This window comes from Carassius gibelio, chromosome B17, assembly GCF_023724105.1.
Source record: "Carassius gibelio isolate Cgi1373 ecotype wild population from Czech Republic chromosome B17, carGib1.2-hapl.c, whole genome shotgun sequence".
NCBI classification, from domain to species: Eukaryota; Metazoa; Chordata; class Actinopteri; order Cypriniformes; family Cyprinidae; genus Carassius; species Carassius gibelio.
The window spans coordinates 12572329-12716507 of record NC_068412.1 but is presented as its reverse complement, the minus strand read 5'-3'; the positions used below and the strand labels follow the sequence as shown (position 1 = coordinate 12716507).

At 37.1% G+C, this 144179-nt stretch overlaps 3 protein-coding genes across 4 annotated transcripts; 1 reads left to right on the top strand and 2 right to left on the bottom strand.

Annotated features, from left to right (window-relative positions):
• Positions 1-28896: 28896 nt before the first annotated feature.
• LOC127976040 (tubulin epsilon and delta complex protein 1-like) lies at positions 28897-39527 on the bottom strand. 2 transcript variants are annotated; one of them, XM_052580143.1, is made up of 8 exons: positions 39260-39527; positions 39010-39100; positions 38719-38930; positions 36740-36916; positions 36553-36642; positions 34397-34483; positions 31819-32025; positions 28897-30578 (listed from the first exon to the last, which is right to left on the bottom strand). In XM_052580143.1, exons 1-8 carry the CDS (start codon positions 39389-39391, stop codon positions 30216-30218), a joined length of 1359 nt encoding a protein of 452 aa, XP_052436103.1. In that variant the 5' UTR covers positions 39392-39527; the 3' UTR covers positions 28897-30215. The 2 variants fall into 2 exon arrangements, with proteins under 2 accessions (XP_052436103.1, XP_052436105.1); XM_052580145.1 differs by having other exon boundaries at positions 39016-39100.
• A 98-nt stretch (positions 39528-39625) lies between these two features.
• LOC127976042 (dynein axonemal light chain 1-like) lies at positions 39626-43952 on the bottom strand. The gene is made up of 8 exons (XM_052580146.1): positions 43232-43952; positions 42704-42742; positions 42457-42566; positions 42070-42125; positions 41933-41988; positions 41725-41851; positions 41490-41630; positions 39626-41393 (listed from the first exon to the last, which is right to left on the bottom strand). The coding sequence occupies exons 1-8, from the start codon at positions 43232-43234 to the stop codon at positions 41344-41346; spliced, it is 582 nt and encodes a 193-aa protein (XP_052436106.1). The 5' UTR covers positions 43235-43952; the 3' UTR covers positions 39626-41343.
• A 1329-nt stretch (positions 43953-45281) lies between these two features.
• Positions 45282-129442, top strand: LOC127976039 (alpha-(1,6)-fucosyltransferase). The gene is made up of 11 exons (XM_052580142.1): positions 45282-45448; positions 68015-68071; positions 93251-93759; positions 110036-110154; positions 111884-112046; positions 113312-113426; positions 121489-121726; positions 124491-124737; positions 125448-125624; positions 126587-126737; positions 128079-129442. Exons 3-11 carry the CDS (start codon positions 93557-93559, stop codon positions 128409-128411), a joined length of 1746 nt encoding a protein of 581 aa, XP_052436102.1. The 5' UTR covers positions 45282-45448; positions 68015-68071; positions 93251-93556; the 3' UTR covers positions 128412-129442.
• Positions 129443-144179: the final 14737 nt, after the last annotated feature.

Genomic DNA, 144179 nt, shown 5'->3' with positions numbered 1-144179 from the left:
ATGTGCCATTTGGGACAGGGCCCAGATACCTCTCCCAGGAGAAGCCTGAATCGGGACGGCTTGCTCTCCTCGTTATATCTCTGAGGAACATATACAATAAAGCCATGAAGGTATACGCTGAAGTAAATTGACTGTGCTTTTGAAAAATTACCAATATAAAGGGTTTTAAGAGATTTAGAGCCATGGGTGTGGGTTTTAGCAACATAGCCTATAAAACAGGATTGTTATGCCCACAGTTATAGATGCCTGATGAATGAACATTTGTTATTCAATCATCCTGTCACCCACCATCACCAAAGAAAGAAGGAATCCTGGCTCACCTACACAAATGGACAGCTAGTTATGGATGCAAACCACGCAGAAGCATTTATCAAGGGAGAGCAGCTGGGAAACACCACAGTTATTAAGCAAGGTAATTTAGTGGTCACGTACATTTACATTTGGGATTTAGACCAAAATTGTCAGACGTCAATCTGCATCCTACTTTAATAAATCTTCCACAATCCTTCATTGCTTTGTGCCTACCATCATTCTGAATATCCCCTTCATTCATGACATATACTCTCTGTCACAGCCCCATTTTTTGTTGCATTATGACAAATGCAACAAAAAATGCATCAAAAAACTTTTTCAAATTTGAAATGCAGTCGGCACAACTTTGGTTATGTCCATACACGGTTTTGTTAGATATGGCAACATACGCAGCAGTGCGGCTTGATTTCCGATTTGCGTACATATGAGCTGGTCATTTTTAATTAGAGGAAGCTGACTTCCCTGCTTTATCAAACAAATGATTTTGCAGGAAGAATTTTTGCACGAAGGCACCTGATGAAACTGATTTCCGACAGGCTTCTGAGGCAGTGTAAGAGTTTAATGATCTACAACAAGTAAGGGATAATGTACCAACCAGCCGGTTGTTATCTCAGAATAAACCCCGACAAGGGTAATAAATCCTAGAATAAACCCCGACTACAATGCCGACGCAAAGTGGAGGGGTCTTGAAGGGGTTTATTCTGAGATAACAAAACTGGCTGGATGTACATTATCCCACTTATTACTGCCTTTAGAGTCAACGTTAGAGTCAATCTTACAGTCAACGATAGCAGAGTGACTCATTAAGTATATAAAGTATTACCTGTCATGGTAACTTGTAGTACCCGGATGAGCAGTGTGTTATTCAATTTGGCAGCTGTAATCTAGGGATAACATACCACTGGATGGCAACAATAAAATGAATTTTGGTGATAACTAAACAAATATTTAATTACTATAATACTGATTTCTCGCTAGGAATGACATCAAAAGTACAAAAAGTTAGTGCATCATAGCATGCTTTTGCATTTTCATGTGGATTCATGTGGATTAAAAACATAAGAAGAATAAACTATATATAAAAATACCCGTGTGCGTGTGGACATGGCTAATTCCCTGTGTATTTAAAATGGTCTGGTGTGGGTTTAATGAATGACTCTCAGTGAAAACATAGCCAGATGCTACTGTCCCTTATCAGCGCCGGTTCTGCACTCAGCTGTACGCACTGATTGTCAATAACTTTAATTCTCTATTAATGCCCCACTCTTCCATTTGGGAAGTAGGGGAGATTAAAATAGCCTGGGCAGCACTGGTTAGTTAATCAGCTTTCATGCGATGAATCATAATCTTTTTTGACAGGGAAAACATCTGTGTAATTTCAAAAGAACAGCGTGAAGGTCCTTGCACTCACTGTGCAAGTTGCCGTGGTGACATTGTTTCACAGCTTGCAATCCAATACAGACTTGTCATCTAAATTCTACCGACAGAGCAAGACAGTATCTACACATTGTACAGGCTTGTAAAATGAGACAGCATGAGATCACATCTACACAAACATACAGTATATATCTTATAGTCTGAGGTTGAGTAGTGCAGAGAGAAGTCAGACACAAAGCTGTTAAATAAGCGGGACACTAAATTGTCTCCCCCAAGGGATGTGCAGAGGTCCAGGCCCTAACTGTTCCCAAAATCTTGTTAATGTCGCTTGCCTAGAGCCCGATCTCGACAAATGAGACTATAAACGCAGTAAATTCTCTGGCATGTTGTCCATATCTGTTAGAGGTTATTTATTGTTTGCTCCCAGGTGAGCATTTGCAGCCTTTTGTGCTAGAGTATATTTCTCATCCCATGACTCTGCAGCAGTCATATATCCTGAGGGCCAGAGTGTGTATGACTCACTGATACACACACAAACACACATTAGACTAGCCTTTACCTTTTTTTCTTAGTAAATGCTATGCTCCTCATACTGCCTTGATGACCTGGACCAAAGTAAAAATGTACTGTAAAATCTAATAGGTTTATCTTTTTAAAAAAGCATGCAAAATATGACTTTGAATATCTAAGTAAACATATTTTTTGGCTTTCAATTGGAATAGGAATTACATGTCTTAGCTGCACTCAACTGATGTGGTCTTTTTAATTACAGAACAGAAGTTTTTGCAAGTGATTTCAGATATGGGATTAAATATTATTCAAATAGAATTAGCTCAGAATTGTTTAACAAAATAGCCAAATTGATTATACATTAACTTTCATGCTTTTAGCAGACCAAGTTTTTTTTTTCTGTATGCCAAGGGTTCATTAGGGGTTACATTAAATAAATAATACAATGCAAACTGTTTTAGATCAGTATCTGAAGTATCTGCCAAATGCATTAATTATTCAATTTTTTGACCAGACTCAGCTGTTGAGACACTTGATTCTGTTCAACACTTGTAAGTTCACATGGGACAATTTTTGCCATTGTGATGACTGGGAAATGTCCCAGCTAACTGTAATTCACTATATATTCTTGTAAAATATACTTTAATAAATTTTTAAAGTTTAAGAATAGTGAGTATTCAACAAAATAAATGAATCAGAAACTGAGATCTGAGATGTTAAAAAAGTGTGCTTGTTCATAACGTTGCAGGGCATTATATTTTCTCCTAGAATATAGAGCAATTTTGGGAATTTTGTGTCATTTTAGTTAATGCTTCATTCAGATGAATCATTCCACTGATGATATGAACCACAAAAAAGACACTGATTCATTTGACTTTGTTTTCAAAGAAGTCTTCTTAACAAATCTGCATTCATTCCACCCTCGATCATCCAAAACCAAAGTTGGCTTCGCTCTCATCTCTCCTCTGCAGTAGATAATAAACGAAAAGAAACTACAGTGCAGAACATTTAACACAACTGTGGTGAATGCTTAACTAACAGTCACAGGCAGTTTAACCTTGTCATATTCTTATAAAGTATACCTTAAATATGTGTATGGCCTATACAGATACAACAGGGCAGTCATTGTGCTGTGATTGGCAGTGTAGAAGCCACATACAATGAGAAGTTTTGTTAGATGCATTAATTCTTTCAAGCAAAAATGTCTAATGTACCAAGGGCAAATATTTTCCACTCAGTAATGACACCTTTGCACCATAAGACATTACCTCAGTCCATTTACCTTAAAAAGTTAAGTTAATCTATGCACATTCATACTGAAAGCCTAGTGCTCAATTTGGATTCACTGCTCAGATCACATACTTTTTTTTATGTGGCTAATATCAGATTCGAACATGTCACACTCCTGAAGTGACTTGCATATGAAAGTAAACAAGGAGGCCACTGAAATAAATGTCGTATGAATTCTGATATAATTCTGTATTTGATTAATCAGAATCGAAAAGATCAGATTCCATGATTTGTGCTGTTCACACTTTTATGAAAAGCAAATCTGAGTCACATTTGAGCAAAACTTTTGCCCAGCGGATTTGGACCACTTTTGCTTGCAGTCTAGATACTTAAACTACAGCTAATACTTAGCCCATCCACTCCAAGCAGAAGAGCTAATTAAATTTCATCTGTATTGTGGAGTTCCCATCAATCTGCAATCAATTATAAAGGAATTATGCAGTCTTCAAATGGCTCTAATTCAAGTACACTCTCAGTCGATTCATTCTGCTCACCACAGCTAATTTGAGATAAACCATGCTGTTTAAGTAAGCACTTTGTTGGGATATTGTGAACGTACTCATAAAAGCTGATGAGATTTATATCAGTCCAGTAAATCCTGGGAGATGAATAATGATAGATCAGAGAGCAGCAGAAGAACCGGAGGCTGCTAAATAAAACTCCCCTGAAACCCGCTTGTGTGTGGGCCTGTCAGACCTGATTATAATTATACACATTATGTACTCTATTCTGTGACATCATGAAACATGACTGATGGTTAGGGTTCTTGTGAAGTGCCACATGTTGCCGTTTTGTCTCGTTCTCTTTGCTGCTCTCTCTCTCTCTGTCTGTCGCTTGCACTGTTTTAGCTGTCTTTCCCTTTGTCTTCTCCAGACACTCATTATGCATGGTTTGAGCAATTTTTAATCAGTGCTTGGAGCTGCCGTTTAAATGCAAAGAGCGTTTGTTGCTTCACTGATCGACTTGTGGGTTGTAGTCAGTGATAGCAGGGCCATAGCTCTTATGCAGAACCATTTTAACTCTGTATGTTTTAATATTAACATTAACTCTGTATGAGACTCTGTATGAGACGTGTTAATTATAACTTGATTATTTACACAGTAGAAAGTAAATTAAAGGATGTCTGACAGAATGGAAGCTAACTGGATGTAAATAAAATAGATAAACTTAGCCTCTGCTCAACAGAGTTAGCTTACATGAGAGTTTTTGATTAATTAATCATTATTATTTTTAAGTCTTTCTGTAATTGTATTAAAACAGGACAGAAGGTTTTAGAATCCAACAAGACAAGTAATACCACAGAACCATCAAAGAATTTATCAAATCTATTGATTAATCCGTTAAAGAGTAGGCTACACATCCAAAACATGCGTGCAGAAAGCGGCTGTCACATGGCATGTGAGTTTTAAACTGTTTCTTTCATGTCTTATTGTGCTTAAACTGTCAAATACACACAATGTTATGGTAAAAACACACATATAAAAAAAAAAAAAAAAAATTTGGTTATGTCTGTGAAGGTAAACAGTTGGGAAAGAAATTACATGTTTATATTAGATCTGTGTATTAAGTGACAGCAACTCAATTCAACACACTATTATTGTCACTGCAGCATTTACAAGTAAATGATGTGTGAAAGGCTTAGGTGCGTGTTCCAGACCTTGCACATATGAGAACAATACAATTAACAATTAAATACGGTATACAATATACATATAAACAACGTACACGTATGTACAGATATACACAGTGTTGTATATTAACAAAACTTAATTACCAAATTTCCTCAGTTGACTCAAGAAGAAGAGGTGCTGTAGGGGCTTCTTCACAACTGCTCGGTTTGTTCTGACCATGTGAGGTCATCGCTGATGTGGACGGCAAGACATTTACAACTTTTGACCATCTCTATTGGAGTTCCATTGATGGTGATTGGGCTGTGTTCTCTATTTTGTCACCTGAAGTCTACAATGATCTCCTTGGTCTTTGGCACCAGTTTGTTAGGGAGTTCACTTTTTCTTTGTAAGCCGTCTCGTCATCATTCGTGATCAGATCTAACACTGCTGTGTCATCTGCAAATATACTGATGACATTGGAAATGTCTGTGGCCATGCAGTCATGGGTGTAGAGGGAGTACAGAAGTGGACTGAGGACGCAGCCCTGGGGAGCTCCCCTGCTGAGGATCAGTGAAGAGGAGATAGTATTTTGTACGATAGTACGATTTGACATCTGCCTGACAGGGAGTCCAGTATCCAGCTGCACAGTGAACTGTTCAGACCCAGAGCCAGGAGTTTCACATCAAGCTTGGATGGCACTATCATACTGAATGCTGAACTGTAGTCTACAAACAGCATTCTCAGATATGCGTCTTCTTGCCTAGATGAGACAGAGAAGTGTCTAATGCGTGTGTAATGGCGTCATCAGTGAAACAGTTGCCTTTGTAAGCAAACTGCAGTGGGTCTAGGGAGGCATGCAGTACAGAGCAGATATAATCTCTAATGATCCTCTCAAAACATTTGCTGATGATTGGTGTCAGGGCAATGGGGTGCCAGTCATTGAAGCTGGTTATTTTTGGTTGCTTTGGTATAGGTACTATGGTGGACATTTTGAAGCATGTGGGGACTGCACACAGGGAGAGGGAGATATTTAAAATGTCTGTGAAAACACCCGCAAGTTGGGTTGCGCATGTTTTGAGAATGGGACTCGGGATGCTGTCCGGACCTGCAGCTTTGCACGTTTTAGGGATTGGATTACATCTGCGACAGAGACAGAGAGTGAACTAGCCTCCATAGCATCAGTCATGGTAGCTCTCTCCACGAGACCAGTGTTGTTAGGTATTTAGCTCATCGGGAAGAGAGGCGGGGGTGTTAACAGTAATATTTGTTTTCTTTTTAAGGTCTGTGATGTTGTTAATTTTCTGCCATAAGCTTCTGGTGTCTGTGGAGTTGGCTTGTGATTCCACTTTAATATTATACTGCTGTTTGGCTGTTCTAACAGTTTTACGGAGTAGGTAATGGGAATGTTTTTGCTGCTGTGTGTTTTTGGATGCGTGAACATCACTGTTAATCCATGATTTACAGTTGGGGAAGATCCATATTATTTTGTTCGGCACCATGGAACATCTCCCAGTCCGCGTGATCAAAACAGTCTTGAAGCATAGAATCCGATTGGTCTGACCAGCACTGGGTCATTTGGAGGAAGGGAGCTTCCTGTTTGAGTTTTCTTGTGTTTTGGATTTGGATTTGAAGGAAGGAAGGATTTGAAGGAGTTGTGGAAGGGGGAGTAGCAGTGGTCAAGAACACATTCTCCTCGTGTCTTGCAAGTAACATGTTGAAAGTATCATGGTTGTTGATACTTATTGTCCTGAAGTTGACTTTGTTGAAGTCCCCAGCAACAATGAGCAGGGCCTCGGGATGTGCCGTTTCCTGTTTGCTAATGTTTACATACAGATCCATCCTTTTCCTGTGTCAGCTTGAGGGGGGATGTACACAGCTTTAATAATGACCGTAGTGAACTCCCTTGGTAGCCAGAATGGTTGAAACAGTAGCGTGAAATGACCGAATTCTGGATTCTTGCGAATTTCCTCTTCATAAACAACAAAGCACAGATGTATGTACAAACTAAGAGATTAATTTCATAGTGAATACAGCTTCAGTGATTATAATGTTTTTTTTTTTATTATTTTTTTTTTGAGTGCTTAAACTCAAGATAGATCAATGTTAGTGATAATGTAATTTTCTATATATAATTTATTTGCTGTTTGAATAATCGTGGAAAGGAAACGATATATGATGAAACATTTCTGACATTTTTACTACATTGTAATCACGTTTTATACAAATTCAGTCCCATTGAACTTTTTTTTTTTTTTTTTTTTGCCTACAGATAATTGGCATCCATGTCTGGTTCTTGCCTAAAACGATGGGTTTATGATGTTTAATACATTTGGCTGCTTTTAATCATACTCTGGAGTTTGTCACCCTCCGCCTATGAGTGTAATATAGAGTACCTATACTGCTGTCTACGTTGATAATATGACCCAAACAAGACATTTCTTACCTAATTGCTGCTTTTAAATGCTGTAGCGTGAAGATAAATATGGCTGATTGTGTACATCTTACTCTGGGTAGTGTACGTCAGCATTTGTGGTTGGGGCATAGGCAAAGTGACATCACACTGAAACATTGCTTATGTTTTAGGTGGATTAAAAAAAGGAAGCAGGTGGATTTTTGCGTGGATAATAGGGTGGTTGTGTTCACACACTGCCAACAAACATTTATGTTCAAACAACATATAAAAGTGAATTTTGCATAATAAAAAGCACATGAACACCACTACACTGAAAGATACTGTAACTTTTGATTAATATTTTTAACATCTTGTGAGTTTGAAATAGTATAGAATAAGAAAAATGACAAGCAAATATTATGCTAAAATTAGAAGGCCTGAACTAAATGAGGAAATTTAAAAATACTGCTCTGAAGACCCAAAAGCTTCCTTAGATTGCTCTGAGAAGCCATAATTCATAAAGGATCAGAAAAAAAAAATATATATGTATAGAAATGTGTGTGTGTGTGTGTGTGTGTGTGTGTGTGTGTGTGTTGGACTGATGCATTATGCACATATGACTGTGTCTGCTGGTGGTCAGGACTGCACTGTAGGACCCCTAAGCACAGGAAAGCACAGAAATGGATCATGTTAATGTAAGTCATAGCCACTGAACAGATCCCTTGGGGTTTTTCTTGGCATTCTGAGATACAGTGTGAAGGCTGGTGCAGATGGCTTTAGCTGCAACTTGAATTTAATTTAAGCAGCCCTACTTTAATTGATGTTCATTAATGATGTTACCAATGCATGGCTTATTTTTCAGTGTGTTGATACAGTATATTGAGAAATATGTACATTTTATTACCATACTGGGTTAATTACAGTTCTCAAGGGATTATTTAACATAAAGTAAGACTGTTGCTATGCAAGAAGTATTTAATGATCCATCATAAGGGCTCAGAATGGAATACTAGCTTACTACTTACTGAACACTGTAGTTGTAATATTTTAAAGAGATATACATTATTGCATTCAATTTTGTATAAATATAGTACCATTTAAAAAAATTGATAAGTTGATAAGATTTTTTAAATGTTTGAATATTTAAGTCTCTAATGAAAGCTTATTTCCGCCGCAGCATAAAAGAAAGAAAATAAAAATGAAATAAAAAAGGTTATTCTAACTTCTTTTTTTTTTCTTCTTTTTTTTTTTTTGCAGTTCTGAGTTTGCATCAGATCTCCTTTGAAAAAAAAGACAAGTTTTAATGTGAGACATAAACTCGCAATCTCTCTTTTGAAAAAAGAATTCAATTATGGCTTTATTTTTCTCATAGTTTTCCTTATCTCCTTATTGTGAGATAATAAGTCACAATTACCTTCTTTTTTTTCATGGTGGGGAAAGGCTTTATTTATGATCAAAATTTCTACAAACAAAAGATTTTACTGTAGCAGTCAGTACTAAGTCTTCAGTGTCACATGATCCTTCAGAAATCATTCTAACACGCTGATTTGCTGCTCAACAAACATTTCTTTTTTTTTATGTTAAAAACAGTTGTGTTACTTCATGTTTGTAATGGCTTCTTAACTTGTTCATGACTTAACTTGCTAAACATATTGCATTATGGGTTACAATACGCAATGTTTTAATAAATTATAATATTTATATTTTAGCAAACGTAAGTTATCCGAATATACCATGCATACATCTGCATACTTTAGAAAGTGCACAGCACTGCTGAAAAGTAGTAATAACTTTGAGTCTGATACCTCCTCATCCCAGTCATAATTTATCACTCAACTGGCTCCTCCCCTTTATGCTAGCCACACCCAGAGCCTCACAAGCACTGCTCATGCTATTAAACCACTTTCATCCATGCTATTTTACACTGACCTTTTATAGCTCCTCTAATGCTAGATGAGCTAGATTGATTTTCGTATATTCCCGTCTTGCCACACAGAGCACACGCTGTTCGCCTGTCTATTTACATTACATTTAATATGGATGCAGAGGAGATGCCAACGGATATCAAATGAGCCTCATTTACTGGAGTCTGATAGATCTGTCCAACCCCTGAGCACAAACATGTCATGTAATTACACTAAAGGAACAACTTGTTATAGTGAAATATATATTTGCATTTGTGACTCCTTGTTAGTGCGTTATAAATGAACTCTTCTAATGATATATCTCTGAACCCTTCTCTGATATATACAGTGCTTTGCAAGAGGATTCAAATCCTGAACCAAACTGATTTTTTTATTGAAAAATACATACTTGATTGATGTTTTGTGACATTTAGTTTACATAAATTTTGTGATATTTATCATAGACATATGATGGTGACAACATCATGGCACAGGGATGCTTTTCATCAACATCTTATAAAAAAGGAATAAAGTAAGCAGAGCAAAATACAGGAAAAAAAAATACAGGACAAAATGTTCTCAAAATATATTTATATTGCATAAAAAAATTAAAAAAACAGATTTAAAATTATTTAAAATTATATACAAATTATTTATTATTTAGAGCTTTAAAGTTTACAAATATGCATTAGTGATGACAGCTTATACTGTACTGCTTATGTACTATACATACTCATATACCCACTAGGATTTGGCACAGTGTTTACTGTAAGTTCACAAACATCTCTCCCCACAGATCTTAAAGTATGCTCCAAAATAGAGCAAATGAATATTAATCCAATGTTTTATCTTGTAACAGAGGAATATATGTAAAGTTAGCCCTTCATTAATGGAAGCCAGGCCCAGTATTCTCATGAAAGTTTGCTGAGAGCTCTAGAGATACAATACCATAACTTCATCCAGACATATGTTATTTCCCAAGAAGATGAAAAGAGGTGTTCATTTTTCTTCTCTTCATTTTGCGGTAAGATCTGTGATTGAAAAACTCTCTCAAAGTGCTGGATTTGGGATGCATAACTAATTTTAGTTTTGATGTGGAAATTGGCCAATAAATTCTTCTTTTAACTTATGTTTTTATATACATTTTAAATACATTTGAATAAATTTCAAGAATTTTCTTCATCGGGGTGATGTGTGGACACAATAGGACATTTTAAATTGGGTTTAAGAAACATTAAAAAGCTACAATGTTCAATCCTTATTTCTTGTCGGAAAACTTGGCCTTTTTATTGGAAACAACACAAATTCTTGGTAATGGAGCAATTCTCTTCTGATGGTAGATTTTAATTAGCAATTAAACTAATAGAAAGATTGTGCCCTTCTGAGGAATTGCAGGAGTAATGTGAGATTACATTCTGACACAATGATGGAAACCACAGTAATGACTGACAAACTCTTTGGTGGTTTACATTTGCGTATAAATAAGTAATTATGGGTTTCAGGCCCATCATCTCCTGAGTAACTACATGCAATAGCAGGTACTTATTCTGCTGCAAAAGTTCAGCCAAAAATGAAAATTCTGTCACCATGTATTCACCCTCATGTCGTTCCAAACTTCCAAACTATGAATTTCTTTGTTCTGTAGAACATAAGAGCAGATGTAGTATGCCACACTTTTCATGTGATTACAATGAATGGTAATGGTCAAATCACCATGAAAGTATTACAAACATTATCCATACAACTTGTGTGCTTTATTTCAAATCTTCTGAAGTCATACGATAGATCTGGTTAAGAAAAAGACTAATTTGAGTCATTATTCATTGATAATCTTCTCCTATAGTGGGCTTTTAGCCATTGCAACAAGATCACTGAGTCAACTTGAGAGCCAGTATTCCTCAGACTGATTTAATGAACTTGGCTCAAGAGGACAATTCATTCATGCAACAGACATTGCAACTTCTATCTCTAATGAATGTGCACAGGGGATATAGTCTATTCCTCACACAAAGCTGTCGCTTCAGAAGACTTGAATATAGTGTTTGTAGTAAATGTACTGTACTTTTGGGTTTCACAGAAGGTAAATATATATATAAACTAAGTCAGAATATTGCAAAAATATGTGAAGTATGTTTTGTGTGCTAATAAATAATATATTATGTTTTCAGCTAAGTTTCCAGGGTTTTTTCTAAACCCAGTCAAAGAGTAATAATAATAATTTGTAAGGAATCTAGCTGTAATGAGGCAGCCTGAAGTGTCCTGGAACGCTGTGTACTAGTTAGCCTCTTTAGATGCAGTATTTTGAGTTTAAAGTGGGTGAAGACTAATTCTCTATGGCCTATTTTACAGCACACAGAAAATATGCACGTGTTAACATTAAAGGATTCAAACTGCCCACACGAGCATGCCTCTGCTGCTGTATTAGAAATGCAAATATAAGTTGTTGTAATTTTTACAGCATACACTGGATTCTACAACACTGAATTTAATCTTCTTACAATAAAATACTAGGTTACTTTGTCATGGTAACTAAAACATTGTAAAAAAAAACAAATTTTAGTTCATGCTGCATTGAAAACGATCAGTTAAGTCTAAAAGGGGAATTTTTTTTTTTTTTTTATTATTATTTTTTTTATAGAATTAGAATAGAGTTCTAGAGTTAGAGGGCCAAATACAAATGGAAAAGATGTGTTTTTAGCTGATTCTTGAAGATGGCTAAAGCTGCTCAGATTGAGTTGAGCAGGGCATACCAGGAGGGAACAGTTAAAGTAAAAGTCTGTGAAATAGATTTTGTGCCTCTTTGGGATGGCACAATAAAGCGCTGTCTACTTGCAGACCACAAGCTTCAAGAGGGCATATAAGTCTGTAGTAATGAATTTAGGTAAAGGTGTACAGAGCCAGTGGTGGTTAAAGGCAAACATTAATGTCTCGAATTTTATGCGCGCAGCTACTGGTAGCCAGTGGAAATTGATAAACAGTGGTGTGACGTGCATTCTTTTTGGCTCATTAAAAATGTATCTTGCTGCCGCTATCTGGATTAATTGTAGAGGTTTGATAGATCTGGCTGGAAGACCTGCCAAGAGAGCATTGCAATAGTCCAACCTGGATAGAACAAGAGCTTCAACAAGGAGTTGTGATGTATGTTCTGAAAAAAATAGCCTGATCTTCTTGATGCTGAATAAAGCAAATCTGAAGGACCGGGCAGTTTTAGCAATGTGGTCTGAGAAATTCAACTGATCATCAATGTCACCAAAGGCATGTTTTTCCAATGGAAACTGGCTTGTGCTTTTTAAAAAGAGAACTACTGCAGCCAAATATTTTTCAGTTCCTTTGTTATTTACTTACTGTTGTATTTGGCCTATGAAATAGGGACCAATTTCTTGAGTGCAACAATCAAACAGGGAGCTGGTCAACACTAGCTCTAATTGGACACGTGCAACCCACCACTGAATACACTGATAACTTTTTTTTCTGGTCTCACGACCCACTTGTTGACAACACAGCATGACAAAAGAAGCATCAGAGGGAACCTTTTAAGAACAGCAGAGCGGCAGCCAAGACGATGCAAGTTACTAGCCTTTGATATCTTCCCGTAATTAGTTTATTTTAGCACAGCTTCTCCAGTTGCGCATGTGTTTTCATCTCGGTTATATAGGCTACGAAGTTTGAGAGCTCTGGATGCTTTCCAAGCAGAGAATTATTCACATTATCTTCAATAAGGGAATTGATTATGGTCACACTTGCCCTGTTACTCATCTAGTCAGACTCACCCGTGCACCCTTCCGAGCCTAATTGGAGTGTCAAAGTAGCTCGCTCATTTCCGTCACGGTACATATGCCGTAGATGCCCCTGTTTATTTCCCGTACGCTTTCTGACTCACTCCACTCTGTTGCTTATGAATTAGAGGGATTGTGAGACTAACTGACTCTGCATGCGTGACTTGGCCGAGTTGGAGCAGCTTGATCGGGCAAAGACTGCAGGCACTCTCTTTGCTCTGAGCTCAGGCCATTGCTTTTACTGGGATGAGATAGCAGGGCAATTTGCATAATAATAAGATCATTTGTCCTTCTGTCACAGTTCCAAAGATGGAAAAACAAACATCAATTAGTCTACTATCCGGGGTGCAGAACTGCAAGCTAAGGATGAAGGTGTGGCTTTTGTTTGGTAAAGAAGCAATGATACACTATAGCTCCTCCTCTACATAAATCACTAAAAACTATTCTCATATTAGCAGCATGAAGCATCATCTAACACTTCAAATGAGGACATTGCCTTAGAGGGTAAATGCATATGGTCAGGGCTAGTGAAGCCAGAGAGAATGTTAATATGGGAAAGAACAGATGCATGAAGAATTAAAGCAGTAAGGCTAATGATGGGAGCCAGTGTGTCTTGTAATTATCAGCCTCCCACAGACTTCCAGGTAATGGAGCCTTCTCCACAGTCATTAGGACCATCATGATGTATTCAGCGCATGTCCCACCGCACCGTTCAGGGGCTGCCTGAGGCTAGGTGGACTTTGGGTTTGGTGCCAGGCCACTTTCAAGAGACATAAAAAAAGTCACCTCTGGGCTGACAGAGACGTTCTTAGATCTCGACAGCACTGCCCAATGTCACTATTCTCTGATGTCTACCAGAGTTTTAGAGACTTTTTTGTTAGAGTGTCCTTTTCAAACTTTTTGTTGTTGTTAAGGAATATTTAGTTGTTATAAAATGTTATAAACAATTGACTAATTTATATATCATGCCCATAGCCATTCATTCAGGTTCATGTTTTATTTTTATTTTTTTTTTCATGCTTAACTGAAGAATTGTCTCCCTATCAATTCATTAGTTGAATCTGAATTGGTGATAACCCAGACAGGAAGTTGAACTGGAATTAAAAAAATGTGGAATGACAAACTGGAATGCATTTACTCAAATGTATAGGCTTTTTAAACTTTTTTATTTTTTTCAATTCTTTCAAAGAAAGCTTTGGAAAGTCAACATTCAAAGTCTCTGCTGACAAACTTTATATTTCTAGTTTTAAGTTGCACATAATTTTTCGATTCATTTTAAATTCTAATTCTAAATTCAAATAGCAATTCTGCATCCTGTTTTAAGCTTAATTAAAATTCTGCAAAATTATATTGACACTTACATATAAAGGCAGCATTTACATGGCAGTTTTCCAACTAAAAATTACAAACTTTGTAAGAGTTTTGGACATCCATTTACACAATAACAGCATTAAAAAAAAAATAATAATAATAAAAAAAAACACTTTCCATTTTTAGTACATTATTGTCATACACTAATATAATACCCCATTATAAATGTCCTAAATTATCGTTATCAGGGGGATAAATTATGATGATGGTTAGTTATACAGAATTACCCAGATAAGTATCATATTTGATTTTTGAAATGATAAGTCAGAATCGAGCGTTCTAGACAGCCACATAATAAGAATAATCAATCTGCTTATCATGCAACTATTTTGATTCAATTATCTGTATTTTCAACACATCAGTGTCGTAATTGGTTGACAGCAGAGAGTGATGTGCCCTCAATACGTGCAACCTATCTTCTGTAATTGGCTGGAAGCTAGTGAACCATCATTCCAGATAATTGTTACCTAATTTTCTGGAGTCCAGAGCTCTACATTCACACTCAATTCCAGTTCATTTCCCAAAATTGATTGCCATCACAGCATTGATCGCATGTTGGAACTTTGTCAGACTGTTATTGAGTTCATAGTTTGTGCTCCGTTAATGTAGCTCTTTAAAGGCATCTGCTAAATTGCACCCGACAGCTTTCCAATTAGCCACACTCGTCGTTCATATGGCCAGAAACGCTTTATGATGTGTGGCCATCCGTTCTGTATCTATGTAGTTAAATTCAGAATGGGAACTTCTTTCAAGCAAGACTCAAAGTTCTTTAGTTCAATTGTGGTCGTGGAGGTGAAATTACATTGACATTGCTTTGGTGAATCATTCCATTGGTTTAGTGATGGCAGTGCCGTGGCTGAATCACATTAAAACTGGGAGGAATACAGAAAATCATTTGTTTTTAATCCCCTTCACCATCACCCTTGATCTTTCCATCACACTCGTGGCGATTTCACCTACGCTGCGACAGAGCTGGGATCACCAGGGACTCGTCCGTCAGAAAGCCCTACTTTTCCCAGAATGCACTTCACACCTGAACTCTGAAAGCTCTCGCAACATGACTCTGCATCTTAAGTGTGTGCTTAACATTTCTGTCACCCCAAACCACCACACATCCACAAACCACTGTCCAGCAAACCTCATGATACCCATTTAAATATTATTTGAAGTGGGTGGAAAAATATCCCAACCATTGTTGTTAATTTAAGTAAGCCCTTTTTAGTGCTTCATTTGTATAGACCTTTGATATTAAAGGCAACATAAAAGCAGAAATGATCCTATTTGCTTTCCTAATGCATGTTCCTAGTCTTACTGTGAATCATTCATCAGTGCAAGTAATTCCAAAGAGAGAAAAAAAAAGGCTATTATAGACCTTTGATGTTAAAGTCAACATGAAGCCAGAAATGATCTTATTTACTTTCCTAATGCACAGTCTAACTATGAATGATTCATAATTGAACGTCATTTTACAGGGGGAAAAAACATTCAAGCTATTGTATAATGTTCACCTGTAGCCTCATATCCAGTTTGAGCAAACTTGCCTGGATACATGTTAGTTTCAAGTATGCTTTGCCTACTTTTCATGATACAATCAATCCAATCCTTTCCTACTTTTTCTCACAGGTATCACACATCGGATACATCTAAAACAGTGTATGATAATCGCAAAACAGGCAAAACTTTACTTGAAGAAGATAAAAGTTTGATCTTATATTAATGTCTATAACATAAGTAGCTTTCTATGTGAAGCATATAGACAAGCCACAGAACACACAATCTTCCAAGTCATTATATACATGAACAATGATTTGGGATAAATATACAGTAATTTAATGAAAAACTATGTGAGAGGCAATGCAGGATTTTGAACAACCGCCGGAGTCAAATCTAGGCGCAAGATGTGAGGTTTGAATTGTAAAGATGTGGCATGTACACTGCACTTCTTGTCCGTTGTGCTATGTCCTTTAGGCTACTGCTATGACTGTAGGCTTATCATATTTAACTCATTCTATAACGTAAAAAAATTATTTTTCAGCAGAATATGCTTTGGGCTAAAAAGGGCCGAACACGGGTTTAGGCAAAACTTGTTTTGAGAAAAATCCAGATGTGTTAGCATTTGCAAAGGTTTTTTGAATTTATAAAGAGAAACTCATTTATTTGGTCTAAATACGGCTTCTTCAGCAATTTCTGTGCATTTACTTATGCTAATTACACAGATATTGCATGAAGTTTCAATTTGCATTCCTTATTTCAATCAGCCACAGCAACAGGTTTCATTTTTTGTTGTTTTTCTTTAGTTGTAGCCAAACCCCCCGTATGAATCGCATGAATTAAGCTCTTTGATTTCACAATGCTTCATTAACAGACATCATCTGACACTTGGTGCATGTTCACAAGTAAATACATGAGAAAAAAATAAATAATCACAGCTGGCACAGCAATACCTTTCCCTTGTGATTTTCTGCTGGAATCGATGCTGAAGGAAAACAATGGCACGTTTAAACAGTTCTACAAGTATAATTATCCGAAAACAAGACAGATTGGTCCAGTCAGCTTCTATTTAGCACGTTTTTATGTAGCAAATTTAGAGCTTCTGCGCTAATGTATATGTTTAAGAAATCCATTTGCCAGATGTTTTTGCACAAACTAACCTGGCATAACACATTTTTTCAGTAACCTAGAATATTTCCACAGGATTTTACCACATGGGGTGATTTTCACAGCTGGTTATAGTAGTATACCATTGTTTTAGGTTCCTCTTTTTTTTCTGTGATTTGACACGATAGAAATGAAAGGTTTAAATACGCTGTTTGTGAGCTTATTTAATAAATCCCAAGAGCTGCTTTATGGAAATACAATAGATGGCCTGTAGAAAAGGCCATCTACCATATGACAGAAGTGATTAGTGTACAACCACCGTCACTTGGACTTTTTCAAGGGGAAAATACCATTGAGCATTCATCATAAATATTTAAAGGAAAGCAAACAAATATAGCTGGAAACTCCATTCTGTTGAAGAGGCAGAAAAGTGCTGAATGTCAGCAGTATTCCCAATGAGTGAAATGGCAGATTCCTGCTCTGATAAATATGCAGGACGTCAGCATTTAGGAAAGAGATAGGCTGATGGGAGGGAAGTGTAGATAGCCTATTAAACTCTAAATATTTACCCCAATTCTGAGTAAAAATACTCCTCTTTCCCCCAGGGTCTTGACATGTCCTCTTTTTGGCAGATTGGCAGGCTTTGGAGTTGTTTTTGGAGCAAATGCATTCATGGTGGAGGACAATTTCTGATATTTTATCTAAAAAAAATAAAATAAAAATAAGGGTAATAGATGCAGGTACTCAAAAACTCAAAAAAATGAAGATTACAGGCCCAAAAGGAATCACATTTCTGCAGAATTTTAATAAAAGCGTCATTCACAAAAGTTATTACATTGTTGTTGTTTTTTATATTTAATATTAAATATTTTATGTGTCTAATTCATATGCATAAGTGAAGTACTGCATTTGACTATTTTATGACATAGAAGTCCACATTCAAGACAGATTTCATCTGAGCCTCCATGATAATTCATGAAATCAGACTTTAAGTAAAATATATATATATATATATATATATATATATATATATATATATATATATATATATATATATATATATATATTTTTTTTTTTAAAGTTAATCATGCAAAAAGTAATGTGAAAAAAGTTATATTAAATTAGAATAGCTGTAGAGAGGTGTAAATCACATTAATGTATTTAATCAATTATGTGATTGCATATTCATGCAATTAATAAGCAGATTAATTAAATAAAAAAAATGTTAAATGTTAAAAATATGCTGAAGCCAGGTATAAGCTTGAAATTCTCTGATGTACGGAAGACTCATTATTAGGGGTTGGGGGGGGGGGGCCATGATTAAATGCATATTTTTAATTGTAGTAAATTAAAATGTAAATTTAACAGCTTTAATTAGGAGTGACTGAATTTGCACTCGCACTGAAGAATGATGACAGAAGCAGGTGGTAATGGTTTTTTGAAACACACTCTGCTGCACTTGATCATTAATCCCTTTCTCCTTCTCTAAGCTTTTGAAAGAGAATTGTCTGTTTGCACAAAATGTTTCTCTCTCTCTGTGTGTGTGAGTGTGTGTTTTCATAAGAAAGCCAAACTCTGCTATTTGAATCAGTTAAGGCCCCTGATCATCCTGCAGTTCAGAGTTTAATATAAGCTTGTGTGTCTATGTTTTTAAAGGCCTACAAGCTTGAATCAACATCTCAGAAAATGGAAAAGAGCGAGGCACATGTGGCCTCTCATGTGTGGCTTCCAAGACCTTCATGACTTCATGACCTGCTCTATTGAAATTTCTACTCCGCTAATATAAGCTCAGCGCTGAGAGCAATTCAATCGTGAATTATTGTGTTGTCTTATAATAATTCTAAGCACAAAACTTAAGCTGAGAATTGATTTGGATCGTATCCCAGTCCTGGGTGTCAAATTATCTGGAATTAGCTAAGTATGCTGGTGTTCTCTTAGACTTTAAACCACCTATCCAGATAACATTATAGATGAAAACATCAGTAATATTTTTTGGAAGAGAAGAAATTGTTAGATAAAATCGTTTTTGTTTTCTTTCTCCACAAAAAGTATTCTCATAGCTTCATAACATCCACTGATGTCCTTGAAGGTGGTAGATGCATTACTGGCTATGGAGGGGCAGAAAACTCTCGGATTTCATCAATATATCTCAGTTTGTGTTTTGAAGATGAACATAGGTCTTACGGGTTTGGAATGAGGGTGAGTAATTAATGTCAGAATTAATTTTTGGGTGAAATATCCCTTTACATGGATTAAATGGTAGGATAAATTTGGCATACATGACCAGAGAGAAGTCTGTCATTTCATCTGAAGATTGAGTTATGACATGTTGACTAAGAATAAATAAAAAAATAAAAAAATGTATGCACATGATTGGTTCACAATCAAATCAATAACATTAACTTTAAAACAAATAGATTATCTTCATTTCACCAGGACTTTAAAACCAAAGATACCCCATTATGGCCAAAAATGAACTATCATAGAATTACAAACTTTCAATTCTAAGTTTCAACCAGAGAATAGAGAGTTTCTGAATAGTCCACTTTTAATTAAGAACTTAAGTCATTATCTTAAACTAACAGAAAAAACGCAGAGAAGAAAATTAAAAAGTCATAGTACAGCCTGGTAATTGAAAAAAGCTTTTAGTTCTTCATTAAGAAGTTTCATTTGTCGGAATTGTTTTATGGTTGTCCTTGACAAGAGCATTAACAGGACATCAAGTGTCTTTAGACATCAGCTCCAGGTAGTATAGTGTGTGTAAGCTGCAGGGGGATGGGAGTGGAGGTGATAAAGGAGCAAATAAAGTCAAAGTGAACGCAAGGAGGCTCTCTCTTCTTCTCACACACATATACGCCATACAGGACTGATGCTATGAGTCTTTATTGACCGTACTGGTATTTATTACGGCTTAGGGTGGGTGTTTGCTGAAGAGATGACACATGGTTGGTGGGGCTTGGGGGTGCAAGTTGAATGCTATTTATTGCTGTGTATATCAGAGAACAGGCTGTCAGCAAGGCTGAAGGGAACGTGGCAAAGGGCTGCAGCCGGATATTATGATGAAAAGCCAAAAAAAAAAAACAGGGAAACCTGACATTATACAGCATACAGAAATATAAAAATATGAAGGTGCTAGAAGGCAAAAGCATGCATGTGTTGTGCATAAAAAAATATTTTGCTGTTACATCAGCTGTGTACATTCTATACCAGAAACATGACTGGTTTTGTGCAAGGGCAAATTAACATGCTTACTGATGTTGAAAACAACATTCACTTGAGGAAAGTATCCCTAAGCAAAACTCGCTTTTGGTTGTGTTGACGCTCACTTCAGCGGAAACATAGCTGGCTCTTTCCTGCATTCTGCATGCACCACAGAGATTGTCTCTATAATCACATCCTCCCTTGGGCACTTCTCTCCTGATACAAACAAAGTCAAAATAGATTTTTTCTCATATATACTGTATAGATTGAGTCCTAAGCCATAAATCTTCCCAGTGTCAAATCTTCCCAACTTAGCCAGCTGATTGCATTGCTTTTGTCATCAAGGACTGAGGGGTCTTTTTTTTTTTTTTTGTAAAAAGCATTTTGTTAAAGAAAATGTAAGCATCATTTTACAGCTTGTACTTGACAAAAATACTGTACAACTTTCAGCATGAATATTGTGAGCAAAATTTGTCTTTACATGAAATACCTGGATAGCTTACTGGCTACATATTACATAATACATCCAATTAGCGGCACAGAGCAGACCGTACTGCACTGAATAATATATCCAACATTCAATGTGTTTGTAAAGAATGAACTGAAAGTAATGTTGGCTCCGGGCTTTTTCTCCTTGATACATTATTTTATGGAAATTCTAAGATTTTTACAAAATAATAAAGTTGAATTATACATACAGTTAAAAAAAAAAAAAAAGTTCACAATTTATTTTTATTTTTCTTCTTTTTTTTCAAAATGCATGAATCCTGATGTTGTGTTCTGGACATTTTGACCCAGAGAGGATTCTCTTTTTCTGAAAATGAAAAGTTAATGGTATCGCATATGACAAAAACGTTATAAATTACTACTTAACTTGTTAACTTGGCCTCATTGATCTGAGCTTATGTACGGCAATGTTTGACTGAACATTGGCATAATTATCCACAAATAATGCTTTTTCCCACTCAAATCTGAGATGCCTAACCTCAGATCAATAGCCACTTTTTCCGCTGTGGGGCCAGGGTGAGCAAGTGCTTTAAACGGGCTGGGTGGGGCTAATAGCCTCGGACCTGTAGCACCGAAGTCAAAAGAGCACTGCGTTTCCACCAACCAGAAGCTCTACTGTGCTTCACTAAAACACGCCCTTTACACGCCTCTCGGGAACAATGTCATACAACCCCATCATTTCACCAGCAAAGAGAAGTCATCAGAAAACTAATAAGAAATATGTCACTGGAACTAGACAAAACGAACACGATAAAAGCGGCCATTTGCTTGCATGCTTTGTTAAATATTTAAATCCAAAAGCATCTATGTTTTACTATAATAAGTGATGCATCATAATTAATTTGAAATGAAACGAAAAAGTGAAAGAACCATTTATCTATAATATAGATCAGTGAAAAGAACGTATAATTTAGTGAATAACCATAAATTGACATTCAGAATTCCCTGTGTTACATTTTAAATTGGACATTTCTTTGTTGAAATAACAATGCTAATGTTGTTAAATTAATGTTTTTTTGCATTATATCAGTTTAACCTGTGTTACCATGAAAGTGTTTAGTGTTTGTGTGAATGACAATGTGCACCTTCTATATATGTTAGTATTTAAAGGCTGCTAATGATTGGTTTTGGTTCATCATGTGATTTTCTTCTCACCACCTGCTTTTGGTAGTTATTAGTGTATTACAAAGGTACAAAACTGATTTCAGTACATCAATTGGTTGGATTATTAACATTATATCATTTATACAGTACAGTAAAACCTAAAATGTTGCCACCGTATTTTTTACGGTAAGTTTTTAAAAAAATTTTTTTACCGTAAATATTACAGATTTATATTTTGAAAAAATAGTTAAAGCTCCAGTATGCGACTTTTGTAATTGACCACAAGAGGGCGCATTTCCAACAATAACAAAGGACGAAGCTTGATGACGCTATGAAGCAGGTGACGATGGGAGATGTCTTTTTTAATGCGTTTTCACCATAGCAATGTATCTAAATTGGATAAACGAATCATGATCACGGATGAGGTAATTTATTCGTTTTTGTATTACCTGTATATCGGATCGTATTATTTTATGTCATCATAATTAATGAACTGCAAGGAACGTGAAATGTTATACTATATTATCCCGTTACAACTTACAGCTATTTGTTAAATGATTTGTTGGGTTAATGTTGTGCAGTGTTACATGTTTATGGTTAATGCCGTGTTGTTTAACGTGGTCAAACCAATCTTTCTAAAAGTAAATTTGAATGAACATTTGCAAGTAATGACTAAATTTATTTTTAACAACACATATCTGATTGTATTTAATTGTACTGCCATAATCTCGGTCACCACACGTGATAAAAATCCTTACCTTAGTACAAAGAGCAATATAACTTTGTTTATAAGTGCTATTATGGACAGTTGCATGTGTTGCAGGGAAACACAGATACATCCTCACTGGAATGATCAAATCCAGATGAGACCTGGACCATCTTTACTGTAACTATTATGTTACTTGTACAATAACAAAATAAATAATTGATTTGCTTACCTGTCCATCAATACACTCGCGAGAGCAGAGTCTCTGTCAAGTCCAAGATTTTCGCGCAGCTCTCTCCATCTCGTAAATGTGTATCCGAATGTGGACCTTTACGTTTTACTGGCACTTCAATATTCACCAAAGAGTAATCGTGATCCATAACAACGACAACAAAACCATACGCGCAGCTATAACATAACCACCACTTCCGCATTTGACCATGTGATATTCCGGTGTGGTGGAACATCACATGGTCTACACCGGAAACAAAGTATAGAGCGGACATTGCGTCACTGAGAGGCGACATTTCTTTTTTCTTTGGAGACTTTTGAGATATTGTAAGTACACAACTGGAGGAAATATATCACACTGTGCAAGTTATTTTCAGAAATTGTATTACAAAATTCCTACATATTGGAGCTTTAATTTATACCTTACTATAAAAAGTTACCAACATGCAATGCAAAGCATACTATACTATAGTTTTGAATATGGTTCACTGTATAATGCAGTTTCATATACTAGTTTTATTTTCTTTTTAGTATTTTGTCATTTCTTTAAGGGTTTGTAATCAAAAATATTGTCAAAAGTATACAGTGTACACTGTGCAGCAATTGGGGGGGGGGGGCGGTTGTAGCTGGAGCAACCTTTTAAAAGAAGCTACATTTATGTCAATTTATTCTAATTATTGGTTTTTTGACATGTTATTGAAATTTCAGTCCTACCCCATTCAAGTAGTACTGGCATGACTGTAGCAAATATCTGACCAAGATGGTTGCCGAGCAAACTGACTGGCTTATAAAGAGCTTTAGCTTTACTTAAGCCGGATTCTGATCCTTTCTGTTGATCTTCAGCAGTCTGCTGCTCTGGTCTGTATCTTACAGTAGATCCCTCCAGGCCACGTCCTGTGCTCAACATGATCAGTCTTTCACACTCAGCTGCTTTGGTCTGACGATTGCTGAGGAGTTACAGGAGGGATCAATGGGAGGCTGTAAATCCACCAGCCATTGTGATGGCTATTGATTTAGTGCTCAGAAGCTGTGCTATCTGCTGCATGGCACTACCACAGACCAGCTCTCTCATATGTGCCATTGATGTGCCCTGGGGAGAGATCTTACAGCTTTAGCACTCACTTGGTCTCTTACAGACACAACATCACATTAGTCTGTTATATAAAACTGCTTTGTTGCTGAACCCCACTAGTGGCCACGGACTAAAGAGCCTCTTGGATAATTACTCGAAAAATGAGTCAAATGGGACGTTGGTCCATTTTGCAGCCTGAGGACAGTTTCCATCTCAGTTCTTTCAGTTAATCATAGTGATCTTGAATTATTATTTAATTGTATTCTGATTTCAGTAGTGACATCTTGTTGGCAACTGGATACCAATTCATTTCCCCCAAAGCATTCAATTTAAGAGTTTTAAATAAGGAGGATTGTTCAATACATAATGAGAGTAGAAAAACTCAAAGGGGAGAACAGAAAGTGTCACAAAAGCTATTTCTCAGTTGACTAAATTTGTGAAAAGCACATTTTTGGGTAAAAAGAATAAATATAAAGTATTAAAGTGTCATAACTAGCTCTGGTCTCCCTACACTACAAAAAAAGTTCTTCCTCAGTATTTTTGTCTAGTTTTCCAGTACAAATATTTATGTATTCTGAAAACATAATTCTTAATTCTTGTTTCTTAAATATTAGGCCTTCATTACTATAAAAAAAAAAAAAAAAAAAAAAAAAAAAAAAAGATCAGCCTGTGCAGTCATAAAAATAATTAAAAGAGGATAGTCTTAAGAAAATTTTTCTGACCCTACTGGCAGTTTCTTATTTTAAGCAAAAACAAACTAAAACTTAATATCTTAATTAATTTTGCTTTTCAAACAAATGTCTTGATTTAACAATGATATTTGTACTAGAAAACCTTCTTTTTTTTTTCAGTGTAACTGACTTTCCAAGGGATCATAATAAAAAAAGAACCATGAGAAGAAATCCTGGCCCAGTTGAAACCCAAAAATGTCACATACTATCCATCATTGATTTTACAGTCATTTTTAAAGTTTGTTGTGCGGAAATATATTAATGGAGATAATACTGACCTTTGTAAAGAGGCATCTGTTAGAAAACATTCCCTCTGGGATCAATAAATAACAGCTATTTACATCTCTATAAGTCTACTGCACCAATGCAGACATATGCTGGATAGCAGATGAACCAGACACATGGGAGTCTCATTTCTCAACGCCCCTCAAGTAGACCTTCCCTTTCTCTTAGAATACAGAACACATTCACTCTGAACACTTTTTGGGTCAGTGCTTTAATAATGCACCTCACGCCTTTCCATTCCGGGGGTTTGAAGCCATGAATTCAGCCACACTTGTGTACAAGTGTACAAGTGTACAAGACCAGGGGTTATTAACTAGGAGGACAAAGGCCCCCAAAAGATGATCTAAACGCACATAAAAATTAAGGCAGTTGTTGGCAGTCGTGGCCTAATGGTTAGAGGGTTGGACTCCAAATCGAAGGGTTGTGGGTTCTAGTCTCGGGCCGGATGGAATTGTGGGTGGGGGTAGTGCATGAACAGCTCTCTCTCCACCTTCAATACCATGACTTAGGTGCCCTTGAGCAAGGCATCGAACCCCCAACTGATCCCCGGGCGCCGCAGCATAAATGGCTGCCCACTGCTCCGGGTGTGTGCTCACAGTGTGTGTGTGTGTGTGTTCACTGCTCTGTGTGTGTGCGCATTTCGGATGGGTTAAATGCAGAGCACAAATTCTGAGTATGGGTCACCATACTTGGCTGAATGTCACTTCACTTCATCCATTACATGCTTTTAGAAAACTATAACATTTTATTATAAAGATGCAGTGCTGTGTAGACACCAAAATTAACTTAATTGCAATGCTATTCAAAAATTTGGGATTGTTTTCATATTCATATTTTTTTTAAAGAACTCTATTATGCTCACAAAGACTGCACTTTTTGATCAAAACACAGAAAAAGTAATAATGTGAAATATTACTACTATTTTAATATACTTTAAAATGTAAACAGCACAAAAAATAAATAAATAAATAGATAGATAAATATATATAACTGTTAAAATAACAGGAAAATAATGGTAACCCTGCTGCCAGTAATTTCCTGTTATTTAACAGGGAAATAATTTACAGTATATATATATATATATATATATATATATATATATATATATATATATATATATATATATATATATATATATATATTCCTGTGATTGCAGCCATTTCCCCAGACATCAGTGTCATGAAACATGAAACATTTTTTATAATTTTCAATGTTGAAAATATAGTAGTTCACATTTGAAGTGGATCAAAACATTTCATCAAAGTTATACTAAAATACAAACAATACCCGTTCTTGTCAAAAGGACAACTTTGATGAACTTTTTTGATACACTTCAAATGCTACTGTAGTTTAATTTTTTTTGTTGAAACCATGATTCTTTACATGTTTTTAGGATTCTTTGACGAATAGAAGTTCAAAGTTTGTAAGTTTTGTAACAATAAGTAATAAACAAACACAAAAATATAATGCATTCTTTTTTTTTATTTTTCTTTCTTTTTTTTATTTTTCTTTAAAAATACTGACCCCAAACTTTTTATATATTATATAACTTTTATATATATATATATATATATACACACAAATTTATATTATAATACTATAACATTTATATTTTATATAAAGGTATTATAAGTGCAAATAATAACTTTAAAATTGACTTTTGTAAAAAAAATAATAATAAAAAAAAAATTCTCACTGTTCAATTTCCACACACCCCTAGCATCCTCTTGTGTCCCTCTTGGGGTCACTGAAACCCAGTTTGAAAACTTCTTGCACTACAATATCAGAACGTGGCGATATATCTTCAGAAGAGATTTTCAATGAAATACAACCTAGAAGCTCCCAATAAAGCACCACCTCTTAATAAATCATGCTTTGTGTGTCTGTATTTGATGAACTCATAAACATTTTTCCATCCTGACGTACTTTCTTATCTGCATTATGTCCCTGAGCTGCGGAGGCTGCTATATTCCATGTTTTATGTAGGGTTCAAACCCTCCGCCTGTGGTAAATTCTTCATTTTTTCGCTGTCACTATATCTGGTACTGACGGTTGGATGGCTTTTGTGTTCTTACACCTTTGAAAGAAGATGAAAGTGAGGCATCATCCCAGTGTACCAAACACCTCGGCTTCATTAATTAGTCTGATGCATCTTTCCACTCGCACACACACTGTTCAAGATCTCAGAGTAAACTCGAAGTCATGCCCTCTCGACCCACTGGCCCCCCGCTCGCCACACACAGCAAAGAGAAGAGACACAATTTAGCCAATTATAAAGACATATTCCAAGGCAGTTCTTGCAAAACGCTCCGTAGTTCTGCACTGTGGGTACTTAGCAAGGTCCCATCGTACATCACAGTCCTCAAGGGTAAAGCGGTCTGCTCTACCTCCGTGAAGGATGGTTCAAGTCTCTTCCTCTCTCTTTCCAGCGAGTACTTTTCGAAGCCATCACAGCAACACCTTCTCTAATGGCCTCCTGTCAAAATGAGCAGCGGCGGAGTGTGCAGCAGTGCCGTACTGACCCTGTCGCCATCCATTAGGCACCGTGCCTTTGGAAACACTGTCTGTCTGTGCCACACTCTCATTTGTGACACCACGGTACAACGCTTATCCCCAAATGGAAGCTGCCATTTTGTAATAAGTAAAGAGTGCTGGGACTGGCTTGGATGAGTACTGGAGCAATGACTTTGGAGCTCAGGGACAGGTCTAATCAGGCTTCTGACTGAGAGGACTAGCAGTCAGCAGTGATTTTGGGTCTACATCTGCAGCACATTAGCGCCATGCCAACATGAGCTCTCACACAGACAGCCAACTGGGATTTCTAGGTTGCCACACTGAGTAGTTCCTTTGATAACAGACATAAATAAAGTGGTTTTTGGAGAAACTATTACAGACTGTTCTTAATCATCATAAAATTTATTTACATGAGGAAAGGGACTTTTTTAATATCCAAATGGTAAATAATTTACAAATCCCGACCGCCTGATCGCATTATAATTTCGTAAGAATTTGAGAACAACGTTTACACGTGAATGTTTTGTGTGTTTGGATATACGCTGAAACAAATAAGATGGAATGGTATGGAAAATTGTTGTTTTTTGATTAAATAATGATTAAATGATAATCGATTTTTAAAGTTTTGGATAAAATGAATGCAGCACCTGACATCGAAGAGAATATAGTGACATTTTTGTCAAATCAAGTGAACCTGTTAAATAAATGGAATGAACAAATGTAATTACATTAAAATCAATTATTTATTCCATTACTTAAATATTATATTAACCAAAAAGTATTTATAAACATCTGTGCATCCCTAAAGTTGATCGTATGTAAAATGCTTATATAAATACATTGTTAACATGCATTTTACAATATACAATTGTGCTTATGGATATTTAGAAGCCTTTGTACTAAGCAGGGTTATTATCATTAACTAAAACTGAAACTATAACCATAAACACATTTTCACTTTAAATAAAATAATAATATATATATATATATTACATAAAGAAAAAAAAAACCTTTAAAAACTTACATTAAAACTTGGTATATTATATATATATATATATATATATATATATATATATATATATATATATATATATATATATATATTTTTATCTAATTAGAAATATTAACAAACTATAATAGTATATCAGTGATACTAAAATAACAACTAAATGCTTTAAACAATCATTGTTAAATAAGATGTCAATAAGCTGGCAAACTCTGGAAAATTCTGATTTGGAAGATTTTTCACTTGTTTCTGAATGATAAAAACTAACAAACAACAACAACAACAAAGAAAAAAACAACTTGTGTGCACTTGCATCAGGGGAGTGGTGTACAAATCAGCCAATCGGATTAGAGCATTTAGAGTTTTTGTCAAACAAAAAATAAGTACTTCACTTCATCATTATTTTAAATTGTTTAATCAAAGACCATATTATAAAATACAGAGTTGATAAATAAGTGAAACTACATTTTCATTGTGCAGTCAGCATGTAAAAAAAAAAGCAGGTTCAGTTTTTAAACTCTATTTGCAGAGCCACTTCTGCGACAATTCTGCTATGCAACACCACCTTACACAAGAAGTGTGAAAACTGAAACCTATTAATATTGATGCCAAAGAGAAAATGCGTCGCTTAGACCTGTTTCACATATTTGCAGCATCTAATTATTGATATATTCATCAGAGAGCTGCAGGTAGCGAGGAACCCACCAACACCAGTTCTTGGCTTGACAATGGTTGACCCTCTTGATAATAGCATAATTATAACCTTGAATTCCAGCTACATGAGTCTGAGTTCATTTAGGGCACACATCAAACATCAGGGAAATGGACCCGCCGAGTCTGTGTGTTTGCATTCCTTCAGCTGTAAACAGCAATTCTGGCCTAGATAAGAAGGCCGAAAGTAATGGAGAGGAAATCCTTTTAGAAATCGTCATGCTCTGTACAGCATCTAGATTAGGATTTCTGCTTATAATCCTAATGAAATTCGGTGTTGGAAATGACTTTCTTAATCAGCTAATACAGCAGCCTTTGCCAGCTTCTTTAGTTGGCCCAACAGCTCATGTTATCTCGCACACCTAGTTTGTTTACAGCTTTCCAAATGTAATCGAGACCACACCAATTGGCTGATAGTAACTGACTTGGCCTTGAAAGGCAAACTCATCTCATGTTATGAACCGCTCAGTAAAACTGGGCTCAGATCTCTGCAAGGTTTGATTTTTTCCCCCAAACTTCGATCCTAACTTTCACAGGTTTTGGAAAGCAACTAAAAGAATGACCTACTTTGAAAACTGCAGGCTGTTCTGCTCTATAGAAGCGGCATGCATTAAAAAAATGATTTCAAATGTCTTCCATTTTCTCTAGCACACCGCAAAGTACACGGAAGTACAGAGGTCAGCCATTTGCTCGAGTCTGAGTTATTAGAGTTGTTTTTCAGAGTGTGGCTTGATGCATTTCAGTAGTCAAAATAATATTTTTCAGTGCAAGTATTGAAGTATAGATGATAAATGCCCTTGAAGTTTCTTTCTTTTCTTTTTTTCCCCCCATGCACAGACATTCACATTGCGGCAGTCTTTTAAAAAACATAACTGATAATAAACCATTCTCTAATTCATACTGAATAAGCGAAAAACTAATATGTTCACCTTATTCGGTGAACTCAGAATGCAGTCTGTCAGCTTTATGTCAGAATCCCAGTGCATACATTGACACAAAAAGTGTGTTTATCTCTTAAGTGGTGGGATGAGAACAATCCCTTCCATTGTGCTGGCCTGTCTCTGCATTTCCACTCTCATATTTTGCCTCAATCGCTCCAGCTGCCACTGCAGTACAGCCTCTCTCTCCCTCAGCTCATTCAGAGCCGTCGATGCCTGGAGCTTCCCAGCTGTCACTGCCAGGCCGGGTTCTCCGGTGTGGAACCTGTGAGGTGGCTTTGTGGGCTGTGGATCCTGGAGACATGGCAAAAAGCCTCTTGATGTGATTGCAGAGGTGTTAGTAAGACGTAGACCCCCTAAATAGCCTGAAACCTTCCTCTCCACCTCCATTCTCTGACTTTCAGAGAGCCAAGAAGCCCCTTGACGTCGCCCCTAATGAGAACGAGAGCTTGCTAAGACTACTGATTTCAGCAGACTGGAATACTGATCAAACATCAAATGGATACTAATATCAAAAAGAAAGGTATTGTGGTAACCCGGATGAACAAGTACGTGGGAGTAGAAATGTCGGTGTATATCTCTTACATCACTAGGAATGTGTTAAGAATTGATGTGAAGAAATTTCATTCTCAGACACTATGGCAGGCGGTCATGTATTGTAACAGGTTAGATCTACCACATCACACGGACCACCTAATTCTCCACTGAACCAACCACATTGAATATTCATACAATGAAGTGTAATTTCTTCAGGCAAAAAAAATAATTCAATGATGAGATTAACTAGTTTTTAATAATTATTTTAGCACTATTCTCCCTTATTATAAGACATATTAAAACACCTCTCAATCTACTGGAAGAACATTGAACAGGTAATAAAAGTTCCACATGCACAGAACAAATGTGGAATTGGTGCCTATGGAAATCCGAAGAAAAGGAATATTTATTATGATGATTATCATTAAAAGGATAGTTACCCAAAACTGAAAATTCTATCATTAATTACCCTCACCCTCATGTTGTTCCAAACCCATAAGACCTTCGTTCATCTTTGGAACACAAATTAAGACATTTTCTGATAAAATCCGAGAGCTTTCTGACCCTCCATAGACACCAAGGGAACTACCACGTTCAAGGCCCAGAAAGGTACCAAGAAGAAGAACCATCATTTTATGAAGTGACAAGAATACATTTTGCAAAACACAAAAAAACAAAAATAACCTTCTGTTCCAAATATGAACAAAGATCTTACAAGTTTGGAACACCATGAGGCTAAGTAATGACTGAATTTCCATTTTTGGGTGAACAATCCTTCTAATTGAATTATGGTCATTAAGGTCATTAACTATTATTAATAAAAATATATACCATATTATTATTATTATTATTATTAATTACCACAATAATTATAAGTATAATGAACATAGGAAATTAGCATAATAATACATACTCTAAAAAATAATAATAATTAATATTTTCTCCTTTTATGTATTCATATTGTTGTTTTGCCAATATTCTGTGTAAAATAAAACTAACTACTTCAAAATTTAAACTGGAAGGTAACAAGAAATACTTTCTAAACTTCAAGCAGAACAATCCTGACCTTATTATAAGCTGAAGCCTTCCCGTCAGCACTTATGCAGGTAAATCTCACCTGCTGGGCGGTCATTACCTGTGAGGGGAGTGTGAGAGTGGACTGCTCTATTCTTCTGGCCCTCAGTTCTGTCTTCAGCCTTAGTAACATCTTGTCAAGTTGTCTGACTGTTCTCCGGGTCTCATCGCCGTGAGGACACCTCACCCTGACACTCCGCTCCCCTGGTGGCCAATCGACAGGCTCCTCCTCAGACGCATCGGCGAGAGAGCTGTCGATCACACTGTCCTGCAGAGACAAAGGCATAAGTGCAACAGGTCTGTCACGAACCCCTTCTGAGACAATTGAGATGCATTGTGCTCAAGCCATGCCAAATCAGCTAGATCTGCAAAAAGAATTACACAGTCTTTGGATTCATTTACTAAAGAGCTATAAGAAGACTTAGTTTGCTGCTGGTTCTCATTTACAGTCAGAACATGCATAATGTGTAGCTTGGTTTTGCCAGGTCTCTCTTTAATGTGCAATCAATCACAATTGAACTTGCTTTTTATTTTTTTCTGAGGAAAATTAGTGATTTTTAGCTATGCAAAAACAGAAAGCTTCTTTGAAACAAGCTAAATTATGCAACAGTGCTAAGACAGTTTCTACTGAAAATCCCATAGGGATTTTAAAAAGACTCAGTTATATGTCATGTACCAAACCAACATTACAAACTTTGATGTAAAGCAAAAAAGTACAAAACAAAAATACAAAGGTACAATACTGTGTAAATAAAGATACAATACAATGACATGAAGGTCTGTGAATGTCATAAATCACATTGAAAACAACAGAGAAATTTCAAGTTATGTTGTATATAGAAACCATCTATTTCAATTGCATCTATTTCATCTATGGCAAATGTGCATATGAATACAATCATTCAATTTGAGACTGTAGGGACACTGACTATATTATGTAATTTGCAGTGCTTCATGGGAGTGGGTGGTCACTGAAGAGCTTTTTTTTTTGTAGAGCACAATTTGCTCATAGTGTTTCTCTGATTGGTCAGATTTCTTTTCAGAGTCACGAGGAAAAAACTGTTAAACCTCAATTCCTCTACAGAAAAATGTATTGGGATTTTTACCCGCAGAACCAGCTGTTGCATTGTTTTGTTCACTTTCACAAAGTGACCTTTCAAAAGGACCAAAATGATTCATAAAAAGACGTGTGCGTCTACTCCCTCATCTTAACATTTCAGTAAGGTATGTTGTTGTATGGAAAACTAGTCCCAGATTGTGATTGTTGCGTTCATATAAGAAAGACCAAACTAATTGTAAAAACACAATTTGTGACAAATTTGCTTAAGAATAATACTCCGCGTAAAAGCCCTTTCACACCAAGAATAATATCTATACTGTATTTGAACATTTATTAAAACTTTATAGTTATAGTTATCATAAAAGTTATCCTCTTCTGTGTGGCCTCAAGGAGTTTAGAATAAACTGACAACTCTACATACGAGCAATAATAACAGCAAGCACCACTGACTGCTTTCTTGTTTAAACAGTTGTGCTACAAAATGTCCCAAATGACTCTGTAAAATTGTTTTGGGTAGATGATCCAGTTCGCTCAAAGTCAGACTTTGCACGAGCACCCGTAAAGAAAATAAATTCTTTAAGAACCTGTGCTAATCAACAGCGGCTCAACCAATAGCTGAAGCTTAAGAGCCGCTTCCATCAATCTTGTGTGGACAGTGACAAAACAATCCTGCCCAAATAGCTCTCCATCCACAAAATGTTTGGCTTTCATCAAGGACTATAGATTTCCCATTGATGCAGTGGGCATGCTATTTGATTTCCATTCCCCTTCTTCCTGTTCTTTGGAGCGGGGAACTTTTGTCTGCGTTTCAAAAGTCTAAATTGAATTTCTCACTAAAAGGCTCCAAAAATTGAATTAACGGGGTTTAAAGTATTTCCACAACTCAATTTGATAGAGCTTATTGTAACTATCGGAAACCTCACAATGCCCTTTATTCTGACTGTGCATCTTATATTAACTTCTATCGAGGCTCAACATAAAAGAACCGTAAGAAAAAGTAATCATTTCAATAGTATGATGTGCTGGAAGTGGGAAAACAAAAAGCCTTCCTCCATTTGTCCAACTCAAAGACACCCGTGAGCTCACCGCTCTAACTGAATAGCAGTTAAAACATTCCTTTTTATTTCAAAATGCACACTGCCAGTGAAAAATGAAACCCCTGCCAAGTGCTCAGGACCCACTTCTGCTAGCCGGGGAATTCTTTACAACTTCATTTCAAATTGGAGAGGTGCCAGTGAGAGTGAGGGCTCTTGTCTGCCAGATTCAGAGTCCTGGAGCGCCAGAGCATCACTGTGAGTGACAACTCAAAGCTGGGCAAGGTCACTGCGGGCAGACCGGCAGTCTGGCTCTCAAACAACAGTTGGGTAATATACATATTAGATTTAGCATCATTGGGAACTTTTCAGAGTAAACTAATTCGGTCATGCTGACAATCTCAGTCATTGAACTGGATGAACCGGCCATGCATAAATACCTGAGGCTGAACAGCAATATGACAGCGTGAACAAACAGAATATTTAATAAAGGAGCGTGACTTTGAATCTCAAATTCAGTCCTGCGTGGAACACAGCAGACGTACCATCCAACACCAGAATAAAGGTTCGTGGAGTTTCCAATCCAGATACGCCTCCAGAATTCCATTCAATGCTTGTATCCGCTCCAGTTCCTGAAATAAAAAGTAACAAAAAAAATCTGGATTACACGCGAAGAAGCTCTGTTGTTTTTAAAACAATAAAACCCCCAGTGGCCCTGCAGTGCAAAAACAGTTTTGTGCACCCTTGGCAGCCGCTTTGATCTGTACTCGTGGGCAATTTTTCCCTGTAGGAGCTCAGCTAATACCTCACATCTCTGCGGTTAGACAGAAGCACTCCAGGGACTTAGGCTGATGACTCTTCTCAGCACCCCACACAGGCTGAAGGGCAATGGGGAGGGAGAGAGATCTCTGAGCTGCCCACCGGAACTTACACGGCTTGAGAAGAGTGATCTATTAGCCTGTGTCTGAACACATCCCACACTGTATACCTCACATAGTAAAGTCTGACAGGCCAAGGACTGGAGAAAGCTGAAGAATACCTGCAGAAAGCTATTAGTTAAGAAGCAGGACACCCCGGACCCTGATGTATGCGATTTATAATCTGCAATCTTTCATCATCATGGATGCTGAGCTCTGCTGCAGGGTGGTTTTGAGCCAATTACCTGAGCCATACATGATTAATTACTGTGAAGTTACAGACAAAAATGATGTCATGACAACACAGATTGGCTGATGAAACCATAAGAATGTGCACAGCCCCAAACCCTTCACTAGCGACTACAATGAGCAATGAGCCCTTCAAGAGAACTGGACATTGGTTATGTATCTAATATAATAGAGCAAAGTCATTAAGTTGCCAAATGATGTGTTAGTTGGCCAATTTCATGCCCGCTCCATGTGTTACTATTCATGAGTGTAAGAATAAAATGGCATGAGCTTTAATCAACTACACAATCCATCCATTCTTATTACCATCCATTCCCATTGATCAATAAAATGCAGATTCAACATGTTGCCTTGCATAATCACTTTTTGTTAAATGAGTTTATTTTTTTATTATTATATATTATTAATAGACATATAATTATAAACTTTGCATTTGACAATTTTAATTCATAAAAATACACAACCATTCAAAGGTTTGGGGTTGGTAAGACTGCATTTATTTGCATAAAATATGGTAAAACCAATAATATAATGAAATATTATTACATTTTAAAATTACATTTACTGTACATTTTTTTAAATACTAAAGAACAGCATTTATTTGAATTATATATATTTTTTAAATATATTATTATTTATAAATGTTAGAAATCGATTGTCATTTCAGATCAATTTAATACGTCCTTGGTGTGTTTATGTAGCAAATAACTTTAAAACATAGCATGAATGGGTTTACTAGATTAGAAGTAGGTTTTACTGCATTTTACTTTTTTAAATAAACATTTTGAGAGTGCCGACTACAATGACTGTTCCAAATAATTTCTTTGATAGGAAAAAAGAATACAGGACCAGGATCTAAAAAGCACTCATCTATTTTTCACTATCTTTCTTACACTTTCTCTATATACCACTTGTTCTTTTTCAAACTTATTTTATACACTTTTAAACAACCTATCTAGCAAAAACAGCCCCTTCATTAGATCTCAGGAGGGAGACTTTTTCCCAGAGATAAAATACTCTTACAAACCCTCTAAAGAGCTGGGGAAAGAGGAAGGGAACAGGAGAGCGTGGGCCTTTTGACTTTAAAGATCAGTATCCAAACTCTTCAAACAAGCAGTATTTCCCACCTTATTAATCTGTCACACCAAAGCACGGGGCGGCAGGTACATAGAGGTGGATGCATCATTACAACCTTCTCCAGAATAAGCCAGGGAATGAAACACATTGACAGCTGCATGCAATCATTCGCCGAATGATACAAATGAGCTTGTTACCTAGCTTACGGCAGTTATTATCGAACGCTGATCACCACAAGCTCTGATGACGGATAGAAGTACTTACCATACACCAAAGGAATACAAATGCAACAAGAAATCTCTGGAGAGAATCTAAATTAGTAAAGTCGTCACTTGTCATGTAATAACAATTATCAGGGGCTGAACTCAGTGTTTGCACAGTGTTTAATGCACAAATCCTGAGACCTACATGATCTCATGCCAATATTTCATTAAAATGTTCAAGCATTTTCATGTCACCTTGTCAAGAGCAGTTGACGTTGTGTTGCTGTGATGGGAACCAGTGATGTGAGGCTGACAGACAGCAGAGGGGCTGATATTGGAGATAACCTAGAGAAAGAAAACACAGGATGTTGCTACATTTCTGCATTTACATCTGAATCTGCTGTTTTCATCATTATTTTAGATTCTATTTTTAGTGACTTGCCCTATGGGTGAATTTAGACTTCTCCTCCTGGGCTGAGAGTAAGCTCTTCCACTGGAGCCTCAGTTTCCCATATTGCCACTGCAGTGCATGTAGTACCTGGTCCTTCTTCACTGTGGTATCTGCTCCTGGTCCAAGTGCCGCTACGTCAAGCTGTTCTGGTGTTAGACCCTGAGCGATCTTATATGTTCACAAATGTGACAAGAAAAATCATTACAGTGGCCATCAAGCATCATTCTAATACTGAAACAACATCCAGAGCGAAATAGTACAAACCCAACAATACAAAAGTAAAGATAAAGAAATCCTGCAGTAGATTAAGGTTTTATGATTTATCCCTTGAGGAGGCATGAACCCCAAGCTGGTTCCAGGGGAGACTTTCATTTTGCTTTGTTAAACCCATAAAACAGGAATCGCTACTTTTGGCTGTTGCCTTGAACTAATAATGATATCTTGATCTTTTTTTTTGTAATTAACAGCTTAACATATGATTCATTTACCTATTTAGGGGGAAAAAATGTAATTGTTCAGATGGTAATCATAGCAGTAAGATTCTTATGCTCACAAAGTCTACATTTATTTGATCAAAAATACAGAAAAACTTTATTTTACTTTGTAAAATACTATTATAGTTTAAGGTTTGTTTTCTACTTTAATATATAGGCTAATTTATTCCTGTAATGGCAAAGCTGAATTTTCAGCAGTGTCGAACGATCCTTCAGAAATCATTATTATCATTATTAATATACTGAATATGTGCTCAAGAAACACTGATGCATTTTTTCAGGTTTCCCTACTGAAAATAAAGTTCAAAACAGGATCATTTATTTGAAATGTCTTCGTCACTTTTGATCATTTTAATTCATCCTTTCTAAAAAATGCAATACTCTGTCCTATTAAAAATATATCAATGTGTGGATTAAATAACAGATTCTGTATTATTCAATCTACTTCAGAGTTTGCTACTCTTTGTTATAATGGGGCCATTAAGGATTTTATTCATGCAAATGATACATATATTAGTATTGTTAGAGTTAATAAAATCCTTATTAACACTAATGATACTAATACATACAAAAACGAGAAGGGACACATTTCTTTAATGACAAAAATATATATATAAGATGAACAAAAGAGAAGTGAAACCAGAAACTTAAGTCAGTCGTGCATGCCAAACTCAACCACACAATGATTGCCAGGGTGTTGCTATGTCATTGATGTGGTGTTCGGTGGCGTTTATAGTGTATTTGCTCCAAACAAAAGAGCCCACCTTTAAGTCTCTAATATTCTGGTTCTTATATGACTTGGGTCAATCCTTTAAAGTAAGCCTATGGGTATTTTTTCCACTCTTTTATCGTAAACCAATCGCAAATTCGAAATTAGAATGCTTCAAACTTAATAGCATACTTTTAGTCAACACAAACCACTTGGCATATTACCCATGCCTGTAGAACAAACAGCGTAGGATGAGTTACATGCTAATCTAATGTATATTAGGTATGACTGAGTAACAGTGATGCTTGTCTTAGCAAGCACCACTACTGAAACAGAAACAGACGCTTTGAACGCCTCCATTAGATTAAAGTTTAAGGATTTAACCAATTAGACTTTCAAAAAGAGTGAAATAGCGTTAAAATTGATCCTAACAGCAAATAGGATTTTATTTATGTGTCTTACTCATGATTGCTTTTTTATTAGAAAGTCAATTAGATTAGTCAGCCAAGGGCAAACCGAACAAGTAACAGTTTAGTATCTTGTGTAATGTTCTTGAGAGGCTGCTGATAGTTTTTTTTATTTATTTAAAAATAAGAATAAGTAGTAGAAAGTCAATGTTCTGACCATTTGCACAATTGTGTATAAAATAAAGTTATCCTGCTCTCTGCTGGCCTTACATAAAATAACACTTGACATCAATAGGGAAAAGAAAGTAATAAAATGACTAATCTGTTCCTTGCTTGGATAACCAAAACTCAAGGTCTCACCAACGGTGCAGATGAGAGAGTGTCTAACTGATGAACCTTCTCAGCCAGCAGGAAGTCCAGTAGATTCCCTGATGACAACACCCATCCGAATGCCAAGAGCAGATCTCGGCTCCCCACTTCTTCTATGTGACTTGGGGGCCAGGGCCCCACCACCCAAGGGGGGCCATAGCCACAGTGACACAGAGCACTCCTCACAAACAGCAGCTGCACATCTGCAAGCACAGCACTGTGGGTTGTAAAAACAATAGTGCATTACACATGGACTGCAGTTGTTCGCACTGATCAATTTACCAAAACCTTGGTCTTTAGAGTCACGGCACGCACAATCCAGAGCAAAAACTCTCTGCAGAAGCCCACTTAACAAACTCCACATGTCCACTGCCTGAAAAACAAAACATATATTGAGCACACTAAGCAGGGATAATCTAGCTAATGATGACTTATCTATCAAATTATCCTAAATCACATTAGAGAGGGAGAGAGGGAGAGAGGGAGGGAGAAGTGGTATCATTATAGTACTAAGGTATAATGATCAACTTACCGCATCTTTTCTGTTGAATTTAGCTCTCCTGAATGCCTCAGCCGTCGGTATCGACTCGACGCTTAATGCAGATAGTAACTTACAGAGAGAAGAAATAACTTCCTTCACTTTAACACTCTTTTCGCGCGACATTTTACAAGTATCGTTAGTATGTTTACGTCAATAGTTGTTAGGCAACAGACACTTCCTAGTTGAGTCATTCAGGATTATTGTTGATTTGGCGCGCTACATGATTGACGTAAATCCTGACCAATAGGAATTGTAGACAGCCACCTTGATACGTCATACTGCATGGACTTCATTTTACACGATTTTATTTATTTATTTATTTATTTTATGTTGTATATTTATCTATGTAATGTTGTGGTAATATATTCAAAATGAAAAAAAAAAAAAAAACATTCACAAACCTCATATTTTGTCAATAGGTAACGTTTATGATAACCGAGTAATGAACTGAAAAATGAAAATGCAATAGTAATTATGATAGGTCATTTACTGCTGGGGGGTAAAGTCAGATTAACTACTAATTAATCCAGTAATTAAAGATCCAGAAAGGAAGATTGTGTGGTTTCACTTTGTAAAGAACTTTACTGCCACCTACTGTTTACGACTCGTCGCTCACCCCTAAATAAAGACATATTTCGCTTACATTTCCCAATACCAATAACATTCGTTAACATCAATACAATATAAATTCATTTTAGTTTCAACATCAACTAATACATTTTTTAGATTAAAAGTTGTATCCGTTAACATTAACCAACGCACTCTGAACTAACATGAACATGAACACATTCCACTAAAATTAACAAAGGTTGGGCCTAATAAATGCTGTAAAAATATTGGTAATTCTTAGTGCATGTTAGTTCATGAATTAACTAATGTTAACAAAAGAGATCTTATTGTAAATTGTTACCACACATTCAAAGCAATGGTAATGATAATAATGAATGGTAATATAACTTGAGCAGAGGACAAACTAGTTTATTGTTTTCTTCTGAAACACAGTAAACAAAAACATGTAGAGGGATCAAAAACAATAAAACATGCATTAAATTGTAAATATAACATTTAAATCACATGTACAAAATTGTTAACAAGAAACTAATTCAGACAACTTTTTAGTACAGTATTAGTTATGGTGCCTTTATCCGGCCACAGTACATTTAACTTACTTCATGGAGTCATGCTACAAAGTGTTAAATTGCTCTCATTGTGCAACTTGTTTTAAATACCACACATACAATGTAATGTGTTAACAATACACTAAGTGATGAAACTGTACTATTAACTGCAAATTAGATTATGTCCAAACAAATTTATTACAAAAAGTATGCCATTTACAAAAGGCATTTAATTAAAAATTTAAATCTTGCAAATATTATTCAACTTCAGATTGAACTTTTAAAGTAGCCTCCTAATAGAGACATACTAAAACATAGCACCACCAATTGAAACAATTATAAGCCCATGTCACAAACTTAATAAATCATTCCAATTTTGTAGTTGCTTCAATGTCACTGGCTTGTATTTACTGTTACAATCTAAAATGTTATTGATCTCCCTGAAAAGTTTTGTTAATAAATAAAAAATTTAATATGTCCTTCAAGTGGTAACTTCAGTGGTTATTCAAGTCGAAAATATAATTTTTACTGAATTTATCGAAAGTTATGCTAAATTATTTAATATTATAGTGGTGTTCATATTAATTCTTCATAGTTATTTTTAAGCACAGGTTACATTAGGTAGAAATAGTTCTTTAAAGTAACAATGGCAATTTTTTTTAACAGTGTAAGTAATGAGTATCATCCAATCTGTCTTTCTGCACAACCCTTACATTATGATTGTATATCACCGCTTGTACGAAGGCTAACAAAAAATAGTGTGCTTTTCAAATCTATTCAAATAGTGTTAAAGCTCAAGAAAATGGATTTAGCTTTTTTGGCTTCATTCCATATAAATAAACCTAATAAACCTAATAAAAAATAAATAAAAATATTGCACAGACTTCTAATAGTTAAAATGCTGGTGTTTGAACAATAAAAAAATGCACCAACTTCAGAATATTTAAAGGAATTGCATTAGCTCTCCCCTTCACCTTCCTCCTCTTCTTGTTTGATAACGGGGTTTCCTAAAAATGAAAATTATTACGAATAATCAAAGGTAATTTTTGCACCCATGTTTTTTCTTTTCTTTTTTTTATGTTTAACTAACATATGCTACTTACCATCTAGCTTTTTAAGCTTGGGAAGCCTCTTAGTAGCTTCCTCTATCCAGTTACCATCTGCAGAATACTTTTCTTCTAATGGGTTCCCCACAAAGACGAGGTCCACCAATGCTGGAAGATCTGCCAGCTTCTGAAACTCCCCTAAAGAAACAAACAAGTCTCATAAAATGCTCATTCTTGATGTACCATGACTAAGCTGCTACTGGTCTCTCAGTAACCTAGCTTCCATGCTCACCCCACTCCTTGACCAAGTTGTTAGACATATACAAGACTTTGAGTTTCTTCATGACGTGAATTCCTTTCAGTTTTTCTATGAGGTTATAAGAGATCCACAGCTCTTCCAGAGTATCACCTACTGCTTCCTGTGGGGGACAGAAGAGGAGTCAGAGGGAAGCAGATGTCCACTTCTTACGATATCATTAATGTTCTGCTTCTTTACTTACAAGTCCATTAAGGTTTTTGATGCTATTCCGCCCCAAGGACAATATCTTAAGGTTCTCTAGGAGAAAAAATTTAAATAAACTGTCCAGCAATCATGACAAATGCACTTGACAGAAATGCATTTAAAGAGTGTACTTACTTAGACCATTCAAGTTTGCAATTTTTTCAATACAGTTCGTAGACAAGGATAATCTCCTAGGCAGGTCGAAACATACAATGAAAGTATATTAGAAAATTATTAAATCTGACAAATACTGACATTTGTTTCTAAGAAAATATATAAACACTTTATTTTAAGGTGTCCTTGTTACATGTACTTACTATTATAATAGCAATACATTATGCACAATTACATGCAAGTAACCCTAAATCAAGCTCTAATCTCTAACCATAAAGTAGTAAGTACATGTAGTTAATTAATATTACTCAGCACTTAAATGTATAATTACACACTGGAACAAGGACACCTTAAATTAAAGTGTAACCGAAAATGAACTAAAAATTGGATCTGTGTATTTAGACTCACTCGCAGTTGACAAGATTAGAGAGAGTCGCGTCCATTTTTTCGATGGGAGGTATCTGACCATAAAGCTTTACTGCTGTGGCCTCGCTCGCTTTTTCCCCCGTTTTCTCCTCCTTAGATAACAAAATGAAATCAATTTTGATAATCTGACTGACAGAGAGCAGAACTTACATGTTTACTAGTAATGTTTAATGAGTTAAAAGTTTTAGAAAAGTTCATTTACAAACTAAATTAACAACAAATGTTTTACCCATTTCACCAGGGCCTCTTTAATAGTTGTCGCTTTTGCCTGAAAATACACATAATACACTCGTGATGACTAACAGAAAGGTAAGATGATACTTTTGTGTATAATATTTGTAATAACATTTATTTTTCTCTAACGTTATATCTATATGAATATGCTACTGTACGTTAGTAAAATCACCCGCTTCAACTTTCAATAATAACAGTTGCTAAGCTCGCTATCCTTTTGACATTACGTTGACTTCTTCTGTAGCATATATGTATCCCGTTTAATACTTAATAAACCAAAACCTCTGTAAATTTAAAACCTAATTTGCTAATCTAACAGCTAGCGAGGTGGCTAAATGTTTATCTGCAGCAAACCGTCAGACACAAGTGAAGAACACTGATGCAGCTTCTTTTCCAGCCAGAGTAATGACCTCGTTTTGTTATAAAACAAAAATAATGTATTTCCTTATTTTGAACAATGCATTTAACCCAGTAACATAACATAATAATGTGTATTTAAAGCAGAAATACGATGGGAACTCACCATGTTGTTCTTTACGGTTGCTATGGAACTGCCCCGCCGCAAAGCGCGTGCGCAAAGTGATGCTTCTGAGTGGCACGAGCCGCGTATCCGCGTGACAACACAAACATCATGCTGATAGCACAGGGAAAGAAAATAGGCGAATACAAAGAGAACGGTGAGAGCGACAGACAGACAAGATAGATAGATAGATAGATAGATAGATAGATAGATAGATAGATAGATAGATAGATAGATAGATAGATAGATAGACACAATAGCTTAATTTAATGTTACTATTCCACTTAAATTAAATATCACACAATGTTATATCACATTATTAATTTTTATATTTTTATGTTTTGCTTTGTTATAGTTGTCGACTTTTGAAGGATACGAAAGTCTCTTGAACAAAGCCATATCTCACAATGCTATTTTCACTTTTTATAAGATACAGGCCTGTATATTTTATTGTATAGTCATTCCGTATTATTTTAAACTTCCATTTGAATACTTGATAATGCTAGTGTATATGCACTGGTTCAGATCATGGTGTGATTCCGCAGTCAGACCACTGGGTGGGAGTGATGTAACAATGATTAAGTCAAACTGCCCTCGATTTAGTATGTGTGTGTGCGTGTGTGTACCTTCATAACCATATTTTGTGGACAAATTTGTACCCAGAATTGAGCTAAACCTGACAAAGCCTCCAGAAGTCTCCCTTTGGGCACATCCTCATTTGTAAAACTGGTATAAAAATAAACAAAGTTTTTTTTATTTTATTTTTTTATTGTAAAAATGCAAAAAAAAAAAAAAAAAAAAAATCTGTAGGTGTAAAGTATAGGTGTATGGTTGGTGTAGTGCAATAGAATATACAGTTTATACAGTATGAAAACCATTACGCCTATGGAATGTCCCCATTTAGATAGCTAAGTAAACGTGTGTGTGTGTCTGTGTGTGTGTGTGTGTGTGTGTGTGTGTGTATTCTTATAGATTTAATAACAGTTCAATATGGAACCCATTTCGGCCAGAAAAAAAATAAAAATGAATCATAGTTTAGTAAATTGTAATATAAAACCTTTACAAACAAACAAACAATTACTTCACTAACCATAGTATAACCATGGTTTCTTTAGTAAAGCTGCGTTTATACTAAAACATGGTTACTACACTTTTATTATAATAAAATGGTTAACTGACATAATGGCCAAAAATCATAATGATAAAAAAGTCAAAATTATGAGATAATTGTTACAAAAATGCAACCTTAATGTTATTTTCTCATACTTTCAGCCTTTATCTCACAACTGTGTCATCTCTTAACTGTTACTTTTTGTCTTATAATTATGACTTTGTGTTCCATAGACTTTTTATGTCATAATTATAACTTTTTATGTCATGCAGTAATTTATGATTTTCAAAACATTGATGTGGTAGATTATGTGGTAGAAACAGATTTCCATTGAGCAAAGAAGTCTATAACACTGGCCTGCCAGGCTCTAAAACTCTAAAACTCTTTAACTCGTTGTTTTGTTTTATGTTAAAACAATAGTATTCTGCATCAATAAGTAAATGTACAATTGCTATGATGATCACAAAACAAGCCAAGAGTTACAACAAAATATTAAGAGTAAAACACAAATGCAAATATGCATGTGTGTAAAAGTATAATAAATGCTACAAAAATGTTAGCTATAAACTGCAAACAAGAATTCAGTGTCCAGTAGGCTACAATATGTTCAGAGTGGATAACACTGAACATCAGATTTTCGAGCCTGCATGTTAGACTGGACGTTTATTAAAAATGTAATATGTATTAATCTGAACTACCCTTGGAGTGTCTTACATTTGCATAATAGTGGACTTTTTATTATTCTTTTCTAATACAATCCCACACGACCGGTCGCTTTAAATTGCTTTGACTGCAGTCTCATTAATGAAACGACTATTTGTCACATTTGTACGGAGAAAATCAGTCGCATTACGCTGGCAAAACCATGAATAATGAGATGCAAGAAATTGTATTCAGTGCCGAGGAGCACTTGTATCGTGTTGATCTGACACACGCATGCGCAGTGCAGCCCAGTGACAGCCGAGCAGCCTCCTCAAGAGCCCACCAGCGACAATTCAGACAGCAGCAGTCAGTCTCCCCAGTTCCTGTTTCCGCCACGACTCGCCTAGCATCCCTTTCGTTAAAACATACGCGCTGTGGAGATACAAGTACGCCAGTGCCAAATCAAGGTAAGTGTGTCGCCGTTACATACGACCGCGTTATGTTAAGGAAAACGACGTTTTTCTCACCTGCGAGTTCGCTCCATCCCGGCCTGTTGCTAGCTTCCTCGACCGCTGAACGACAAAAAATAACGGTCAGCTTTGCAGCTCGAGCGTATTGTGTTTTCGCGCCGTGATACCGAAGTATGCTCTGGTCAGACAGTTATTCTGTGGGTATCACGATCACGGAACACTGGATAATGTCTTTATGTACTAGAAAGAGATGAAAACGATTGCGAATGAGAATAGCAGTGCCAAACATAGGAAGACTACTTTCAGTGAATCCACACCATACAGCGCAAAACGAAACTGTTAACAAATACACCAGACGAGATTATTAATAAATGGGTTGTATCAGGAAATAAATAATGCCCGGAATGTGAGTCAGACATTTAGCGGGAATAACAACAGCAGTAGCGTGTCCATGTTTATGTGGGTAGAAAGAGAAAGGCAAGTTAACATCAAGTCGCTGCAGAAATCAGAGTGTTTACTTTTAGACCCCTGTGAAGAAGGCAGCGAGTTACTGAACACTGCGAAATGATGTTTAAAGAAGCAAGTTCACCCGAAACGAAATTCATTTCACTTCATTTTGTTGTTTTAAGCCTGTATGAATGTAGTTTCTATCAAATGACTGAATGGGGATTGAAAATGTCAAGCCTGTGAACTGTAATAAATGTGTCATAAAAGTAGTCTGCATATCTCGTACGCTATTTTCAAAGTGTTTTTGTGCTTAAAGATGTCAATTTTGTAAGGAACCAAATGGAATTTGAGTGGTTATTTACAAAATCTTGACACCCACCTTGATCCCTGTGAAAGAAGAAATGATTTGTATATCAGAAATATGTTTGAGTCATATCTTTTCAATGAATCAGTTGAACCAAAGATAACAAATATGTTCCTCTTAAAAAAGCAATTGTATGACTTGAGAATATTTGGAATACAGTGCAATAAATCAAGTAGATTATTTTTATGGAGGTTTTACATACCCTTTTTTCACCCTTCATTGTAATTACATGTAAATATGCACCTGCCAGAATCCTTAAAGTTTGCCTCTCTGGTTTGGAATAGCTATTTAATTTTGTGGTGAACTATCCTTTTAAAAATGATGACGTGTTGGCGCCAGTAGCCTTGTGGGCAGTTCGCTAACTTATAGCTATGTTACGCTTCGGATGTCCCAAGAGTCCCAGGCTTGCAAACTTTTCCTCTCCTGCAAAAAATAAATAAAATATGAAGGCAATAAACCTTAATGCAACAATACAAGTCATTATTATGATGATGACTGTTTTTCTTAATGCAGCTCAAGTCTTAATCATACAAGTATTTCCACTATTCTAACTGTCAAAGGTTATGTTTCTCAACTGCACTGGGATCAGTTTGATTTCTTATTAGCTAAAGTGAGCTGCCTAACTAGAAGGCATATATGTGGAAATCACAGCACAGGCATTATTTGTCTCCGCCAGTGCTTTTCCTTACTTAATCCACTCCTATCACACCCATTAGACACACTTCAGGATGGACACCATTAATTATCATCTTATGACTATTTGGCTTCACTCTTTCAAGTCTACTATGTGGTTTAATCTCCCGTCATGTCATCTGCTGTTTTAATCGATGCACTGGAAACATTTCCCACTCTTAAGAGCCTTGTAAAATCAATGTCTTCTACAGATGTACAGTCGTAATGCCCAGTCCCTGCTCTTCCAAGCATACACCGATAACGAGCTTTCATAGTCAAGTGTGTTATCACATCTACTTGGACTTGTGTGCATTGTCTCAACATTCATACATCTTTAATAATACTTTTTGCATTGAAGCTTATCTTGCTTGACTTGGAATTAATTAAGTATGCCGTGATAATTGATACCTCCAGAAGCTTAGGTTTCTGGATAGAAATGATGAGATGTTATTCCTCTGAAGTCGGATGGTCATTATCAAAAAATTTAACGGAATCTTTCCTGGGTCAGTTGATTCGCATTGCGTTTGGCCTTAGAGCAGCAATGTGAACTAATACAACAATATGAACATTTTATTTCACACATCTGTAAATACTGTATATTAACATATGCTATAAATGGTAGGTTTCAGACTAGCACTTTCCAATTGTACAGTACACTGGAGAATATGTTTGGCAAGTAACCTGTAAAGGTGGTAACAAATATTGACTGAATCAGCCTGACTATATTATATGAAACCAAGGAAAATTCATTTTCATGGGTCAGGTAAAAGTCACTCCTTCACGTTTCACATTTTACAGTGTAGTCAGACAAACTGAGAGAATGAATTCAACACTCCCCTGCTATGTTTACTTGCCAGGGTCCTTAGAGCAGTCTTAGCCAATGGCAGTGCCTGTAACTTCCCTAAGGGGCGGTTCATTTAGCTAGAGGCCTTTTTTAGGGAATCACTCTAAAACAAATCCACAAAAATGTTTTGTCAGGTAATATAAAATGTAGTAACATCTAAATTAATTTAACTTGACAGAATCAAATGCATTATGTAACAATATAAAGGTCTGCACTAAGTTTCACCAACTTAAGTCATTTTTTAAGGGTTAGATCAGGTACAAACAGCTAAGGTGGCAATTACTGTATGCTTCCTTTTTCAGTGCAGTATCAAATTTCATGCTGGTCTCTGAATAGATACCAGTTTTAAACAGAGAAGTGAATACATCTGTTCACATTTTCATATGTAGACAAAGGAAATTAGTTATAAAGTTCATATGTCAGGGTGTGATGTGGCCTTATCTTGCTCAAGTTAACCATAAGTGAAGTTTATCTTTACTCCAGTATTTTATTAGCATTTACATTGATGTGAGTTTTTGATGTTGCATAATCATCTCTTTTGTTGAAAGTTTGCTTTTAATTTCAATTTTGTTCAATCAATCGCAACTCACAGGTGAACCCTAAATATGCATTAATTTGTCATAGGCCCCTGGAGTCTCGTTGCAGCTCCGTGTTTTGCACTGCCTCACTCTGCTCACACAATTATGGTTGTGAAACATTAACTTAAAAACATAATTTGTGGTTATGAGATTTCCATAATGTGTCACTTCACGTTCCCATGTGATCAAATGCTACCTTTACTTATAAAGGGTTGTTCTGTGTTTTTTAAATTTAGGACACTGATGCAGTGACTACACATGTTGTCATAGTCACATGAACATGTAACCGCAAACTTTCAGCCCAGCTGAAATCCATTGTAGGCATGTCTGTCTTGTCACATTTGTCATATTTGAGTAATGAACTGAGAAATCTAATAATGCCCTCGATAGATAATCGTCTCCTGGGGTGAATTATGAAGAAGAATTATTAATCCAGGAAAAGTCGTTCTGGTTTATGCTCATTTTATTAAGATTGAATGGAGGAGTAATAGAGTGAAGGGCTTTGCTACTTTCTTAACATACATTCGCCCCATGCTGTGAAGTGAAGGTCAGGACGGGGGCTGTAATAAAGCTCAAAATCACGGATCAGACAGGAGTGAAGGGAATCTCATTTCCCTCCCCCGCTCCCCATGCTCATCTCTTCTGTTCTGCCAATATCAGGTGACTACTCTTGGCTGAGTTTCCATAGCAATATGGGCAGTGGGCGGGGATAAAGAGGTACTGATCAGTTTTAATGATAGTGTAGTCTGCCTCTCTGAGCAGGAGATGGAAAGTCTCTCCCAATAGGTTTTGATTAGAACGGCAGAGAGGTGTGGGATTGGGCAGCAGGGACTAGAGTGTACAAGTGCAGGTGTGTGTGTGTTTGCATGAGATGGATGATGTGATGAAGCAAGTAGCTGCGTTGGGGTGGGATAATGACATGGATGAAATCTCTGGCAGGGATCCTAATGGCAGACCATGTAGCTTTCCACATGATGAACATTTGCACTCTTTCCCCATTCTAGTTCTGCAGCAGTGGGCAGCAAGAAAGAACGACCCAGCCATTGTCTTTACTAACTTTGTCTTTCCCAGGACAAGGAAGACCATGAGTCATTCAGAGCCCTTAGTGTAAAAGTCTTTATGTGTGTGCATGCTTGTGTGTTTTGCTGGTAGGTTCTTGGTTGACTGCTTTTGCAACTTCAGACTTGACAGTGGCCGACGACAGGGAGCTGTTTCATCGGCTATAAATACCACACTGCAATGTGGAGCACCGCTCTGGCAGCTGCAGGGGAACTGCTCCGCCATTGCTCACACATGAGGACAGGAAGGGTCAGAATTACACCAAGCACAGACCTTGATTGACCCCTGACATGTTTTATACAAACGTATGGTCTGAATGATTAAATGGGAATATTTGCCCTGGAAGCCGAGCATTTGCAGCCATCATAGACAATGATTACCTACCGCAGGGCTTCATTTGAACCAGGGGAAAGTTGTTGCACATGACGCCACTTTTCTTCTAGAGTTCTTGCCATTGCAGACAGCTAAATGTGAGTGTTTGTGACAAATCCACGTCTGCAAAGGCAGTTAGTAGACTTTCTCAGGACATGGGGTAAATAGTCCTCAACAAACTGAACTGAGACCCTTGTTTAGAGTTGAGAACTCAGAGGCACTTAATTTGCATAATAATTATGTCCTCTGCTTTAGCTACTTGCACAAAATAAGGCCAAGGTTACTTTAATTCAGAAGAAGGAGAAAAACTAGCAACAAAAATAGACAGTAACCGTCTTGCATAGTAGCCAGGTACTTTTCCACAATGTCCTTGCTCTGTGACTGTCTGAATTGCAAGAAAGTCTAAGGGGCCGTTCACATATCGCGCCTAAAACGCATGGAAAATGCTAGGCGCGCTGCTTTCTTCTTCTTTCTAAAGCGCTCGGACAGTTGCGCCCCTGAGCTCTGCTACTAAATTTATTTCAAAATGGCAATCCATAAACAACTATGGTTAGCTGTTCCTTCCTTCCTTCCGTGAGCTTTCAAGGTTGTTACAGGAAAGGATAAAGCTGATTGGTTAGTTCTTGTCACATGACCCGCGGTGCGCTTGCGGCTCTCTGAAAAGTTGAGATGTTTTTAACTCGATGCGGTGCAGACGCGCCTGGAAAAAACGAGCGCGTCGCGACTGTGTCGCTTCCATTATGAGCGCGCATAACGAGCGCCTACATTGGAAATAATGAAAATGAGCACGCAAAAGACGCAATATGTGAACGGCCCCTAAAGCCGCATTTCCACCGCAGGAACTTTACCCAGGAACTAGGGACTTTGGGATGGTACTCGGTGTGTTTCCACTGTAGAAACCAGGAACTAAATAAAGTTCATTGTAAAATAATGCCCCTCAGAAAGTCCCTGTTAGCGAGGTAGTACTTTTTCAAAGTTCCGGAACTTTTGGGGCGGGACTTGGGTGCTAAACATGCTGATTGGTTGAGTACACGCAGCACTGTGATTTCAACCACCATTTATTCATCATTTTCAAAATATTACTGTTATTGTGTCATGAAATGTAATTTTAAAAGTATTTCAGGAGAGAATGTAGTTGTTTAAAACTCAAATCTGTGGTTTATTTATGAAGACAGCGCGTATTTAAAATATATTTTAAAAAGATGTGTTTCGCCGATTTTGGAGACGGACAGCTCCACGCGAGCAGGAACTCAGTAATCATGTATCCGCTGAGAGCAGCCTCACCTCGACTAGACTTTCTGATATGTATCGCTGGCTCTGATGTCTCTTTAATGGCTAAACATAAAATATAATTTGTTTTGGGTGAGTCTAACAGGTGATCTTTGGTCTGTATTCAATTTATCTATATGTTAAAATGAAAATTAAAAAGGGAAATTAATATAATATTTCGTTTCATTGTAATGGCTGTATATATACACATTTCCCTGAACTAAGTACATTTCTGCAGCTATTATTATGTTCAAATAAAAACGAAAGGAGGCAGTGTTATTTGATATCCTATTTCATTTTATTGTAAATAAACAGTAAGGAAAACTGCAGTAGCCAAGGCGAGCTCGCGGACATCACACTCCCGAGTCGAAAGTCCAAACTACCAACTACCGACCAAAATCAGCATCCTTTGTATTGAGAAATGCGCGCAGACCTGCATCACCAGTCTATTTGCCTAATCTTCCTGGTACTTTAGACCACGGTGGAAACACAGAAAGAAACAGGTCTGGGGGGGAAAAAGTTCCTATTTTGGTGAAAACGCGGCATAATGTGTTTGTTTTCTTCTAAACTCCATCATTCACCTTGCTTTGTCATCTGTGCCAGCAAACACACCTTTCCCAAACAGAGTTGAATTAGACACACCCTTTGGCACACATATCAGCTCAAGCGAGATAGAAACAAGGTGTGAAAAACACAGATCAGTAAATTAGAGTTACAGTAAATAGCTGTTTATGATGGGATTCATTTTCCCAAATCCCAATGATGTTTGAGTTGTAGCAGAATCTGATTTGGCTGGGATTAAATAAAGTACATATGTGAAACACAAATTTACCTGACTTATAAAACTAGTCCTGTCCAAATATGCTTTAGGATGAATACCCAGGGGACTCATGTCTGAGGTAAAGATGATGGAAGCATTTTTGAGGCATCTAGTCCTGAAGTCTGCATTGCTCAGCACTGACCTGACTGAGACTGCTGTCTCAGCTCAACTGGAGCATGCTCAATAGCATCTCTAATGCCTTGAGGATTGTTAACGGCTTCTCTGGAATAGTTGAGCATCTCTGCGGTGCTCACAACGACGGATGGAGATCTGCATAAAGAACGACAGGTAGGATGAGAGGGCAGACGATATGTCTGTTGGAATGTTATTAAACAAACCCAAATTGCAGGGTTAGGGCATCTCATCCAGTAAGTGTCAGTCTTCAGGAGTCATCAGGTTGAGGTAGGTCAAGCGTAGACACCACTATGATTGTTTATTTGATTGATCTTTTTATCCCCTTTATGCACCAAGTATAGGTGGGGGATTGTCATACTAAGAGGATTCAGGGGATTTTATGATTGGATTTCACCTTGTACTGATATCTTCAAATGTGTCAAGCATATAGACTCTCTGAGTGCATGATACAGCCTATCAGTTGCAGGAGGCATGTTGGGTAATGCACTTTACTTAGCTTGTTGCAGCAACTGCTTCCATACCATTATTTGGTTTATGCCATCCCCATCAACAGTCACTTGTCCTTTCTGTCTCCTGCCCTTCGGGTGGGAAGAAAAAAGATGTTCCAAACCTCACAAGACACATACATTTTAAGTGTGCTTTTCAAGTCCAGATCTGCCCCCTCTCTTGCTATCTGCCCCAACCCACCCACCCCCCCCCCATCTGTTATTCCTGTTTTCGGAAAACTGGTTCCCAACTACTCAATTGTGAAACCAGAGTGTACAATGTAATATTAGAGGGAATGCTTGATGAGACCCGCCTACCCCTACCCCTACCTTCCTGTTTGAACCTTAACACTCGGAGAACTAGTAAAATATTTGCTTCCCTCCATTACTGTTTGCATAAGCTGAATTAAGCACTTAAGTTGTTGCTTGTTGTTGGTTTTGTGTGGAAATCTCTGCTATACCTTTTAGAATAGAAGCCCAGCTGCCCCTCACCCACTGAGTAGAGTTGTTGGCCCGGGGGTTCAGCTCAGGTGGGCTCTGCCGCCTACACAGAACAAAAAAACTGTAGCATACCACAACTGGGTTTAAACCAGACAGCTAACTCATGTTGTCTTCGTAGTCTTCCGATTGAATGTTTTCATACTGCTATATTTCACACGTGTCAGTTTGCATGTCAGCATGCTACTTGCAGTTTTGTCTCCATGCATCAGTTATTCCTTAAAAACTACTGCAGGGCAAGGCCAAGTAACCGCTGGCCATTTGAAGTTTAAATCTGTACACTCGGAAGCGCTATGATCACAATGTTTATCTGCTGCAGGTGGTTTTCAGTGGTGCATCACAGGGCAGAGGATGAGTCGAATGCTAATTTGGGACAGAGCCAGAGGAGCAAACCTCATGTGACACTGATGACAGAAAGACAGGGTGCTGTGTGGAGATATGTCACATTCTGGGTTCTGTCATTTTCTTCAGTCTTTTTGAGCAGTGCAGAAAGAGCACAGCCTGGTAAACGGTAAAAGGGTTGAACAAGAACCCTTTCCCTTTTCCCATACCGTGCAGGTGACGAATTGTTTGTTAAAAATGCCCTTTCTTTAACCTCCCTTTCACTCTTTTCATCAATCTTTTGCAATGTCTATTTTCTTCTTCTTTCCTTCCTTCATTCGCTTTGAAATCGAATTCTTGCAGAGCAGCATCTTTGAGCCAAGCTATTGACTACAGTTTAGACACCATGGAGTAGCATTAGCCTGTGCCAGCGAGAGGCTTGTGTAAGGCATAGAAGATCCTGTTCGGAGAGATAATCTGATCAGTGGATTTGTCTACTTAATTTTTTGCTAATCCTCATAGTGTTGTAGCAAGCCCTTTTGTGTTGAAAAGGCACAGGTTGTCTTAATTGGGATCAAGAGTTGGATTGCTGCTCATGCCAACTGCAATATACTGTGGTTTCACAAGTGGAATTTGTTTTAAGATTTAGTGGATATTGATTTTACTGTATTGCTCGTCGTGACTTTATTTAATTAAAGTGTACACTGATAAATGATTATGTGAAGTTGTATTGCTGGTTGTACACCCTTAATATCCTTATACACTCTTTCTTTTTTAAAAACCAATATTAACTTTAAGACAGTGTTTTCAAAGTGTTTTATATTATTTTAACAGATACATTACATTTGTAAAACTGTTGTGTGGTTAGCCCACACTGATTCTGGTTTGGCAAACAGTGTTGTTAATAACATAATAAATCATTCATTAGAGTGAGGTGGTCTATAAATAAATATATACATTTTAAGAAATAATAAAAAATGCCAAACTATGTTTGCCACCATTGCCCCAATCCTCTCAACTCCCCAGGAATTTGAGCATTTGAGACTTATAGACAATTACACCATCTGAGCATTTTTTTATTTGTGCCCCCCAAAATATTAGAATGAATTCAGGAATTATTTTTGTTTTCTTATAAATATGCTAAATGCAAATTTGACATTAAACACTCAACGTCAACTACCCAGTATGTATTTTATAATTTCCATTCAAAGTTTCCTTTACAAATGTATAATTTTTTTATTTGCAGCAATAGAGTCGAATTATTCAGCAAGCTATAATTTAACCCTATGTCAGCTATAAATTCATAAACACACTTACTGGAAAACAATGTCATACTCTGATGGGTTGATAATTAAAGTTATATTTTATATAACATTATAATTTTTTGACCTTTCGATCATATGTGAATGTGAGTATGAATGACAGAACAATGATGCAGATAGCAGTACTGTATGGTATGTGGTCTGTTTAGCTGAGGACCTGGCACTGGATGAGCTGCCCTCCTTAGTGCTCCATTGACATCCATGGTAATCAGCGTGCTAAGATACTCTGTGTTGCTGCACGCTCAACTTTGGTGCGAATGGATGTTTTGGTGCTTCAGTGATTTGCACGGATTATTGGTGTGATCAGAGCGTCTTTTGTGAGCATTAACAGTCATGTATAAACAGGCTATTCGGCACTGGGAAATAGAATTTCAGGGCAGTTGAGATGCCCTTGGGAGGCAATAACAGAGGCGCTCCGCTAAAGGTTCTGAATGCATGTGGCCTACCGCATGGCACTACTACATTTATTAGAAATCACTCTACATTATTCATTAGCAGCTTCCTTATGTGTTGCATTCATGTGCTAACTTTTTACCTCACATACTAGCTGGAAACCTGGCATGACGTATACGCCATTCTAGCAGGAGGCGGCTTGTGAGAGAGGTATCATTTGTCTGAATGAATCACCTCATCTCCTACTCTCGTGCCGCACACCGAGCGATTTTTACAGCACAGTGTAATTGGCCACTCTGTTTTCCATCTGTTGCTTGCTTGCATTCCTTGTCATATTCCCTCTGCTGTTCTGCCCACCCTCGGCACCAGCGGCACAAGGGAGTTGTGTGTTTTTGCCAACAAGTGACAACAGAAGCAAGATCAAATAGAATTCATAAAAGTCGATAAACATCCGCCTGCCATTTCATTATCTCTCTGTCTCCTCTTTGCGAGCTGGAGGTGTGGGTGCCATTTATTTCCTCAGAGGAAGGCCTCTCCATTCCTGATGAGAACTTTTCCATTTCACGAATTCTTGCCCAGGGCAATGGATCAGACTGTCAGAGTTACTTGCGTCTCTGAACTCCTCCATGATTTATCACTCTGTTTTTTGTTTGTCTTTTTTCCTACAGACAAAGAGTTGTGGCCCATTACATATGTGCCTTGGAGAATACCCCATCCCATTTAGTTCCAATACAGAACCAAAGTTTTTTTGGTTTCTTTTGATTTATTCAAGGTTAGACTCTAGAATACAGCTCTATAGCTGATGGTGTGAAATTAACACCAATCAAATGTGGGTGATTTTTGTGCAGCGGTGGGTAATTGTGCTCATCTATCAGCCATTGTAGCGGATTACTTGTAAGACATGACAGACTGACATTTGACAAGAAATGCCATTGCTTAGATGCATAGGCAATAGGTACACGCTTGAAGAAACACCTTTTATTGTCTTGATGAACAGACATCAAGTTATCAGTATTCCTGACACGCTGTTTTTGGGTGCTCTGTCACTCATGTCTATTTGTAAGGTAATATAATATAAACTGAATGTATGTTTAATGTATGCATGTTTAAGTGTCTAACAATTTTAAAAAAAGTTATTTATTCCTGTGATGGCAACGCTTAATTTTCAACAACAATTTTTCTGTTCTTCAGTGTCATGATTGTTTAGAAATCACTCTAATATGGTGATTTGGTGTCCAGGTAACACTTATTATTATTATTATTATTATTATTACCAATGTTAAAAATAGTTGCGTTGCTAATATATTTGTGGAACCATGACAAATGTTTCAGGATTCTCTGATGAAATAAAAAGTTCTAAAGAACAGCATCTAGTCTGCTGTAGTCTCCTGGTTGGCAGTGTTGGTTTAGGTGTTTTTTGCCGTGCCAATTTGAGCATGGCTCAAGACAAGACAAAAGCCTATTGTTTTTTGTCTCTGATTAGTTGTCTTACAGGGGTTTGTGTGCATCCTAGGGAGAGCTCCTACACACACTAGAGCACAGAGGACTCATTCACTGTATTCTCATTGTACAGTCTTGTTAAATTCTTGAGTGTTGGTTTGACATTTAACCTCTGTATTTTAAACTTACTTTTCAAGCTGTGGTCTTAGAAAATGCAAACATATTTTTGCATTCTCCTCCCTCTATATAAAGATGTCAAGTACCATATTTTCTCTGAAAGCCTCAGCGACGTGATGTTGACTAGTGGCTGCATGATAAAATTAAAGACGACAGGTTTGTTTATCCCGTGAAAACCCCAAGAAAACATTGTAAAAGATGCCTTGATCTAAAGGGCTGGAAATAGTTGATATTTTTTAAAATGGCATGTTTCTTTGTTGTTTTTTAAAAGGTTTGAAAAGTAGATTGAGTCAGTTATTCAGTTTGATGTGGTTGTATAACTGTGCTGCATTTACTATATAACGTGCACCCATGTAGTTTGCATATTTTTGATATTAATACATTTTGTAGTCAAATGTTGTACTGTATCTTGCCTTCATTATACCTGTCAGGCTTTAATAACATTTCTGGTAAAGCTGTGCCACAGTAAGAGCATTTTAAAATGTGCCAGTCATGCACTTAGTTTATGAGGCATTTTTATTGCCCCAGCAATGACATTCTCTTATATCAGCCATGCGTTTGAGTTTCCAACCACTTGTTTCCTGGTCTGTTACTCTGCTGGAGCCTGAAATATTACTACAAATCAATACATTACTTGTATAAGACTCTAGACTCTAGTTGGACTATCAGGTATAGGTATAAATACGTTATATAGAATAGATAGATAGATAGATAGATAGATAGATAGATAGATAGATAGATAGATAGATAGATAGATAGATAGATAGATAGATAGATAGATAGAATATGTATATGTATGTTTAAAGAAAACAAGTAGAGATTCTGCAACTAAATTTTATTCAAGTAAAAACTCGAGTGAAAACTGAAAATTCAAGTATAACTTTAGGACTACATAATTGGCTTTGGCATTGTGGCAAAGATTTGTGAACATGTTTGAATGAGCTGCTGACTCAGACATGATTGTTTATTTAACCACTTTTTTTTAAAGTAGCAGTCCAGCACTGACTTATTTTGCTAAAGATATCCTAAGAGACGACTTCCTTATGCCCGGATGAACTTGGAGACCAGTAGCGGCCATTCTGCCTGTATAGCTCAGTCCGACCAGCCTCGGCCAACAGCCTTCAGATCAATATGACCATCTCAAAATCACTTTGAGTCCCTGCCCAGAACCCAGCGGCAACCATCTGTCAGACAGATTCTCCCAAACACACAGGAACACACCCTCAAATCTGTCTCCATAGCATTACCAATTGTTTGTTCGCTTCAGTCTTCCTTGATCACTGAATATGCCTAGTTCTCCGCCAGCTAAATTACATTTCAACACACACAGTAATTTGGTGCAGAATGGTGAGGGCTTAATGATGCTGAAACTCATCACCCTCATGAAGAAATGTCAGGAGTGCAGAAGGGAGTGTGAGGATTTGCAAGAACCATCAGGCCTGGCACTTCTGCAGGTCAGGTCTGCGATGTTACGCTTGTGCTTGTTAAGTTCTACTGTATAAAATCATTTCAGACCATCAGAAAAATCTGTTATGTAGGATGAGGGTTTCCAAACCATAGATTTTCACTCGAGAATATCTGTAAGAATTTTACAGCTTTGTTTTGTGCAGCCATTTAATTTTGTTTTTTTTAAGGAGGCAGCTTTGTCAAGGTATAACCAGGTCAGTGTTTACTTCTTTCATAAAAAAAGGGAAAAAAACATTTTATGCTATTTGTTTTGTCTGTGGGGTTGAAAGCTGTTTGGGTCCATGCCAGTGATGTCATTTAATAAACAGACCATTGATCGCTTTTATTTAAAAACTAGATTATCTCATTCTCATTATATGAATGATATTGCTTCTATCAGATAACTGTTGTGTGCATTTTGTTGATATGGGGCCTCATATTTGCAGTGTTGCTTTGTTAATAAATTCTTCTTTCATAGTTGTGCTTGCAACCCTCATAAAATATATGTCGTTTTTGGTTGCCATTAAAAATGAGTAGTTTTGATTTTCCTGCCTTCTCTTGTTTCTCCAGCATTTCAATTGCCTTCTTGTGTGTTATACTTAGAGGCCTAATATTGTTGTCATTTGTCAAACAGGACACTATCGATCTAGTCCCTCTATGCTAGAATCCAATGTAACCTGAGGTTAAACACTTTGCTCAAGGGCACGATAATGATAGAACTGGGATTAAGCCTGCAACATTCACATTAACCACACAGCTCCTTATGTTACTTTACTGCCACCCCCAAGATAGGTTTCCTCTTTTCCATGATCCAAAATCTAATCCTTTTTGTGTATAATATGCTTTATATATAATTTCTTAAAATGTATTTATGAATAACTCCAAGCAGTTGCTCTTGTATAACACCCTACTAACAAACAGAAACAAACTGTAATTTGTGTGAACGTCAACCCTAGTAGTCAAAAAGGCCCTTGAGAGGGATTTTTTCCTTTTGTGTATTTATTTTTTTTTTTATGTACCAGTTTTAACACTGGTCATGCATTATCTGCATCAAACTGCACTTTGCAGGTTCTTTGACAACACAAATTCTGAATCCCCAACAAAAGCAGATTACCAGCCAGCTTTAACATAAGATGAATATGGAACAAATTGGCGGACATAGCCTGAGGAGAAACCACATTTAGCCGAGTTTATTCTTAAACACCCTTCCCCACAGCTTCCTTTCTTCTGTCACCCTGCATTTTAGCCTTTAGGGCAACTAACAGCACTGCTTTTGGAATGAAACAAATCATTAATACTGACTGCACGGCCCTAATTCAAATACGAACATCATTTACTGTAATATAATGTTCACATACCCTTCACTCTTGTACCTGTTTTCTTAGAGTTTACTAGCTATGCATCCAGGAACCGGAGAATACTATTGAACATGTTTATCTGTGTTTCCATGCATAAATACATAAATGATTCAAACTGACATGATCAGAAGCTTTATTAGCGTGAAACTAGTAGAGGTGTAAGAAAATATCGATAAACTGTGAACCTTTAAAGCAGGGTCTAAAATATATATGGTATTTTTTTTTTTTTTATAAAATACCTTTTATTTGTATTATACATTTACCTAAAGGTAAATCCTGCAAGTAATTAAAATTTTTCCGTATAATAATTGTTATTTATTTATTGCTAAGGTTTGCATATGGTGTTGTGTTCTTAATGACAGCTTTCCTAAAAATATATCCTATTCCTAAAATAAGAAATATCCCAATATATCACCTTGCTTACAGTATCGCAACATATTGTATCTCAACCCCATGTCGTGAAACGTATCGTATCGCCAGATTCTTGGCAATATACAGCCCTAGAAGTTAGTCTCATAATTAAAGAAGTGATGCATGCATCACTTTGTATCAGAAGGGCACATGTTGTATGTGGTTTTGTGTTCTTGCTTAGCTTGGGGCTCCATGCTGTTCCCCTTCCCATAATTTTTATATTTCTTTCTTATCCATATTATCATCCACTATAGTATGCAAAAGATCCCCACCTCCATGTTTTAACTCCTGATCTGCACTGCCTGCATGGCTCTGGGGGATGGAACAGCACCTCTCACACATTGCCTCTAGTTTGAGAGGAAATTTATGCTCTGTTTAAAATATTGCACACTTGCTCTATTCAGCATTTGGTTCACAGCCATTAAACATTCATTTGCAAGTCTTAAGTTTTTTCTATTTTAAAACCCCATTAAATCGCATTTTATTTTCTGTATTGATGTATTTCCTATTGCAACAGGAAGCTTGTTTTCTCTCTCTCAATTTTTTATAGCTAGCAGGCTTTAATTATGTCAGAAATGATCTATTGGTGCATTCAAATCCACCTGGGAAGTTCGTATTTATGATTTAGGATGCTGTAATTAAGATGTCAGGCGTGTTCAAATCACTTGGTAGGAGCAAGATTGCAATTCTACAAAGTAAAAAATAACCACTTAAAAAAAAAAAAAATTATAATTAAACAATGTGCATCAGATGTGTCTTTTTTTAAAGGTGATGTAAATTAAATCTTTATATATAATATTATAATACTGTCATACTGTAAATACAACTTACAGTAGATCGTTTTGTTGTTAATGGGAAAAAAAATGATAATTTCATTCATTTCAACAAATTGGCCATCAGTACAGACACTGCTTCTATTGTGTACCTCATATTTTTCACAGACTGAAATAATAGTTTCCCACTTGTAATTCTGGCATTGCTGTGTCGTTTAAATATGAACGTTCCAAATTACCATGCAAATAGAATCACAAACAACAAAGACACAGTAGTGGAGTAGTGGAGAACATTTCTCTATATTTAAATTGAGAATCATTGAACACAGAAAGTATTGTACACAAAAGTCTTATTTCATGTAAAATAAATGCCCGAGGGTTTAGCAAGATCACTGTAAAATAATGTGTGAAAATGAATTAGGACAGACATATAAATGTTAAGGTTTGTTTTTAACTACTAGGCTTTTTTAACCACAACATTAATAATAATAATAATAATTAGCTAGTTTTATTTAAAATGGGAAACATATAATTTTAGGTAACACTTTAGGGACCAATTCTTAATGTTAACTAGTTTCTTATTAGCATGCCTATTAACATAATGGCTGTTTATTAGTACTTATAACAATAATTGCACATTCATGTTCATTCAATACATACAATCTTTCTGATGTGAATCAAACACACCATATGATTTGCAGGTGGTTTATAGAGCATTTGATTAGACAAACTTTTGTGTAGTGCAGGATGAGTCATTACTTTTTTTCCCCCCAGAAGAGAAAGACATGTATCTGCTAAAGTTTATTTTGTCAACCATATGCTAATGTAGGAGTAGCATATAGATGGGTTCAAACTAATAGACACTGACTAAAAGCCTCAAAACTCAAGAGAACTGACAGAAATCAATCAGACTGTGAACACTTGTGTTTGTGTCTGTGGGAGGAAGAGAGGGAGAAAGAGAGTGACATTTGGAGAAATGAAACCAAACAAAGTTTTGTTTCAGACTATTTCAGTCTACCCTGCATTTTTCTTTCTCTCTCCACTTCCTTTTTCTTTGGAATCAACAGTTCTTCTGTGAGGGACCTCAAGACACACACACACACACACACACATGGAAATACACTCAGGAACTTAGTTCATTTTGAGGCGGGTGCACACTGTAGGAACACTGCCAAGACGTCGCTATCTTAGACAACATCCGCAGATCGTAAAAGATTTCTTTGTCAGAAAGTCTTTGTTTGCTTGGTGTGACTTCCTCACATATTAATTGCCTTTGTGGTGAAGCTTCTGATGCAGCTCAGACAGTATCAGAAATGCTAAATCTTTTGCAGTTGGGCCTTATGACCTTTTCAAATGGTTTTGCTGCAAGTATGCGGAGCAGGTCGGTTATTATGTGCATTGTTAAGCTTGTTTTCACTTTGTTTTCATATTTGTGTATTTAGTGTGATTTTGGCCTTTTGAATTTACACTGTGACATGAAAAAAACTGAAATTTTACATTTTAATTACCATAATTAATCACAGTCATTAATCATGATTATTTTTATAAAAAAAACGAATCACCAGTCAAAATGTATTAATTGTGACAGACCCATGAGAATGTGACAGACTAGTGATGCACAATGACTATATTAAAATGACAGTACAAGTATACAATTCTCCTGCAGATTCCCTAATAATAAACTTAATTTATTTAGCAGGAAAATTAGTAATTGCAGCTACATTAAACAGTATTGCATTTATTTTGTTTATATTAAGATTATTATTGCATGATCAAGACATTAACACTAGAGAATTATATGAATTAATAAACTGAAATACTGCTTAAAAAAATTATACTGCTGAAGCCACTGGTATTTTGAAGGTTTTTCAACATAATGTTACAGTGGTCAGGTGGTATAAGTTGGATTTATGAGATTTACAATGACACAGACATTTTACATGTCAGAATCTCATAATAACAATAATTCTGACATGGCATGAATGCACCTTATGTGTCACCAAGTATAAATGTGCATTGTGAAGTGTGACATAAAAGAATGCTGATGTCGCAAAGTCTGTCAAGGGTTTCTTTGGGGTCACATCATAGCATTATACAATCTGACAAGCAGCTGTCATTAAGGACAGCAAAAATCACATATCATACAGCCTTGACTAGCTGTCTAAGACTGCAGATCTCTCGTCATTTCCACATACACTTTTCAGTGACAGCATATGTTTGAGAAAGTGTGAGTGTTTTGTGAGGTGCTGGTGAAGCAGCATTACAGGCCTGCCAACACCTCCCACTGCTTTTGACCCCTCCAGGAGATGCAGCCATCCAGAAATGCCCATCTGTGCTTCTGCCTCCTCCAGCGAGATCTGTGTGTGTATGCACTTACACCTGGCGCAGATCCACACACATTTACAGTGTGAATACACTGCAGGACTGTTGGTGGTTTGCTGTTGCCGTCTCATTCCTGCATGCTTGTAGAGACAGTGCTAGCACACAGCTGTGGCCCAGCATGAAGAGAGACAGTGGTACCCATTACATGACATGTCACCTTTCGTTCAACCTTTAATCTCGAAGACTGCTGACTTACAGCATAAGCTCTACTCATAAGTCAATGTTTTTATTGATCCTGATGCCATATACGTTGTTTTGTGCACATGCAGCATGATTCTAAATATCAATGGACTGAAAGGATACAGAGTAGTACAAAAGTACTAGTACTTTGGGACCAAGTCGATTCTTTGGGACCAAGTCTTTTGGAACAAAGTACTTGGTCGATCTAGTACCAGCTGATAGATGGCTGCTGCTTTTAAACACTCCCATGTTTGGGTCAGCATCAATAGTTTCTGCTTACAATGTGTTTTTGCCGTGTTGAGCGTTGCAGCCAATCACAAACATGTCTGATTTTTGACTTTGTGATAGCAATGGACGAAAAAACCCTGAAATGTTAAAATATGTAATTACTAAGTATTCATTAGATTTTTTACCCAATGTTTACATAATTGAACAATAGTTTAAAGGGTTAGTTCACCCAAAAAAAATTAAATCCTGTCATTAATTACTAACCCTCATGTCGTTCCAAACCCTTAACACCTTCATTTCATTTGATCTGTACTGATGCTGACTTTGTAGCAGACTCTGTAGCAGGCCGTTCACATATCGTGCCTAAAAATGCATGGAAAACGCTAGATGCGCTGCTTTCTCCTTCTTTCCAAAGCGCTCGCGCAGTTGCGCCCCTGAGGCGTCTGCCGTTGCTAAGCGACCATGACATGCTCTCTCCATGAAGACGCGGAAATTTCAGCAAAGGATAAATGGATTTGCAGCACTAAAAATCACTTGCAGTAGCTCTGCTACTAAATTTATTTCAAAATGGCAATCCATATACAGCTATGATCAGCTGATCCTTCATCTTGGCTGAGTTTTCAACGTTGTTACGGGAAAGGATGAAGCTGATTGGTTAGTTGTTGTCACATGACCTGAGGTGCACTTGCGGCATTCTGTAATGTTGAGATGTTTTTAACTCAATGCGGTGTGGACGTGCCTGGAAAAAACGTTGCTTCCTTGAGCGCACAAAAGACGCAATATGTGAATGGCCCCTAAGTGTGGACTTCTAAGGGGGCCTTCATTTCCAAAACTGAACACATTATGTGTTATCCTGTCTGTGAAATCCAGGCTAAAGTCTCAAAATCTAATCTAAAGCTTTATTTTTAACCATTGATTTCACATTTATTACATATGATTTCAATCTTTGACATGGCCTTAGTCAGTATTAAAGATATAATGGTTATATTTTCAGAGAATGTTCTACATCTTTATAAAGGATTTTATGTGGAAATCACAAAAAAAGCTGGGTTTTCACAGGCAGAGTCAAATTTAAGAGATATCCCTTGAAAGGAAGAACAGAAGTAAAACCCACTATTCCACTTGGTGTGAATCATGTGAAAAATCTGTGTTATTTTGTTCCATCAGACATGGTGTGAACAGACCTTTAGGGTATAACAGAAATTGCCACTTTTCCTGTGCAAAGATTTTGTCGCCATCCCAAACTATAAGAACAGACACTGCGGTGGAAACCCTCCCTGCAGCTGACTGGGATGCCAATGACCAAACCACTCATAAATCATTCCAATTGGACTTTGCAGAGACAGGATCCACACATCTCCCCTTCCTCAGTCAGAATTCCAATGTCTGGCGCAAAAATATTAAGCACTGGCATCTCATAGGTGCGGTAGCTCTGGAAGAGAGCATTTAATAAAACATAACTAGCTTTGCCTTGTGTGTGCTCTAATACTCAGCACAAGATTTGTGATCGACTCTTCCTTCTTCTATACTGAGAGTGCTGGGCTATGAAATATGAATTCCTTTACTTCCCCCTTGTGGGAAATGATTTTGCTTCACAGGAGACCAGGATTGTTATTTTGATCCAAAATCGTATCTAAATTATGCATATTCCTATCTTGCCTAAGAAAAGCCATGTTAAAGTCACTTTCGCAGTTGTCAATTCACAGAGTAAGCGGGTGTTATTTGTACCCAACATTTTATGTTGTACCAAACATAAAACAATTCAAGTTGTTTTATGAAAGCCTGTTTCTGCCTCAGAGTTTAAAATAGATAAATAAATACATAAATACAATGGTAACTGTGCCTTTTTTTCATGCGATTGTGACTTTATAATATAGGTAAGTTTAGTAAGTTTACATGCACTAATTTTGGTTAATGCAAAATAATTCTGTCTGATTACAGATTCTAAAAGTTTTAATTATATAAACCCTACATTTTGCAACCTGATTCATATTTTTGTTTACATTTGCATTTATGTATTTCAAACAAACCTGCATGTAATAAAACTATGGATGTAAATAAAAAAAAGTTTTATTTTCCTATTCATTGAATCCCACCCATTTCAGTCCTAATGTATTATTTGGATGCATATACAGTAAATGTTGCTAATGTGACTTTATATCTCATATTTGCAACTTAGGGCCAGTTTTACTAAGCAGGGCAAATTAGCGTGAGAGAGCAGTTCCAAAACAGTGCAGACGGTTGTGGAAATATCTGCTGTGATTTACTAACAAAGCATAAGTTAAAGAACACAATGCAGAATCTTATTTACATATCGACCAACTTAATAACCTACCAAGCACAGCGCAAATTAGCATAGTCGCAAATTAAAGAAGCCACAGTACGTTGAAAAGGATTGAAGGGTTGCAAGAAGTTTAGTTAGACCTGGTATTGCTTGACTCCTAGTTGAGGGTTCCAAGTCATCGTTTATTTCCTGTAGCAAATTAAAAATAACATGGCTTGGCAAACGATATGTTCGGATAATGTGTTGTACTGGCATTCCTAATAAATTAATAAGTTTGGAAAAAATCCTCTCTCTTCTACCACACGCTCTGTTCTCTGTGGAAGCAACAATAATTACAGCCATTCCAAGCACAAAATAGGTCAAGACATGCTTTTTTGGGGGCGCTAAATAATAACCCAAAACCCCACCAGTAATTTGATGAGCGCAAAAATCTGTAAATTGCGATGCGCGATTCCTTTGCTTCTGAAATGAAACTCCTACAAATGCTATTCAAAAAGGCCATGGCGTAAAAATAACTAGGGCTGGGTAAAAAATGATTTTTCGATTAATCCTTTTTTTTAATTTGGTTGATTCAAAATCGATTCTCAATGGCCACAAATGTTTTTTTTTTTTTTTTCATATTTATTTCCTCAAAAATTGAACACAAGATTAACGTTAATCTAATTACTAGTCTGCTCCACTAGATGTCACCTTCTTATTTGCCTTGCGAGATGTTACCAAGGAGCGAGAGGCGAACCTGTCATTCATTCAGTGCCTAAAATGGCAGTTTCAGGTGCTTTGTCGACATGATGCCACCTTCACATAAAAAGTCAGGAGTATGGAAGCATTTTAGATTTTGCAAGCAAGATGACGACAATAGTGTTGTGGACAAGAACAACGTTATTTGCGTGATTTGTAATGCAGAGGTGAAATGCTGTAGTAATACTACAAATCTGAATGTATTCATCATGTATGAATTTCTTTCTTCTGTTGAACACAAAAGTTGACTTCCATAATATTGAAAAAAAAAAGTCATTTTTAGACCAGAAACAGTTTGGTTCCACATATTCTTCAAAAAATCTTCTCTTTTTTTTTTTTGTTCAGCAGAAGAAAAAAATAATTATACATGATGAATAATACATACATAAATGGTGACATAATATTTTATTTCTGGGTGAACTATCACCAATAAGCCTTGTAGTTGTCCTACATTGTTCATAGGCTTGTAGCCTCGATGTTACAGCAAATTTTGTAAAATTGTATAATTATTTTAACTTAAAAATGAAATAACTTGATCCTGTTTGATCAAGGAATGCGACTGGTTCTGACTTTTTTCAGCATGCATTTTTCATCTTGCATCAAAAAAAAAAAAAATCTATTTATTTAACATAATTGTATGCATTTGAAAATTAGAGATGGGTTCTGTTTTAATGTACCCAAGTGTACCTAAAATGAAAGTGTTTAATATACAGGTTTGTTTCTCTTAATTTATTTTTATTTATTGCCCACTTGTAAACTTATGTTCACTGTTATTTTTTTATTAATATAGTATTTGTATTAAATCTATATGCATCGAGTCGAATCGATAATCAAAATCGAAAATCGAATCGATTTTTAAGCTTGTGAATCGGAATTGAATCGATCTGGAACATCTGAATCAATACCCAGCCCTAAAAATAAGTGTGTCCACACCTTTTCAGCACTTATTCGTCACTGCGCGTCTAGTGAATCATGACTGTACTAATTTAACTCCCAAAGATGGTTTGCGCTGGCGCAAGCTGTTAGTAAAAACTAGCCCTTCAAATTTTACAATAGTAACTTTCATTTCTATGAATTCAAGTTGCAATTTATTAAAAGTGTGATTTAAATTTTCAGCATTATAAATGTGTATTCTCAAAGTTAATATATTTTATTTTGTAGCTTGAGGCAGAAACTGACTTTCATATCGTTCATAGATATGTGTGTACATGCATGCCATTCTTGGACTTGAGCCTTGCATAATGTTTTTCTATTAAAACTGATGCCACCATTCATCTTGAGCTGCGTTGCCACGGCAGCAGGGGAGAGTGGTCAGAGCAGACCACATCAGCATCAGTGATAGGAACAACGGCTGCTTCTGGCTCTCAGAACAGCATCCCTCGGACATACAATACTTCAGCTCAAAAGTTTTACTGTTGACACTTGCACGCGCCTTCCAGTCCTTTTCATGAATACCCTTGAGGAGAAGACAAATTACCCGTCTGAGAGCACTTTCCTGCTGACTCTAAAAAAAAGAGGAGAATATTTACTTAGTGTCAGTGACGTGATTCTTTTTCTTATGTTACAGGGGGAGGGAATCGTCCACGCATGTCCCGGCTAAGCGTTTTATAGGACACACAGTTTGGTAAGCTGTCTCTGTTGTATGTGTTGGTCTACATATGTTCTGTTTAACTGTGGTAAACAATTGTGTTATGGCTTAGTGTTGTATTGCAATATGCGATTCAATAAATCACAGTGCAACATTGAAATATAATAATGGGATTGTGATTGAAACTGAACTGAACAGAAGAGAGACCCTCAGCATATCAGTGTGAGCGAGTAAATCTGTTGGATAAGTTTCATGCGGCTCACTTCACTGATGTCCACTACAGTGCCTCAGAGAAGTAAAATATCGATTTAAGGATCCAAAGACAGAGTTTTTAAACCCAGGGTCCATGGAGGTCCTGCAGGGGTTCTGTAGAGAGATATATACATCTCTTTTCTTTTTTTTTGAAACCTCCAATTATTTTATATTATGTCCTATTTCTAAATGTGGAACATTTTGTGCTTTATAAGCATTATATAACAATAATATTCACTAGCATTGCTGAGAGTCTGGATGAGGGCATCACTAGGTCAGTAAAGTAAATCATAAAGGACTGTTGATGTACTGTCACAAGAAAAATAATTTGGTACATTTTTCAGACATAACATCACAAGTCCATAAAATAAATAAATAATAATAATTATGTGTGTGTGTGTGTCTATATATATATATATATATATATATATATATATATATAGACACACACACACACACACACATAATTTATATATATATATATATATATATATATATATATATATATTAAGGCTGCACGATGTTTCATTTAAGCATCGATATCGCGATGTACGAATCCACGATAGTCACATCGCAGGATGTGCGATGTAGGGTGTCGTAGTTGATCCGTTATTCATTAACTGTACGGGCCAGCTGCTCCCCAGCCCTTGATGAATGTGATTCGTGGATTAATTGTTCAGCTTAACCATCATAGAGTGAAAGTTTATCATTGACGGGACTGAAAACCACATGCAAGTTTAACAGGGCAGAGAGAGAGGGAGCGTGAAAGAGAGAGAGAGAGAGAGAGAGCGCGCGAGAGAGACATAGAAAGAGAGAGTGCGCGCGAGAGAGACAGAGAGAGAGCACACGCGAGAGAGACAGGGAGAGGGAGCGCGCGCGAGAGAGACAGACAGAGAGTACATTAGAAGTACCATCAATGTTTATAGAAATGTATATGGATTTATTTTGCATGTAATTTTTTTTTCTTATGAATATATATGTATTTTTGTTTTGTTTGTTTCTATTCTGCTATGTACAATGTTTTGGCAATATGTAGCTACCTTTGTATGTCATGCCAATAAAGCAATATGAATTGAATTGAGAGAGAAAGAGAGAGAGCGAGCCATTTTCAAACAACACGAGCGCTGTCTTGCTCTCTCTCCCTCGCGCATATTAATCAATTGACACGATGGTGTCGATGTTTAAATCATTTAAAATGAGAATGTAAGTGTGCTCACCCCATTTTTGTTTGTAAGAAAAAATATTGCAATATATATCGCAGAAAAATAAAATATTGCAATGTCATTTTTTCCCAATATCGTGCAGCCCTAATATATATGTATGTATATATATATATATATATATATATATATATATATATATATATATATATATATATATATATATATATTAGTGGTGGGCTGTTATCGGCGTTAACGTGCTGCGTTAACGCGAGACTCTTATCGGGCGATAAAAACAATATCTATTAATCTATTCTCAAACTTGGGTTGGGAGCTGGGTCAAGGCAAGCTATGATGACTTTCACCTTGATATTTTATATAACCGACTGGCTGAGGCCAGCCTAAAAAGATGCTCAGGACAGTTGACGGGCCACTGCTGTGCATCGTCATGAAAGCTTATCTTTTTCACGTGTTTTAAGCCATACTGCTTATCGATTTAAACATTAAAGCATCCAAACACAAGACGCGGAAAAGCTGAACAGAGCTGGTGACTAGCGCTGTGTTAGAGCGGAGAGAGAGAGCCGCGTATCACGGACAGCGACACTGAACCGAGCTCTCTTCTGCGAAGTTCACCTCGAAGTTCCTCCTGCACCCGAACAAACAAATACCAATCGCAGTTTGAACAAACAAAAAGATGTGAAAGAGCCCAATTTCAATACTTGCGGTGTTCTGGTATTCAGGGCTCATGCAGAGAAGTCTCAAAACACTTGAACATCGAATTTGCTTATTTTTGCTCTTGTGCCGACAAATACATACAAAATATGTCAAAATATCCACCTTGGAAATTATGCTCGAAAAAACTGTCAGTTATTTCTTCAGTGAAAGTAAACAGTTGAGGAAAAAAAATGGAATGTGTAATATATTGGATGCGTTCATCGACTCTTAAAGTGACCGCGCCTAATTTAGCTGCTGGCTGCTGTAATGTTAATCCAAGAAAATGAAAATGAAAATCATTCACTGCTCTTGACTGAATTACTTTGTAGTTTTAACAGTCAAACCAAAATTTATTCAAACACCAGATATAATTTTTGATATATATAGCAAAACTGTAATAATGTGAGAAATGTTGAAGGTGTCTAAATAAATGTAGGTTTGATTGTATATTTCATTTTTACATTGAAGACTATCCAGTGCTATTTTACATTTAATTATTTGGTTTCTGTACCTTGAAACCTACAAACTTGAAAAAAAAATTAAACATTGGTGTGAAACAGGCGTAAGGTTGTTTGCACCTTGTGCAGTGTGGAATTAGTTTACAGCTTTTTCAAGCACTTTGTGATGCATTTTGGAAACAGGAGATGAGATTAATTCTAGATTAATTTCAAGATCACAGTGAGATTAATCTAGATTAAAAAAAAATAATCTATGCCCACCACTAATATATATATATATATATATATATATATATATATATATATATATATATATATATATATATACATTTTATGTGCTTTTTCCAATGCTCTCTGAAAAAAGTACACTTCCGTTCAAAAGTTGATGGTCTTTTTAAAAGAAGTCTCTTATGCTCACCAAGGCTGCATTTATTTAATCAAAAATTCAGTATAAACATTAATATTGTGAAATATGATTGATATTTAAAATAACTGTTTCCTATTTTAATATATAAAAAAAAATATTTATTCCTGTGTGACGAAGCAAAATTTTCAGCAGCCAGGTTAATCCTGCCTTCAGAGTCCTTCAGAAATGATTCTTATGTGCTTCTTGAGCTGATGCTCAAGAAACATGTTTCTTGATATTATGTCTTGATATTATTATCAATTTTAAAAACGGTTATGCTGATTTGTGGAAACTGTTCAACTTTGTTTAATTAAAGAATTAAAGTCCCAAATAATAAAGTGTATTTGAAATATAACTCTTTTTATAGTATTATAAATGTCTTGACTGTCACCTTTTATCATTTTAATGCGTCCTTGCTAAATAAAAGTATTCATTCCTTTCAAAAAACAATGACCTCAAATCTTTCAATATAATATACACTATTTAACGTCGTTACATTTTCACACACATGTTCATTCTGTTTGCTTCTGAGCGCTCACAACAGGTTTTGCAGCATTAGGTGAATAAGCGTTCTCATTCATGTGAGCTGAGTGAGTCAGCCCTGTTACCACTGCTGTGTCTGTCCAGGCTCAGAGCTGCTGCTCAGCAAAGGAGAATCCCAGCACAAACCCCCCCTCCTCCACCCTCTTAAACATGTCTCAACCATCTTTCAGCAGGCCAACTAGAGCATGACAGCAGCCTCTCAGCCTCACTCCCCTTAAACCCCCTCAGAACACTCTGCTCTTCTCTCCTTCGCTCTTTCTCTCTCTTTCTGTCTTCCCTCCATCAGACGACACAGTCGGGGGGCAAATGTGTCACATCTCATAGCTCAAGAGTTTCATTATTAGGCCCTTCCTAAAGATAGACACTCAAAATGTGGCTCTCCGTTTTCTCAGTTTAAGAAATGATGACAGACGCCATAAAGCCCAGAGTTTTGCTCCTGAAACACCTGGGTTTCTCTCTAATGTTTTTATGGCTCTTCATTAAGAGCAAAGCAAAGTTCCTAGAAAAGGCCAAACCTGTTAAATGCATTAGACTCCTGCCATGAGAGCTAATGAGAAGAAATTCTAGGCGAGGTATTGATATGCCTTTGTTTTATGTTAAAGTAACTGTCCTGCGGGGCTTAATGTAGCTTTCAAACCGAATTTTGTTGGCCGAATATCTTTTCATACTGTTACGTCATTAAACATGAACACAGTGACTTCTCCTTAGAGCATTGTATTTACAGTCTGAATTTGTTATATCCTTTCTTTCTTTTAGTTTTTCTCTTTTGTGCCAAAGTGATAAATAACAGTTCCATGCTGCATAAAGGTTTAATTTCGTCATCAAAGGCGACGACGAAAAATATTCGTTAACGAACAATGTTGGTAAGTGTGGCTTGACTAAAAGTAATGACTAAAACTATGTAAGACTCATATGACTAAAATTTGACCAAGGCTCTAAAGCATTTTCGTCTGAAGATAACGACTAAGACTAAATCAAAAATACCTGTCAAAATGAACACTGGCTGCATACAAAAGAATTTAAACTTTTTATAAGCATAAAATTTTAATTTTTTTATGTACTTTAAGCAATCAGATAAGGTTTATTCAGTCATGAACAACCTTGAAATAAACAAGGTCCAGGATTAATTTTCTTATGCATAAAATAAATAAACAAAAAAATAAAAGAATAATCCATTAAATGTAACACTCTTTATAATACAGTGACATAAACACACAACATTTAAGTTACAATACATTGCATTAGGGAATAGGGGTGTGCCGGTTTCAGAATTGGTCGTGAGTCAAATGTGACGGTTTATAACAGAACCGTCCGGGGATGGGGTTTGTTCTTGGAGATAGCGGGTTAACTCCGTGTCAGCGTGCGCTCTGATAGGTAAAGGGGCCATTGCCATTTGCGCATTAGCTCCCCCACTACCGGAGAAATTGGTATGTCTTCTGCTTGTTCGAAAATGAATATGAATAATTCTAAATGAATTATTTTGACAGGAGAAGACAACAAAGAATAGTTTACATATAGCGTGTTGTTTACGCGTGGTAAGACTCTCGCTCTCTCTCTCTTTGCATGTGTGAGAAACGGCGCTATCAGTTATAAAGTGACGGTGAGTCATGCGCCTTCACAAAGAGTTAACAGAGCAACAAACACAGGTGCGCTGTGCGTCCATTGAGATGAACTGAAAAGTTCAGATCGCTCGATGGAGAGAGAACTCTGAAGCTCAGATGCTGAAATTAATGCAAGCGTCATGTGCTTCAGTCTATGTAGTAAACAAACCTGCACGTCTCTGCCATTCATTAATTCACACAGAGACGTGCAGAACACGGATTTATATTTTAAACAACTTTTGCGGCTTAACATTTACAGATACTGGTCCATATGGAGATTTGATTATTTTATGCTAACTTTGGCAAATTCCATGACTGTCCATATTAAAATGCAACTTTCATTTTCATGACTGGATTTCGAGATTCCGTCCTCGTTTTCTGCTTCGCGGAAATCATAGAGCAAATTTCAAAGCCGCACCCGCCCGCCATCCGCTAATTATTTTGCGGTCTATGGCGATGCAATGCTTTGCTGATGCGAGCCGCAAAAAAAAAGCCATTGTCTGTTCTAGAAAGGATGCAGCAAATATATTTAATGCTAATGTATGAGGCATAGGCCTACGCTGAGTTTCATTTATGATGAGATTCGCTCTAGTTCACAGTGCAGTGCAGTGCACAGTGCAGTGCAGTGCAGTGCATCTTATCATCCTATCTAAAAAATGAAAATAATTTTTGCTAAAAAATGTTTGTAAAAAAATATTTAATGACACGGTTTTGGCGGCTATAGACTTCTAATGACGGTGTTCAACTATAACCACCGGTCTCACGGTTATATATTAACCGTCAAACCCCTATTAAGGAATGGAATTCCTATTGAGGGAAAAGAAGAAAGGGTCCTAAATCTCTGTAATTGTCCAATGTTGCCTTTTAAGAGACATCAGTTTTTTTCTTCTTTTTTTTTTAATTATCATATATAATGTAATTTATTTCTGTGATGGCAAAGCTGAATTTTAAGTAGCTATCACTCCAGTCTTCAGTGTCACACGATACTTCAGAAATCATTTTAAAATGCTGATTTGGTTGCTGAGAAATATTTCTCATTATTATGGAGGTTGAAAACAGTTCCTGGCTAATTTTTTGGTGAAAACTGGGAAAAAATCATACTGACTTCAAGCTTTTGAATGGTAGTGTATGAGTCAGATGTAATGACAACCGTATCAGGATTAGTGTTTTTAATATAACATGTTTCATTTTATCTGTGAATAAGCAAACCCCGGAGGAATTGCAGGACTGTGTTTTTCTGTTGTGTGAAATGAGACACTCATTTGAAATTTAAGATCTTGCATGTCACTGCTTGTCACTTTTGAGCATTACTTTTTTATGTCATCAGATAGATCAATACCGATAAAAAGATGTGTGAGCTTTTATTCCAAAGCTTTGATGACAGGCAGGAGTTGTAAAAAGACTTTCATTTTCTATTTTGTTGACATCTGACAATCTTTTACTCATTTAGACATTTTCTGATAGTTATAAACAGCACAATGAGACAGCAGTCAGACTTCCTTTATGTTTCACTTCTCTATTTTATAAAAAGAAAGCGCACTCAGGCATTTGAGCAGACATAAGCACACATGTTGGTTTCACCCTCCTGGTGAAAACATAGATGCAATGGAATGCATGTATACTGTGTGTGTGTGTGTGTGTGTGTGTGTGTGTGTGTGTGTGTTTATGATATCTGGTTGCACAGGAGCTATAACCCCCAATAACTGAAACTGGCAAGTATCCCCCCCCACCCCCCCAATATTTATACCATGCTTAATGGAAACCTCAAATCAGACTATTAATTAATTATTTAAACCAGACCTTTGGCACTTTTATCAGCGCTAACTTCACTTTATCAGCACAATATGACTGAAGCGCAGTTTATTAGCGGAACGCAAATCACTGTATACTCATTCACCAGCGTGCAAGAGAAGTGTGAAAAGATGAAGCTGATCAAGCTGATGGTCAAATATGATTTATTTGAATTATTTAGAGAAACAGCCACTTTAAATGCTATGGAGAAAGTTGAACAGTATCTAAAAAATATATAACTGAAAATAACTCAACAGACTGGCGGTTAAATGTGCAGGCGGTCGTTTGTTCATAACAAATGCTATATTGATTATTTAAAAAAAAAAAGTAATTATTGGCCTGGTTATGAATAATAGGCTAGTCTTATCATAACAAATACTACATTTAAGACCTATGGTACTGTACATGGACTTCAGATATTCCAAAAGATGACAGATTAAACCATTAAGAGTCTGATGGACTGTTAAAGAGGAAGAATTAAACAATATCAATATAAGGAATTGTTAAGTTTGATTGGCATGTTGAATTAGAACATTCTGTCAAACTATAGCTAATAGTTAAAATAAATATAGGCAATATATACAGGCAATATATACAGGCAAAATAATATAAAATATATTACATATATATATCCTATGTAAACAAGTAATTGTTAAATATGATGTTACTTTATTGCACCAACTTTGCATAGATCATAGCGCAAAAGACAATTTCATCAATTTTACAATTTCATCAAATAAAACACCAAATAAAACTTATGAGTGAGCATGACACTTCAACACACCCCTCCCCCGGCATGTTGAAACCAAAACTATGACCTTGTGGTTGCAGCACATCTTTGCAGACTATCTTCCCTCAAATCTTAAACATGCACATACTACAAGATTTGATAATCATTGCACATCACACACTACAAGGTATTATTAAAATCATCTTGTCAGAGGATATATGTTAGCTAGCATGCTAGCAGCTTTCTGCACTCACCGGGTATGATGAAAACTGAGGCGATTTCACCCCAGCGCTTCTTTTTCTCCTTATGGTTGTGATATATTTTTGACACATTATACAGACAGTGTTACTACAAGAAGCAGTTTCTTCCGTCTTCACCAACGGACCCATAGCTGTTTTTTGGTCGCGCATTGGCTGTTGAGAAAGTACTGACATAATCATATAGCCGTCATCATCCCGATCAGAATCCTAAATCTCAAACATGTTTTATGTGATCGGGGCAGCCCCAGTTTGTGTGTGAGAAGAGGTGCCAAATTCAATCTGTGAATGCTTCACATTAGCAGATAATTTGCACCGAACATCGGGAGCAAGACTTTGGCTTTGGTTCTTAGGAGGGGGATATCGGGACTAAATTGGGCTAAAAATCTAGTGGTGTGAGACAACTTTAGTCATTTCAAATCAATTAAATTAAAAAGCTGAATGTAAACATAAACATGAGCGCAAAAAGTTACTGTAGTGAGGCAAATATATATATATATATATATATATATTATATATATATATATTATATATATATATATATTATTTTTTTTTTTTTTTTTTTTTTTTATTATTTTTTTTTTTTCACATTTACTTAGTGACTGTATTTTACCAGGATTTGCCCTGCTGCAGATGCTCAAGTTGCTTAGCAACAGCTGTTAGTGGTCTTCAGGAAATGTTGGCTGAGGGGCTTGTTTGCTTGACAGTGCTTATAGAAGCTTTCTTCACTAAATACCAATAAAGTCAGCTCATGGCATCTCTATCGAGAGCACTTATCTATATGGCAAGGGTGATGGGGCTTTTCATGGAGACTGACATTACTGTGTACTGTGAGCTTACTAAAAATACTCGAGTCATCGTACACGCTACATCTTATCATCTAAATAGAACACTGTGGCAGGAAACGTATTGCATAATGGGTTGATAATATTACATGATTAAAAATCAGTCATACTTGATTGACTCTATATGCTGTGGACCCATTTATCACTGATATGAATATCCGACTGAAGTGATCTTATCACATGGAGAGCACCAATGTTCAGCAGTAAGATTTTTTATTTTGCTGGTAGTTCAGATTTTACTGGCCAACACCACATTTATTAATTGAAATTGAGTCATGGGTACAGTGGCCCAGTAGTGCACAACACCACGTAAACAAGCCACACACCACGAAATTGGAATAACACAACAAAATTTGTACAACACAATGGAAACAAGTCGTAACACAACTAAATTAGCCCAAAACAATGCAAACAAGACACAACACAACAGAAACAAGCCACAACAAAACGGAAACAAGCCACAACAAAACAGAAACAAGCCACAACAAAAAGGAAACAAGCTACAACAAAATGGAAACAAGCCACAACAAAATGGAAACAAGACACAACAAAATGGAAACAAGACACAACAAAATGGAAACAAGACACAACAAAACAGGAACAAGCCACAACAAAACGGAAACAAGCCACAACAAAATGGAAACGAGACACAACACAACAGAAACAAGCCACAACAAAACGGAAACAAGCCACAACAAAATGGAAACAAGACACAACAAAACAGATACAAGCCACAACAAAAAGGAAACAAGCTACAACAAAATGGAAACAAGCCACAACAAAATGGAAACAAGCCACAACAAAATGGAAACAAGACACAACAAAATGGAAACAAGACACAACAAAATGGAAACAAGACACAACAAAACAGGAACAAGCCACAACAAAACGGAAACAAGCCACAACAAAATGGAAACGAGACACAACAAAACAGAAACAAGCCACAACAAAATGGAAACAAGCCACAACACAACAAAATTACTACAACACAATGGAAAAAAACTGCAACACAACAAAATTATTTTAACACAAAAACAAGCCGCAAAAAAACATAAACAAGCTGCCACAACAAAATTGGCACAACACAATGGAAACAAGCCACAACAAAACAGAATCAAGGTGCAACACAATGAAATAAGTCCTATGCATTGGGTTGTGGTGATTTTGTCTTGTTCATTCATGAATTGCTCAGTACATTTAATTTAGAAAATAGAAATGTCCATATCATGTTGACTTTATTATTTTTTTTTTTTCAAAATAAGCTAAGCTTTCTTTACAAAGCAAGATTGCAATAATAGCTGCAAAAGCTCCAGCACATCCATAATTGTAATACAGGTTTATAATAGATTCTCAGAATCAACTAAACCCAACAATAAACCTAGGAATGAGAAACTAGAATACTTATTTTTTCCACTAAATAAACAAGACTCTCCCAAGTTTCCTCACTTGCCATCTGATAAGGAACAATGGTAAAGAAAGCTATGTAAATATAATGGACCAAATGACTGAAGTAGACACACCTGGACAAAGAAATAGGAACAGGAACATATCTCTTTTTTCTTATTTGAGAGAGTTCTATAAGCTGTGTTGGTTAAAACTTGATGAAGTCCTAGATAAAGGCGTAGTCTCATGCAAATGCCTTTACTGTCTTTCTGAATCACATATTTGCTTTGAAGCTGCTGCCACAGCAAACGCTTTTCACAGGAGCCTGCATGAGCCGACGGCTGTCCCAGCATTGCAGGGGAGGAATGGGATGTGTGTTGACCCACATCACACAGAAGAAAGCTGTGATGTTGACATTCTAGCACACTGTCTGCCACGTACTTCATATCATTAAACATACAGATAACCTTCTAAGGATGTATCGATTTAGAAGTAATGACCTTTGTGTTGGCACTGTAGCTTGTGTGGTTACATGTGTGTTTGTGTTGTGTGTACTGTAGTCGGTTGCTGTCTGGGATGTTAATAGAGTAATGAAGAGCGATCAGCTTCTCTACAGCATAGGCTGGGAGCAGGTCCAGACTCTGCTGGACTTCTGCTGGTCCACCCCCATCTTTATCCATCTGCAGCTAACACTGTCAGCTTTCGAGAAAGCAAACATGGAACAAAACATCGCCTACTTTCATTGTGGCTCTAAGATTAGATGCTTGGATGGAGGTCACCCGTCTCCTTTGTTTCCTTTTAATCAGGCGAGGGTCCTGTGGGCCACTGTCAGAGATCACTGCCCTCCATTGTTTATGGATGTCAGAGGAGGCAGTGCTGCTTAGAAAAGAGTCTTTGGATGCAGTGAGAGCCTCCATTGTGGTTGTAAAGAAGGAGGATGAGGTGCCAGGATCAGCCAGAGCTCCATGGCTCTAACTCTATTGTGACTTTAAGATGGTTGGCTTAAATTCTGAAAGTGGCAGCCATGAGTTACAAGGGTATGGAACCAGCTGCAACAAAATCTTCAATTTGGGTGATCCCTTAGTTGAAACTTTTAACAATAATAATGGGGTCGGTTCACCCAAAAATTAAATGAATATTTTTTTCCCCCATAATATGAAGTTGTTGGCTATGTCTTCAAAATTATTTATTTTGTGTTCATCAAAAAAAAAAAAAACTTTAGAATAACATGAGGTTGAGTAAATTATGATCTCCAGCTGGAGTGCCCATGAGCTCCACCAGAGTGCACTCCATTCATGACTTTTACCATTCACCCAGGCCTTTGTTTCCCATAATCCTTAGCCCGGACTCATAAGCACTCATCATCAATTACAGTCACCTGTCTCTAATTACCTCATCAATCACGCACTATAAAAGATGCTCACACACTCAAACAGATCGATATTGATTGTTAGCCTGTTATGTTTTCTAGTTTCTGCCTTCCCTTATTGTGTTTTGTTCTTTGACTTTTTACCTGGTTTGTGGTTATTTGCTGCCTGCCCCGGCCTTTGCCTGTTCTGTAGATTACTCTTTTTTAATTACCTTGGATGTACTGTTTTTTGCTGGTGTTTTGACCCTGCCTGTCCGACTACACTCTTCATAAAAGCTGCAGATTGACATAAACTGTTGCTACGCCTCAATCTTTACAATGACAAAATTCAAATTTTTGGATGAACTTACCTTGTAAGTTTAAGAATTAAGTTCAGTAGTTCAGTAGTTTGCGGTTAAGTGTATTTATTGAAAAAAAGTAAAAATTTCATTTTGAAAGAATGTTTTAAATTAATCAAAAGTGACGGTATAGACATTTATTAAAGCTCAAAAGTTAGATGAGCTATAAAGAACTGTTGAAGTCTGCCAGATCAGTCTAGACAAACATGACAGCCGTTCCTCCTTCCATTGAAGCTGAGAATCGGCACCGACAAGCAAGAGAGAGAAAAGCCAAGACAGAACAATAGCAGGCGAGAGAGAACTCAGATGAGACATATGTTCTGCTGATGAAATGATTTATCCTCCACCCATGAAACAACAGTGTGAGACTTTAGCGTGATTGCTCTCACATCGGTGCATTGACTGTAGCCAGAGAAGGTGAGTGTGAAGACAGGCTGAGTTCTAACACGTCCACTCATGCACTCATAGGCTTTCCTCGTGTTCTTTCATCCCTTGGAGGCAGCTGCAAACTGATTAGCCCTTTCTAGCGAGACCGACTCGTGGAATCATCAGTGCTGCTCATTAACCAAGCAATACTCAACAGATCAATACTCTATGCAAGCACAAGAAGAGACACAAGCTATGTTTTCATCACCCTGTTCTTATGCACATTTTGAAGTATCACATCAGAAAAAGGTGATGGAAACAGAAGTTTTTACACTCGCTTGAGGTGGTTTTTGACTACTAAGCCTGTTTTTAAACAACCCCCAGACTCACTGCATGGTCTTCTGCTCTAAGACTACAGTAAAGAAATGCTATATGCGATAGCATCTCTTTAACAGCCAAAAATATCACGTATTGTATTTATGTAACACAAAATTTGCCTAGATTTATAAATATAGTTCAAATGTTCATACTCATGTTTATCCATAGTTACAAACAAACAATTGCTGCAAACGCGTTAGCCCATTATGAGTGATGTATTAAATTTGGTTAAAATTTGCTACCATATTACCCTTTTCTTAATTTTATATAGATTTGAGAAATTTTTCATACGGATATTTTGTTTATATATATTTTTTAGTTGGCTCAACCTTTACTGAACTAGTTTTATAGTCCATTCAACTTATATATTTTATATTTTAATTGGTCAAACATTTAGAAAACTACAACAAATTATGTCAATTAACAATTCACTCCATGTGTTTCATATGTTACCTCAACTAAGATTTGTTATTTGGGCATCATAAGAAACTGCTGTGGAACTAGTTATTATATTTTATACTGACTTTAAGAAAATTATTAACTGGTGTCTATCAGTCATTACACCTATTAAAACACATAATAGCCTTTATTTAATAACAATCTGCATTTATAACTTTTGTCGTACAGTCTATAAACATGCAAGCTAAAGGGATAGTTCACCCAAAAATGAAACTTTGCTGTTAACTAACTCATCCTATGCTAAATAAAAGTATTAGCTTCTTTAAAAAATCTCACTGAGACCAAACATTTTAACAGTATTGTATATATATATATATATATATATATATATATATATATATATATATATATATATATATATATATATATATATATATATATATATGTGTGTGTGTGTGTGTGTGTGTGTGTGTGTGTATATAATTTTTATGTTTATTCAGTGTGCAACTGTATTGAATAAATACTAATGTATTAATAGTATTTATACATTTAGAAATGGATGCAAAAACATCAAATAATATTTTTATATTGCAAACACATTTTTTGATGTTGACAGTCAACATTCTCTGAAGGTTAAGTATCCCCCGTCTCTTGAAAAGAGAGAGAAAAAATAAATCAATTTTAAGAGTTTTATCATTTATAAGTGCCTTATATTGTACCCTATTTGTGAAAAGTGGCCATTATCTTTTCCCAGGGTTTGAAAATGTTATTTCCCTCCTTCTAAATACTATCCTTTTTGATTGTTTTATGCTTTCTTTTCTTCCTTTTGAGAGTCCTGTGTGATTGTTTCACAGTGAAGGAATGTAATCACCATGTCAAAAACACCTACCGTTCTTCTCACATTTTGCGTAGCCACAAGTCTCTAAATGCTTCCCACATCTTTCCGCCTCACACACCTGTGACCCCAGTAACATTTCATAGCGTGTACAGTATTAAATTCACAACTCACACGGTATCTATGCAATACATTGCAAGAACGCAACAGATTTTAATTAAAAAGCTTTAAAAAAAATTACTCTGGTTTTTCTCTTTTCTTATACTTTAAATCTATCCATCTGTTTGCTCGGTGTGTCCGACCATATTTCTTTATATAGACCAGCACATATAGCCATTTCTTCACTAATAGCTCAAGGCCAGAATGACAAGCTCATTTTTCCTTTGGCCTCCAAATCTCTTTCTCCTTCTGTCATATTCTTGCATTCATTTCTAGCAGGCTGCCGGATCAAAGGTCATCTATTGTACAGGCTCATAAAAAGAGCAGAATCAAGGCCTACTTTGTCCTGCAACCTCAATCAGCTAACCTGACACTAAATACATCTGACAACCTTCCAGGCAGCGCCGCATTGCTGCTCGGCTTCTAGAGCCTTTTCCATTAAGACAAAATATAGCTCTGTACTTACCTCATGGCCTGAGCAATAATATGTTCTCACTAAACATCCATCCAATGTTCATCTACTGCTATCATGATGCATATAGATTTATCTTAGCTTGCTCTTGATAGCCACAATACCTATACCATAAAACACCCACCCACATGTACACTCAACCTTTCCACTTTCATAAGAAGTTAAATCAAATTTATACCCAACCTCAGGCACACAATCCCCAATCGCACATGCAGCTCACCAAGAGTCTATTATAGCTCTTGACTCAGCACTATAAAGTGCCGAGATGATTCAGCATCGCTCTTTCTGGCTGCTCTCTTGGTGAAGATCTGTTGAATCCTACAGTTGCGCATTGTAAAATTAAATAGAAAGGACTGAGTAGTCACACAGTACAAGATCAGAAGTGGTTATGATCTGTTACTGAGGCAAGTATTATTAATATTGCTCATATAACACGTTTGTTCGAACCCCTAAGCCTGAAGTAAGGGCTCATGGTCACTGGAAAGACTAGAATCTTCAACTGTATGCAGTGTGTAAAAAGCATATCCCATGCATGAGTATTCAATTTTAATGCATACCTCGTCCCACGCAGTTTGTTCTACAGATATGAATGATAGCTTACCCCATCAGTAAGCAGCCACCTCCACTGAAAAAAAGATGTATAAACAATTTCCACCTAGAAATTGCTAGTAAATTTAACAATAATTACTAAGAAAAAGCAAGTAACAAATTGAATTAAACATGATATTTTGAAGTAGAAAGACTGAAATTGTATTTTTGGTCCGACTTTTTAGTTAAATTAAATTATTTTTCAACTATATTCAATTTTCAATTAAATTATTTTTCAGTTATTAATAAATATGACTTTTGCCTCAATTAACTTCTCATTTGCTGCTTATTAATAGTTAGTAAGGCAGTTGTTAAATTTAGATTAGTAGTTGTTTAGGTTTGGATTAAAGGGGTCTAAAACATTTTCATGCAGAATAAGGCATTAATATGTGCTTTAAAAGTACTAATAATAGTACTAATTGTATTGGTACACTAATATGCTAGCGGTATGCACACCGATAAGCTATTAGTTAATAGTAAGAATTGGTTCCTAAACTAAAGTTGTACCCTATTTATTACTTATTTTATTGTATTTTATTAATACATACTCCAGGAATCTTTATTTACCACTTAGAAAAATCTTTTTTGGAAGTCTAGAGACCAACTACTAAAGAAACTGGAGAACACCTAAGCAACCACCTGTCAATGCTCCTAAAACCTAGCAGCCATCCATAAAAATGTAGTTTTATTTATGCCTATCTTACATCATATCTGTCTGCAATCTGCCTTAAAGTTGAGTAAGATATGTAATGAAACTGGTGGGTTGCTATAGCTTGATTTCAGTTTCCATTTGGGGGTTTCACTTATTTGAAAGCCTTGCTCAAGCAGACACACACACACACACATTTTAAACCTATTGCATGTGTATTTAGTAATTTATTGCATTTATTGCTATAATTTTAGTGTATTGTATCATTCTTACTGTATTGTAGAAGTGCTCATGCACATCTTTGCCAGATAAATCATCAGAGCACTTTGTATTATTCTGCAGTAGCTAAAGTATTCAGTTTGGTTCACACAGCTACAAATACACACAAGCTAATACACCTAGAGAGGGAACACCAGATTGCCTTAACAGGTGTTGCCTGCCTAATGTGACACTTATTGAATATAAAACTGATGAAAGAGACAAACCAAAGCTTTTCCATCCTAATTGCCCTCCCACCCCCCTTTCGAGCAGGCTCACTCGTTTGCATAATTGTTTTTATATACACACATGCACAGGTCCCTCTGAGAATGTGTCTGTTCTTTCCGAGCAGGTGTGACCTTTTCTCTGATGATCTGTGATAGCCGCAAGCCACACCTTTTACCTTGCATCTCAGCATGCTAAAACTCTCTCACACACACACAGTGTCCCTTGCAAAGTATCTCACTTTAGTGCAGTTTCCTGCAAAACTTTGGCCACACTTAGGCCACAGTCTAACACTATATGCATTTCTAAACCTTAGTTTACAACCTAGTTTTTTAAGATGTATGTGCAATAGTTTGAGAGCCATTTCACAACATTATGACATGTATATACAATATATATATATAATTTTTTTTTTTTTTTTTTTTTTTTCATTTATATATTTATTCAGCAAGGATGCAATAAATTGTTCAAAAGTTTTTGAACCTTTTTATTCATCAAAGAACCCTGTTTCACGTATCACAGTTTTACAGAACTTTTGGGCAGCAATGATTTCTGAAGTATCATGTGACACTGAAAAATGGAAAGCTTGCACAACTCTAAAAAACCTGCAGTTATATCAGCAATAATGAGGCACAATACACATCAGGTGTGCCCTTCCAGTGGTGTTCAAGTGCGGTGCCCCATATTCCTGGCCACCTGTTCCTGGTGTGAGTTTGGACTTGGGCAGGCAATAAAAAGGGCCAGGGGGTGATGATTGGAGGTAGATAACTCCAACACAATGACTTGTGCCACAATTGAGGCCAAATGGAAGTTGTTAACTGTTCTTTCAAATCCATAATAACTAATTTTCCCTCTTATTTTTTGCTGAGCATTACATTTGGCCACCTGAACTAAAACACCTCTTGTAACAGACTTAAAGGGGGGGTGAAATGCTATTTCATGCATACTGAGTTTTTTACACTGTTAAAGAGTTGGATTCCCATGCTAAACATGGACAAAGTTTCAAAAATTAAGTTGTACGTTTGAAGGAGTATTTCTGTTCCAAAAATACTCCTTCCGGTTTGTCACAAGTTTCGGAAAGTTTTTTTTTTTCGAGTATGGCTCTGTGTGACGTTAGATGGAGCGGAATTTCCTTATATGGGTCCTAAGGGCACTTCTGCCGGAAGAGCGCGCGCTCCCGTATAGCAGAGCAGAGAGAGGCTGTGCACAGTCAATCACTGATCAGAGCGAGAGCGTCGCGAAATGTCACAAAAGAAGTGTGTTTTTGGTTGCCAGGGCAAGACAACCCTGCACAGATTACCAAAAAAAAACAGCATTAAGGGACCAGTGGATGGAGTTTATTTTTACAGAGCATCAACGGAGTTGTGCAAGTGTTTTTGTTTGTTCCCTGCATTTCGAAAATGCTTGTTTTGCAAACAAGGCCCAGTTTGATGCCGGATTTGCACATCGTTTATTTCTTAAGGATAATGCAGTCCCAACGAAAAAGGGTCACGATGGTGTGTTGGAACCGCATGCGGTGAGTAAAACTGCTTCAAATATCTCTGTGTTGTTAACTTAGTTATCGGCGCGTAAGCACATCAAGTAAACAACATGCGATGTTGTCATCAAACTGCACGAGTAAAACTGCTTCAAATATCTCTGTGTTGTTAACTTAGCTATCGGCGCGTAAGCACATCAAGTAAACGACATGCGATGTTGTCATCAAACTGCACTTTCCACATGTACAGCTTAAAAAAAAAAAAAAAAAAAAAAGACGACAAAGTGGAACTTAGTCATTTTCCAAAACCGCTAAGTAAATATATACAGTTTCAGTACATACCACATAGAGACGTCGTTGCTGCTGCTGCTCTTGTTAAATTTCAGCCTCTGGATCTGATTCTGGATCATAAATATATACGCTGAATCTGACTGCAAGCCATGGTTTGTTTTGGATGATGGTTTTTTTCCTCAAGGTAATGTCACTCCAAACGCTCTCAACTCAAAAGCCTACTGGCGCTCGTGATTCTTTAGCTCCGCCCACACATCACGCCTCCAGCCGGTCGTGTTTTTCCGGGAAAAATCGGTGCAGACTATCTTTCTCTTATGAATATAATAAAACTAGAGACTTTTTGGAGTTATGAAGGATGCAGTACTACTCTATAGGTACTCAAGATTAACAGGATATTGAGTGAAAACGAGCATTTCACCCCCCCCCCTTTAATGCATAGTTCACCCAATAATTCTGTAATCAGTTACTCAATCTCATGTCTTTTTTAGTTACCATTGTCTTCAATTTGTCTGAGAGATTTCTCAAAATATCTTCTATGTTTCTCAGAAGAAAGTCATACAGTTTTTAAATGGCACACAACAAACACTTTTTCAGTAAATAAAACACATGATTTGGTCTTTCCGCTTCTACTAAATTTAGCATTTAATTTTATGTTAGTCTCTGTTTCTTTGTAATTATTTAGTAGCGATGAAAATTGTTTCAAAGTATATCCTACACAAGTTTGTTTTCAGTGCATTGAGGGGGAGCAAATAATTACAGAATTTTAATTTGTGGGTGAAATATTCATTTAAAGGCAGTTTAGAAATCTTGAGACTATAATGGTCTGGTCCATTACAGATTGTTTTGATCTAACAAATCAGAGAAAAAAAATGCATGACTATTATACATGATAATGCAGTCTTTATCTCATAAATTTATCTTAGTATTTCAATGTACCAGTTTCGTAATGAACCATACTGAGTATCAGTATCCAGATAGAATCCATTTGAAATATTTTTGTTGTTGTTGTTGTTCTTTTAATTCTTAATTCGATAAATTTCTAGCTTTTTTAGTTTTCCAAACATTTTGGAATCTGCCTTCTGCACAGATTTTTGTCATAAGTGCACGGCCCTGCAGCGTAGACAGATGGCTGAACAGGAATAAACTCTTTATGACACTAGTTTACTCACACAGAAATTTAAGCCCACATTTTCATGTAATTGAATAGAATTTCACTATGCAAACAAGATAAACGCAACGTCCTGCATTGCAGTAAAAGTTCACCCTGGGGCAAGCATGGCATTTGACCTCGCAAAGTTAATTCAACGCCTCCATGAGACATCTACAGAAACTGCGAGAGAGCAAAAAGTAATAGCCAGGGTTGGTATTTTAAAAGCAGATGAGATGTAATAAGTTAACATCTGGTTATGAAGATTGTTATGAAATGCTCCAACCAGACTACTGGTCACATTAATTCAAATTGTAAACTGGATAAATGCACATCTTGTCTGTGGGTTGTTCGTGATATAAAACTCTTTAATTTTATGAATGTTGTAGGTTGTTCTAAACAGAAGCACAAATGTCCACAGAGACATTTTTGAGCAGGGAAAAATGTTCCATCCCACGGCATCATTCTTGGAATGGCTCTGAAATTTATGAAGTGTCAGATTTCTAGAGCTAAATCTTAGGATCTAATATGAAAGATCAAGGCCTGGTTTTGTAATTTGGTTCTTTTAAACTCTCTATATAAGACTCATATCTTACATTTCACTCGTAACCTTAATCCAATATGAACAAAAAGAACAAGAGCTGTTTGTCACCTTTTGTATTTTTGTATTTGTATGTGATGGCCTACTTAAAATGTTCACATTTGAGCCCTGTGGCTTGTACTGCTCTAGATACTGTACAAAACATGAGGCATGTGCGTCCAGACCACACCTGAACATGACATGTTTGTTTCTCTCATCCTCCTCAATGATTAAAACATTCATTTTCTATCTGAATGGATAGCTTACAGGTTATCAGTGATTCCCACAGGACACTGGATCTGTATAGGAGTCAGTGTGCATAATGCAGTGTGAAGTCAGTGGGAGTGGTCCATAGACATGTGGGCCTCCCACAATGCACCTTTACGGGAATGAAAAGAGCTGACAGTTTTGTCATCAGTATGGGAAAGGAAATTAGAGAGTCTGTTATACTTGCTGTGAGAGAGAGGGGAAAAAAAGGATAAATCTTTAATAGCAAAAAAGGACCATCTCTATTTACAGCTGCATTAACTGAGAAATGTCAATAAAACCTAATTTAAAAAAAAAAAATCTGAAAATGTAGGAAGTAGCCAACAGAAGAAAATGAAATATCAATACACTACTGTGTTGTGATCGTCTATCATCACAACATTGAATCGATAAGTATTTTACATTGTTGTTATTTAGCATTTTAAAGGAGTAGTTCGTCCAAATATGAAAAATCTGTATTTGTTTATGTTCTCTCTTGCTACAAAAGGAGAAATGTAAAAAAAATAAAATAAAATACGAGTCACAGTGAAAGAAATCAGTGATATAGCTTTGGAATGACATGCAGATAAACTATGCCTTTAAAAGTCTGTCATTTCTAGCACCTTTAAGAACAGTTTGCAGACGTTTAAAGGTTGTGGACAGTACAACTCTTTTTCATGTCACATTGAAAAGCTGATGTATGAAAATCCTAACGGTGAAAGTCAATGTAGCATGACTGCATGCATGGCTACTCAGCTATATCAGCTGACTTTGTTTTCTGCAGCATCAACAAGAACAAGCTGATGTTAGGACTGGGTATCGGTAACAACATCGCAATGTGTTACATATCGATACAGATCACTGAAGTGCAACTGAATTGTGTTTAAAATTGTGCCAAATCCACATAACCAACCCAGTGTGTCAATGAGAGAGTAAAAATAAATAAATAACTGAAATCTTAATAGAAAAATGAAAATTTTAAAGCTTATCTGTCTGATACATCAATATTGGATTGTATCACCACAAGTCTACTCAATATAACAAAAAGTAAATCAATACACGTCTCACCATATGGAAAAATGATTCCCAATTAATACAATTAATTCTATACTGTATATATGACCGGAATTACTAACAGCTTGTGCCAGCGCAAACCAGTTGTTATTCTTGCACCTGACCTTATTGAATATGCATTTGAAGGAGTTTCTATTTCAGACGCAAAATTTATTAGGTGAGAATATTCAAATGAATCACGCAATGTGATTTACTAACTTTTGCGTTCATCAAATTACTGGTATTTGCGTCATTATTGAACACCTCAAAAAGCAAAGCAGGTGGTAATCTCCACTGCTCATGGTAGATTGCGCTGATCATTATGAAGATGTGTCTGTTTTTTAATGTGTGCATTGTCAGAAAAACACCCACAGAATTTCCCTCCCATCTGCGGGGAATTTTAATTATTTATTTTTTTATTTTTATTTTTTTTGGAATTGCACTCCAACAGTAATTTGCTCTATTTAGTAAATTAGTAAACCCATATATAATAGTTGGAAATAGTAATTTCTTGTTTTTTCTGAGTACTTTAACAAAAAAATACTGTTCTAGAAAACCAGATTTTCTAAATTATTGATCTTATTGTGAACGATTCATGAAAATTTTTTGACTCAATTGTATGTCACAATATAGAAGAAAACATCTGTCACTTATTCTAAAACATCGCAATTTTTTTAGAAACTGTTTTCTCACTTTTTAGGTTTTTAGAATAGTTTTTTGTTAACAGTAACCTTGGCACTAACCATTTTAGTCTAGCTGAGTTTGCCTCTCATCCGCTGTTGAGGAAGAAAGATACATGAAACCCTGCTGAAATCCAGCCTAACCTGAGCAGGCTGTTGTTCAGCCCTGCGCACTTTCATAAATGCAGGCATTAATTATGGATTTATTGCTGTCCTTGTCTGTGCGCTGCTGTGTCACTATGCAGATCTCAATTATTCATGAGCTGTAGGAGCGGGGTAAAGGGAGGTGCACCCAAGCGGGACGGTGCAGTTTACAGATTATTTCTTTTTCAGAACCAAATCGTCCCGTTCGCTTTATTGCAGTATTTTAATGACTTGCTCCCCATTTCTCATTTAAAACTAAGACTAATAGCAGTCAGTGGTGACATTTCTGTAATGAGGATGTTGAGTGTGTACTTACACTGACGCTCTGTGATATACGTTTGTATATGAAGCTAGGAATCTCAGCTTCACGACCCCAGTGTACCCCAGTGAGTTAATTACAAGTTTAAATAAGTAGAATGTCATGCTGAAGAGGCACTTTATTTAGTGTAGCAAAGAGAAATGTCATCCTGCATTGCACACTTCTGCCCTGGAGAAATTATGTGTCACTCACTGTTTTATACACATCAAGTAAACAGACTCCATGTATATTGGCCATATTATACACTTTTGTAGCCGTTTAGTTTTTGCTTTAAGTCCATTTTAATGTCTAAGACTGAAAATTACTGACTGCTACAAAGTGTCCTAACAATGCTGTGTGATGCAACACAATTGCAACCATTAATATATATATATATATATATATATATATATATATATATATATATATATATATATATATATATATATATATATATATATATTGAGAAGCTTGATTTTTACTCTATTAGATTTTACTGTGGAGCTGCTTGCTTTTTCAGTAAAAATTAAAGAGACTGGTGCATTAAACTAATAAAAAAGTGACAGTTGATACTTTTACATTGTTATAAAGGTTTTCTTTATAACTTTATGTTCATTAAAGAATCCTGTAAAAGAATGTGTTAAAATTTCCTTAAAATATTAAGCTATTTTCTACATCAATAAAAATAAGAAATCTTACTTGAGCATCAAATCGGCATATTAGAATGATTTCTGAATGATCATGTGAGACTGAAAATGAACTTTTGAGTCATGATGAAATGAGACTGAGATGAAGATGTAGCTAGGCCATCACGGGGATAAAATACATGTTAAAATATATTAAAATAGAAAATTGGTATTTAAAATTGTAATTTTTTACACCATTTATACATTGATGAGCAGTTTTCTAAGAAGTTAACATGGCAGATCGGTTGTAAGCTTCTCATTGTAAACATTAGAGAGTATACATATATTTAAATTTCCAAAGAGCGAGAAATCTTTAATGGGTTAGACAGCAGTTCATGCATTAGATTTTGTGCTGATTTCAGTGTATGCCACCAGGATTGTGGGTAAATCCTGTGTTTCTGTGTAGTAGTGCCCCGTTGACTGCAGTAGTGATGTGCATAAATAGCTGGCGGTCTGCTGTACTGAGACACTTGCAGAAGGTCACTCTATTGATTCAGTCCTGCACTGCAGCCTTTGATTACCGGGCCTGACACACCACCGCAATCTATAATGCATTGTATATGCTCCGTGCAGGAATCTATAATGACTCTCTATATTCGGCCTTCATTCATAATGAAGGATAAGTGGTGCCCACGTTCCCCAATCTGTCAGATAGTCCCAGTCCGTCATGCTTGTTTTACATGCACAAGTGAGTGGCACATTATTTTAGCTCTGTAAATGGTTCACTTTTAAGATACGACCGTGGCCGCTTGTGGGTGTGCAGGGTTTATTAACTTGAAAATGTGATACAAGTGCAGTTTGACTGTGATTGCTCATTTAAGTCAATAAATTAATGTACAAGCATTCACAAGTTGAACTAGAGTCCTGGTGTGTGTGTGTGTTTGTGTGTGTGTGTGTGTTGGGGGAGGGGGGAATTATATTTGGCCAGAGTTTGCAGTCTGAATTGAACGCGATGAGATAAAGTTTTCACCGGATGCACATGAAAACACACATACCCCAGTGCATGGCATGTGTGGTCAATGTGCATGGAATACTAGATCACTGTTTCCCCATACAGTGCAGTGTCTACTTACATATCGCCTACCATTGTTTTTAAATGATGTGAAACTGAATGCATTATTCAAACATTTCAAACTGTAAAATGCAACATTGTTGTCACATGGCTTACTTTTCAGTTGGCATGCAAAAAAAAAAAAAGAGAGAAAGAAAAGTAGTTAAACGTGGCAGTCTAGAAAAACTGTGATGCTATAGATATTACTTCCAGATTACATGTCATTCTTTGCGGGAGATTTCTTTGGAAGTTCAGATTTATGCATTTGGATCCAAAGCAATTTTATCCAAAGCGACTTACTTTGCATTCAAGGTACACATTTAAATGTTTTTTCTTGCTTTCCTAGGAATCAAATCCATAGAGCTTGGCTTTGCTTGTGCCATGCTCTACTTTTTGAGCTACAGGAGAGCTAAACAAAATCTGTTCAGCCGGGACATCATCAAACGCTGACAACATTTTGAGTCATGCAAATGGGAGTTTTTTGTATGACTTGTAATCCATAATGTTAATAAACACAAATATAATATAAATGACAATATAAATGTAAACATATACATACTTATTTGTATGCATAATATATATTTTTTATAATAAATGCATTTTTTCAAACCTCAAAACTCTAAATTTAGTGATTTAAAATTGAAAATGTATCGGTAAATAACAAGCCTTTTGCATTGTGCTGTGTGTGTGTGTGTGTGTGTGTGTGTGTCTATACTATATATATATATATATATATATAGTGAATTGTATACATACACACTATATGTGTGTTTTTAAAAGAATTTTATTATATGTTATTGAATGTTTGTTATTATATGTTAACCCATGCCATTGTAACAAGTCAAACATTATTTTTGGTTTGCTATAGTGGTGTGCAATGACTAAATGGGAAATTTTCTTCTCTACTTCTCTACTATGAAGTGATACATTGATGTGCAGTTGTTCCCTGTGTCATTGGTATTTCCCTTTATGCTTACATGCGATTTGGAACCTCACATAAATGGCATAATTAATATAAAACATAAACAACATTATTTGTTTAAAAATAGTTTTATTTTCTTTATATCTGGAATTTCTCTTTTCTTTGATATGTGCCCTTTCACTGTGTGCTGACTTCACCACTAACTTTCTCTGTTTACTCCTCGAGTTCACTGTAATCCTCATTAACAGTTGAGTTCAGTCCAGTTTTATATATATATATATATATATATATATATATATATATATATATATATATATATATATATATATATATATATATGTATGTATATGGAGGAACAGACAGAGATGGTAGACAATCTTATACCTCACTTATGCCTTAATCTCTTGAAGATAACGCAAGTATGTCCTATCATCTCACTGATCATACATGCTGTGTTTTTACAGGACCAGAATCCCTTGCAGAGGCCCTAGAGGAATAAGAACTCATCAGAGCCATCGGTTCGCTGAAGTGAAGTCTCATAAGTGAAGTCTCAAGGGACCTCGAAACCATCCGCCCATTCTCTGCAAAGGGGCCGCTGCCATGATATAACCTCCAAGCCTCTAAGTGCACACACAAGCAAGACCCAGCGACCTCCGACGTCCCCCTTCCGCTCTGGAGGAGCCCCGAGGTGGTGCGCTGCCGCTGAGCTGAGTATGCCTCAAAGTCCTGTGTTGTGAAAGGAGAGTGTGCGCTGGGCAGCACTAGGCGGCATGCGTCCGTGGACGGGCTCGTGGCGCTGGATTATGCTGGTGCTGCTGGCCTGGGGCACGCTGCTTTTCTACATCGGGGGTCACCTCGTGAAGGACAGCGAGAATCCAGAACGGTCCAGCAGAGAGCTCTCCAAGATCCTGGCCAAGCTGGAAAGGCTGAAACAGCAGAATGAAGATCTGAGACGCATGGCAGAGACTCTAAGGTTTGTGATTTTTTTTTTTTATTATAAATTTTTCTTTAGGGGTTTTCTTCAGATGTGAGTTATTTGGACTGCCAGTATAATTTGGGATATCTACTGCAATAGCCCGCAGGCCAACAGGTTTGTGAAGTCTAATATGTGATATGTTAGCTGGATTATGATCTTCCTCCACAAAAATCAGAAAATGCTATATTTATGGCATGTTGTCCCAATATTTTATTTTAGTTTACATTTTAGTTTGTTTTACTGATTTTGTTATGTGCTTTTTGTCATTTTTATTTTAATTATTTATCTTTAGCTTTATTTTTAATTTTAGCCATCTCCAGTTTTAATAACTGTACTACTTTAACTACCGTAACTTGTTCAGTTAGTTGCCAAAACAACATTCAGTTATGTTTTTTTAAAGTTAAGATTTCATATGTTTTTATTTCAATTAATTAAAATGATTTTGAATAGTTTTTAGTTTAACAATGACAACACTGACCATAAGCTATTTTTTTTATTATTTTTTATTTTTTTGTAAAATGCGCTCAGTTCTTCCTTTTCTCTATTTTATCACTACAGTTTATTCTAGAATCAGGCAAGATTGTTGACTAGTCAGTCGACAAACACTAATTAATTGGTCAACTAGTCTATTCTTGTTGGGTGTTTTTAAAAGTAACATTTTAAAAAGTAAAAGTAAAAGTAACAAGAAGATGTTTTTTTATTTGCATCGCACTTTTCATGATATATATTGTTTCAAAGCAGTTTTACAAAAAATATGGTTTTCAATGTTAATGATATCCTAATATCTTATTGCTTTTACATTTAGAAGATTGGAACTGGATGATAATATAATTTACATTCTGCAGTGAAAGAAACAATCAAGCAGTTGAGATTTGCAATACTTTAGATAGGAAACGAGGTGCTGTGTTTTAGCTTGCTGACAGCTTTCCAGTATTTTCAGCATGGTAAAATCCTCCCAGTAGGTAGTGAGTAGTTGCGTACTGACATTAAATCACCAATTTGTAGCAAATTCACCATAACAGTACATTTAAGGACAGTTACAGTTGTAATTCTGTTGGTCTTGTATTTAAACTTGCTGGGTTATGATGGATCCTCATCAGCCAATAGTCTTGTATGGTCAGGCTTGCACTAGTCACATCCTGTCATGCACTGTGGAATTTGACAGACAGCCATTGGGCTAAATTTGAGCTGCTTTGCTAGTTAAATGATCATTGCCCTTCAGGACACCTTGTATAATCGACAGATGCAAACAGGCTTCTTCAAAGTTCACCTGCCTGCCATTGTCATCTAAATGTGTGTATATATGCGTGCGTATATGTGCTGTGTGTGCAAACTTGTGTGCACCGTGTATTTCACTGAGCTGTGGTCATGACATCTTATACATTATACTGTATTAATTATTCCAAACATTTGGTTGTATATATAGTTATTATTTATCAGATTTTTCTTTAATAAACCGTTCAGTATGCACCATTTTTTATTATCTTTTTATGTATGTTTGAAACACTAACAAGTAAACCAATTTGTTACTTGTCATCACTTGTCATTTGCCCTTTGAATGTATGTGTTGTATACAAAACTAATACTTTGTCAAATAATAATAAAAAGCTAAATAATTGATGCATGCAAGACATTAAATATTAATTTACTTTACCTGTAAACACTGGTGTTTTTAGAGACCCACTCTGTAGAGCCACAATCAAATATGACTTTCAGAACTAGTCAGTTGCTAATGCTACCAAAAGTCACCAAAATCTTGGTAAAGGTCACTGAAAGGTTTTGGACACATCAGCACCATAAGAAAGACTTTTACTCTAAATATTGTATGAAAATCAGCTTCCCATAAACAAAAGAGGAAACAGGACATCCTACTTCCTGAACACGTTAACATGCCTAGGAACAACAGATTCGTTAAAAGGTTTTTTGCATAACATAAACACATACTTGTGATTATACTGTTGTATGATTTTCAGAAAAAGGCTATGTGAAGGCTTTGAAGCAATGCTTTTTTTTCATCTGCAGTTAGTTTCAGTGAAGTATTTCTCAGCTACTTATTTCATGCTCCAGACAATTATAAATGATTAAAACAACTGCGGTATGGACAATGAAAAGCATTAAAAGTGTTGTTTCAATACAAAGTCTCTAGCTAGACTTTACCGACATCACAGACAGACTGATATAGGGTGATGAGTTGGACACACCACACATACTAGCCCGACTGTCGTTCGCCGCCAATGGCCAATCGTCACTGTTGTACTGTTTTGCTGAATATCTTAACAAACAGTCAGAAACCACTTCACTATTGCTTGTCTGATATTACTTATAGTATAGTCTCAATGGTATTCCAAAACCAGTAAATCGTGAATGGATTTGTCAAGATTCACATTCCTAGTAACCGCCCAAAACTCTTATTTAAAGCTTCTCTTTTATTAGAGATGATGTGTTTACAGTAGCTCTGGTGTAGTGAACTCCTGATTTTGAATTCTGATAAATTGTTTGCATAGTGATACTTGACTCTTAAGGGTGTGTATGTGTGTGTGCTTGCTGCTCAAAGTAGAAAAGGATGGAGAGAGTGTTATTTGAAATATATGAACATGTGCAGTCCTAATGAATTGAAACGATTTGTTCTCCTCCTATCGCTCAGACACAGTACAGTATCAGCGCTGTCAGTCTTTCATTAAGCACTTCCTGTGGGAATTATCAGGCACTGATACATGCACACACACACCGCAATTCCCCATTAGAGCCCACTGATGCTTCGTCGTGCTTTTATTGACTCCTGTGTAAATAAAAAAGCGTATAACGCACACATAGAGGCTTGTTCGGCAGATATGTGTATGAGTGACGAGGCAGGCCAAAGATGGTGCTGTGATTGATCCAGAAGGAGAAGCCTGATGGAAGAGAAGGTGTATGACTCAAGCACTAACAGACACTTACATCTCTCATACACACTCACTTACACACAGCAGTGCTGGGACAGCTTTACTGATGAGTTGTATCTGTACTAGGGATGTCAACGATTAATCGATGATCGATTAATTGTCGATAAGAGATGCAATCGATTAAGGCTATGGATGGTCGGTTAACCGATTCAATGTTGGGCTGCGTGCGGCTCATGCGCACTCAACACGTGCGAGCGGCTGTGAGTGACGGTGACGATATATAAAAGCATCATCATTCATTCACAATGTACAAATTAAGCTTTTAATGTGATTTAAACTTTAAAGTACACTAAAATAGAAACAACATAAAAGTTCTTCAACATTAAATGCAATAGAAATGTAGTTACTAATCATTTCATCAGATAACTGTTTTATATCGTGCGCTTTGCAGGGCTGCGGGACACAGTGACAGGACAGGTAGTCTATTCATTCCTACAACTTGTTAATTCATTCCTACGAATTATTAATGTGGCAATTGTCCATGTTTCATTAATTGTGTTCCCTAAATAACCCATGATTTAAGTGAAATAAGGGAACAAATTAATAAATCGAACGAATTCTTAATTCATGAAATCTTTAATTTCCCTTCCCATGTTTACCACAGTAAGAGATGCGAAAACAGTTATTAAAAGCGAAAGATAATAAAATAAACCTGGGAAATTAGAGGGTTAGACTATGAAGATTTAGGAAAAGAAACAATGCCTAAATATACTGAATTTGTGGAAATTCGTGACCAACCGGCAAACCAGAACAAAGCCGCGTAAATGAAGACTATGGGGTCCAAAAGCATGGTCGCGATCTAACATTTTCCAGTTAACCTATTATTCCTCTAATAAACAAAGCTTTTATACCACAGATCTTATCATTTCTAAATAAATAATTGCTGGATTCAAAACAGCGATTAATAGGCGCTGTGACCGACACATTCCTGGAGCATTCACTGCTGTCACTAAACGGTGACGCCGAGCATCGTTCACAAGTTTCTGCATGGACCTGACTAGGGCACAGGTTCTAAGCCCTGGGACAAAATGGGATGCTTTAAGGAAAATTTATAGCCTACTAAGTAATAGGCCCAACATAAAAATAACAATTTGTTTTCATGTTTTTTTTTTTTTTTTTTTAAATAGGCTATGCGAAATATATCCGACTTAAATAGGCTAATTAAGATTAACGGATTTAAAACAGAAGTGTGGGCGCTCCATAAGTTCACAAAAAAAAAAAAAAAAGGATGACAACGCATTCTGTTTGTTTGCTTTATTTTACAAGAGCACAAATCTTCTGTTTTTATTGTGAGTGTGCACAAATGAAAGTATACACTTTTGCGGAAAATATATATATATATATTTTAATGTCTCAGCTGTTTCGATCGCCCCGGAGCCTGCTGCACACGTATATTCTAGCGATTCAAACTTACATCGCAGTCTGTTCATTATCAAAATAAAATAGTCAACTAAACATTAAAAGGTTACACTGGTCAGTTTAAATAGACCGTAGTATACCGGTCCACTCTGCTGTTATGCCAAGGACGTTTTTGCTCATATGAAGAGGATCATCTTTTCCGTCTATATGCGAATGCGTGTTAAGTACAAGCCTAGTTTACATTATAAATAATAGTTTAACATTCAGATACATTGCGAATATGGAAACATTTCGATTTGTGCCGAATGAGACACGAGCAATAACCTCCAAATAAATCTAGCCAAAGCCGCGCTCGCTCATCCTCGTCTGCACGCATGCACTGTCACGATCTAATGCGCTGTATGCCGTATTTTTAAAAATCTGACATTTTCTAGGACAGAATCCAGCAGGATCAAAATAATGTGAGCAACTGTGTTTTGGTGCAGCAGCGCCGATGTAGTTCACTTAATGTGCAGCGCAGTCACACGCGCTCCACATTTCGGATAATTTTATACAATAATGTCAGTTGAAAACATTGCAATTGTGCTTTAAAATACAACAACGAGCACCACAAAACCATTTAAAGAGGCGCATTCAGCGTTCTCCGTGCGGGATTGGAAACTGTCAACAAAGTAAAATGACCTCAAAAGTATGGCACGCTCTCTTCATTTTATCAAATGATCATAATCGCATCTATTCATTTTATAATCCTGCTACTAGCATTTTATTCAGACTAAAACCTCTTTAATTCAAGTGAGAAAGCGTTTTGTGTGTGTGTGTGGCTTTTGCACATCCTGTCATACCGCTGACTGCGTGCCTGCAATAGACGCATTTTGCAGTATTATGGTTAACGATTAATCGATTAATTGATCGTTAATTTAAACGACGATCGATCATGGAAATAATCGAAATTTGACATCCCTAATCTGTACAGATTAAAAGCTGGCCACCAGACTGCGATGATGACATTCCTTCATCCACATAGACTGTACTAACCCTGTGTCCAAATATGCCTGAAATAGGATTTTGTTCAATTTGGACATTTAAGTTAGCTGAGTTGAGCCACAGAAATCTGTGTGAGCTGTGCTTCATAAATCAGTACACTATTTACAAAACACAACTGACCTTAATGTGACCATACCTTAAGGCAAGCTGGTTTATTTAGAGACCATTTTGGTAAGGCCACCACGCAGTCATGCAAATACTATACACTTGAATGGGAAAATCGCCAAATAGTTGTTTTGATAACATTATTTCTGTCTGCAAAAATATCTGGCAATAATGGTATGATAAATGTAGCTTTTTTTTTTTAAATCACACTATTTTTCATGTTGGTCTAGCTTATGCAGATGCATATTGAAGATATAAATAACAAGTACATAAACAGCTTATACCACTATCAAAAACTTAGACATGTATTCCTACAGTGTAATCAGTAATCGATTTGGCCAAAAAAATGGTTTAAAATTATAAGGTTGCTCTGAAGGGTGAGTGGAATAACGTCACCACATTGTACCATTTGCATTCATGAGCTAAAGTTTAGGTGATTGTTTACAGTTTAATGGATTTTTTTTTCTCCTGTAATTTGTGCTAAGCATCAAGGTGTATAGCTCTTGTGTGTCACTCTTTCTTTGTCATGTCTTGTTCATTATGGATGATCCATTGGTGTTCTCAGTTCTGTTCCTTGTGTTCCTATTTTTCAAGTTGCCGAGTTATGTTGGAGTTATTTCTCTGATTGATTTTACAGGAGTGGTTCATCTCCTTCCTCTGTTTGTGCGCATTTATGTGCAGGGGAAAGTAAAAAAGCAAGAAAGAATATGGGTGGAGATGGACTTTGGCTGATAAAGCTGATGTTTTTCATGATAAGAGCATATATTTATATTTTTATGATGACACAAACTTTTCTAGCCAAGACATGTGCCAGCATGTGCAAGACCATCTGTGTTTGTCTGAATTTACATTCAAAGGGATAGTTCACCCAAAATGAATAGTTACTATGTAGTTAATGGATTATAATAGTTAGAGGGATAGTTCACCACGGATTTTTAAAACAAACTGTTGCAGTTGCAGTCTGTCAGTCTTATATTCAGTCATCAGAAATGTAAATATTATTGGGCAGAGCAAATATACTTAGACTATTGCACACCTTGGTGCCTACACACTTTTTACAACAACAACAAAAAAATTAAATACTAAGAAAATACTAAAGGGATACTAAGAAAATTTATGTCGAACTATAAAAAATAAGGAGGGAGAGGATAGTGAATGACGACGCTGGTCACTAAAGAACTGAGGTATGCATTTAAGGGTCAATAGCATCAAATTTTGATTCTTTATCAGCAGCAAATCTATACTTTTAGAGCTTGCGTCTGTGTTTTTATGGTGCCCAGAGTTAAAGGTTTATTGCTCTTTCATCCCTCAGGAGATTTAATGGAATTGCCAGATACAAATTCAGGTCTCAGATGTTTCTCATAAAATTCCTTGGGAGAAATAAAAATAGAAGCTTGTCTGATGTGTATAGGTATAAAAGGAATATTGATGGCATATCACAGATATATTATTGATATTTAGGAGTTCATATGAATCATATCTCTAACTTTTGTTTGCAGAATTTTGGGGATCTTTGTTCACTTTGCTCTCCATTTATTCTCATTGTTGTCTAGAAAAGTCAAATTTTGATTTGATTTCAATACTTGGCTGTCCAGCCAATAAATCCTGCTTAGAGGCCATGCAAATGTAATCTAGGAGCCAGTAACAGCACAAGATCCCTACCTCGCAATACATCACCACTGAGACTGTGAACTCTGGATTCAGTGACAGTCAATTAGTCACTTCCAAATGAGACTAATTACTCGGGTTTAGACTTGGTCTTTTATTTGACCTCTATCTTTGGTGCAGCATTAATAAAAAACATCAAACTGTAATTAGCTCTGATATAAGTTTCCCACACACAACTCAAATTGAGAAATGTCCAAAACAAACTATTCCACACCACCAGTAGTCATTTGTAAAGGTAAAAACACACTTATTCCAGGTCCTACTCACATTTGTGTAACAAATGCCAGTTACAAATTCAGGTCTCAGATGTGCACTTTTAAGAACCACATCATTTGCAAACACAAACACAGGCAGCCATTGGCATTACAAACACACACACACACACACACACACACCCATAGACTAGGGATTTAGCAGAACATTGTACCTAAACTATGGTGACATTGTTATTGTATTGTACAAATAAGTACAATTACCGAAAACATTGCCTATTTTATTCCATTGAAATGCAGATTGAACAGTATGGCATTGACTTCAAATTTACTTACAGTATAGTAACAACAATTTTAATTAATTAACACTAATTAACACCTAATTTATATAGGGTTAAAATTTTCTGCAGTGAGTTGGGACTCCATAACAGATATTGTTTTCCTTTCATCAGGCCTTTAATTATTGATGTGCAGTCACCTGTTGAGATTTCTAAAGTCAAACAAAGGCAGTGTTTTTTTTTTTTTCTCCTGCAATCAAAGATCCGTAGAACAGAGGAGATTTTACACAAGGAAAACTGACAGCTTCCTCCATAATTCATGAAGGTCCAGCCTTTAAAGCACTTATTTCACTTTGAACTTGCCCTTATGAAAATATAAGTTATTTAAGTTCTTGCCTGGTATCCATATTTTAACTAGAATAAATCATGTTAAACACATTTATCAACTATGAATTCAGCTATCATTGTTAATATATTGTTAATTTAACTGTCATTACTAGGGCTGGGTATTGTTCAAAATCTTTCGATCCGGTGCCAATTTCGATACCTCAGTTTCGAATACCGGTTCCTAACGATACTTTTTTCGATACCATATGTTTTAAAATCCATTTCAACATCAACACAAATACATTAAACACAAAACTTTTATTTTTCACCTTAATCAAAACAAATTCTGGTAACACTTCACACTCAGGATAACATTATTAATACAACTGGTTGTGCTTTTTGGATAGGGGTGTGCCATTCAGGGGCGGACTGGGACCAAAATGTTGCCCTGGACTTTCTGGCCCACAGCAGCCCACCACATCATAACGCAAACGCCCCTGTTTTGATGTCATTTATTAATTTAATATTTAAGTAAACAGTTTGGGGATTTTAACCAATAGGGCAACTGATCCTCCATTGAAAAAAAAAAGAACAGCAGCTGTTCATTTAGCGACTCCTAGTGAGGGATACATGCTCATCAAGACACAAACATTCTTCTAGAACTCACACTTTGCATTCAGTTAGCAGATCCATACGAATCATGCATGAAATAGAAGTTTATAAACTCAAACAATCACTTTATGTGCTTTACAGATGAACTTGAAATCTTAATTCATACGAGATGTTCAATAATAGATAATCTTTGGATAATCTTAACTGATGATTCTTTTGAGTCAATCTTTTCAAATAATTATTTATTTTGTTTAACGAAACCAGTGTTGAAACCAGTGTTTCACAAACTGGATAGATCTGAGGTGCAGGGCTTGCAAAATCGTTAGCCCAACGTCCCGGGGCTATTGTTTTTTCCAGTCCGATGGGCTATTCTATTCTAAAATTCCTAACTTAATTCGCGTTGTTCACACGCTTGAAGGGGTGAAACGGATCGTAGCTGATCGTTTGCACTTGTTTCTAAATATTGCTGATTCAAGCATTTTACACAATTTGCGCACGTTCGGAGCTTGCGCTCACTCATTCAAAGCACGCGCTGCGAGCAGTATTTCAAACAATGCGCGTACATAGAATGAATTCATCTTTCGCATATCGTAACTTCTGAATGAACACATACACACACAATTATATCAAAATAATTGTCTCAGCAAGAATTATCATAAACACAGTCAGTTATGTTTTAAGTGAACGTATACAGTGGCCTACTGCTTAGAGAAATTCGCTGTTCCGGATAAATCTGTCTCTCTCTTTCTGTTTTTTAGACGACGTGAAAGGGGGCGTGTTTCAAGATACGCAATGGAGTAGACCAAACTAAACAGGGAGGGAGGGCAAAACACTCATCCAAACAAATGTTTCATTAAATTGGTGGTATTGCCGGCTTTGGTTGTAATACTCTTATCGCATATGTTGCACTTTGCTGACTTTTATAAAGTGTAGCCACACTTTTGACCTCTTTGGCATTGTAAAACGGAAACGTTTTTAGAAGAAACAACTACACTTGTGTTGTGTGACTGCAAGTATTTTCAGAAATCTTCCCCCGCACGTTACGTGTGGTGGACAGCAAATCACCGAAAATGTATGTCCTTACATGCACATATGCTACAAGCACACACAGACACAGCCACTTGGCAAAAAAAAAAACAGCCACTTGGCTTTTGGAACCGAAATTTGGCACCGAAAGATAAATAATTTTTCAATACTCATAGTATCAAAGTTTTTCGTTCAGTACCATTAAGGCATCGAAGTTCGGTACCCAGCCCTAGTCATTACAATATAATATCAAAATGTCATATAGTTAAAATGATAAGGATTGTTATCTGTGGATAAGTATGACATAGCACAGTTTTCTTAGTTTTTGTTCTCAGTTCAGTTTATGTAAGGGCTAATGAACATTTGATTAAAAAACAATTGATTTCATATTGCTTAATTGTTAATGTAAAACACAAAATAAGTTATTTGTTGCAGTATGTGTGTGTGTGTGTGTGTGTGTGTGTGTGTGTGTGTGTGTGTGTGTGTGTGTGTGTGTGGGTGTGTGTGTGTGTGTGTGCTGTGTCCATACAATGTAAACCAATAGGGTCTCCAAGGTAATTTTTTGATCCCACTGACTGTCATTGTATAGACAAATAAAAAACATTCATTTTGCACAGAATAAATACAGTCATACAGGTTTAGAATGACATAAGATTGAGTAAATCATTACAGAATTTAATTTTTTGGTTGAACAATATTTTTAAGCATGAGTCAAAGGGCATGTGACAGGGAATTGTGTGGTGAATTCAAATATATCATGTTTTTTGGGGCACCATACATTATAACTGAGGATCACACACTATCACACTTGCAATTTGTTCCAAACACAACACACTTTGCTAGTAGATGTCAAACATGTTTTGTATCCTCCTAATGGATGAAATCATATTTTGAAGCAGACAAAAAATCCTTTTTTTATGGTTTCGTTTAGGAAAAGTCTGTGCTCATCATACACTACTCGATTTTCTGTGTAATATGTCAACTTCAGCTGCCCAGAATCTACAGACTGGCTTAGACTTCCAGCAACTAACTGACTCATCGAGACTACAGATTGAGGCAAATATCTGTACATTAGCACAATTCAGCCTTCAGTAATGTTCACAGTGATATTTGAGAGTAGGCCAAGCAATCAAAGTTTTCAATGTTTTTCTATCTATATTTATTTATCTTTCACCACACAAGAAGAACCACACAAATGGATTTCAGCAGCTTCAACACAATGGTGCCGTGGAACACCACCATGAACTTATTACAGGGACAATCCCTCCGGAGTCACCTAGGGTTAAGTGCTTTACTCAGTGGCACAATGACGATGGCTCTCAGCTCACTCCATACAGGGTTTAAACCAGCAACCATCCAGATACAAATCCTGAGCTTTCGCCACTACATCACATTACACATTATGCCACTACATCACATTAATCAAAACACTTGACAGTCATTCAGTCATAGTGTAACAGCAGTCATTTAGTGGCATCATCCAGTTCTTGTTCAGTACATCTATATTAGTGTCGCACACACACCTACACACCCAAGTGTTACACAAAACATTATCCAATTCGTCAATAATGACTGAAGAGGTTGACTGTCTGTCTGAGTGTTTGCTAGCTCACCAGCAACTCTCGTCACTCTGAGATTTTCTCATAGAAGGTCAAAACCGTAGCCCACAGCAAGCTGTTGGTACTTTCGCCCAAGTGTGACAGTTTTCTGCATCTTCCACTTTCCGTTTTCACACTTATTTTCATCTTGTCTGTGTTTGTGTAAGTGTGTGTGTCCTATTTTGGTACTTCGGTACAAAGTGGGTTGCCACAGTAAAACATCTCGCAAGGGTTGAGCGTCTGCAGAAAACATGAGGCCTCGTGGGATTTCCATCACACTTCTCTGACAGCCGTTCTCAAACCCTGGTGTGTTGCTAAATGTTTCTCTCTGCCCCTGCTGTGAGTGATGTGGCCTCATTAGCTGATGATTGCTGGTTATGTAATGCCACATAATGAAGCTCAGGTTTCTGAGGACAGGTGATGTGTGAGAAGGACTAAAAGGGAAAGACAGAGAAGGGAGTTCGATTGAAAAGTTGTTACTGGCTTCATGAGAAGGCCATTTACTGTTTCTCACAGTTTGTGGACAGTTTGGGAGTTTTGAGTTTTTAAACTGTGTGTCAGGACTGTGTTTGCTGTGGCAGTCTAAATGACAACAAGAAATTCCATCTGCAATCTTTCCATCTTTAGGGGAAACTGCATATTTAGTGGCAAATAATTCAGTGTGAGATTTGATTGGATAGTAAAAATCAGACAGGGTATTGATTACTCAACAAAAATGTCATTTTAGACAGAGGGTCGAGGTTTTACGCAGTAAGAAACAGAGAAATTAATATGTTTATTCAGCAAAATTAATGATTTCGTTGGTCAAAAAGACTAAAAAATATTAAGGTTCTTTTGAACTTTCTATATATCAGATAACCCTGGAAAACAATTATCACAGTTTCTACAAAAAATATTAAGCAGCACAACTGTTTCCAACAATAATTATATTAAGAAATGTTTATTAAACAAGAAATCAGTAAACTGTATGATTAAGTGAGATCATGTGAGACTAAAGTAATGGATGCTGAAAAATTAAGCTTTGTCGTCACAGGAATAAATTGCATTTTAAAATATTAAAACAGAAAAAAGGTTATATGTCAAACTATTACTCTTTGTACTGTATTTTGTTTTGATCTACTAAATGCAGCCTTGGTGAGACTTGTGCCAAAAACATTTAAAATCTTACTGACCCCAAACTTTTAAACGGTAGTATACATGAACATAAATACTTGTAGCTATACAAATTCTACTGCAATGCGATTCGCTTTAGACATACAGTACATTCTGTGAACTTCCCTAAACATTTCCTCTCGAGGGAATCCCTGCAGTCATTGTGGAAGTGCGTTCTCAAGATGGAGGGAAGTTAGTGTGAGAAGGCAGGGTATAAAAACTTTTAAATGGAATGCACCCAGAAAATATAGCAATCCACATACTGTATCAAATAATTTGTAAAATGTTTTTATTTAATTTTTTGAGGAGTGCTTGCTTTAAGAGTATATGTAATAAAAATACCAGTGAAATAAACAAAATAAATTTAGAAGTGCTGTATGTAGGATTGACACCAAGTGGTTAAACTGGGTATCGTAGTCCAAATTCAAAATATTGGAGAGGGTTTCTTTTTCTCCTCAGACTTGACGCACATGCAGGTTGCCAGATTGACAACACAAATAAAGAAACGAGCGCACTTGACAATGAATATTCTACATTTTCAAAGTAGAATAACTGACTGTAGAATTGTTTTGCAGATAAACAAGTTAACTTAGCATGTTTCTTAAATATCTGCAAAAATATTTTGGTATGTTTATGCTTTGGTAGAGTCAAAAAAGTGCATACAACACCTTTAAACTAAAATATATTCTTTGAAACAGTCTTAATAATATAGTAATGTCTGCATTTGTGTACTTGAGTAGAGTGTGTTTCTTTCTGGCCTTAATGAGAAATCAATTTGGATTCATTTAACAAAGTTGTCTTTAACTCAGTATGTTGCCTAACAAACCGCATAAATATGACACTTCAAGGCCTTCATCTTTCTCACAAAGATTCTCCCTCTCTCTCTCTCTCTCTCTCTCTCTCACAAACACACACACACACACTCACACACAAACCCCTTCTCTCTTTTTCTTTTCTCACTCTCTTCTCATTTCGTCCTTGACCAGCCAAGAATGACATAAATGTTTGACATCGCAATTTTCCTCCAATTCCAGCATCCCTCCTCATTTTCAGTTTCGCCCACCCTTCTTTTTCCCTTTCTGTCTTTCATATCCACATGACCATTTGCATCCAGGTGAAATGGGCATGTGTTGTTTACCATTTCAAAACCCTACGCACGCCTTCCCACAAATACATTTCCATCCCTCTCTTCTCAGATAAGACTTCTGCTGCCCTATCCTCATTTTTCCTCCCTCTCTGTTTCTCTATCGCTGTCTCTCTCTCTCTTTTAGATGAGGCAGTTTTTCCACAATGCTTTCCATTCACGTCAAACACATTTCGAATACGGCTCAGATTTCCACTACAAACCCACTGCAAGGACACAGAGCTGTGCATGAGAAAAAGGGGAGAACTGAGCTCTCTGATGCTCGTCCCCTCGTGTGTGTGTGTGTGTGTGTGTGTGTGTGTTTGTTTGTTTGTGTCTCTCATAGGAGTTATTTGGAGACCCCTAAAATATAAAACATAAAAATATAAAAACATGTTCAATTATTTCTTATTTTTATTATTGTATAAATGCTAATGCCATTTTATTGTAGAGTTATTTATATTTATTTATTTTTTGCATGGCTTATTATCCAACTTAAACACAAAATGTTTATTTTATTTTATTTTATTTTACATGGCTTATTATTGGCCTAAAACACAAAAGGTTTGTTTTGTTTTACATGGCTTATTACAGGCCTAAGACACAAAAAGGTTTATTTTATCTATATTTATTTATTTTTGCCTAAAACAAAAAAAGCCTCTTCATTGTATGCATGCAACGTCAATGCAACAAAACCACTTTGCCTCTATTATAATAAAGTGATCTGTCTACACTGAATGCACAACCACCATGCAACTTGCACCTTTTTTTTTTTTTTTTCACTGCCACTCCAAACTATTTTTTGCTTTGCCCGACGTTTTGCAACTTAAATATAATAGCCACGGTGTCCTTGTATTTATACAAAACATTTTAATTTCACTTTTCAAAATTAAAGGCCATAAAAAATTAAAAAAAGTGATTTTTCCAGCTGGATGATTGACCATCACTTCAGCTTAACCTTACGAAGACAGAACTCCTGGTGATTCCAGCTTACCCATTGCTTCATCACAACTTCTCTATACAGCTGGGTTCATTAACCATTACTCCTTCGAGGACAGCCAAAAACCTAGGAGTTATGATGGATCATCTGTTAAGCTTCACAGACCATATTGCTACAACGACCTGGTCCTGCAGATTTGCCTTATACAACATTAGGAAGATTAGACCCTTCCTGTCAGAGCAAGCCACCCAACTTCTTGTCCAAGCTCTTGTTCTCTCCAGACTGGACTATTGTAATGCTCTCCTGGCGGGACTTCCTGCATGTACTATCAAGCCTCTGCAATTGATCCAGAATGCAGCAGCAAGGGTTGTCTTCAATGAGCCAAAAAAAGCTCACGTTACTCCCCTCCTCATCGGGTTACACTGGCTACCAGTAGCCGCTCGCATCAAATTCAAGGTACTGATGCTTGCCTACAAGACGACCACTGGCACGACACCAACTTACCTAAACTCACTGGTTAAATCATATTTGCCCTCCAGAAGTTTGCACTCTGCAAGTGAACGACGCCTTGTGGTGCCATCCCAAAGAAGTTCAAAATTACTCTCACTGACCTTTTCCTGGACTGTGTCCAGCTGGTGAAATGACCTCCCAATCTCAATTCGTACAGTCTTTACTCAAGAAACATCTAAAGACTCATCTTTTTTGACAGCACTTAACCAACTAATACTAGCACTTTTCCTTTTCTTGTCTTTTCATTAAAAAAAAACCTGGCTAGGCGTTCAATACTAGACTAACTGAGACTTGTCATGGCACTTGTATACTGTTGTTGTTCTCTTGTTGACCTGACAGCTTCTATTGTTCTCATTTGTAAGTTGCTTTGGATAAAAGCGTCTGCTAAATGATTAAATGTAAACGTAAATGTTAAAAGAAAAAATAGGACTAGAGTAATGAAAAATAGATCTTAAGATTTCTGTAAAATTTAGTTCTTAAACATTTCTAAATATTATGTGTATTTGAACTCATTTTTAGAGTCATGTCGCTGTTTGTGAGGTTTGTGGTCTCTTAGTGTGACCACTACCTGCCTGAGCTTCTAGGAGAATATTACAGTTCCCTAGGAATGCAATTCAAGGCATCATTAGTCCAATAAACAAGCAATGCAGTAGAAGAGAAGAGATGAGTCACACAATAATCCTATTCACTAATACATGTAAAAGTGTAGCAATATCTTCATATAGTTAAAATTCATTGTTTCTTCAATTCAACTCATTCATTCTTGTATTTGTTGTACCTGTTCATCTGGCGCCTAATGAAGCATAACACTTCAGGAGATGTGTCTGAGAACCCTGCTGTATTGAAATTATAATTAGCTTTATATAAAAGCAATAGAATTAGTATGTTGATAGCTAAACTAATATTGTGTGTGTGTGTGAGAGAGAATATGCAGGACCTGTTGTCTACCAAAGGAAGTCATCTCATAAATTAACTAGATTTCTCTGAAGGAGTGTCAGGGAATGATGGAGGTTCAGGTCTTGGGATGTTCCTCAGTAATGAAGTTTATAAGATGAGAATGTGTGTGGTGGACGTAAGGAGCCCACGCTGGGCAGGCTTCGGTCAACTGTTTGTGTGCTGTGTGTGATGAATAGCCCCTGCCACCAAATGAATTGCCCGCAGTGGCTGCCGCAACTTATCATTGCATTAAATTGGCACTGGAAGCAAGGAGCAAAGACCCCTGGGAAATTAGCCAACCACAATTCACCTTGACCCAGTAGACAACACGTTTCACTCTCACAGGAGCTTGAATGTTCCGAAGCGGTAACGCAGTGTAAGAACATGTCGATTCCCCAGACAGTGGTCATGCTAACATGTCTCTCTCTCTCTGTCTTCCAGGTTACCTGAAGGACAGGCCGATGGTGGTCCCGGAGCCATGGGTAAATTACGCAACCTTGAAGAACAACTGATCAAAGCTAAGGAGAAAATCAACTCTTACCGTAGCCTCCCTGCTGATGGTGTGTAAATATATACAGTTATCTAAATTAACTATACAATATCGTTTTTATGTAAAGCTAACATCAAATTTAACATTTTCACAATTACCTGCCAAAATTTCATACATTTCAACACATTTTAATTTAATTTAAATTAATTTCTTAATAAATAAAACTAATTAACTAATCCTAACCAAAGTCTAACTCTAAAAGTACAACTAGAAATGATAATTTTAGTTTTTGTACCTTAAATGTGTCTCTAAACACCAGACTTAGTTAACTTCTGCTCATCCTAAAGTATAGTTAAGCAAATGCACACACACACACACACACACACACACAAACGCATGTGAGTGTGTGAGGGCTGACAGCTCTTTTTCAGATGTGCTGTAATGGCTTGCTGTTAATGCTGAGTGAAGGAAAGATGAAACGCGTCAAATTAATAGGAACCTTTTAATATGGATGAAAAGTGTGCGTGTGTGTGTATGTGTGTATGAGAGTTCACAGTCAAGGACGGTCGTATCACTACAGGGAGTCTGTGTAAATTGTCCTTTAGCCAACCTTTGCCTTCTTTTCACGCACGCACATACACACATGTGTGTGTGTGTGTGTGTGTGTGTGTGTGTGTGTGTGTGTGTGTGACAGGCTCAAAGCTTAATAGCATCATAAGTTAACCAGTATCCCTGGATCATCTGCTGGTTCACATAATACACACACACACACTCACACACACATTCTCTGTGGCTGGTTTCTGGGTCAGCAGTCCTTATAGTATTGCACTGAATGATCTTTTGAGAGGGAGAACAAGTGGAACACTATACACAGAGGATCACAGCTGTGTGCCGGATTGTCTTACAGCCACTGATACCCTTATTGAATATCACAGCTTTTTAGTCCCACACACATCTTTGTGCATTCACTCACATATACAGGTCTGACAGTCTACGACAACAGCACATCAGTATGTCATTTAGTGATATGGGTAATACCCAGTGTATCATCCTCCATCCATGAATATAATTCCCCAAATGCTAGTTGTTGCACCTTCTTCAATTGTGGTGATATGGGTTTATTAATGGGTGATGTTAATCCAGGTATCTAGACAGCATGGTATATAATGCAGAGTTATTCTATTTGATTTTATATTAATGAGCAAATTACATATTCAGAATTGTTTAAATGAAATGACGTACACATCATCATTTCAAATGTTGTGATGTTTCTTTGAAAGAAGTGTGTGCTGCATTCATTGTATCAAAAATACAGAAAACAGTAATATTTTGACATATATTATTACAACTTAAACCGTTCTCTAGTTTAGCATATTTTAAAATGTAACTTATTTCTGTGATGCATAGTTGAATTTTCAGCAGCCATTACTTTAGTGTTCTGTGTCCCATGATTTTTTGATCAGAAATCATTCTAATTTGCCGATTTGTTGCTCAAGAAGCATTTCTTATTATCAAGGTTGAAAGTAGTTGAGCTGCTTAATATCTGTGTGAAAACTCTGAAGTTCAAAATTCACTCAAAAATATGGAAACATACTAGGTATACTTTGGTTTTGCATTATCTGTCTCACGACAGGTAAAAATGGATATCGGCTGATGGCAATAATCACAAAGAGTAGAGATATACTGTAGGCCATTTAGTGGACCTGGCTGATTTATATTGGTCTTTCATGTCAGTAGTAACCATTAGCATTTAAATAATATTAATGTTTGTGTGTGTGTGTGTGTGTGTGTGTGTGCAGGTCCAGGAAAGGACCAGGAGGAGCTAAGGAGGAAGGTGGAGAATGGCGTGAAGGAATTGTGGTATTTTGTTCGCAGTGAGTTGAAGAAACTAGCACTGGTGGACACTGGAGCACTACAAAAACATGTGGACACACTCCTGCAGGACCTTGGACACCAGCAGAGGTTACACACACACATCCAGTACTGTATATATACTTAGAATGACATTGACAGTATAAAAAACTGACAGTAAATACCTTTATAATGTTACAAATTTGTATTTCAAATAAATGCTGTTTTTTTAAGTGTCGAGTCAACAAAAAATGCTGAAAAAAATTGTTGACTAGACAGTTCAAAACACAGCATTTATTTGAACTACAGATTTGTAACATTATAAAGGTATTTACTGTCAGTTTTTACTGTCCTTGCTGAAGAAAGTATCAATTTCTTAATTTCTTAATAAAAAGTATTAATTTAGTAAGAAAATATCTTAACAAACTTTTGAACGGTAGTGTAAATGTGATTCCAAATAAATATACCTCCTCACCAGTATGAGAAATCAACTTATTTATTTGCTCTGTGGAATTGATCTTTAGAGACTTTTTAAGGTAATTTTTTTGTGTCTAAACATAAAAACACAGTATCCTGTCAAGTTATGATAAATACTTCCACTCAATGAATGAATTAAAATAACTTACCAGTCTGAACCATTATTTCTGTTAATTATGAAATTAAGTCAACATAAATGCAACAGTGAAATATCATAATATAAACACTTTGCCTGGATACATTTGAAATGATTAGCTTGGTCCCTATACAGCTGTCATCAAATCTACATTATAGCAAAAACTGAAATTCACTTCAGGGGCCTCTTCTCCACATTTTAAATATCCAAGGCCTCAAAACATTTTGTTGTACAATAGAAGAGATGAATAACTGTTTAATACTTTTGAATCCCAGCGTAGAGGAATACATACCCATGATACACATATATGCTGACTTTACTTCCTTTTTTGTGTAAGCTCAATTTCACTTGTCCTAATCATGTGCTATATTTTATTAAAGAGGAAAAATTCTCTCCATCTCTAATCTCTTTCTAAACAGCATGTAATCTCATGGGGTAGGAATACCATTACTGGGGTTTTATGGGTGTGTATGTTTAGATCAGCACGTTTGCTCGCGCTTCAGAAAAAGACATCCATGTAATGCTGAACAGAAGCTAAAAAATGAAAAAATTACTAGAGTGCTTTTAATTGTAGTGTGGATGATTAAGAGTTCGTAGGCCAGGCTGACTTTAGTTTGTGACTGTAAAACTAATTTAATATTATTTCTTTACAAAATGCTCTGTAATTAGCCAATAATCAATTGGTTTAATTAGCAGAAATGGTTTGATGCAGTTGTTCGGAGTTTTGAGCTGTGTTTTACAGTGGTCTTTATGTAATCTTTAGGTCCATCATGACAGACCTGTATCATCTGAGCCAGGCGGACGGTGCTGGAGATTGGAGAGAGAAAGAAGCTAAAGAACTGTCTGACCTAGTACAGAACAGAATCATGTACCTACAGGTATAGTATGCACGCTTTTGGTTTTTTGTTTTTTCCTTTTCATTTTCTTTCTTTAGGAATATTTTATTTTTTAAGACTTTAGTCTAGATCAGGGGTTCCCAAACTTTTTAGCCCGCGACCCCATGATAAATGCGCTGCTGCCCCGCGACCCCCCCCCAAAAAAAAAAAAAAAAAAACACCTCTCGTCGCGTGAAATGTACAGCAAATCGATTTTATGCCCAGTCTCAAAGCACACGAAGTTATATTTTATTGTTCTGCGTGCAAAATCAGTGTTACAATTCTGTATGAGCTGCTCGATATCCACCTGTTCTCTCTCGGAAAGTAACTGTGCAGCTATGTTGGGTTGAACTCGTTCATTATTCTGCCATCAGGAACCAGTCGAGTAAGTCTGAGCTGCTCACACGCGTGCTCCCGCGCGGACACACACGCACGCACGCACGCACACACGCACGCACGCACGCACACACACACACACACACACACACACACACGCTAATCCGCTAGATGTGTCACTTTATGCTTTCCATGGTGACGCGTCATTGCTTGTCACGTGACATACCACAGCAACAACAGAGCTGAATGAATGATCTGCTTTTGTCATTTTTCCTTTTTTTATTCAAAATATTAACAAATTTGTTAGATATGGCATGAAATAGCTGATATTCCGATTGTCAAATATATGCAAGTGGAAGTGTTTTGTTGTTTAAACACCTTTATAACGATCGCGTTAGTTGAGCTGTATGCGCGATGGGCGCCGCCATCTTAGTTTGTGCCGCAGACGCAGTTCAGAGAATCAGATCTGTTGGATTTACAACACGTGAATTCATCCACTTCTCCCGAAATACATAAAAGTAAGTGGCTGGTGAACTGGGAGAATAATGGAGTAAACTTTAAAGTTACTTACACAATGTGTATCTGATATGAATAAAATGTGTCTAATTATAATGAAAAAGATTATTATTGCCTCTTCCTTTGACATCAGTGTGTATTTTACAAACTCTAAATGTATTGTTTTTTCTAGTACTTATATGTCTGAAACCTAAAATAAACTTTATGTGGTTGAAAACACTGAAAAGTTGTGATGACAGCTCTGAGCGCACTTGTCTCTGGCTCAGCGCCAGCCAACTCGCGAGAGCACATTTGAATTTCACGTCATGCACTGACCGGTGTGGTCGTACACTCCAGGGACTAGCCTAGACTGATCACACCGGTGTGATCGTACGTGCGATGCGAAAGAGTTAAATTAAATGAAACAAAAATATATAAAGCCTATATCGAAATCATCTCGCGACCCCTGCGCCGGGGTCCCGCGACCCACCGTGGGGTCGCGACCCCTACTTTGGGAACCACTGGTCTAGATGACACCCCATAACTCATATCCTTTGGCTCATATTTAGTGTTGGGCGTTATGGCCATTTTTCAGATCGTCATATCGTCAGCCCGTGAGATCGACAATACATGATATTATCGTGCATGGGTGGAGCAAGAGAGAGACTCTTTGTTCTTGTCAAATCATAACTATTTGGTGTTTTAAACCACGCTGGTGCATGAGAGAGAGAGCCTGTGGAATCACCAATAATAATAAAAATATACTTTCAAACATACTGATAAACTAACGTTAAATACAATGTATTTAAAATAGCTAGTTCATATAGTCGGATGCAACTGTCATATTGCGCGTCCTGTGACAAATTTGCTGCATCTGCGCACGGAAGTTATCAGTCTAAATGTTCTGTCAATGGTGAAAATTAATAGTAGATTTAATTGAAAGTCATGCAGTTTAACACTAATATTGGACATAAATGACCACGTTAAATATAAAGTATTCAAAACAGGTAAGTTGATATATTTGGAGTAAAGTTGAATTGAACTGCTACATCAGTCATACAGCGCTACGGACCGCACTGTATGACGAGACCGATGCACCGCCACAGAAACAAGAATGAGATGCATTCTAACCACTGTTGGGAACGTTACTTTAAAAAAGTAATTAGTTATAGTTACTCACTACTTGTTCCAAAAAGTAACTGAGTTAGTAACTGAATTACTCTATAATAAAAGTAACTCGTTACCAGGGAAAGTAACTATTTGTGTTACTGTAAAAAAAAAAAAAAAAAGTTGCTGTATGTCAAAGAATTTGTTTGTTTTTTTAGCAGTTTTCACAAGTACATAACGTTCGATATTTATTGCATGTCAACAGACAGCAAGAGTTTTATCGTGCACTTCAAGTATTATCTTTGTAAGAAAATTGTTTTTGGCCACGTATACATGCGTGTGTCACACATTACATGTAGGCTACTCATTACATGCACGTTCTTGCATTTGACCACAATGAATTTGAAGTAGTGCTTATATCTCCACCTTGAAAATGCCAACTTTTCATCGGATTGCTCCTGACTCGCCATCTCTGCTGCTGCTGCGAATCTCTGTTTAGCTTTTGCGTGTGTGTGTGTGTGTGTGTGTGTGTTTGTGTCTGTGTGGAATGCAGTGCTGAAATAGCTGGGCAGTTTGATAGCCGAATTATAATAGGCTGCCTAATAAAAAAAAAAAAAAATAGTTATTATTATTACTATTATTATTTAATACATTGATAGGAGAATGAGCATAATATCGTCTTGACTATCGACAGAGAAATCTGCTTATGTCGATATCTCTGACTATCGTCGATACACGATACTATCGTTTATCGGCACAACCTTAGTCATATTGACTAAAGAGATTCTTTCATATTTGTGAGCCCATTCCCTCTGTGTGCCATATATCAGACCATAAGACTTGTTCTGTTATGAATGAGTCACTGAATAATTTACTAAACCAGTTAATTAAAAACACAGAATTGCACAGAAGACTAAAACAAGCATTGTTTGTTGTTAATAACTGTGTGTTAAAATTCTAATTAGAGGCTCTTGAAGAAGTGTTTAATTTAATGTAATAAAAAGGTGCTTCTTTAAGGCTCCAAATGTGATTTGCTCATGACTAATTCTTTAAAACAAAGATACTTCAGTGAACAATATGTGTGTTAGCATGTGGATATGTTCTGTTCACTTAAAAGATTTGCTTAAAAACACTGATTCATTCAAAACCATTGGTGTCAGGGTTTTGGTAAGGGAGGAACTCAGGTGCAGACAGGAAGTAACGAAACAGGATTTATTTAACAAAAAAGGGGAAAACAAAACCCACGAGGGGGAAAACAGGACTAGGGCAGATACAACAATAACTAAACAGGACTGATTAATCAAGATAAACAAAGACTCAAAACAGGAGAACACTAACTACAAATAACACTCACGGTTATACAGGATACAATATCTCAATCACAGGTGAGGAACACACAAATCACAATGAACCGACGCAAGACAGAGCACACTAGGAGATCTAAATAGGGGGAACAATCAAGACACGACAGGTGGCACAGATGGGACAATCAAGACACGACTAGGTTAACAAGGGGGGCGGGGCAAGGGAACGAGACAACACAAGCACATGGCCCAAAGACAAGGCCATGCGCTTGTACACAAAACACGGGTCTGTCATGATCCTGCCTCAAGACTAGGAAAAATCAAGGACACGAGGGCAGAATCATGACAGAACCCCTCCCTTAAGGAGCGGCTTCCAGACGCTCCTCAAGGGAAAATCAAACACGGGACACGACTGACATGACAGACTGGGACACAGACACAAACCAACAAGACATGACGAACAACAACAAGGGCAAACATGAATACACAACGGCAGGGTTGGGGTGACAAATCAAAAAAAATAAACAGGGAAGGGGAGGGGGCGGGACCACAAAGTTCATGGGGGACAGACCAGGGCGGGTGGGAGGGGTAGGAATCTTAGGAGGACAGGACGAAGGCTGACGACGGGGGGTACGGGCAGGTCTGGGTGGTGAGGGGCGGGGAGGGGTCTCGGGACAATTGACAGGGGACATGACAGGAGCAGACAAGGGACGCGGGGCAACACTTACGGGACGCGGGGCAACACTTACGGGACGCGGGGAGACGACATCTACTGGACACGGGGGGACAACATCTACTGGACACGGGGGGACATTAACGGGACACGGGGCCACATCAACGGGACACATGACCACATCAACAGGACACGGGGCCACATCAACAGGACACGGGGCCACATCAACAGGACACGGGGAGACAACGGCTGGACACGGGGAGACAACGGCTGGACACTTGGGACTTCTGGGGACAGGGTCAGGGGACAAGACAGGACTGACGGGGATTTCTAAAATTTGGACAAGACGGGACAAATAATCAGAAAAGGCTTTAGCAGCTATGATAATTGGCATCTCCTTATGAGATGAGACCGACTGTACAAGAGTCTTTGCTGCGGAGTCGGCCGCGGCTCTCTCCTCCGCTCTCACGACTGCAGACTTGCATACAGCTCTCTTCCTTGCCGGCTCGGGCACGCCAGCGCTCACCGCTGCTGGCTCGGGCACGCTCACCGCTGCTGGCTCGGGCACGCTCCGCTGCTGGCTCGGGCACGCTCTCCGCTGCTGGCTCGGGCACGCCAGCTCTCTCCGCTGCTGGCTCGGGCACGCCAGCTCTCTCCGCTGCTGGCTCGGGCACGCCAGCTCTCTCCGCTGCTGGCTCGGGCACGCCAGCTCTCTCCGCTGCTGGCTCGGGCACGCCAGCTCTCTCCGCTGCTGGCTCGGGCACGCCAGCTCTCTCCGCTGCTGGCTCGGGCACGCCAGCGCTCACCGCTGCTGGCACGGGCACGCTCACCGCTGCTGGCTCGGGCACGCTCACCGCTGCTGGCTCGAGAGGAGACAGGGTCACAGGACCGGCAGGCCCCTTCTTCTTCCTCTTCCTCCTCGGGCGCGGTGCAGAGGCTACAGCTGGGTCAGAGGCGGGTTGGGGGAGTTTGGTCTCGGGTAGGGCAGCCTCGGACGCCGAAGACTCTGAAGCTGACTCCCACGACAATCGTCTCCCTCGCTTCATGGGGAGACTGCTGGCTGTGGAAGGCGCCTCAGGACTCTGGGGGGGATCTGCCTGTTCCCCCAGGGTTGCCACGGCCAGGACACGACCCTCTGGGATCGTTGGCAGCTGGGTAGGTGGGGACCTCTGGGGCTCCTCCTCTCGCCCGCTCGCTCCGGAACGACCTCCCCTGGTCCCCCGGAACACCACAAGGCGAGAGCCCTCAAAACAATCTCGCTGGCTGGCTGATGCCATCCAGCATTGCCTCCTGTCTGCGGAGTTCCTTCGTGGTCGGTTCATTCTGTCAGGGTTTTGGTAAGGGAGGAACTCAGGTGCAGACAGGAAGTAACGAAACAGGATTTATTTAACAAAAAAGGGGAAAACAAAACCCACGAGGGGGAAAACAGGACTAGGGCAGATACAACAATAACTAAACAGGACTGATTAATCAAGATAAACAAAGACTCAAAACAGGAGAACACTAACTACAAATAACACTCACGGTTATACAGGATACAATATCTCAATCACAGGTGAGGAACACACAAATCACAATGAACCGACGCAAGACAGAGCACACTAGGAGATCTAAATAGGGGGAACAATCAAGACACGACAGGTGGCACAGATGGGACAATCAAGACACGACTAGGTTAACAAGGGGGGCGGGGCAAGGGAACGAGACAACACAAGCACATGGCCCAAAGACAAGGCCATGCGCTTGTACACAAAACACGGGTCTGTCATGATCCTGCCTCAAGACTAGGAAAAATCAAGGACACGAGGGCAGAATCATGACACATTGGATGCTATTTTTAATTTGAAATGAACAGATAATGACTACAAGGGGATGGAAGTACTCAACGTTATGACATATTCAATGAACTCTACTTCTGTGAAAAATAAATCCAAACTTTGAAGATTTGGCTGGATTAAATGTAAAAATGTGAGAAATTTTCTGTGAATTTCCCATTTTGCATGGCTCTTATGGATATTGAGGGGGTCCTTCTCCATGTCTTAAGCATTTGGCAATACTTCCAACCCCCAAGCCTCCGTTTTGACTGCATGTTTTGTTTGTTCTTCAAATGAAATATTGCTTCTGTTTTGAATACAATCTATAGCTGAACAAGATCTCATTCATTCACTCACCCACCTCCTTCTTCCCTCTCCCCATATATCAATGAGAGGGGTGATTATATTGCAATTGGCGGGACAGCAGTATATTGTCCCTCTCTCTGAGATGGGATGGGGCGGTTGTTTTGCGCTGACTCCACTCTGGAGACTAAACTGACATTCAGCTGTAACACAATGCAGTGCCACGCACAAGCACACAGGCTGTAATCAGCAGAGCTCAGCTTGATTCTGTGTGTTTAACCCGCAGCCTGAACGGCTCCTGCAGAAAGACTTTAAACCGCGTCACATGCTGAAGTTACAGTTGGAAAGTCAACAACACATTTATGGCTTTAGACAACTGATGCTTTTACCTGATAATCTCCATATTTGTAACTGCATATTTGTGGTTATATTTAAGTTTCATAAAGCAATGGTATTAAATAAAAAGGGGTCAGACGTACAGCATGCAATGCCAAGTGCAAATAATAAAATACAGCTATTTAATAAGAGAACATAATAAATAGGCTTATCTTTGTAATTAATAGGCTTAGTTTTAAATATCATTTACTTTAACTCTCAAGGCCATATCTCCAATCAAACTCTACAGTCGGCGGAAATTCATTTGTCATTCAGTAGAAGCTAGTTCAAAAGGTGCAGTGATAATTTGAATGACTTGTGTGAACTACAATGCGTTTCTTGTGGTAAAATGTTTTTATTACATAATCTGTTTATTTACTTATCTTAATACAGAAAATTCCCAAATTCTTTCCCAGTTATACACCATATACAGTTTTATGGTTAGGGGTCTGTAAGTTAGACTCTTTATACACAGTATTTAGTGCTTTTCAGTTCTGGAAAAGTATGGGATAATATTTGTTTAGAAACTTTATTCTGTTTTCTAAAATATAACATTGAGAATTTCTTAAAATAAATTTACTATTCAACCACACAAGAGTGTTTTTCATGAAAATTTGATTAGTTTTATCCCATTAAATGTCTCAAATATGTATCATTGTTATTATGGCCATTTTTATGAATACTAATGATAATGCTACTTGAAACCATTGGAATATGAGGCAAAAGAAGCCCTTTTCTTATTTCTTGATGCCGATGATCTCTAAATATTTAGCCTTACTGATAGGTGAGACAAAGACTGGGAAACACTGCTCGGTATTATAACCTAGTCATTTGGCCTAATGGAAACCTTTTGTGCTACTAGTACTGTGTTAACTTTGACTAATAGCTTAGTGTCAGTGCTCTCCATCAGAGAGACATGTTAGAGCTGTAATGAGAGCTGGAGTGTGATTAAAGTGATGGAGTGTATTTTACTTTGTGTGTGAGAGACAGACAGGTTGATAACAAAGAATCTGTGTCTCTTATGAGAAATGACAGTCCTCTGTCTGTCTCACTACACTGCTGTCATCCATCTACAGTGCGCTCTCTTGCTCCTTTCTTTCTCTTAACTCCAGTCATTCTCCTCTCTATTGTCTCAGTACGAGAGAAACAGCGATAGATGGAAGGAGCATTTTCCGTCCTGTTTGTTTCGTCTTCTTTCATCCATCCAAGATCATTCAGATGTTATATACTTCTGGTGACAGAGCCAAATTTATAATTTCCTCCAGCACATACTAAAAATATTTTAATGTGTGAGATGATTGGAGATAAACTGCTTCTCTTTTTTGTTTTTTTTTTGTTTTTGTTTTTTTTATTGAATCATGTTTTTATCTTACTGGTGGCCAAGAAACATGTATAAAACAAATGTCTCCATGAGCAGCTCGGTACAGAAGTCGCACTTGATCTGCCAAATTCAAATTCACGTGCTGTTTTTGACATCCAGCAGATCAAGGAACCTGCTGAACTGTAAAAAATACGATATACAGCAGCCTCAAACTGTATTTCTACACATGTAATGAAATTCAGATGTTTAAAGTGCGATTTCCTCATCTAAAAGTGTCCACTGAATGTGTAGAAAGCTCCTCAGTCCTCTCTCTCTCTCTTCTGATCTGTATCTGCAGAACCCTCAGGACTGCAGCAAGGCTCGCAAGCTGCTGTGTAACATCAATAAGGGCTGTGGTTACGGCTGCCAGCTGCATCATGTGGTGTACTGCTTCATGATTGCCTATGGCACGCAGCGCACCCTCATACTGGAGTCGCAGAACTGGCGCTACGCCACCGGCGGATGGGAGACTGTTTTTAAACCTGTCAGCGACACTTGCACTGACCGCACGGGGGCCTCCACTGGACACTGGTCTGGTCAGTAACACACATGTACCTCAAATCTGTCACCCTGTTTCTGATCCTTTGAATTAAACTGGCTGTTTTTATCATTTAGAATTGTGTTGCCTTTTGAAAAGTTTGGGATTATTTCTAAATAATTTGTGCATTTGGGATTATTTTTCCATTTTCACATCATGTTCTGCGACAAAATACATCGCAAGAAAAGACAGAGCAGGTTACCTGTGGTATGAAACAAAGTGTCAGCTTTAAAATTTTGTCATTTAAAAAAAAAATGAAAACAATAAATACCATTTTGTGGCTCTTTAATGTGTCATGACAGATTGCTACAGCGCCAAGCAGCATGTGAATCGCTTCTAATTCACACTAATTCACTAATCTCTTCCTCTTTACTAGTTTTAGCATGAAATAAACATGAATGAACATCAGAGGGTATCTTGTTTCAACCACGGAAAGATGTCATTACACACTATTTTTCAAGTTCAAGTTGACTGACATGAATCTACTCTCCTGTCTAGTTAGTTTGTCTAACAAAATGGCAGATTCTGCATTATGATTGGTCAGATCGGCTGTCAATCAAACTCTGGTGAAAGGGTCAGTTTCATTCAGTCAGGTAATGTTCAGGTAAAATTGTGATGAGTCTACACTGTGTAGACTGAGTCTGCCTCAAGTCTACATTTCATCTGTTTGTTTCTTGTGTTGAGATTAAGGATTGGGCTGAGTAAGGGTCATCTGATTGATTTTTCATAAATGCAACAGATTCACAAACATGTATTCAATAATGGACATTTTTCAAATGTTCATTTGGGAAACATACTAATGGTCATTTTTATCTACACTGGCCCAGTGTAAGAGTCTGTCTAATAGACTAAACCCAGTGTTCAGAGGAATCTGTCTACAGCTGGAGTGAACCTGCTGTGCTCTAAAAGCAAAGCGGAGGGGAAGGAGAGACTGCCTTTAAAACATGAAAGAAATGACCTCAAAACAAAGCAGCGCCTTCCCATCACTCTTTCCTCCCAGAGGACACAATCTCTCTTAGTTCGCCCTAAAGCCTGAGTTTCTGCACTCCATGGACCAGTGAGATTGACAAAGATGGAGACTGTGCAAGCGAGTTATATTAAACATGCTATTCCAACTCATTACGTTACATTTATGCATTTGCCAGGCACTTTTATCCAAAGCGACTTACAATATATTCAGGACTGAGCTCAGAGTAGACCAGGACTCTCTGCTTTTCACATTCCCTGGGAATGAACTGAACCCATGACCTTGGTATTGCTAATGCCATTCCATCAGTTTTTACACATTAGCATTAACATCTTGGATTCTCATAATATACACACATACTGACGGTGCCCAAATGAATTCAGCCTAATTGTAGTGGACCTTTCGAGAGACGGTTCTCAATAATATACATAACACAACCCTGTTAATGCCTTTAGTTATGACATGCATGGGGTCAAAGGGCAGACCAAATCCTTCAGGATAATCCTGCTGGCGTTTAGAGAAAATGACCCCCAGCAATATGCATACCAAAACACACGCAGCATTAAAATGAATCAGTGCCACTTCAGCGGTACAGGCGCACAGATAGCATGAATTTAAAATAATAAAGAAGCCTCCTCCCCTGAAGCCCCCCCCTTCAATTTATTCATCAGGATGCAAGGACAAGATGTAATTTAGATTCTCTTGCTGCTCTAATGAGGATGAGAGAGAGAGGGAGAGTTATTTTGTTTATCAGTGCAATGAGGGGTGCTGGGCTGGAAAAACCTCATCCCCATGCAAAGAGCCTAACAGCAAGGTTATATAAGAACGGCTAGGGAGATTCTCCAACACTTCTTTGTGTGAGAAATACTTTTTAACATTTAATGCTGCATAAGGCATAATTTAAACCTGGCACGCACACTCTTTGAAGACATTTTTCCCTGATAACGTTTTATTCTATTACTTTATGCTAGTGGTTTAATAATATGGACTTTTCAATAGTTAGTACCTTTTGATCCGGATCTATAGTGTTTTAGCCATCAATATAATGAGCATATATTCATCATTCTGCCAACCACCAATGTATGATGCCTAAATATATATATATACATGCACAATATACTGGAAGCCATATTGGTATTGGACCATATTACAGTATTAACAGACAGGAGAAGATGTATGTATGTATACACATACACACACACACACACACACACTACTATGGCTTTCAGTATATTGTGCATCCCTAAGGCCTGAAACATGCTCTTGTGTGTGAATGTACGCACCTAATAACACATCCATTGTAATGGCACCAACATTTGAAGGGAGCTCCATCATCTCAGCCCTTGAGGTTTGTTGCGCCACACTAATGCGAGAACATGCTTGGAGAATATGCCGTATATTCACTGTCAAAATGTACACCTTGAAAACACTGTAAGTCACTTTGGATACAACTACCTGCCAAAGGCGTTAACGTAATATAAAGTAAAGTATGCACAGATTCAGATTGCCTCCTGCTTTTAATGTTTTCACCAAGCATGTGTATTGGTTTGTTTCTGTTGGATATGTTTCTGGCATAAGGTTGTCTTTTTTCCCTCTCCTGCTCTCGTGTTTTTAGCCCCCGCGCTATATTCCGAGCGAGCAGCTCCCCCATCAAGCTTTATTGACTTGCTAATTGTAAATTAATCTCATATTGGAAAAGCATGTTTGGCCAATTTACAGTCCGTACCACAACATTTCATTTCTCCAGTGCATTCTTTTGATCTTTTCCGCTCATTGTCGTGTGCATCGTCTGTAGGTGAAGCAAACGATCGGGATGTTCAGGTCATCGAGTTGCCGATCGTGGACAGCCTGCACCCTCGTCCTCCGTACCTGCCCCTGGCCATCCCCGAAGACCTTGCGGACCGGATTCAGAGGCTTCATGGAGACCCACCTGTGTGGTGGGTGTCTCAGTTTGTTAAGTACCTGATCCGCCCTCAGGCTTGGCTGTTGAAGGAAATGGAAGAGACCACCACCAAGCTGGGCTTCAAGCACCCCATTATAGGGTGAGACATTTCATATCAAAGCATCACATCAGTCCAGATATTACTGTGCATGTTTCACTGTGTTTTATTGGTGGAGCTTTCTGAGACAGAATGTACTATGCTTACTATATTACTGAATTTAAATAAATTTGCCTATTTACATTTTTTTACAATTAATGTATATATTACATTTAGTTTTGTATTATTTATTTAGGGGGTTAGAAATTGACATAAGTTTTGTACAAATAGAATTAAAGTTAATGGAAATTAGCCAATGTGTGTCCTGTGATGTAAACCTCAAGTTTGGGAAAGACAGGCACTGATAGGTTTTGAATGTATTTATGTGTGAGAAGAACGGAGGGGGAGAAAAGTAGGAGGGAGACCCTTTCACACAAACCAAGACTGCTCTAACAATCAGTCTCCACTTACACCCACTTTGCTCTCTACTGGGAGCGCAACCACTCACAGCCATCTTTCTCTCTCTCTCTCTTACTCTCTATTCTTACTTTATTCAGCCACCCATCCTTACACTCACACATAGACACATAATGGTTGGCATTTTGAGAAAATCGGCACCCCAAAGCGCAAAACCTTTGAACATCTGTTTAAAAAAATAGAACAAATTTTTATTCTGCTGGTCTGTATTTTTCCCTGTTCTTTGTCGACCTTGAATCGCTTTCTCACACGGACGCGCACAATCAGGCTAACCCAGGTTTTGCTCATCTCTCCAGGGTGCATGTGCGCCGGACAGATAAGGTAGGGACTGAGGCGGCATTCCACCCAATAGAGGAGTACATGGTGCATGTTGAGGACCACTACCAGAGTCTGGCCCAGCGCATGCATGTGGACAAGAAACGGGTTTACCTCGCCACTGACGACCCCTCTCTACTGCAGGAGGCCAAGTCTAAGTGAGCACACTTTATACAGTCTATGAAAACAAGTCTTAATATCACATGTTGTGTTGCTTGAAAACACTTTACATGGCAACAATTTTTTTAGTTCACACCAAGGACAATAACTATAACAAAAGTTTTATTATTTGTTCTATTCTGAGAATAATCCACACCATAGCTATAACAGTGAGGACACAGATGGACAATATCATTGGAATCACTTTCAGAATTTTTTTCAGCTGGTAAATAATAAAAACAGACAATCAGCCAATCAGAATCCACCCAACTTTAACGAGCTTGAGCACTCAAAATGGCAGATGACATAATTGCATTGCACGAAATATTGATTTGAGTTGAAAAATTTGAATGCAAAGCTTCCGTGAACACAGCAGTTGTGAGCAAGCGGCAAGTTCAAAATTAGACGGATATTTAAGGGAAACGGTGCAGTCAAACTACTTATTACACAATATTTCACCACATAAATAAATAAAGGCAATAAAAGATTTAAGACTAAAATGATTTAAAATCTTCGTTTTCCAGAGTGATAATATGTGTTAATGTGAATGCTAATATAGTTATCCGTATACAGTAGTTATCTTTACAAGTGCTATTCTTGATGTGAACGGTCACAGTCAATCTGATGTTAGCATGTTGCTATTCTAATAGCTCAGTACAATAATAAATAAATACAAAGCACACACATTTTGGGTGATATTGTTATTTTTTAATTAAACCCATTTTTAATTAATTTGTTCTTTTCCCATTCTCCCTCCACAATCTTATATTCAAATTTGAGCATGTAATGCATTCTGGGATTCCTTTATTGGCAAATTGTGCATTCTGTGCTCCCCTCTGTTTGGAAAAGCCTTGACATCAAGAACGTGCCTGAAGGCTGCAGACCAAGCTTTGGAACACAGAAAGAGGTGTACCATCGGGGAGGACCTTTTAACCCATATTTGTTTTTCGTTTGTGCACAGGTATCCTGATTATGAATTTATTAGTGATAATTCTATTTCATGGTCAGCTGGGCTGCACAACCGCTACACTGAAAACTCTCTGAGAGGAGTCATCCTGGATATCCACTTCCTCTCCAGGACCAATTTCTTAGTGTGCACCTTCTCTTCACAGGTACAGTTTGACCCACTTTGGCAGAAAATTTTGTTCTGTTCGTCTCCTACATGAACTATTTATCCCTTTTTGCAGGTTTTTTTTTTTTTTTGGATGAAGTGCCCAAACCTCCCACAGCATTTCTATGGGGTTAAGACTTGACTGTTTGATAACCCTTAATTTTTTAGATTTTTTAATTTTTACTTGTTTAAAAACATTGTGTTGCCGATTTGCTTTGGGGTTTTTGGTGATTTATTTCTTCTACAGTCTACTTTGTTAAACTTTAGCTTTTTTTATGGATATACTCATGTCATAATCTTCACAAGTACAATGCAGACTGTGTGGTTTGTGATTTTATTTTTTCATGCCAGACATGACATCTGGCAATCAGTAGTCTTGCAGATCCAAACGTTCTACTACCAGTTGAAAGTCTGGCCCATTTATTCTAGCCAGGAATCGCCCACTTCCCACTGTGCATGTTCACACTGTGTAGTTTTTGGCTGTCGATTTTGACCTGCAAAATCAATTATATTAAACAATATTTGTATATTACAGATCACCAATATTTGATTATTTAATGCGACATATTCATTGGCAGAAGACTAGTCTTCTAAGTCACAGTTTTTAACAGAACAATTGGCATCAAATCTTTGCTACTATACATACACCGTACACTCTGACATAAAATACGTGGATGTCACAGTGTACCAATCTCACTGGAGTCATATTGTAGAGCAGGGGTTGCCAACCTTGCTCCTGAAGGGACTATATTTCTGCAGAGTTCAATTCAAAACCTGCTCCACCCTGGCTTTTATTTTCAAGTAACCCTGAAAACTTTTATTACCAAGTTCTGGTGTTTTATTAGGTTTGGAGCTGAACTCTGCAGGAACTTATCCCTCCAGGACCAGGGTTCACTTCCCCTGTTGTAGACTTATCAGCAATTGTAAAGAACCATCAATATCGTACATCGTGTCCAGCTTTAGAAAGGCAACTTTTTGTCCAGTGGCTCCTCTGAATCCATCATTATAGCAGGCTGATCCATTAAAAACAAGACTTAGTTTTTTGACAGACTGATTAAAAACTCCCAGAAAGGCCAGCCAGTCAGATCCAAGCAAAGAAATCGCAATCTTGACATTTTTATGTGCCATATGCTCTAGACTGTTCATGAGCAGTCTGTGGTTACTTTGTTCTAATAGTCCTTAATCTTTACTTCAGCTTTTCATGAGTAGCACTTAACCATTGTAAATTCCATTCATCTTTGTCAGGTGCACCTGCTTGTCCTCTTAACTCCACTCTGCTCTGAAGATTCAGCTTGAAAGCAGCTTGTGAACGTGTCTTTGTTTTCATTTCCATTGTGCGCAGGTGTGTCGAGTGGCCTATGAGATCATGCAGACTCTCCACCCAGACGCCTCGTCCTACTTCTATTCCCTCGATGACATCTATTACTTCGGTGGGCAGAATGCCCACAACCAGATCGCTATCTACCCGCACCAACCACGCAATAGCGACGACATCCCTCTTGAGCCTGGAGATGTGATTGGTGTTGCGGGCAACCATTGGGATGGATACTCCAAGGGAATCAACCGCAAAACCGGCCGCACAGGCCTCTACCCCTCTTATAAAGTCAAAGAGAAGATTGAGACAGTGAAGTATCCCATGTACCCAGAAGCGGACAAACTTCTTAAGAAGCCGTAGATTTAGACAAAGACAGCGCAAATACTCTCGTTTTTGAAATGAGGAAACCCTGGACCACCCGAATGGGAATGCACTTTGTGTGTGAGTGTGTATGAATGTGTTCGTGTAGGTGTGTCGGTGTGTGTGTTGTCTAGGGGTTCTTCACAGGGTTTAGGGACAGCTTCCTAACTCTGGTGCTTGGACCTTTGAGTCTCCCTGAAATGGCGATCAGGGTTGTGGAAGACAAAAAAATAAAAACAAAGAGGATGAACTCAAGGCAACAGAAACGGAAGACACTGTACTGTAGGTACTTTCTAATTAATCTCCGGGTAATGAAGGGAACTGAATATGTTAATTTAAGAAAACAACTGGAAGAAGTGACTTTGCAACTCCAAACTGATCATGACAAGGGAATCATAAACCCGGGTTATTCTCGTCCTCCTATGCTCTTATACCTCCTTGTGCACAATGATGACATCCTTTACTCTAGCCTCACTCAACTCGTTTCTCTCATGCCATCACTATGCCAACTGACACTCCACTTCACACCCATGAGCTGTTAATTTCCACTGCCATACTGTGCTTTTAAATGTGACTTATGCTGTTTTTATTTTCATTGTAAGGTTTATCATGTGTTTGTGTGTGTGTGCGGATTGGAAAACGGTGCCTATCAGGGCAATTGACTCACTTTTACTGGACGAGTTTTGACTCTGGAGCCTTATGGACCAGCCTTTCCACGCAGATTTACACTCCTCCCCTCCTTTCCATTTAGTGTCTTATCCACAGCCATGTGTCCATCATGTTTTTTAAGAGATCATTTAATGTTATTACATTTTAAAATACAAATACAGATAAGAAAATGTCACTTAATATGAAGATAATGATACTAATATTATTGATGAGGATGGTAAAAGAAAGAATAATTATGGTAACAATGACACGTACTTGCTGTCATTATAAATTTGAGTTAATCATGAATGAGTTGTTCATTGTTTTATGTTTGCGGGCATTGTCTCTTTGGTAAGCAGATCAAATAAACTTGATCAGCCAAATTGGGTTTCTGTCTGTATTTTAATTTTGTGTGTGTTGGCTATTCTTTAAGGACAATTGAGTTCAATCTTATAAGGCTCTATTCAACAGTGTTCAAACTGAGGAGGGGCTTGCGGGACACAAATTGGGGAGTCCCATGGTGTTTCATTGAAATTAGAATACTAGATTAGTATATTTTAATTATTATTTAATTATTGCACTGACACAGCTTGACATTGGTTTGTGCCAGTTTTATAATTCCTCTGAAAATAAGTGTTTTTGAAGGAATTTGCAGTCAGCCAATGAGTAGACCCTCACTTTCACCTCTTCACCAAAATGTTAACAAAATTTAAGATATAAGTAAAAAAATGTCAATTTTTATATTGTCAGAATATTCACAGTAGCAGAATACTTTTTTTCAGTTCTGTTTTAGAGCTCTGTTGTTTTTACACACTTTTCATACTGTAAACGAGAGTTACGTATTTTATAAGCGCACCAACTGTATAACTGACTCAAAATCGTAGAGTCGATAAATCTCTCGTGTGAATGAACAAATATTAATCGAGAGTTGTCTGCACGTAATTCAATGCGACAGTCGTTCTTCATTCCATAAAGTTGCGTGACTTTTAAGTGTGACGTCCAGCAGGTGATTTTGGATCCCGTCGCTGTATTGGCTGTGCTAGAGATCCACTCGCCAGGCCTGTGGTCTTTGTGTGACCCAAATGCTGGGTGCTATACTCAGGTAATATAACAGCAACGCTCCCGCGGTCACCATTTTTTATTGTTACATTGGCTGCTTCCGAAAACTTAGGCAGGTGACTTGCTGCCTTGCTGTCTAATCAGGCACGACTTTGCAGGCAGCGTTTTTGCCCGGAGGCACCTCATGAAACGGATTTCCGACAGGCTTCTGAGGCGGAGTAATGATTTAACGATCTACAGCAAAATATAGAGAGCTTCGGTGATAACTAAGTGGATATTTCATAACTGCAATATTAACTTCTCGCTAGAAATGACATAAAAAGTGGAAAACGTTGTTCAGAAACATACATTTACACACAAACTGACCACCGACCGCAACTTTCAGACGCCATCTTTATTTTTTGGCTTAACGGTCACAGAATGGAACGCACAGGATTGTGGGATATCAAAGGCAGCGAGGGATACATCTATGCTGCCTTCAAAAACCGGCCAGATGAAGGCATCTCAGGAGAAAGGAAATGAGGCTGACATTGATTTCGGACATGCCTTGATGTTTTCCTACCTTGGAATGTGTCCTCCGAAGGCAGCATTTTTCAGTTTTCGGATGCAGCCATTGATTACCGTCTGTGATGTGGCGCTAACTGCTGTTTGTATGAGCATGACAGTTTAAGGTCTGTTAAAACTGTTAGTTTCCAAAACCACACTTTTATAGACGGCTTTTTACTAAAACTCGTTTATGCTGTTAAACCATATAATATTATGTGTATATTTAATTTCTATTAAGTACATGGTTTCTTTGCACTGAATTTTATCTCTCTGTATAATAAATTTATTTCCATTTATGTTAGAATGCAAAATAAAATGGTAATTCACTTTTACAGTTTGAAAACCCCTGGCCTTGCATAATGTTAAATGATAAAATGTGACCCTGGACCACAAAACTAGTCATAAGGGTAAATTATTTTACATTGAGATTTATATATGACTAAATGAGATTTCAATTGATTAGGAAAATACGATATTTGGCTGAGATAAAACTATTTAAAAAGCTTGAATCTTAATTTTTGAAAATTACCTTTAAAGTTGTCCAAATGAAGTTCTTAGCAATGCATATTATTACTAATCAAAAATGAGGTTTTGATATATTTACGGTAGGAAATTTGCTAAATATCTTCATGATCTTTACTTAATATCCTGTTGATTTTTGGCATAAAAGAAAAATCAATCATTTTGACCCATACAATGAATTGTTGGCTATTGCTACAAATATATACTGTGCTACTTAAGACTGCTTTTGTGGTCCAGGGTCACAAATATGATATCAGTGTAGGGTTAAGGTATAGATAAAGTTAGCACCATATTGGCTAAATACAGTAAAAGTCACCACCCTGTAAACAAAACAAACGTGGGTTTACATGTGCCATCCACTATGCAATTTTAGTACCATGGAGAGATGATATTTTCTGTCCTGTCAACAGTTAATTACAAATCAGAAGTATGTGTGTGTGTGAGTGTGTGTCTTAGCCCAAATTACAGCTCTGAAACTGAGTTCAGTTCCCAGCAGTGGCCCTAACAGACTGTGTGTTTCTCTGAGGTGTTCCTGAACACACAAGTCACTCGCTGCTCTCATTAATTAAACCACAGCACACTCTAAACAGGTATTCGATCGAAATTGCCATTCACAATTATTTATTAAATTGACCAATGAATGCATATAAGCTAATGAAAATACAACGGAAAAATAAGCTCCCTCTCCCAGCAGGATGTCATGTTGGTCTTGGACTGCTATCAGAAGACTGGATCTGTTGTCTGGTGCCTCTTGGGTTCCTCTGTGTTATGGCCTGATTCCAGCACAGATAATATTGGGCCTTGCTGTAAACATTGTACTGTAGATGACATGTCTTTCATAATCTCATGATCATGTCAATTTACAAGTCTGTCAGCATTTTCCTGTCCTTATCCAGTATTTCTTTCTTTATTCTGTGGAAGCCAAAAGAACATATTTAGCAAAATGTTTATGCTGCTATGTTCTATTTAATGAATAGGGGTTTTCAAACTTCAAAAATTACAAAAATTCCTTAAAAGTTTCATAAAAGTGGCCCATATTGTTATTGAAATCATGTGATAATTTTGCTTGAGGAACAGAGAAATTGAATTCCATAAGGGCCCATTTACACCAAGAATAATGATTATAAAGGTAATTATAACTATATTAGCATCCATAAGCACAAGCTGCTGTTTTGTTATCTGCTGCTTTAAATGCTGAAGCTCTTAAAGCAGGATGGATTATGATTGTCTAACAATGTTTTTGTCATTCATCACCTGGAAAATAATCGCTCTGAAAGTGATTCCAATGATATCATTCCTCTGTGGCATTATAGATGTGGTATTTACTGTAGCAACAGATCTTTTCTTCCATATTGTAACTGGCATGAAACAGATTATGTAAGAAAGAAGAAGAAGTAATATATTTAAAGAGAAGTCATTTAATCCAAAGATCCAATTATGACATTTTAATTAAAAATTAAAAGTATTCATGGATGAATCTTTCACAGTAAGATCAAACATGCCAACAATAAGCATTAAATATCTATTTTTGTGTCTTACAGAGGAAAGAACAGCAGGTATGGAATGGCATTACGGTGAATAAATGGGCAAAGTTTCAATTGTAGGTAAAATATCCCTTTAACTGAACTGGATATTTACAAAACAGCAGCTGTAATTCTCAAGGAGGTAGAAGATGAAGTGCTCCAACGAAGGGCAACAATTTGTAGAAGCAGGAATTGAAGAATTGCCTCTAGAATAGGTTTTCTGGAATGATTAGCATCCTGTCTGCCTGCGGCCTCAATTAACTGCCAAAGACCCCCATGTCACCCTCTATCGCTCTCTCGTTGGCATTAGTTTGCATGTTGGCTGCAACAGTGTGTTTCTGGTCCTCTAACGTCGTAGCTTTTAGCGCTGTTAGCAGCTGGGCTGATCTGATAGCTTGGGTGATTAAGAGGTTGCGTCTCTGCCGCGACACGCCGAGAAATTGCAGCACGGCTCTTATCTCTTCACACGTTAAACGTCTTTATTTTTACAGCCGCTCCTCGTCTCTCCCTCTCCATCTGTCTTTTTCCGCTCTAGATACAGGACTATAGAATAGAGATTTGAAGGGAAGAGGGTATAGTATGATTCCTTCCTAAATCAATCAGGACTCAGTTACTGAATGTCAATGTGTGCTTAAGGTAAGCCTTCCCGAAGGCCTAAGACTGAAAAGTGGGCTCGACTTTTATCATAGTAATTTGTCAGGGTTTTTTATGTAGAAATTTTCTCTCTGAAGCTTTTTTTTTTTATACTCTAACTTAAAAAACAAAAGTCTGTTCATTTTAATAAATATCGACCCCCTGGAACATAAAAGTCCCTAAGTTGAAGAAACACACTACTGCATTTGTGATAATTGCCATGTATTGTGTAATTACAATTCAGTCTTCAAAAGAGTATAGCAATGCCTACTTGTTTCACAGGTCCACACATGAAAGCTTTCCATGCTTTTTTCAGACACAAACCCTTTCTAAACCAGTCCTAAACTGACCTTCATAATACATATGAAGCAGTTTAGAGATTCTCTGACATTTCTGGAAATGATGTCAGTGACCCCAGCAGCTTTTAAATGGTGAAACTTCCCCTCCCGCTTTCTCTCAGCCAACTGGCGGCGAGTCGTATGGATGCTTTGAAATGACAAATGACTTCGTCAGTTTCGTAAATGAGAAATCACTGAAGCACATCAGACAGCAGATGGAATCCGTTACTTTAAAAGCTTTTTGGAGGATTCTGCATTGAAAAGAGGTAATTGTCTGTCATTTGTGCTGTCATTAAATGGACTGTGTACGCTCATGTCTGTGCGACAGCATGTGCCAAGACATAGATCTATGTTTTCTTTTCATTCATTCAACCAATATTCCATCTTCATAAGCTCTTTTACCATAGAATTGCTGCTTTAGTCCTCTGAGCATGAGACACTTTAATTCAGGGGTTTTCAAGTGAAGTGGGGTCTATAAGGGATCCGCATAAAAATTCATAGAAAAAATAAAGTAAAAAAAAAGGGAACATTTTACTTTATAAGTATTTTATTACTTTATTATTATTAATTTATTACAAACTATTTCAAAAAAAATGTTTTTTTAATTTGATTAATAGTTTTTCATGCAAGAAAAAATAAATAAATTGCGTGCACAATTTACTAATTCGTTCCCTCAATGTACTAAAACGTGCACACGATTACTATTGGGTTCCCTCTATTTACTAATTCATTCCCTCGAGGGAACGAATTAGTAAATCGTGAGCACAATTTATAAATCGAGTGTACGCTATAGTAATCATGTAATTAGTAAATCGTGCACACAATTTATTTATTTTTTCTTGCATGTCATGTGCGGGGCTCCATAGTTTTATTTCAAATTGATGTTTTGTTTTGTTAAATGTGTTTATTTATTTATTTATTTATTTATTTTTGAGCAATTTAATTTGATCTAAAAATAGATTATGTGTTAAAGATATTTCAACTTTCAGTAAAAACCAGCTCTCCCCTAGTAAAAAAAAAACACTACAAAAGGCTGGGCATTGACCATGACCTTGTCCAGCAGTTGGTGAACGAGAGGAGAGGAGAGTGTGAAAGAGTGACTACTCTCTTCGGGACCGCAGGTCATCTGCTGTAATTAAGATGTCACTTTCTGACACTTGAATAAATATGTGGTGAAAGCAGAGGAAGAAAAAGTGTATGGAGGAACTGTGCTGCTTTTGACAGCGGAGAAGAATGAGTTGGATAAAGAGGTAAACAAAGCTAGAAAGGATGATGGGTGAAAGAAAAGACCTCCACGAGATGTTCTCTATTGGATCCCGAGGGGAATATTCCACACTCCTCAATATATAAATTCTACTGGAACAGGCATTCGGGTCTTATTCTGGTGTATTTTTTTGTCAGTGAATGTCTATGCTTACCAGTTGAAGTGAATTTTATATGGTGAGCACATGGTTTCAGCAAAAAAAAAAAAAAAAAAAAAAACAATGGCTGATTTGACTGGTGGTGTAGTTAATGATCTGGGCTGGCTTTTGAGAGGGTCTAGGTTAAATCCATGCAACTGTTTATCCTGAGCATTCACTCTTGTGCCCTTGAGCAAAGTACTTAACCTCAGTTTACTGCTGTAGACCTGACCCACTAATACATCTACTGTTAGTGCCCTAAAGACACAAGTGTCTGCTACATTATTATTCAATGCTTTTCATACTTTGTCCCTGCTACTTTTTAAAAAATAAATAATTATCTAGATAGATAGATAGATAGATAGACACAGATAAATAGATAAAAAACTGATAATTTTAAACATGTTAAAAGGTTTGTTTTCTTTAGGTCTGTCCCACCTCTAAGGTCTTGACCTTCTTGCAGTGCATTTACCAGACTTGTATCAGACTTCACATAAAAAATAAAATAAAAAATTGATAGAAATTTCTGTTTAATACGGAGCCCCGCACATGACATGTGGGAAAAAAATAGTAGGCTAAATCATGTGCACGATTTATTAATTTGTTCCCTCAGTGTACAAAACGTGCACACGATTACCATTGCGTTCCCTCAATTTACTATTTCGTTTACTAGATTTATAAATAAATAGTGCACACGATTTACTAATTAATTCCCTCAGTTTACTAAATTGCAATACTAATTGCAATAGTAATCGTGTGCACATTTTAGTACATTGAGTGAACGAATTAGTCAATTGTGAGCACAATTTATTAATTTTTTCTTGGAATTCATGTGCAAGTCATGTACAGTTCCTTTGTAGAATCTGCCGACCGCGCCGTTCTCAAAGCCGCCCGTCTCTGTTCATTCAAGCCGTCTTCCGCTTACTCAAGGCCATGGTGTGTGACGCTGTTTCATTGAGAAAGTAAAACTACTTTGTTTGGGCTTTTTAAAAAGAGGACACGGCTAGAAATCATGTTTATATCAGGTTTATAATGGGTTTGAAGTTTATGTCTCTTTGCTCCGGCCGAACAGTGCTTCACAATATGTTAAGGAGCATAACATTTGAGTCACACACTTGAGGTATTCAGCCAATCACAATGCACTGGATATCTGGCACGCGTTTCAGTAGGCGGGGCATAGAGGAGAAACAATAATGTACAGTATGTGGAAAATAATGTGTTTTTTGAACCTTAAACCACATAAACACATTTCATTACACCAAATACACAAAATAATGTTCTTTTTAGCAGCATCATATGACCCCTTTAAAATTTCTGTACATCCATTAATAAGTACTGATTGTTTACTAATAATTAGACAGAAAACAAAGTGTAAGATATTGATTGTCAAGATTTTGCCTTAAACTCTTTATAAGATCTGATAGCACAAACTCGGCAGTGTCCAGGATCTCCAGAGATTTGTTTCTTGGCAGACTGATTAAAAACTTGCACCCTGGCTCTTGGAGGTGTGTATCAGTCTTTCAATCTGATTGGAGCATGTGGTTTGTGTAAGAGCCTTCCCGTCTTGTGTGAATTATGCACGAGAGGGTCAGAGGACAGACTGTGGGAAGGCCGTTTGTGGCTGAGATCTGACATGTTGCACCGTGAAACTTCTTCTTCTCTATATTGTCACCTCTCCACTCAATAAACTTTCTGTATTGTCAGCTTTGCCTAATTTTAGTCCAGTTTTGTTTTCTCTTTTTACCTCTCCCCGAGGTTATATTCATTTTGTATAATAACTATCTGCCAAATCTGAAGCCATCCACACCTGTGTGTGTGTGTGTGTGTGTGTGTGTGTGTGTGTGTGTGTGTGCGTGTGCTGTAATAAGCATCTGAGACCTGTGCGAAAGTATTGTCCTTGAATGAAATGTGAGAAAGAGTTGCATGTGACAGAGAATGATGGAGCAGTGGAGAGGGAATAGTCCCTTGAAAGCTTGATTTCCCAGGGTCCTCTCTGGTTCAGCTGCTGCAACTGACGCCTGGTTAGAGCTGAATAATGAGTGTGTTAAAACCAAAGATCCTATGTGAAGGTGTGTGAATGGATTGGTGGGTAGCTGGGTGTTAGCTGGTTTTATTATAATTTCATTTCCCATTTCTTTTTGAAGAATCATTTTGCAGCGTATAAACCATTTTGACCCTCTTCTCCCTTGCGAGAACATCCCATTCCTCCTTTTATATTGTTTCCTGAAAAAGAATGGAGGAGAAAAACACTGCATTCGAGTTGTTTTTGCTTCATTAAATATTGATCCGAAAGTCACAGCACAATCAATCTAATTCTACACCACTGAGGGATATTACAGCCAAAAAAATGTTAAGTGTTTTGATGGCATCAAGCTACAGGTGTATGATGCTATTGGACCATGTGGCTGTAGTATTAGAGAGTATCTGTGCACTGTGCCTTTAAGAGCCATTTAAGTGAGTAGTGCTATTGAGCTCATCAATAACTCACTCATGCTATTGGTGTCATCTCAGTGCTGTCACTATGGACTCCTGATGAAGATTTTTATGATTTGAACAGTAAATCACTGGTGTTTCTCGGGTTTCTTGACTCATTAATGGTTGATAAGCAGACATTCTGGCTTGGCTGTGTGTGCGTGATTGTTCAGGGTTAGGTTAGAGAGGTTAATGAATAAACCAGTAAACATGCCCACAGGAAAATGCAACCTCTTTAGTATCTCAAACATTTCCGTCTTGATAGCGGTGAGATAATATGTAAGATAATGGAAACCTGTGAAAAAATTATAAATTTCCTGCATATTCTGCATGTAAATATACACTTCTGTTCAAAAGTTTGGGCTGGGTAAGATTGTAATGTTTTTGATAATATGTTTGATTGTAAGTGTGTTTGTTAGATCAGAAATACAATAAAAACAGTGATAATGTGAAATATTATTTTAATTAAAAAATAAAAATAAAAGCTGAATTTTCAGCATCATTACTGGAGCATTCAGTCACATTATCCTTCAGAAATAATTTTGAATATGCTGATTTGGAGCTATATTTCCAGTGTTGAAATTTGTATTTTTGCGGGGAAACCATGATTATTTTTTTCAGGATTCTTTGATAAATAGTATGTTAAAAAACACCATTTATTTAAAACAGTAATTTATACATTTCATTGTATTTTCTAAATTTGTATCTGCTAATACAAAACAAATGTAAGCACTTGTTATTTTGATATTTATGATATTCCTACCAAAAATGATAACTACTTATTTTATTTCCTTAGAAAGGAATGTAATTAATTACCAGCAAAATTTATAGTTTAAATGTTCAATGGCCTTATTTTGTCTCCTTTAAGTGAAAAATCAGAGATAAAGATGAAACTTCACTCCATCAAGTCTTCTGAGCTATGAATGCAATAAAATATTCATGTGGGCCTTGGAGTTTCACAGTGATGCAGTATATCGGATGACAGTGTCTGTAAAAGGGTCATTGGCAGTACTTACAAAAATGATGCTTGTGAGCTCATGCACAAGTTCAGTGTGTGTGTGTGTGTGTGTGTGTGTGTGGAGACTCTTTCAGCACAAGGCAGGGTTTAGCTAAGCTGAAGGAGCCTTTCAGTGTGAATAATTTAGAGGAACAGAGAGGTTCGCTCTGAAAGGTTCTGAAGACTGACACGAGCTTTGAGGAGGTGCTCAGCGTGTATGTGGATTTGTTCGAGCTTCCTGAGTGTGAAGCAGTGTTGAGGACTAACTAACTAAAAGTAGAGACACTACTAACTTAACAACATTCCTCAGTAATGTGACAGGAGTTCGGCTCAAAATACTGCCGCTTTAACAAGCTACTTTTTTAACAAGCAGCATTTTCAGTGACAAAAACACCCTGAAGTCATTCATTTTTTCAGAATTCTTTGATGTATACAAATTCAAAAGAACAGTGTATATATATATATATATATATATATATATATATATATATATATATATATATATATATATATATATATATATATATATATATATATATATATATATATATAATTGTAACATTATAATTTACATTTATTTATTAATATATTTATATATTTACTGTCACTTTTGTTTAAAAGTAATAATTTCTTAATGGAAAAAAAAAAGTTTTTTTTTTGTTTGTTTTTTAAGGTGTCCTTGTAACACGGTACATGTGTTTACTATTATAATAACTATTAATTTTGCATAATTACGTGATAGTAAACCTAAACCAAACACCTAACCCTAACCATATAGTAAGTACATGTAGTTAATTAATATTACTCAGTTGTAAAATGTATAATCATAATGTAACAAGAATACCCTGCAATAAAATGTTATAAAATAAAAGTATTATGGACCTCAAAATTTATATATTCAGTTTGGTATATATTCAGTATTCAGTGCTATATTATTTATTCATAGATAGTTGTTTTGTTTATTTTTTTGATGCTGTCATGCTAATTGAGATTTTTTTCAGTCATTCATTCATTAAAAAAATGTGTATATATATATGCACACACACATACAGTATATGTACAGTATGAATCCTGAATGTAGTTAAACCTAACTTTAAATTATGATTAGCTTTCTAGCAAATCACCAATTTAAAATAGCTTCTTGAACATTGATGTACAGACAGAAGATGTCCAGTATTCTTATGATTGGAGATGCCCTTGAAGAGCTTGAGATGACATGTTGCATTTCTACTTTTATGTGTGGAAGGACGGGCTTCTTGTTCTTCTCCTGCTGATCAGAGACAAGAGGGCCTCATTCTGATGAATATTTGATGAGGCTTGTGTTCTGACAGTCTGCTGGCATACAGTACTTTGGATGCTGAAACTCACTCTTTGGGCTCAACTCATAAAGATGTTCTTTGGGTCAGTGCCCAGATCTTCCCGGCCGAACATGGAGCCGTAATGGCTCCTGACTGACAGGATGGAGAGCTGCTGTTGCAGAGCTATCAGCGGCTACAATCCTGTGTGACAGGTTTTTTTTTTTTTTGAAGTAGTGATAAAGGAGAAGCGGTCTGCCCTTGTGGTGAAGGCTATGATGAGATGCTGACTCTGCAGTGCCGAAACCCTGTGGGATCCACTGGGGACCCTGTTACAGCATGAGGGAAGACTCCACAGACCCCCTGTGGTTTCTGTGTGTGTTTTATTGATCTTCTAAAACTGAAGAGTTTGTACTCGGAAAGATACTGTAAGTACATGATTTTTACTGCTTTACTATATATATATATATATATATATATATATATATATATATATATATATATATATATATATATATATACAATTTACAATTACAAACGACTTGAGGATGAGTAATTAATGACCAAATTTTCATTTTGGATGAACTATCCCTTTTAAAATTAACAGTTTTCTCTGTTTATATTATTTAATGGACCTGATATAACATGAACTAACAATTAGCTGCATTTTTATTAACAAACATTAAACTAAAATTAATAAATGCTGTCACAACTGTGTTGCTCATTGTTAGATAATGCAAAAAAAAAAAAAATGCATTAACTAACAGGATCTTACTGTAGAGTGTTACCTTTTTTGTGTTCACTGTTATTGTTGATGTTTTACAAAAAGAGCATCTGAAAATGATACAGCTAAAATATGACACACTGTTGCTGGAAAGCAATGGCATATGATGCAAAGGACATGCAAAGATGGTGTTTATGCAAAACGGCAAAACAGCCAGATGAGTCTGAAGGCTTAGAGAGAGGCTAAAAAATGGTTGTGTCGAAACTAAATTACAATTTGATGGTGCAGATAACCTTGGCTAACGTTATAACATCAAGAGGAAAAAAATGAAATAATTTGTAAAAAGCTAATTTGACCTCTTTAAACTACTCTAAACTAGTCTCAGTACACAGTGGCAGACTGTGTGCTGTGTAATGTGGCACAGTGCCTTCCAATTAAACTGTGATGTTAGACAAAGATGTTCAACAAGCACAAAAGCTTCATTTCGCATGATAAAATCATTCGATTCGAGCCCGTTCATTTCTGCTGGGGCAAACCGACAGAGAAAATGGGGTTATAACTCTAATTAACAGAGCTATACGCTTCTTCTCCAGATTACAGGCTTTCATTCGATTAGCATGGATCTAGTAGAGTACATCCACTCCAACAGAACACAAATAAGGTCACAGATTTCCCATTTTTTACACAGATGGTTCTGTAGGACTCTTTGTTAAATGTTCCTCAGATAATGTGCAGTGTGGAACTCTGCCTGTTTCAGTGTTCCATTCGGAATGATCCTTTGCAGGCTTAAGGGTGACAAACTAATAGTGAATATTCTGCTTAAGATGATTTATTATTTTGGTGATGTAGCACAGTGGCTACGACTTAAGGCTGGTAATGAGAAGGTCACTGGTTCAAGATTAGCAAGGAGCGAGATATTAGCTGTGTCCATGAGCAAGGCACTTAACTCCAAATTGATCCAGCTGGGTTCTTTGGGACCTTTTGGGACCTTTAATTATTGTCAGACATTTGAAAAGTTATTATTATTGTTTTTATTTAATGAATGAATTTAAAGGTAAACTCCACCCCATGTACACACATATATATATATATATATATATATATATATATATATATATATATATATATATATATATATATATATATATACGTATGTGTGTGTGTGTGTATTTTTATGCATCTTTAAATAAATGAATAGCTCCTGACACAAAATGTCCTATCTATTAAATTACCATTTTCTCTGTGATTTTTTAAATGCGTTGTTATAGTATCTCTTTGTAGTTGTGGTCTGTGTTGTTGCCTGGGCTGGACGTGGTTTGTCCAATGTTGATGAAGCAGCTTAAATGGACTTGTTTACTCAGCTGACACAAACACCACGATCCATCACATCCCCAACCGATAAAGAGAACGGAGAAACAAAGTGTCCCTCTCGCCTCCATGGGGGGGACTTCTTTGCCAAGTTGAGATGGAATCCAGTCACCAAAGCATTGCTGACACTCAGCGTGCAGAAGCCCTCACTTTGATGACTAATTCCTCTGAGTTGACATATGTATGAGGACACACAGACACAATTTCAGCAGCTGTTCCAAGCGTCTCATTCTCGATGTAGTGAACTGAGGTAGTCCTGCTGAACATATGGACAGTGAGACACTGTGAGGAGATGATGAAGCTGTCTTTCTCCCTCTGTCTCCATTACACAACACACAAACACATGCGCAGACAGATTGTCTCAGCCAGCTAAAACTCCAAATGGAATACTAGTGTCACCAGACGTCTCGTTTTTGATGTCCTGTCCTCATTTTGTACAGTGAATTGATAGCATCTTGCCAATTGAGAAAAAAAAAACACCTTATGTGCTAGAAAAGAAACATTGTGTTTTTTATATGAAAATTTTTTATGATTGTATACTTTGTGTAATTTGCAGTTTATTTTCAGTTTTAGAAGAAAATAATTATTGTAGTCACCCTACTGACCAGAGGACAGTTACAAATGAAAATTACAAATATTAGACTGGATTATCAGGTGAAGTTCTGAACTAAATCCAGACAGGGTATGCAGGACCCAGACATGAAGCAGAAGTATTCTAGAGAGCCATGTAATAAATATGGTTTTGATGCATTTCAATCCAGTTTTGAGTTATATGTCTGATGAAATACATGACTCAAGAAGGAAATATTATAAATCAACATTGGCATTGCTTCTGAATCTTTCATCATACTGGAAATGGACATTTGAGTGAGATTGAGGTAATATGGGGGATGGTACTTTATTTGTTGTGTATTGTTTTATACTGCACAGTTTGACTTGTATTGTAAGCATTTTTCAAAGTGAGTGTTGTGGCAGATGCCCAAATTCACATAATTTTAAATCATTTTTTATTTAATCATTTATACTTCAAATATGCACTTTAGTACTCATGAACCTGGCGTTCGTTTTCCTCAGTGGACAATTAAAATAATGTTTTATTGTGAATATGAGATTGAGCTGAAGAATATGAATGCTGTATCAGAGGCAGGTAATCACACTCGCTCAGTCAATTGCTCTCTCGTAATTCTCTGCTACATAATACAATGGTCTCTTAATGCAATAATACAATACGTTTTCAATGAAGCAACTTAACGTTTCTTTGTTATTCTTAAGTGACGTTTTCTAATTAGTAATGGAGGCTTGGGTTCAGCTGTTAAAGGGTTAGTTCACCCAAGAATGAAAATTCATCCAAAATGCATGGATTTGCTACAGGAGGCCTTTATTCACACCCCAGAGCTGTGTGAGGGACATTTTGTTACAGATGCGCGCATTTCATTTCACGTGTTCTGAACATTTGACAACAAACACCCACTTATACCCCGTTGTTGTTTCTTAAGTATTTTTCACACTCTGAGTGCTGCATAAGTCAAGTTTTGTACCATTCTGATTAGTTAATAAAATTAAAAAGTGAAAAGAGACGTCTTTATCTTTAAGGTAAATTTTTTTTTTTTCTTTTTTTTTTTTTTTTAAGCAATTCTCTAATATGATAACATTTGTCGTTGCTTTTTTTCAAATGTGCATTCTACCCAAAATCCAACCCACTCCTTCATGGTACAGGTAGCTTATCAGAAGGATTGGACATCAATTCTCTTCTCTATTAAATTGGGCAGTTCCTCTCTGATTCATTCTTCGTCTCTCTATGTCTTGATTAACAAGGCCACCATAATGATGCTCACGTTGGCATTTATTGGGAACGGATGAGAAGTGATACTCTAAATTGAATCTTTTAAAAATTCCTAGGGCCCATTTCACATAACACTGCCTCTGTAATGTGACCATGATGATTAATCAGACGGGGCAGAGATGAGAGGCCGTGCCGGAGAGAGTGATGGATGGGACGGCTGGGCGAGCTTTAAATGGAGTAAGTTTCTCCTCCTGTTGCATGTACCTCATTTCCACATTTAACCCCACATCAACGGTGATTAGTGAAGAGGGATTGATGTGGGAAGAGAGTGAGAGAAAAAGAGAGCAGGGATGAAAGAAAAGAGAAGATAAAGTGAAGGACAAGGAAAGGGACAGGAGAATTGAGGGCGAGGGAAGGAGGAAGGAAGGTGTAAGGATGATGAAATATAGAGATGCAGGGA

What these genes read in the sequence shown, in the direction of transcription:
- LOC127976040 (XM_052580143.1), bottom strand. Translation starts at nt 39,391, where the DNA reads ATGTCGCGCGAAAAGAGTGTTAAAGTGAAGGAAGTTATTTCTTCTCTC. An exon ending in AATTCAACAGAAAAGATGCG is followed by an intron (nt 39,101 to 39,259) that starts GTAAGTTGATCA and finishes TTTGTTTTTCAG; the next exon opens with GCAGTGGACATGTGGAGTTT. An exon ending in CTCTCACACTCCCCTCACAG is followed by an intron (nt 30,579 to 31,818) that starts GTAATGACCGCC and finishes CGTTCTCATTAG; the next exon opens with GGGCGACGTCAAGGGGCTTC.
- LOC127976042 (XM_052580146.1), bottom strand. An exon ending in AAGAGGCCCTGGTGAAATGG is followed by an intron (nt 42,567 to 42,703) that starts GTAAAACATTTG and finishes TTGTTATCTAAG; the next exon opens with GAGGAGAAAACGGGGGAAAA. An exon ending in TCTAATCTTGTCAACTGCGA is followed by an intron (nt 42,126 to 42,456) that starts GTGAGTCTAAAT and finishes CGACCTGCCTAG; the next exon opens with GAGATTATCCTTGTCTACGA.
- LOC127976039 (XM_052580142.1), top strand. Translation starts at nt 93,557, where the DNA reads ATGCGTCCGTGGACGGGCTCGTGGCGCTGGATTATGCTGGTGCTGCTG. An exon ending in CGCATGGCAGAGACTCTAAG is followed by an intron (nt 93,760 to 110,035) that starts GTTTGTGATTTT and finishes TCTGTCTTCCAG; the next exon opens with GTTACCTGAAGGACAGGCCG. An exon ending in GACCTTGGACACCAGCAGAG is followed by an intron (nt 112,047 to 113,311) that starts GTTACACACACA and finishes TGTAATCTTTAG; the next exon opens with GTCCATCATGACAGACCTGT.